The 144,179-nt window shown below is 33.5% G+C and overlaps 2 protein-coding genes across 3 annotated transcripts in view; one reads left to right on the plus strand and one right to left on the minus strand.

Annotated features, from left to right (window-relative positions):
- Positions 1-33,871: 33,871 nt before the first annotated feature.
- On the minus strand, positions 33,872-114,292 carry LOC130451249 (regulator of G-protein signaling 17). The gene is made up of 7 exons (XM_056790145.1): positions 113,917-114,292; positions 46,214-46,497; positions 44,383-44,475; positions 42,053-42,114; positions 40,751-40,917; positions 40,434-40,660; positions 33,872-36,722 (listed from the first exon to the last, which is right to left on the minus strand). Exons 2-7 carry the CDS (start codon positions 46,495-46,497, stop codon positions 36,707-36,709), a joined length of 849 nt encoding a protein of 282 aa, XP_056646123.1. The 5' UTR covers positions 113,917-114,292; the 3' UTR covers positions 33,872-36,706.
- Positions 114,293-141,765: 27,473 nt separating this feature from the next.
- LOC130451248 (zinc finger protein Xfin) overlaps positions 141,766-144,179 on the plus strand; it is a 12,577-nt gene continuing 10,163 nt past the window's right edge. The window contains exon 1 of one of the 2 annotated variants that reach the window (XM_056790144.1): positions 141,766-141,986. The gene's annotated coding sequence lies outside the window, so the exon portion shown is untranslated. The remainder of the gene's footprint in view (positions 141,987-144,179) is intronic. The other variant, XM_056790143.1, reaches the window with a different exon arrangement.

A 144,179-nucleotide genomic window follows, 5' to 3' on the forward strand; every position in this document is an offset into this window, starting at 1 on the left:
GTCGACGCATACCTGCCCGATTACCTTTTCATACAATTTGATTCCTATGTGTGTCCGTGTGTATGTTCCCAATGAACTCAAAAACGAGTCAACTGATATTCATGAAAGTTGGCATATACAGTTTGTCCACGTAAGTTGGCGGCATATGGGAAACTTTTTTATTATTAATTTTACGAAAAAAAGTTGTTCTTTATAAAAGGCTCTGCATGGTCCAAAACTTAAAATTCAATTATCAGATGTTAAATTTTTTCAGTCGTATACGAGGTTCGTCAAAAAATGAGATTTTGTGCTCTAGAGTAATGTACCTTTCTTTTTGACAATATCGAAAATTGTTATAAAGAAAAGATGTTTAGAATTAAAAATAGCTTTCAAATATTCGACATTGTTTATTTATATTAAAAAAATATTTTTTGCTACATTTTCTCTGCGACTACTTTGAAAATTTAAGTTTGCACATTAATGCATGATTAATCTAGGATGCTTTGGCATTTTTTAAAACTGACAATTAAAGTAGGTTTTGCGAACTGTCTAAATATCGAACATTCGAAAAAAATGTCAACAATCATATTTCAAAAAGTGTCACGGTATAAACACTTTTTTTAGACAGTCTAACAGTGTTTTTCATAGTTCTTAGAGATCCGTATTGTACAGTTTTATGTTTGACAGACGTATTTGTTTATGAAAAGTTAGACATGCCACCAACATTAAGTCTGGAAGAGAAAATTGAGATTGTGCTAATAGTGGGTGATAAGTATAAAACATTTCGAGAAGCAGCAGACATTTTTAATTTCCGACATCCAGATAAAAATATTCACAATGAAACTGTTGGAAAAATATTTACTAAATTTAAGACTTATGGAGATGTACATAATAAATTTAGCAAAAAACGCCAAAGCATGGTAGAAAATAATGACGTTGGGTCGCAAGTAATGCTCTCTGCAACTGAGCATCCTAAATATCCTTTGCGAAAAAGGACATCATCATTGCCAATGGATATAAAGTAGAATAAAAAGTACAGTTTCAAAGATTCTAAATAAATACAAATATCACCCTTACAAACCTCAAAAAATTCATACTTTAAGACCAGGAGATAATGATAGAAGATTTGAATTCTGTGAACATACAGGGAATCTTGGTAGATAACCATTTATGTCAAGGTGTATTATTTTTACGGATGAAGCAACATTCTCATCAAATGGGACAGTTTTATAGCCAAAACTATCGTTGGTGGAGTGATACGAATCCACATTTTACGTTGAAAACTCGAGACCAATATTCGTTCAAAACAAACATGTGGTGCGGAATGTATAAAAATCAAATAATTGGACCTTTTTTTATCCGAGAAACCTTGAATGCTGATCGTTATTTGTGCTTTTTAAACAATAAAATAAATGATATTCTTGACAACCTTCCCTTACTTGAACGTCAGCAGATATGGTTCCCGCAGGATGGTGCCCCATGTCACAGCAGATTAGATGTACGTTGATACATTGAAAATATTTTCAATGGAAGGTTTTTTCATCGTTTTTCGGAAATTCCTTGGCCTCCGCGGTCTCCAGATTAAACCCCACTCGATTTTTTCTTGTGGGGTTACTTAAAGCAAAAAGTTTACCTTTAAAAGCCATTTCAAGTTGTTGACCATTTAGAGAGAATAATTGCAGAAGCGGTTCGTAATATAACTCCTCATATGGTTAGCAATGTCTTAAGAGAATTTGGTAATAGAACTGTTACATGTATAAACAGAAATGGAGGATATATGGAGGCATTAGTAATTTAAAGATAGTGATTATTCATTAGTATTTATTGTAACAAAGTAAATTATGTATACAAACTTCATTTAAATGCATCGTTAGAATGTTACAAACCAGTGATTAAGCAACTTAAAGGTTATCAGTGTTCGAAAAAAACTAAGAGATAATTGTTTTTAAAAGTTTATTTAGAATTGTTTAATCAACTTTATAATTAATAAATGGAATGCATGAATGTGCAAACTTAAATTTCAAACGTAATCGCAGAGAAAGTGTAAAAAAAATATTTTTTCAATGTAAATAAACATCTTTACTTCATAACAATTTTCGATATTGTCAAAAAGAAAGGTACTTTACTCTAGAGCACAAAATCACATTTTTTGACAAACCTCGTATACGACTGAAAAAATTTAACATCTGATGATTGAATTTTGGACCATGCAGAACTTTTTATAAGGAATAACTTTTTTTCGTAAAATTAATAATAAAATAGTTTCCTCTATGCCGCCAACTTACGTGGACACACTGTATATGTTATTTGGTCCAACTTAAATGATAGGATAGTTATTATTTAAATTAATAGTCTCAATAATTAATAATAAACTGATCATCAACATTGATGCTGACGTTGATTGACGTTGTTATTAATCGTAGTTTCCATAAGTCTGGAACAGATGGCGCCTTAAGCGATTTTCTTTACAAAGAACTGTAAAATTTTGTCCTTTGCACTTCATAGATGGCGCCACACATTATATTTATATTTTCTTAAGCTACACACTATACATGTCTTATTTTGCCTATACCACTTAAAGTCGCTTCTTTCAAATCACTCTTCATTTTGCGTACATAACTTGGAATTATTTGTTTTTCCTTCTAACTTACAGTTATTCAGAGAACAGCGAAATTCATTCACATTAAAAATCAATTAGTATTTTTAGTAAAATGCCATCCAAAAAATCCAACCTTAATGCCCGTAGCAAGAAGACTCGATGTGCACGTGTTGAAAGAGCTCATGAATCAGTCGAACAGAGAGCACAAAGAAATGCAGCTCAAAGAATTCGTACAGCTGACATTCGTTCACGAGAACAGCGTGATAATCGTCGACAAGAAAACGCACTGAAAATCAGGGTGGCACGTCAACAACACATAGATGCATATAGAGAACAAAACCAAGGAAATCATCGAACCAACCGCGCAGTAACACGTGGATCATTTGTTCGTCTTGCATTTAATTATGAACCAGACATCAATTACTCGGCTGATTCCTAAGTTACTATTGGTACGATGGATAAAATATGCAATTATTGTCAGTCGTCAAAATTTCGCAATGAAACACCCGGCATGTGCTGCGCATCAGGAAAAGTTGTATTGTCACCACTCCCTACTCCACCTGAACCTTTGAAATCCCTTCTTTCTGCCATTTCAAATGAATCAAAATTATTTTCGCGTAAGGCACGAAAATTTAATTCTTGCTTCTAAATGACGTCGTTAGGAACATCCTAAAAGTTTGTGATTTGTGATTTGTCATCTGGTCGTAATTTTGAGACAATATTCAAAATTCAAGGCCAGGTATATTGGATATTGATGCCAATACCAAGTGAAGATCCAAAATTTCTTCAGATCTATTTTATAGACGAATATGAAGGACGTCTAACAACTCGATGCCAGTATAATTTCATTGAACAAACAGAAGAGAGAGCAATTGTATTGTCATTAGAATTATTTAAAATCAAATCACTCAGCCACAGCAATGCGTGGCCGGGACTGCTAGTATCGTATAAACTACAAAGGGTCATGAAAATATTTACAACCCCCATGTATTGAGACAAAAGGCGACTATAGTGAGATATTGTTTGCAGTATGGTTCTTGAACATTAAGTTTTCCTCGAAATTGAAGAAAAAGTTCATACAATGTTGAAATCTGCTTGAGGTAACTATAGTGACTTTTGAGATTGTTCACCAGTTAACGAGTAGCGAATTTGACCTCAAAAATAGATTAAAATTTACGTGAAGTAGTTGAAACAAACATTGATACAATTTCTAAACGGTGTACCAAGAAAGAGGTCCAATGGCTCTCTTCTACATCTTAGCAACGATCTGTGCCACCAGACTCTTTTGTTTCGGGTGTTTATCCACTTTACTCACCAGATTTAACACCATACAAATTCTGGTTACGACATTTCGAAAGAGGAGATTGTGTTTCAATGAAATAATTAACTATATTTTTGATTATAACTCATATCAATGTTAATAATATTAATAACCTACTGATTATTGTTTATGAGTTATACAAGGTGTCCCATGACGAGTTAAGACAATCTGTATATGGCAAAATACTTGTAGTAAAATCATGAAAATTTCTACGTTTGGGTTTTCGGATACGATCTTTTTAACTAAAATATTTTCAAAAATGGCCGACTTCCGGTTCTACCGGAAGTTCACTGTAACTTTGTTATTTTAAATAGAATACCCTGTATATTAATACATTTTTGAAATCTATGTAAAATTTTAGTATACTTTCTAAAAACTTTATTCGAAAAATGCATACTTTTTGTGTTATTAATTTTTTAATTTGACCGTTGCAGACCCTTATAAATTATTTTTTTACGAAGATACCCCTAAAGATATGAAAGTGGTTTCTGTTTGTTTGCTTTTAGCAAGGTCCGACGTATTTGAATCTATGAGTGTTCAAAATTAAAAATTTTTCATTTTATACAGGGTGTGCATAAAAATTGTTCATAAATATCAAATTTCCTCATTTTTTCAAATAGAACCTCCCAGTTTTTCCATTTTAATGTATTCAGGAGTCAAAAATAAGGCAAATTCATGTATACTTTCCTATACCTAAACCTTACCGTTATCCAGATATTAATGATGTTTACAGATGTTTTTTGTAAATTTTTAAAGATGGAGGTGTGGTCTAAATTTTATTTCGACCCGTTGATACAAGCAATTTTTGGGACTAAAATAGCTTGTTCACGTGCCACGCATGATTAATATAATTAGCTTTTAAATCTGGAAATATACTTTCAATCAACGCATCTTTCGTATTCACCATGTTGCATGCTCCCCTTCAATATTCTCCTTTCCCTTCACCACACACCTTTCCATACTTTTTTTCTATTGATCGAAGCAGTGCTGGAAGTCTTCTTTGGTTAGCGCCTTTAGGAACTCTGTCGTTTTTTGCTTTACTGCTTCCATCGACTTAAATCGGGTGCCTTTCAAAGCAGATTTTATCTTTGAAAACAAAAAAAGTCGCACGGTGCTAAATCTGGTGAGTACGGCGGGTGTTCGGACACTGGAGTGCGTTTACTGGCCAAATACTGCTTCACAGACAGCGCGTTATGGGCAGGTGCGTTGTGCTGGTGCAAAATCGGGCCGTTATTTACGAACTCGTTCTCCTCGCAGTGTTGCCAAAACTGACAAATAGCAAGTCTGGATGACAGTCTGACCCTCTGGAACCCATTCATTCATCACGATACCGTTAATGTCGAAAAAATTGATCAACATTGCCTTGGATTTGTTTTGCTCTCTCAGCCTTCACTAAAGCGCTTACACCACTCAAAAATACGCGCACGAGATAGAGAATTGTCCCTATAGGCCTCTCGCAACAATTTATAGCACTCAATCGGAGTGTTTTGCAATTTAAAGAGAAATTTGAGATTGATACGTTGCTCCTGTTTCCTGTTTTTCGGCGCAAAAAAAACACGTTCGCTATTGAACAAATACTATAATAGTGGCGGAACGTGTATTGGGACTTGCATAGATAAGATATCTAGATACCCAACACACTACACGTTTTTTATCCCACACGTTTAGGGCGCCCTCTAGGCGCGCAGTCTCGTTATTTAATAGTCAGACCTCGTAATTGTATTAAGACATAATGTACTGATATAGCGCGTGGAATGACCGGCAACGTCTGCCTAAAATTACCGAACAGCAGCAATAAAGCACCTCCGAGAAGCCTGCTGTTATTATTTAGATTTTTCATCATTCTATCGAGAGCTTCAAGTGAATGCTTGTGGACCATTCATCCCAGATAATAAGTTTGTATTTTACAAAACTTTAGCCATACCGGAATATATGTTGATGTTGCACCCTGTATCTGGATTTGTGTGAATGTTCAATAGCAACCGGAGTGTTGATTTGCAGTCCGTCCGCCATCAAGAAAAGTGGCTGCATTACCTGATGAAGCAATTGCTAACGTTTTTCCAGTGTCACTTGGTGCGTTCAAAAAAACAAGATTCCACCTTATTCTGCTGCAATTGACAAATTAATTCGATCGTATACATTATATTGTTCATCAGTGAGTAATTGCAACGCCACCTACCATTCTGATTTAAGTAAATTTTCCAGACCCCACTTGAATACATACACAAAAAGTCGATTCAGCCGTTTAATTGCAATATAGATAAATAAGCTAGATATCGACTACAGCGTCATTTCCCGGGCTGATTTGTGGAACTAAATCGTCCAGGCCTCCACTTGAATGTATTAAAAAAATCATTTAAATCAAACCAGCCGTTTAGTTGCAGTAAAGATAAATAACTTAGATACCGACTGCAGCGCCATTTGCCCATATCTGATTTGTGTATCCAAACTATCCAGGGCGCCACCCAAACGCATACGAAAAAATTCACTCAAATCCGTATAGCCGTTTAGGAGGAGTTCAGTGACATACATACGTACAATGGAATTATATATATAAAGATAAGTAATTTGAATCCTACTATAGGAAAAGAAATAATCGGCAGTAGGTATAACTTTATAGAGTTTAGATGAATGATTTATATATTTATATTCAAAGTGCAAATTTATGTTTTTAAAAAATCTAAATGAACAATACGCACCCTAAATATTTTTTCTTCATTAAACATTCCAATTAGTTTTGCGAAATAATTAAATACACATTCCAGGTTTAGTATAAACGAATAATGTTCCTAGCCCATACAATACTAAAACTACAAGTCCTATGAATGTCTTAATATATTCACTATTGTGTATTCTATCAATTTTTAGCGTGGGTTTTTGAAAGCTGTTATCCGCAGAAACCAGTGCTTACCAAGTATCTACATTTATATTTTCATTTCAAGAAGTATCAAAATTTATTTAACTGTTCAGTAGAGTTGAACTAGCGCCTTAAAAGCTGAACATGCAGTTTGCAGTTAAACCTCGATCTGAAGTTATTAATTGGCTGTTCAATAAGTTCTGTCGTTCGATAAGAGACCGGTTCGTGTAAAACCTCTTAAAAACCATAAAGTTTCATATAGATGAATAAACTCATTCGTATATTTCCAGTGGTCCAAAGCTGACTTATCGCCGTATTTTTGCATAAAAAAATATAAGAAGCCTTGGACATCAAATTAGGTATTGTGAGAAAAGTTTTGAGTTACTTAAAGGTCTATGTTTTATAACTATAGATGAGGATTGAGTTCACCACCAACATTCTGGAAAGGATAAGAAGTGGTGAGAACCGCTGCATAGAGGACAAGAAGGTTTTAGCATTAGATTTTTGCTTATGGATTTCCTCGACATTAGTGAAACAAGAAACGTAGATTAGGTGTGAAAATGCGAGGAAAAATATCTGGTCTACAGACGTATAATGCACCCTCTCACACAGCACAAGAAACCATCCACAAAATTAGTGACTTAAGTTACGAACTGTTACAACAACCTCTCTATTAGCCAGAATTGGCTCCCTAAGACTCCCTGGTTATTTTCTCACCCGAGAAAATTCACGCTTGGAAAAGGATTTCTATCTCACTTCTAGAATATAAATTCGGTAAATTCGAACAATATCGCGTTTATCTAGACGAACGGAAAAAACTCATTGAACAAGGTGGGACTCTTAAAATTCATTTCCACCGAATAATAATGAATAAGATATGACTGCAAAAGATACAGCAGCAAGGAAGACTGTTATTTGAAAAATAAAAAAGGTTAGCTAGTTCAACTTCTGTATACCATATATTAATAGCTCCCCTCAATGTACTTAATAAGTAAAACTCCAGGGTAATAAGACTACTACAAATCAAGTGAAGAAGTCTCGTGATTTGAAAAGCAATTATTTTTTAAATAAAACCTAAAATGTGTTTGGTTGTTTTATAATTGATTATTTTTAATTTTGAGAGAGATGTAAATATATTTAAAATATTTTGTACATTTTTCTTGGACTTTCTTGGACTCCGTTTTATTAGTGCTTCTCCACGAATTCTTCCATAAAAAATGAAACTATCCATAAGTAATGACATTTTGAATGTCAATAAAAAAGTTGAATCTAAAGTTCTTGTTTGTGTCTTCCTCATGTAAGAAGTATTTTTGTGAATGTTTTCAAAGACAATAAAATTTCACCATCTATATTTGTCTCTTCGACATTCGCAGCCTAATATTATCGAAGTTAAAAAATTCAAACCCTGTAAGTAATGTATATCGAACTGGCCTATTTTTGATGAAAAATTAACTTTAAATCCAAGCGATAAATATTTTCTAAAATACATCAGGACAGCAAACTGAGCTTACTAATTCATGTTGTGATCTACATAGATATTTCATTGTTAAATTTTTACATTGTTTACTCCGTAAGTACAATAAACTTATATATACAAATATCTGTTTCATTATTTTCCATATTTTAGCACTGAATACATTTAAATCGTCTATTTCATTTTAAAAAAGCTGAAATGAATATAATGAACATGTCAGTCGTGATCAATTGAAAGAGTTTGTCATTTTATTGATACGACGGCTGCTATTTGAGTTTTGAGATAAATAAATAAAATCAAATATAAATAATGATAAAGAAAAAGATAAAAAGAACTATAACAGGTCCAGCATAATACAGGTGGAAAAAAGAGAGCAAAGAAAAAAGAAGAAATAGAGAAAGAGCTGGGGAAGGAAAATATAGTGAGATACATAAAAGCACAAAGACTCAACTGGGCTGGGCATATAATGAGAAGGAAACCAATTGAAATGATCAAAAGAATAACCCAATGGATCCCATTGTGACCAAGAAGAAGAGGCATGCTGAGAAAGACTTGGAGAAACTAAATAGAGGAAGATATAAGAGCACTTAATATAGATGGAAATAATAACAAAAGCAGTCAAGACAAACGATAAACTATAAAGAAAACAAAAATAGAAGACGATGAGTAATCCACCTCAAAAAAAAATTTTAAAGCGATAAAACCGATAGCCATAATCCGAAGCCTTAATGATGATTATATAATTAGATATGGCTTTATCGTGTCTCAAAAGATTCTCCATTAATATCAATACACTTTTGCATGCGTTTAAATCAATTGTCGAAGCATTTTTTCCATTCCAACCACTTCTTTAGGTGTAGAAGAACGTTTGACTGTCCAAAAACGTTTTTGTTTGAACTGATGTTATAGTGAAGAATGGTTCGTCTTTTGTGTTTGGTTTTCCTGATTTTTTCGAACAAATGCTGGTGTACCATTCATAATTGACCGTTCTACGTTGCTCTAATGCTGTAAAGGAACGGTGGCGATATGTTCAGTTCTTCCGAAAAAACATGCGATCATTTATTTCGAAGTGCTTCTTGTTGGATTGCATATGCATAGATCCAGGATTCGTCGCCTGTCACGATCTTTTCAAGCACCGCGATTGATATTTTCATCATTTCTTTGTAAATTTTTGCGAATGGAAGTATGCCTCAATCTCACGTTGTGTCACATGACGATCTTGCAATATCAGTTTATGCACAGCATCGATGTTTTCTGGCACAACAGCTGATTTTGAACGACCTTTACGAAATTCATCCCGTAGCACGATTGAATTTGGAAAACCAGTGAAACACGGTGGTTGGAGATAGTGCTTCATCACCAAAAGTCGAAGCGAGTTCATCGGCACACTGCTGTTGGTTTAATCTGCGTCGAAAGTCATAGAAAATAATCGCATGAAAATGTTTGCGATTCAATTGCTTTTTTTGACCAAGATGAATGTTCCAAGTATCTGTGAACAGCTGAAATAGTACGTTCACCATTGAAAATGTCTTTATAATGATAATGTCAGATTTGACATATGCATATCAGTGTTGCCATATCTCAAAACTTACGTAGCAACCATCGTACTAGGATTCTAACAAGTTTTTTTGCACAATTTTTAAAGTCTACAAAGTGATAATTAAATGAGTTGAACAAAAAATAAATTACACGGCGGCAAATTTGAAAATTACATATTATGGAAAAATTTTGTTTCTTTCGAGTGGAGATATATGACGATATTTGTCATACAGCAGTGTGCGGGTAGGTGGTAAAAACTACCACTTCCTAAACGGTTCGGGACGATACAAATGTCTAGACCGGAACTTTGAGTAATTTTTATGGGCAAACAAAGAGACTGCATCTGATATTCACAGGATCTGCCACTATGTATTTCGCCTCTTCTATTTAGTTATTCTTCACAAAAATCAAGAAACTGTTATATGCTAGAAAGCCCACAATTCATATAACCTATATCTCATTTCAATAACCTGATACTTTTTTAATACAATTCTCCATTGCTTCCGTTTATACGGAGTGATCCAGGACTGCAAAAAATCCGAAAGTGAGTAGATGACGTGAAAATAATGTTGTGTCATGAAAAAAATTTCTCATAGTTATAGGCATTTACTTGCGAAATCAGAACTTATATTTAAGTATATATTTTCTAAATTATACATTCGAACACGAATTTTTTATGGATGATTACTTATATCCATGTCGTGTGTTTGGCAGAATAAATATTTCTTCACTACTCTCTAAAGGTCAGAGGCGGCTTATGCCCATTGGTTAACGATCGGTAACTTTTACAGGGACAACCTGTGCAATCTAAAGATAGCAAAAATGAAATTTTTCAATCGATTTTCAAGCAAAAAGGTACTATATGTTCAACTAGACAAAATTTATGGCTTAGGGGGTATGTAGATTTTTAGATCGTTGTAAATACCAAAGAACCGTTCGCCATAAAGAGACATTCTGAAGAAAATTATCATAAATTGTAATTATTTATTGAAAATAGTTACAGGAGGTATTAAAACATAATCAAACATTCCTAAATAAACTGTATGGAAGATTCTGCCTTATAGCGTCATAATGGAAGTTTATTATATCGATCAAATCATTTTCTGTGTTTACAGGTGTTACATATACCAAGATTTTAAGTTATCCCCCAAAAAATTAATTCATTTTATTTAATTAAGGGGAACGTGGGGGCCATGCAAATAGATCTTCCCGACCAATCCATCTATTAGGGAAAATGTTATTTTTTACATCATTCAGGAAGTGGGAAAGGGAAAGGAATGTAAAATAACCTTGGGAATAACCGTGGGAAATCATTTTGGAGAAATTGTAAGTATCGTGAACCATTCAGGTTATTTTCAAAAAATATGGACCTAATGAATTTTTACCTACTATTCCTGCCCACAAATTAACGCAAAATCGATGTTGATTCTTTATTCGAATTGTATCGTGAAGATTTTCATCTGCCCACAAATTTAAATTATGGGAATTAATAAAACCGCCTCGTGAGAAACCAGAAAATAGTACTTTTCGAACAAATGTATTTATTATCAACTCGTTGTTTCTCTTTAAACAAACGATTGTAGGTCAATTTTGCTGGATAATCCTCTCCTTCCATCGCAAGCACTTTCTGGATGTGAAAGGGGCGAAGAAGCTACTCCTGGAGAATCTTATAAATAGTTATGGTAGATACGTTGAATTGTAGTGACATTTTGCGTACACTAGGTGTGGGATCAGCATCAACTGCATCCAATTTCTTTTTCTTTAAAGCTGGTGTTCGTATTGTTCATTGTTGACCTTATATAAAAAAAATGAAAATTAGTTTACTTAATTTATGTAGACAAACCTGTTTCCAATAAGCCGCGATCAGCCCTACAAAAGTTCTACAGTCGGGTATAATTCTGCCCGAAAAGCGTTCAGCATACAACCTTCTGGCTTCTGACGAATTACCAGAAGCCAAACCATACATCAAATGCAGCAAAGGTAAATTCTACCATATTGAAACTTCAAATATGATGTGATATCAATAAATAATTACAATTCATTATAATTTTCCTCAGAATTTCTCTTTATGGCGAACGGCTTCCTTGGTAGGTATGTGCAACGATCTTAAAATTTACGTATCTCTTAAACCATAAATTTTATCGAGTTAAACAAAGATTATCTTTTTGTTAAAAAATCGATCGAAAAATTTCATTTTTGTTTAGATTGTACAGGTTGTCCCTGTAAAAATTACAGTTTGTTAACCATTGAGCATGAGCCGCTTCTGGCCTTCCGATAGTTTTGTAGAATTATTTATTCCGTCAAACACATTACATGGAAATAGGTAATCATCCATAAAAATTCATAGTATTCGAATGTATAATATAGAAAAAATGCTTAAATATAAGTTCTGATTTCGAAACTTTGAACGCCTATAATTCAGAAACGAAGAGTCGTATGAGAATTTTTTTTCCATGTTACAGCATTATTTTCATGTTATCTCCTATAATCTGTATGAGAACACAAAATAAGTGTACACCATATATATTCATTATGGCCACTCCCTTTATTAAAACAGACTATAGTGGCTCTTAATCTGAACAGTTAATAGTCCGGGAGCCGGCAATCTCAAAAGACCCGCAATCGCAGAATTGTAAAATTTTTATATTAATTAGAGGAACAAAATGCACTCGGTAAGCGTCGATTTATTTAGCCGAAAAAATAATTATTTAGAAAAAAGCCAAAATTTTTTTCCTCAATCACACCCTTTAAAAAGGTAAGCCGGGCTGGAAAAAAGAGGTAAGCCGATTTTTTTTTCATTAATTCACAAAATTTCCTATCGAATAGACCGTTTTTTATCGAAATCCGCAATGACGGGAAAATATTTTTGCTTTTTTCTAAATAATTATTTTTTTTCATACTTTCGGCCAAATAAATCGACGCTTACCGAGTGTATTTTGTTCCTCTAATTGATAGCTGTCGATTTATATAAAAATTTTGCAATTCCGCGATCACGGGTCTTTTGAGATTGCCGGCTCCCGGACTATAACCACTTCACATTGTCCTTTATGTCCAATCCAGAAAACGTAAATGGTTTATTCACTAGACCAGCGTTTCCCAACCGGTGGGTCGCGGGCGGATTTTAGGTGGGTCGCGGCAAGGTTTTTGTAAAAAAATACAAAATACAAAAATTTACTTTTTTACTTCAGCATCACATTTGATCATAACAAAGTAATTTTTTATTAGTGGGTTGTAACATAACAAATATTTGGTGCAATTTTTGCCAGTTCTTACTTTCCAATAATTATTTGCAATTTATATGAAGGAAAAAAAACAGTAGCGCAAAGTTGCCGTGCACGATCTGGCAACAGGGGCAAGCCAGTCGGACCGATTTTCTCCCACCACAGGCCTCGCTCTGTCACTGTTCTCGGTTATTTGTTCTGTTCACTCACGCGGTCTGGCAACTGCATTTGCTCACGTAAGAACACGCGGCAGTGGCTTGATAATTTATTTGTCTAGCTTTGTTTTGGTTTAAAGGTAGTGAAATAGTGTTATGACTATTTACGACGATGGAGAATTGGCTGAAATCTGGGTTGTGTGTTAAGAGAAAACAGGAATCTACTAACGAAGGTGAGGTTAATCGTCCTTTTACTAGTAAAGACGTTATAGTACCTCAAACATTATCAAATGTTAAAAAAGTGAAAAAGATTTTTCAAAAATATTATTCTGAATACCTCCAATATGGAATTACGTTCATTGGTACCGATGAAGAACCTCTACCTCAATGTGTAATTTGTTTTGAAACCTTGGCAAATGAAAGTATGAAGCCCTCAAAACTTCAAAGGCACATTTCACTCATCCCAAATGCTCAAATAAACCTTTGATATATTTTCAAAAGAAGAAAACAGAACTATTTTTGACTCGGTCGAATATGGAGAATGTGTCGTTGGGACAAGGTAATAAAAAAATTATCATGGCCTCATACCAGCTATCATTGCTAATAGCAAAAAATGGCGATCCTCACACAGCAGGTGAAAACCTTATTTTGCCTGGGGCAAAAATAATTTCCTCACTTCTGCTTGACGAAAAAGCAGGTCAACAGGTAGGTAAAATATCCCTATCAAACACTACAGTGAAACGTAAAATCGAGTAAATGTCTATCAATGTAAAGGAGAGTTTATTATCTGCTTTAAAAGAAAGTGATTTTTATTCTTTACAATTGGACAAAAGTACAGATATTGCTGACAATGCTAATTTATTATGTTTTGTAAGGTTTACTTTCAATGGAGCAATTGAAATCTTATTTTGCCAGTCACTAAAGACCAGTGCAACAGGCCAAGACATTTTTGACTCAATGAATAGTTTTATCCACGAAAATGGAATAAATTGGTCCAAATGTGTCGGGCTTACAACCGATGGAGCTCGTGCTAAGTCAGGAAAATATACAGGACTAGTAGCTAAAGTCAAGGAAGTAGCTCCGTTAGTTGAATGGACCCATTGTAGCATTCATAGGGAGGCATTAGCGGTCAAGGGAATGAACCCAAACCTCAAAAGCACACTTGAAGACGCCGTAAAAATTGTGAACTTAATCAAAGCACAATCTAAAAACTCGAGGTTGTTCATTGTAATGTGTGTTGAAATGGGAAGCGATCATAAACAGTTGCTTCTACATTGTTAAGTGCGTTGGTTGTCAAGGGGAAATGTTCTTTCCAGATTATTTGAGCTTCGAGATGAAGTTAGATTGTTTTTAGTTCAGTTGGATCACGATGGCAAAGAAAAGGCCAAACATTTTCTCTGTGATTGCCTCAATGATGAAACGTGACTGATCAAACTGGCATATCTGGCTGACATTTTTAGCTCACTGAACATCCTTAATTTGACATTACAAGGAGAAGATGTACATAGATTCTTCGTTCAAGAAAAAGTTGATTCTACAATTAAAAAAATGGATAGATGGCATCAAAAGGTCCAGCAAATAAATTTGATTCATTCCCGTTAATGAATGAATTTTTAGATTTCCATGAACTAACAGTCGATCCAACAACTTTAGAAATTATACTTGAACACTTACGAGGCTTGTCATCTGAACTGAGGCGATACTTTCCACCAATATTGACCACTAATAAGTGGATACAAAATCCATTTGACGAGGAAAATTTAAAGAATGCCAACTTAGCAGCAGCCCAGGTATATACTAATTTTTAGATTAACTTTTTTGTTAAAAGTTTTTAATTCTAAATTTTTTATAATTATAATTTATGGTCAGTTATTCCAGTTTGTTACATATTTTTCTGAATTTTACGTTCTCAATGCCTAGCTATTTACGTTCGTGAAAAAACAGTTCATTACTTTCAGAACAGCTGACAGCTGGTTGATATACTTACTGCAGCTTTTAGGCGCAGTACACACGTAACGATTTGGCCTGAAGGTTTGGCTGTTCAGGCCAAATCGGTACGTTTGTAGCGGGCCTCTGAAAAATAAAAAAAAATATATTCTATTATCAATCTGTTTTTTTTTTCTCAGGAAGATGCTTTAATTGAGTTATGATGTGACTCCATCATGAAAACGATGTTCAAGGGGAAAAGTTTGACCTTATTTTGGCTGAATGTTAATCCAAGCTATCTAGGTTTATTTGAAAAAGCAATGAGATTCTTAATAATTTTTTCAACAACATATCTTTGTGAGCGTGTCTTCTCAACTTTGTGCATATCAAGAACAAGTATAGGAACATACTGGATGTGGAAAGTGACTTGAGACTCAAAATATCAAATTTCAACCCTGACATTGAATCACTGGTGCAGTCAAAACAATGCAAGAAGTCACACTAGTCTTAGAGTCAAATTATTTGCAATAATCAATATAATGAATACACTCTTATTTTTTTCATTACTAAACTGTGTACTTATTTATTGACATTTTCCCATTACCACGCATATAATATATACACGATATAAATGAAAGCCTATATACATATTATTTGTATATATATATATATATATATATATATATATATATATATATATATATATATATATATATAAATAAAATAAAAAACATCAAAAGGTGGATCGCCAGACATAAAAGGTTGGGAACCACTGCACTAGACGATTGTAGATAATGAGGTAGCTATAGAAAGAAACAATTATTATAAATGAAGACAACAAACGTATATTTTATATTTATTTTATATTTGACAAGTGATCTCGATTAATTGTGTTTCTATATTGAGAGGTATACTGTGTAGTGCTAGTTGAAAAAAGGATGCAGGTTGGGAAAAAGATTTTATAAAGGGTTTTGGGGGCGTTGTCTCGCCGTGGTCGAAGATACATTACGTAATATATCACATATTTATATATTGTAAAAACTCGGCGGGACTTATGTCGTAGGAAACTTGGAATGGTGTCGAACAGAAACTATACAGTATGCCTAAATTCATATTCGGTTTTTTGGATTACTCAGTATATATATACATATAATAATTCCGAGATTTTCATTTTCTACAACAAGCATCTTTTATACTTTAATCAAAAGTCCCAACACCAATTACTTTTTTCCGTCCATACACAATTTTTTATATTAAAATTGACATTTAATATGCATTAACTTCAATTATAATTTGAGAGTATTACGTGTTATTGCAATTGGTGTGTGGCCATTTAGTTTGAATAAACAAAGAAAACATTTTATTCGGTTGTTTGTTTAAATAATTCAAATATAAAATTGCTATCAAATGTACTAGGATTGTTCTTTTCATAAGAAATAAAGTTTATAATTAGATATTTCTATTTCTCAATCAACGAAATCTATGAATAAACAAACGAAAGATGCTGATTACAATCTAAAACGGTTGTACTTTATCAGAATGATATGAAACAATAAAATAAGTTAACTAACCTAATAGGGATGCAACCGGATAGAATAACAAGAAGAAAGCATGTCGTCAATGACTTCCTAAATAAAATTTCAGATAAAGGAGTCTTTCACCTTATGTAGAATCGTGTGATATTTCTCTAATAAATCTAAGTAATCCCACTAAAATATCTATCAAGAATATTAGTTAATTCAAATGAATGTCACTACATTGTAGCATACCACACCGAAAATTTTACTATCAAATACAACTCATAGATGGCGGTTGATTTTAGAGAGTTCAAATTTCGCGTGTTGATAAAAATGACACTTGATCAGTTTGTAACATTTCTGTTACACTAAGTGAGTATGGAAATATTAATTGTGATTTATGTATGTGGATATTGATGTGAAATTGTTTTAAAATGGGGTCAAACTTCCTGAGGGATCGTGAAATATGTAACATCCTGTACCAATATGATAGCGAAGATGGATTAGAAGACAATAATGACAGCGGCACGATTACGATTTCCGCGGGGCCTTGATTTGACTATGCCATTCTATAAATCGACCCAAAATAAGTTGAAATTGAAGAATAAAATTTTTCGATATCTCGCTTCGTTTTCGAGATATCGATACTTGAAGTTGGTAAAATTTATTATTTTTGAATATTTGTAAATATCAACCTAACCTAACCTAACAATTTTTTACGGTCCTTTTTCTTATTCGTTTGATTTTGAAACTTTTGAAAGCATTCAGAACGTACTTTTTGCTCGAAAGAGGATATTTTTACATTAAATTACTAATTAAATTTTCAAACTATCATAAAATATTTTTATTTTATTTACTTTATAAATAATGAAAAATAACCGACAATTCTTTATGAAAAACATCAAATTATTCATGTATTTATCGTATGTTAAGTTATATTCATCACAGAGTGATGAAAGTTATCAAAAATGGCTCATTTTGTTATAAAAATCTGTTTTTTCAATATAATTTTAGAGTATGAGGGTAAATAATATAAAAATTAAATAAAAAATTTTTTGTCTATTGAATTACAAGATTCATATTGAATTTGAAGTAATAAAATTCTTTTGAAACGAAGTATTGAACGTCATCTGTTCAATAAAGCTGATTTCGATCTAACGTTTAATTAAACTTTAAGTATCGATATTTCGAAAACGAAGCGACATATTCAAAAATTTCAATCTTCATTTTTGATATATTTTAGCCTAATTAAGCCACATCCGCTGTTAAATCGCGGCGCGACGAAAATCGTACTCTCCCCGATCCAGATTTTCAGCCATTATTAGAAGCTTTATAACTTTTATCTGATTACGAAGAATATACTGCAGAAGATAAGGATGCAATTATCGAAGAACGTGAATGCAGTGGCCTATTACTGGTCCCTAATCTGCAGATCCGGACAGCAAGATAGCCATTCAAATAAAGTTTCCACTAATTAAAAGCGAAAAAAGCGGCAATTACATGGAAAAAAGAAAACCTATTTCTAAACGATAAGCAGTTATGATTTACAGGAATTTAGTTAAGCTTGATAAACCAATTCAAATCTTTTTGAACGAACAGATTTGCTCCACTAAAGCAAGAAATAATCTGAAAAGGTATAATCTAAAAAACGACATGAAGGGTCAGCGCAACATGTTCCCCCATTGGCAGTTAGGCAGGATAAAATTGACTACTGGCCGATTTGGGTAGAAAAAAGGGTTGGGTGCAAGTTTCCCAAATGTACTGGTGTATCATAAAAAATTTGTGAAAAATGCGGAGAAGCGTTATGCTACAATAAACAAAATAATTGTTTTAAATCCTTCCATACCACATAAGTAGATTTTCTTTCTAACTTTTGGGAAATTAAAAAGTAATTTAAAATTTTATGATCTTCGACTACAAAGAGGAAGATGCAAATAGAAATGATAATTAAAACTACAAACAAGGGGAAATAAGCGAAACTTTGAGTCTGGGAAACCCCTGGGAAACAAAACTAATTCGAATATCTGGAGAAGGTCAAAGACAACATTGACAGTATCGTAATTGCTTATTATATTAAGTTTTTAATTTTCAGTAGGAAATTTTTGCATTAAAGTGTTTTAATGAAAATGTTTTCTTTGGTTTTCTAATAATAAACGAAAATATACTATAGAAAATTATAATTAAGTTATAAGGATTGTTATGAAGTTTAAGTGTTTTGATAGAGCTACAAAAAATCTGAAATTTCAATTTATTATAAAACTTTTTTACACCAACAAAATTATACAACCCTTGTCAGGGTAGAGACAGTAATACACAGAAATTAACAAACTATTTCAAAATCATAGATAATACTTTTGAAAAATCTTATTCTAGTTGTGCGTGTACCCCATTGGTGTGTTTTTCATTGATTGAAATAGAACAGGTTTGCCAAATAGTATATATTAAGTTCAAACATTCAATCTTCTAGTTTGGAATATTTAGAGTGAACAATCTGTCATTATTCACCAACATCGATAAGGTTTGTTCCAACCCATCAAAAAATCGTCCTTGGTACGGTGACGATTCTGCTCAATAGAGATTATGTATTCCAATCGGGCGGTTACCGTTATACGAACGATTCTGTTTTGCGTTCCAACCGACTTAGGTATTGTTTGTGAACCGTTTCCGGGACGGTCTTTTCAATACTTGGTTGATAGCCAGAACCGTGCATAGTCGGAGATTGCGCAGAAAATAACCATAAATGCTTTCCATAACCGTTCCAAGAACGGTCCACACTATCAAGTTGGAACAATCCTATAATCAAACATGGTCGGAACCATTTAAGACTTCTAAGATGATGAATGGCCTTCTCTAGATATTCCTTGGATAGAACGTTCAACATTAGATAATGTAGTATGTGATTTTACTCCGAAAATGTAAGTAATATAAGACCGCGGAGTAAGAGAGTAAGAAATGTTCTATATACTTATTTTATGATCGTCGCCAAAAAACGATACGAGATATGGATAATGAGAGCGGATAGTGTATTAGTTTATCTTCCAATTTCGCGCTTTATGGTACATGAAATAATATCTATAAGGAAGGGAAGAAAAATCAGTTGTTTAACCCTTCTAAGGTAAGGTTGGTTTGGATCCGATCCTAGCGTAATTTTTTTATGCACAGCAATCGCGCAATAGCTTTGAAGGTCTCTGCACTTTAGGTATCCTATGAGTCATACTTATTTATTGTTTTACCGGAGTGGGTTTTCCAAAAAGTCACTTCCTAGTAACTTTTATCCTACTTTCCACCTTCCCCAGTTAGTTGAATCTTCAAAATATTGCTTAATGTTTTGATCTTATTTATTCGAACTACTATGGAGATAAAAAAGTATATTTGAACTCCAGAAGAAGCTTTAGAAGAAATGCGACGTTAGCAAGAGGAATCCCAAATGAGGCTTTTCTGTCTGTTGAATCGAATTCCGATGATGAAGATTGCGTTCTAATCAATATATTATATGATTTACAAACCACTTCATAAGAACTAGAAGTTTCGAGTTTCCAGAAATACTATTCTTTATTTACTTGGACCGAAAGAGGAATCAGATGTGAATTGGAACGTTTTTTATTTTTTATAAGCAAAGAAATCATCGATCATTGTTCATCATGAAAATTAAGGAATAATAAGCGATACTATTGAAAGCAAACCCTCAAAAATTTCTGAAAGTACAGGATCGGATCCGATCTCATCTTACCATGTACGAGTCTGAAATTGATCTTACCCACGGAGGGTCAAGTATAGAAAGATTGTCGCGGTAGCTCCATTCGTATCACTAAAACATTCAGATTTGAATAGAAATGAGTATTAGTTATCATACAATTCGTATCAAACCAAATAATGAGAGATTGCATTATGCCTATGTTAGAAAATGTTTACGTGAGATGTTCTTAACAATCAATCTGCACTTATTTATACTAAAATTTGTACTTGTTGAATTCATTAATTTCCACAATTTTTTACAAGTATTGAATGTTACACTTGATTGTCAATATACGCCAATGATTTTAAGTACATTTTCACGTTTCTCTGAAACTAATATTCAACCAATTTATTTTGGTAAAAAGTAGTATTAGTTTAGTATATCTAAAGTCAATGCGAAGATATTAAAAACAAGGTTATCAAATATATTTACTATAAGTGTCTATAAAATAGTTTTCAAAATTACAGGAAACATGAATAATTGAAACATTATCAAGCTGAGTACTGATGTAACAGGATAATTAATGTGGTCTCATTAAATATTTTGCTTTGGTATGACCCAAGAGCTGTTCACTTTATCGGTAAATAGTCCATTAAAATGTCATAAATTTAGTACCCTTACCTTGCGTTTTTCTGAGGACGCAATTTTATTATATCGATATGTGGGGGGGTCAAGGAGAGTTTAACTCCACGTTTGTACCCCAACCGCCATCTTAAATAAAGGGGTGAAAAGCTATTTTTGACGATATCTCACCAACTATTGTCCCTACAAAAAATTCGTGAAGACATAAATTGTGGCAAATCCCTTTGCCTACAATTTTGGCTGTGAAATTTTTTGCCATTAACCGCGAATTTAAAAAGTTATGAGCAAAAAAGTGCAAAAATTTTGTCAACAATTTCTTTTTTCGCTCAATAATTTTTTGATTTTTCAATAAAATTAACTCAGAACAATCTTTTAGATCGTTCTTTTAGGATTAATTTTATATGTGGATTTTTTAAATTCCACTCATTCCTGTGGCTCATAGAGCGCTCCAAAAGTGCTGGGGTGCGTTTATACTCACCACATTGTGACAAAAACAAAATATTTGTTATCATTTCCATTTTTTTCCATTTTTCTTTCCTCTACAGAATTTCTAAACATTTATATATAATTTATTATTATTAATCGACTGCGATTTTAATCATTATCGTTCTTCCTCTAATAATTTCTGAGAGGAGTGTACATTTATGGTATTCTAAGTAGGTAGAAAAGGTCCAAATCGCCGGTTGGGGACAATTGCACATTTACCAGTTAGTACTATTGTTTTTATTATTATATTCTGCTCTTGGAGGCTCAGCTGTTTCTTCTTCCTAAACCTTTTCTCAGGCGTGCTACATATTTTGCTACGTGTAGACGTTTTAAATATTTCTAAAAGTATTTCTAGTTTATTAAATACAAATAAGAGTTTTGTGGGCAGAATTTCTAATTGTTCGATAATCAACTCGATTTCTTTCAACTATTCATCATGAGTGATTGTTTTATTTGTAAAAAAACTTCTCGGGGACACGAAAGTGAGAACTGTAAAAGCTAAAGGAGTGAAAAATTTACTTAAGCGATCAAAAGTGAAGAATGATTTGGACAATGAAATCTTCTTACAGAGTGTATCTGAAGTTACTGTACATCCTCCGTGTTACCATTATTATTGCGATAGTCGAATGGATCATGTTGTACGTCGTCTCAGTAGTAGCAGCTCGTCGTCGTGGTATCCAAACAAACATGTGGATACCAATACAAGCTTCCAAGCCTCTAGCACCCCCGGAGCTTATGAAATTAATTTTCTGCAGATGTAAAGGAAATTGTGGAAGCATATGTAGCTGCAGAAAAGCAGGCCTCAAATGCTCTGCAGTATGTCTCCATTGTTCTGGTGAAACTTGCAGCAACATCATGAAAATATCAAAGTTAATAGAACAAACCGAATTAGAAGATGAACTTCCAACTATGACTCCAATTTTAACTCCCGTCATTCCACAAATCTTTACTTTTGACACAACTTGGACCATCAAAAAGAACTAAAATAGAGGTAGTACAAAATGTCAGGTAAATTTAATAATTGTTCAAATCTCTCTTACCTACAACTTATCTGTCGATTAGGCCTACTGGGGATATCACGTAAAAAAACGCGCCTATGGACTCTACCTCCAAGGTGGCGGGGAAAAGAGTTGATTAAAAATAATAAATTATATATAAATCTTCAGAAAAATGTGTAAAGAAAAGAGAAATAAAATATGGAAATGATAAATATTTTGTTTTTGGCACAATGTGGTGAGCATAGACACGCCTCGCTACTTTTGGAGCGCTCTATCAGCCACAAGAATGAGTGGAATTCAAAAAACCCACATATAAAATTATTCCTCAAAGAACGATCTAAAAGATTGTTCTTAGGTAATTTTATTGAAAAATCAAAAAATAAAAAATTTTTGAGCGAAAAAAGAAATTGTTGACAAAATGTTTGCACTTTTTTGCTCATAACTTTTTAAATCCGTGGTAATGGCAAATAGTGTCTCAAACAATTGGAGGCAAAGCGATTTGCCACAATTTATGTCTTCACGAATTTTTTGTAGGGACAATAGTTCACGAGATATCGGAAAATAAAATTGTGTCCTCAGAAAAACGCAATTATCTTTCAACTCGAGTTGTTTTTATTACAACTATTTCCTGAAAGTTTTATAAATATAGTTTACTAGTAATTAATCATCTTCAGGAGAGAAGTACTGATAGTAGAGCTTAGAAAAAATTTAAATACTTTTGTTCTGAATATATATGAGTCTTTGCGAAAAAATAGGATTGGCAACTCTACAAACTTGAGAATTCAGATTTTTTAATAACTAAATATTTTATTGGGTACATAAATTTGTTAATAATTATAATTTTTTTGAATATTGACTAGTATTACAGCTGAAGAAAATAACTGAAATTATATATTTCTATACCTCAGACCTTCTATATATATTTATGTTTCTAAATCGTCTTGATTTTAGGTCTCTTCTATTTTAAAATTAGTTTTTCTTATATATTTGAGAGATTAGTTTTTATCATAATTTTTGAAAGACAGATAAAAATTTGACTGAAAGTAGTCGAAACTAATCTCTCAAATGGCAATAGACAGGACCCTTGGCAAGCCACGAGACTTTAAAAGAACCAGAAGAAGACGAGACCATGATATAATAAAAGCTAGCAGAAACAACATGGGCCCGACTAACCAAACTAACCAACGATAGACATCAATGGCCTGTATATAAGGGAACGAAGTAGTTTATGAATTTGATAGATGTGGGAATGTGGCAATCAAACACTAAATTGTATCTATGTTTTTAATATAAATTCTCGGCTTATGAATACTTATGTATTCATCATCAAGGATTGGAAATATGGTCTAAGTATAATGTGAAAATATGTTCATTGTACAAAAGAAGAACAAGATTAAGAATTACTTGCATTAATTAATCGAGAATTGTCGTTTCTTGAAATTTTCAAAAACTATTAGATTCACGTAAAAAACATTCTAAATGATACTTGACATAAGTGTGTAGTTTGTTGATTCTTGTTGCTATTAAGTTGTTATGAATGAATTAAACTTTCATAGGCTAGATAATGGATAACAATAAATTTTTATAGGTTAGATTAGGTTAAGAAATTGTATATATGAATATATGAAATTAAAACAAAACCGTATTCTTACTAATCATATACCTCCCAGTGTTGGGTAGACAATTTTCGAAATGCACAGTCTAAATGAGCCTTATCTACAATAAATTGTATCACAAATATTGCGCATTGATTTAAATTACCTTAAATAATTCAAACGAATATATATAATTTTCGAATTTTTAACGTTATTAGGCGACGTGTGACATCAATCAACATCACTCATCACATTGACTTAAGGTAGACTATACATTTCTAGTTAATACTATATATTTTGTTTTATAAGAAATACATGAATCGGTAGTAGACTATTAAAAACAAATCTAAATTCCATTTATCGAAGAAAAATAGTAAACCAAAACATATTCACGCATATCTCACGTGATCAGGGTGCAAAACGCCACGAGTATGTAACAGGACTGCACTCTGCACTTAAAAAATAATGTGCGGTTTATATTTGCAGATTCATAATATAAATTATAAATAATTATACACAATTATTAGAAACAAGCTATTATTTAAATGAAATTTAAATGAAACTCACAATGTGGCTTTAGAAATGGAAGAAGCTCAAATAACTTGATATTTAGAATTAGACAATTGAGTGAGAAATTATAAATAAAGATAAGGAAACTCATTTATGTTCTATAGTTTTGGAGAAAGCCTTTGATGAAATAAGAGGAGAAGATATAGTGTTATAAGAAAAAGTAAATCAAAATGAATTTCTTAGAATTGATTACACACATACCTACACAGACAGGTAAAAGCTTGTATAATAGATTTTTTAAAAACATTACCTACCTAAAGGGTTTTTTAATCCGGTGGAAGTTCATCTAAAAATATTTGCCTTGAAGATTGTAGAGAAAAGCCCACACAAACTTTATTCTTTGTGTGCCCATCGTTTACCCATGTTCCATCCAGGTAGTAAATTTTTCTATTTTATTCACAAAAACTCTTAATTATTGTAAGGTATTCTAGCCTCCACACACTTATTTCTGCTATTTCTAATAATAAATTGTTCCTTCCTCGTTTTTTGTATTGAAATCCCATATCTTTTAAAATCCGGCAAGTCCTATCTTCGTCAACTAGTGTCAGAACACTATCCACTATAATTAAGTCATAAAAAAAATTGTGGACAATTGGTCTGATGGCGCTTCTGCCGAAATCATCAATTGAATCGTTAATCCGATCCGGTAAACACTTGACGAAAATACTCTTTTCTTTTCATTTTTATAAATATTCACAATCATTTGTTTTTCACTAGTATTATGATGAAGCTTTTTAGCTCTGTTCTTAGGCGGAATATAGCTAATTACCACAAGCTGTATCCATGTCAGACATGTTTGAGGAAATTACGCAACAGAGAAATATGAACACTCTCATTTTAGTACGATAATACGATGCTGTCCCTGTACTACACCTAATCTAGCGGCTTCTGCAGCGATGCGGCGCTAGCCCCTCCCAAGCGGCTTTTTATTATTGATGCATTATGGTGCCTCTGATTTAGACCAATAACGATGCCGTGCCGCGTTTTGTGTTCACGTGCTTATCATTGTTTTGGTTTACCATTTTTCTTCGATAAATAGACTTTAGAACGTGGTGAACTTTACAGAAACAAAAGTAAGGAAAACCATTTCATAATTTTAGAAAGAATATACTTTACATACTGTTACCAATTATTAACTAAAAAAAAAACAAAAAACAAAGCAATTGAAAGTTAGCTACTTGATATATCACATATAATGTAATTTTTACTTAAACATCGATTTGTGGAGATGTGTCAATATCAAATCCGAAGAATTGTTTTCATTTTTCTAGGATACAATTAACAAAAACATGATGGTTAGTTGTTTAAGTGTGCGAAGTAATTTTGATTTCCAAAACCCGTGAGTTGCCGTCCTGTTCGGAATGTATGTAGTGTACAATTATTAAAGCAAGGTACCTAGAATGCTGATAAATATCAAATAATACATTTTGAGACCACAGTATAGAAGAATTTCAAAAAGATAGGCACTATATATTGGCTTTTTTGTTTATTTGAATACGATTTTATTAATATTATCTTATTGCATTATGTTATCTTTCTAAATAAAGTAATTGAGAATAATACTTCATAGCCGTTCAATCCTTTCATTTTGGAAATTCATTACCCATCTTTTTTTTTTCACAACCATCGAAATGTAGCAACCATAGTCCTTAAAATTTTGGGTAAAGACACATGGCAGCACCATCTTCTAATCTCGTACTTTCAAGTGGAATATTTGGTATTTGTTGTGTTCCTATCTGTGATAATGTCTTGGTCATTTATGGCACTATAAATTAACGGACTTGTGTGCTTGTGTCCTCAAAATAAGATACTGGGATAAATGGTTTCCTTCCATTCCTAGCTCGAGGCGTTAATTTTCTAGTTTGATAACATTTTCCATGAACAGTATGCTTGAAATTTTCTACCGATCTCATTAAGTTTTTTATATGATCATTTCTTGATACTTCCCAGCTTATAGGCACTAAAGCAATTGTATTAGTTAAATATATTATACACTTCACAGTGTTATAATATTAGAGGTGATCTTATTGAAGTAATGAAGCACAGATGTTCTAATTAGTTCAAGAGTGAAAAGAGCTCATATATCATATTATATTATGTTCAACAATGTAGTTTAAGAACTTTGGATAAACCATGATTGAATCAAAGGATAAGATTTTTGATCGTGTATCTCTAAAATAAAAATAAAAATAAAAATGATCCTGCTCATGTTTCTGCAAGAACTATCAATTTTTTCGCTGAACAGGGAGGTAAATTGCTTTTTTACTTCTTAAGGCCGGACATACCTATCATTCATCCTTCCGATTGGACTACGATCATACAGGACTAGGGTCTGAGAGGGAAATGATGATAGAGTTTGAACAGCGTAGCTCACACCTTTCCGATACGTGTCTGATACCACTCCTAATCGACTCCGATCATGCAGGACGTGTATCCGTTGGAATGTGTATTTTTAGTTTTTGCAGTGTTTGTTTCTTTTTACTAAATTGGCAATACTGCCGGGTATAAAACCGAAAAAGCTTATTGAAGAAGAGAGGAGATATCCAGTATTGTATGATCAGACAAACGAGCAGTATCGGAAACGTCGACTACAAAGACATGATCTGAAAAAAGTTGCGAAGGAATTAAATATCAAAGGTACACTACAAATTGAAATATTATCCTTACTTATTATATAAAAGTAGAGGAATCATCACAATTAAATAAAAAGGAGATAAATAATTTTTTCGAATAGGAAGCAAATTGTATTTCTGTTATAAATCAGGACTATAATAAGAAAATAAAAATGTACTCAAAATCTGCATTTTCCTCTGTTCTCTATGAAATGCCTCTGGTTTTCTTCTTCTAAACAAAGTGCTACTATGACTAAATCGCTGTTGCTGAAATATTTCAGCATTTAGCGCTGAAGCTGGAAATTGGAAAAACTCGAAAGCGTATGGGACACCCCTTCCGATACCGCAATGATTCCGCACCGATCCCGCACCGATCCGTTTTTTGATGCAAAATCGGACCGGAGTCGAATCGGAATGATGTATGACAAGTGTGTCCCGGCCTTTATCGTTGAAGAAAAGCTACGTGGTCGACAAATAAATTTCAGAATAATGCTTGTCAGAAGTTTTTGGTGGTTTTATCGAAGTTTATAGAGTTTAAGGGAGATTCTATTGAAAAAATGAAAATAAAATTATTCAAAATAATCTGTTTAAGTATCTAAACATGTTTAGCATAACCCTCGTATATTATTTGGTACAAAACGTATTTAGTATTTCTTCAATAAAACAGATTAACTGCTGAATTAAATAATATTACAAATTTTTTTAACTCTATTCTTTTTTCGTAGTTTATATACGGATGAGAGTATTTTAAATATTTATTTATATAACAAAAATATGAAATATATAAGAATGAACTACATTAAAACCAATAAATGGGATGATATATTATTATTTATTGTAAAGAATTTTTAAAGTAAATAATGTAATATGGCCAAAGTACTTTGTTTAGATCGTGAATACATTATGTTAGATTTTTTTTTAAAACATATAAGATTCACGATATTTGTTTAAGAGAAGCTTTCGGTAAGCATCCAGAAAATCTCATTTTACGTATACCGAGCAATCTCCTACACTAATACTTATATACCGTATTTGTTTCTATTACTCCCATCCCCAGAGTCGGGTAAAAAAGATTTGGACCCTAAAGTTTATCAAAACTAACTAAATTTTTCACAAGTGGAATAGGTTTTCTAAACAAATGTTCATTATAAAAATATGAATAGAAGTGTTTGAGCATACATTCTCATTTATACTTACCTAATTTTTGACATCTAAACTCGTTCTTTTACAGGCCTATAGTATCTATCACCTACTTTTTTCAAGAACTTCTGCACCATTATCTTTTTCAGGTTATTTTCAGAACGAAATTATTTGCAAATTGCAGCTCTAGCAATTACATTTAGCACTAAACTAATAGAAACATTCGGATAGTCGTGTTCCTCAATAACCATGACATGTTATAAAAGTTTGAGTTGGGTGCAAAAGAACCTTCACATTGTTTTTGTTTACATATTAAGTTTACTTATTATCTAGCTCCGTTGTTGAAAATTTTGTAGAAAAATGTCGGAAAAATTAAGCTCTCTTTTCTAACAAAAACTGTTCTTGGGCTTAAACGCAATCTTAAAGACTGACATCCAAGTTACATTTCTCATTTTGAACATTCTAAGTACATTTAACATCACATCTATATAATATATCCTATAAGTCTTTACGTTTCAAAGCAGCATTAGTTACTTATTATTTCCAAAAATCCATCAAAATATTATCACAATTCATTTCAACATAACTTGTATGCTATATCGGTAATAACTATCATAATAATCAGTTTATCTATGTATTCAAAGTGATTCGATAACTTACTATATCTTATCCAATTTTAAAATTGCCAATAAGTATTAACATTCTATTACATCTTATTTATCTGACTACAGTTTTCTCGATAATATTACCTGGCCAATGTGTCTTAAATCATATCCTAGAAAGATAAACTCAAATGCCAGTTATTATTGAAGCTACTTTTGTAAAACTCAAATGGCATCTGTTGTAGATATGTTATATGTAATATGATAATTGTTGAACTCAATCGGCTCAACATCTTTGTGGCTAGAAGAATTTGAAAAATTTGTTGAGAAGCAATCATTTGTATTCAAAAATGACTACGATTTTTCAAAATCGAGGATGCCAAAAAACTTTAATTTTCGAGAACGACGCGACGATGGAAATTGTGATGTGATAATTAGGATAAAGTTGATCAATTGATTTAAACACCAATAATTAATTAAACTATTGATGATGGAGAAGAAGATTTATCATCTTATGTGGACCCAATATTAAAATATAAAAGAGAGCAGCCACTTTTCTCCCAAAAGTAAATTTGACCCGCGAAAAGATGTCTAGAATAACGAGCTTTAAATTTAATGTAGGAACAACTACGAATTCTAGCCCAAACTTTGGAAATAAAAATATTTTTTGAGCCGAAAAGACTCTTTCAACCGTGTTGCCACCGCTTATAGTCGGGGATGATACGGCATCATTTTATGTTTGAAACACCACTCACAAAATAATCTCAGAAATACAACGGGACTAATAGCAGCTACTAGCACGTGGCTAGGAGTACTGACGCTAATTTTAACGTGAAGATTTTCGAATAACTTATTCTTAGCACTTTTGTTAAAATTGGTGTCCGAATTATTCCACAAACAAAGTAGGTTTTGATAAGTTGTTATGATTGAATTAAGATTTGGACAAATATATCTTACATACTTCCTATCCGAGAATGTTCTCCAGCAAATGACGTAAGAGTGTGGAATACTATCCTTCTGTAGATCTTGTTTTATAAGCAAAATATACCAAAAATCTGCGCTTTCTGATATCCTTAATTAAAGTTTTGTGATTATCTTATCTTGTGATATAAGTGCCCAACTGCATATAGATAACACGCCTATCGAGCAAGTGAAGACGTTTAAATATCTAGGGATAACTATAAATGAGAAATGAGACCCTCAGCAGGAAATTAAATGATGCTTTGAACAAGCAAGGCAGGCATTCATTAAATCGATGGTTAAATTGCGAAAGCTCGTAGGTCGATTTGTTGAAATTTTATAGAAGGAAGTCTACTAAAGAGGTTTCTTTCTTTATATATTTTTCATATCAATCTTGCTAGCTTTTGAAAGATGTCACTACAAGTATTGAGAACTGTTCGTGAACTTACAAGATTTTGCAGTTTAAACCAATAATTTATTTAAAAAATTATCACATTAAAAACCCATGAATGATAAAAATTGACTTACGAGATTTTGCAATTTAACCATCAAAATTTAAACCTATGTTGTGTAACCGTAATCTCTCCTTTGACCTTCGGTTTAGAATGGTCAAATGTTATGTGTGGTCAATTTTACTGTACGGCATGGAAACATTAAAGATATCGTCCATCAATAAACTAGAAGCCTTCGAAATGTGGATCCTTCGAAGAATGTTGCGTATACCATGGACAGACAGAGTGAGGAACGAGGATGTACTAAAAAGAGCGGGGAGCTAAAGGTTGGATAATTGGGTCACATTCTTAGAGAAGAAATGTATACAATACCCCAATCGATCATACAAGGAAAGATCGAAGTAAAGAGAGGCGTAGGCCGAAAGCAAATGCCATGGCTACGCAATATAAAACACTGGACTGGCATATATAATACAATAACACCGTTGAGCTGTGTCATGCAGCTATAAACAGATGTCTCACCATGAGATAATCACCAACGCGCTGTAGATGCAAGGCAATAAAAGAAGAAGAAGATTATCTTCAGCTTCCTCTTCCAAACAGTTCAATAATTGCCAATTACTAAATTTTTAAAACATTTTCGCGCAACGCCGTCGTGATATTGTTTGAATCAAGACTAGAGATAGTTACGGCTGGTTTAACCGAAAATCGGACTTGAGCTAAAAGCTTGTATGATACATTTGCTCAATTATACAAATCCCGCACCGATACGCTTTGAGGGGGCACAATCGAAGTCTGATTGGAAGTGTATATGATATATAAGTCCTAGCCTTTATCCAGTCAACGTTCCATTTTAGCTCAGACATTGCTTGTCAAACAAACAACAATGTGCGACTAGAGTCTAGCCTAAGCGAACGTGTACACTCCGCTAATAACGTGCTAATTTACTAGCGCTAGCAATTACGTAACGACCTCCTCCATTTCTTAGCGCTTGTAATATCAAACATGTCAAAACCGACTAGCAGCGAGTAAACTGTTAGCGTGCGCGATAGTTGTCATTTTCGGTAGTGGAGAATGAATGGGTTTCATTTAGAAGCGCTAATCAATTAGCTACTAATATTAACCACGTCTTCACAGGCCTGAAAGCACGTTCACTAGTCGCCAATTGATGAGTTTACTACCTTATAGTACCCTACTTATACACATTGCCGATATATGCTAACATGGATACTTATGATCTATATGAAAAGATTTGGTAATATTTGTCCTCGCGTTCATCTGCGAACTGTTGGTAAATTTGTAGTAGGAAATTCCTACTCTTGATTACTTGGATTTCTGATAGGGGCGCCGCTTCCACACTTATATTTAAAAAGTACCAAGAACTGTGTTAAAAAGCTTTAAGTAGAAATCATACTTTACTCCAGACGAACGACTTTTATTTAGGGTAACATCCACTACGTTGCCTTGCGTCTTTAATCTCTTCGCATATCTGACAGATAGCATAGAAAAGTGAGTTTTTGATTTTGTGTTTATTTATAATGCTTCAACGTTAGACTCTCGTCGACAGTAGTGACCAATCTAAGGAGGAACGTCTGCGTGAAACTTATGAATATGTGCGAATCGAAACGCAGGTTTGAGACCTTTAGTTGGTTACTGAGCTCTCCACACCGGCTAGCAGCAAAGTTTTTCGTATTTATTCTTATATACTGAATTCAACATCGAAAATTTATGAAATAAGAATCAGTTAACCAAGATAACAAAAACAAAGAGAAAAAAACATACTTCGTAATAAAACGTAATTCTTTTTTGTTGCTTATTGATCACTTTATACATAAAATTTTTATATTAAAGAAGAAATATTATTGCAAATATAGTAGGATGATACATTTACGAAAGAGGCTGTTATTTATAATCCTATAAGAAGGGGTGATCACGCTCCAAGCTACAACATTTGAAACCTACATATTGTAGAGAAATAAAACAATTGGTATATTGTAGGAGTTTCTTCGAGATTCTATGGTGGAGAAGCATTCAGTGGGTACAATTCTTCAAATATTAATTGCAGAAGACAGTTATGCGAGGAACAATCAATATTTCATAAATACGCATGGCACTCATACCAAATTAAGAAATGAAAAATGTTTACACCCCGTATGAAATATCTAACAATATGTCAGTCCACGTGAACTCATCATCTCCACTGTTTACCGATGAAAATTGTAGACATAAATGAATTTCTATTGGCTGAAGCTGTCTGAAGGCATATGAGATTCATTTAATTAATAAATTTATTTGAATAAATAGAAATATGGCGTTCTTTACACCAGCGGTTATCAACCTGGGTGCCGCGCCCCCCTGGGGGAGCGTGGAAGGATTTCAAGGGGGGCGTGAGCCCTCCTAGAAAAATAAAAATAAAAAATAAAGCAAAAAATTCCGCAATTAAAAGTAGAATGCCGTAATTAAATTGTTTACCAGCGGCAAAATAGCTTTGGACTATCAGGTATTAAAAATGAAATTCCATTTATTTTTCTAGCCCAAGACGTTTTTTACTTGGTTGATATATGAGCTTAATATGGTGGGTGGTTCTGAGGGGGCGTGGGGCAAAAAAGGTGCAGAACCCCTGCTTTAGACCATGGACGAATGAAGGCAATGAAATTGCACAGTTTAGTGAGAATAAACATATAAATTTAATAATTTTATATATACAAACACAGAAAAAAGGAAAATATTCAGCAATCTGATAATGCAATCATAATAAGAATTGCTGAATTAACTAGAGTAAATAAATTTTCCGTTTATCGAGTAGTCACGAAAGTTTGACAGTCACGATGTAGTAAGTTTCGGTTGGGTTGACAATAATAAAAATTGCTGTTTGAATGAACGCAATGCTCTATTAATATCTGCTAAAAAATTAAAATCTGTGCAGCTGATTATCATGAAGATGTGACAGAAGAATTATTTTAAGTAGTTTAATGAACAGCTTTTAGCTAACATTCCACCGGTCAGTAATCGTTATGGACAACGCATCCTACCACTCGCGGCAACTCCTTAAGATACCAAATAGTAGTTGTAACAAAGCTCAAATTTTAGCATTTACGTCTGAAAAAAATATTTTTCTTCCTGTCAGCGATCGTAAAAAAGGCTCAGCAAACAAAGAATTGCTTACTGTTATAAAAGGTCTGAATTTAGAGAAAACTTATTATATTGTCAAGCTGTGCAAAGAGCAGGATCATACTCTTCTCAGACTACCTCCTTACTATTGCGTATTTAACCCTATAGAGTTGATATGAGCAAACGTAAAATCAGTTTTACGAAAATGTAATCAGTCACCAGAACTGAGAAAAGAGGTTGTAGAACTCGTAAAGAAAGTTATAGCAGCTGACCGCCAAGAGCTTTGGAAAAACTGTGTTGAACATGTTATCAAAGAAGAAGATGACTATGATGACTATCACCCTCTTTACAACCCTTCATAGTTCAATCAAATTGTCACTTTACTTCAGACGATTCTGACTACCATGATTATTTATAAAGATAATTTGGAATTGAAATGTTTCTTTTCTTTTGTTTTATTTGTAAATAACTAATTTTCCTTCATGGTTTTTGCTTTGAAATTTCGTTTTCCAGAAAAAAAAAACGAATGGGGTAAAAAAGGACTCAGTTCACGTCTGGTACCCTGTTTAACCAAACTCCTTTATTAGCAGGGACATTTTATTAGTCTATTTACGTTTTATAATTCAATATTCAGTTGTAACAAGTTAATGAGGTATATTGATGTTTTTTTCCAAGCAGGACTACAATTAAGTGCATCTGTCTAAATAATGGCGTATAATTTATAATGATTCGATTGCCTTTTAACGAATACATAAGATATACATATTTTTGAAAGTATTTATAAAAATAATATAAAATGAGGTATCTACCTTTATCATAGACCAAACAAAACTGTCGGCAAGGATTTTTATATAAGTTTTTATAATCTGCAATTGATATTGGAAGAACTATAGCATGTATGGAAATTGGGTTGCTTTTTTCCGTCATGTAGACAGTATCCACAATGTAGCGAGGAGTGGCGAAGCTCTTAAAAGACATTATCAATGCAGCAATAGTTGAAGAAATGTTTCTAACGTATTAGGTATGCATGTCTTTGAATTCCTTCTTATATTTTCCACAAATTGTTAATAAATATTTTTTTATTCGACTTGAAATCTTTTTTGACCACTCCACATATTTTCGATGATAATGCAGATACAATTATTACCAATAATGAATCATCATTTTATTCTATGGCGTTTAGTTATTGATTTTTTGATTATATTTACCATTGTGAATAAATATTTGTTAGGAATATCTTGGAAATAGTTTGATTTTCAATATAACAGGTAAAATCTGTTAATTTTTTCTCAACCAACCATCTGTGAACTCGATTGGTTTATACTAATTCTTGAGTTTCAAAAACTTAATTTTATTTCTGATAAAAAGGATACAATATATACACATTCGACATTTCTTATACAAAATATACATTACAAGGTAAAACCAAGAACAACAAGTTGTTACAGAGTGAAACATACCTTTTTCTAAAATTTCCATAATTAATGTATCGAATCTTTCGTGAAATTATATGTCTTATACCAAATTTATCAGATTACTACAACATAATGAAAAATGACTTCTCTGAGTCAAAAAATTTATTTTTGTATTGCTTCCTACATATAAAGTGATTTATAATTTTCTGATTAAAGTAATTGATCAGCTGATCACCTAGAGTTTACAAGCCTTGAAATAATCGTGAGTTTCACGCACGATCCATATTTTTCATTCTTTATCAACACAGTGTATACAGGATTAAACAAAAGTAATAAAATGGCTGGTGAAAAATTAGGAATACAAATATAAAAGGCAGTAATTTTAATAGATTATTGAGGTAGGCGTCATTTGCTTAATCTATTTCGTTTTCTATTACAAGTAGGGTTGAATAACTCGTATTTTGAATTATAAAAAGCTTGTTGTGTTCTACACTTGCTAATCTAAGTGCTACCAACACCCACGTGATTGTGCAAATGAGCCAATAATAACAATAATTAAAAAGACTTCAATTGCGATACTGATATAGTTACCGCATGAAAAAATTTACTTATCATTTTATACACTGAATTCATGTTCAAAATTTCAATTTTCAAAATTATGAAAGAGCTTCAGAACGAATACAAAGGTTTATTTCAAATAATTCTCATATATAATTAACTAAAAAGACACATTATTTGTAACTGGTACTCTCCATTCTGGATTCTGCGGTTACAGTGTAGTATAGTATGAATAAAATTGTTTTAATTTAACGTAAACCTGATTATGAAATCAACTATTCTTCTGGAGGTCTTCTCTTTTTATGATAAAAAATTCAGTAATTCAACTTCTACAAATTCCGAATTGCTGTTCTAAAATTTATCAGCGCAATGGGATCATTATTCTTCTTTATGAATTTTCCGTGGGCACAAGTGAAGATTATCAATCAAATATTGATTGTTTGAGAAATGGGATGACTGTCGTTTAACAATAAGGTTTACGATTGAACAGTTAAATTTAAACGGTCACATCATGCATCAATATTTGACAGACGACTCGTGGCCAGAAAGCTCTGTACTGAAGGACAATCGAACCCAGGATCATGAGTTAAGTAATTTGTTTTTCGAAATTGTGACATGTTTTAAAAGGATGTCATTTTAGAACTCTGTAAAACATTCTAAAGACTGTGACCAACCATTCAAAAGCTATAGAAATCGAAGACGCTACTACCAAAAGTGGGAACAAGGATCCTTCCGGTATATACAAGCTGCCCAAAGATACACCTTTGAAGGTCTTTGTCTTAATGTTGCTAATTGTATAATTGTTTTATTGCTGTAAATGTATCAGTTTCGCAAAATATCGCATAAAGTGATCATGAAAATTTAGTTAGTTCGACATGATGATAGTTCAGTCGATACCATCCAACTTTTTTACCCAGCTTACAATGAGATGAATCATATTTTCGTTATTATTACACAACACTAATTTTAAGAAGTGAGCGACTATTAGGTCCAGTTCAGAGAAATATGATTGCTATTGTACAAAGTGAACATGTGCCGGAAAACTGATTTTACGAACACATCTAAATCTCACAGCGTCCTGTGTTTATGGGGTTTATGCGGCGCCGGCGCTGTGGCCCTAAAACGGTCACATGTCACAGTGCACTGTGCGAGGAATGCTCCGAAGAATCGGCGTTAGGCTCCGAGTCGGCTGCGGCAATCTTCTTTTTTGAGACGCCTTGTATAGTCGACTGTCGCCCGCCGAGGTTATTGTCGACTGTCGTGTCTCTCGTTAGGCCGCCTTAGTTGAAAAGGGTACGGCGTTAACCGTCCTGGTTCCTGAAAAAAATATATTATTTATTTAACTATATAATTTTAACATTTTTCCACTACCGTGCGTACGTACTTTAGACACACTTTCGAGTGCGTAAAACTTCACTTTACGCACTAGAGCGGTAAAAAACATACTTTAAGAAGTAGTGAGTGAAGAAAATTATTAATAAGGTCTCCATAGCGTAATGGCTAGAGAACAAGGGTCACATCACAGAGATCCAACGTTCAAGTCGCGTTTATTCTAATTTTTTTCTACTTAGTAATAATTATAAAATTTAATAACTGCACAAAGTGCACCTTCAATATTAGTATAATTACTAGTTGAGTTCGTCTGTTGCTTTGTTAATTTGTTCCAATCCTGATTAAAATGTTCAAAATATTAATAAATATAGAGGGTATTTTAAAACGTTCGCATGCGAGTTATATCACTGCATTGAGCGAAAAAAATCGATTAAAAATTACCAAATAATCATATGTCTGTAACGCATAGATTAATCGCCAATTAACAATAAGGTTTAGCCAATCAAAGCTTTTGGAAAATTTAAGTCCTTCCTATCGAGCGGTCTAGGGATCCATAAAAGTATTTAGCTGCTGCCGCATTTTTGAACTTACCTTTGTTTCTAAAACGTACTCAAAACGTATACATCATTACAGCCATCTTTAAACTTTCGACACCATACACACGACTCATTCTCCTATGGATTTCTGCAGCACTATTGCCTTCAGTCTGTAGAAATCGAATCACACTCCGTAATTCACACTTGGCGGGAGCATCAATAATGGCGGACATGTTTACGTAGCTGTAGCACAACGCCGACTGACGCCTGAATGTCAACAATAGCGGAGTATGTAGTATAAGAGCTTTGCAGTCGCTACAGCGCATGCCCGCTTTCGTTTTCTTCTGCCCGCGTAACTTCACTTTCATATATTAACGTAGTTACTGCTATCGAGTTGTATACTTTTATTTTTATGTTTTTACCTATTACTTTTTTTCCGAAAATGGTCTTATTTAGAGCACAGTATATTTGATTTACTTTTATAATAAAGTTCGCTATTTCTATATCTGTTTTTCCGTTTTCTATGAAAATGATTCCCAGGTATTCAAAAGATATATAACAAGATATTCACTTCCATTCTCAGTACTCCTATTATCTTTATTTATATTAAAGTTTAAAGAAAATATTGGACTCAAAAATATCGACTTTATTGCGAAAAAACCTAAGTCTTGCATGCTCGTTCTTGGTTTTGCAATCCAGGCTTGCTCATCATGGTGTGAAATCAATTGTAGGTATAACTTTTGAAACCGTTGAATAATCTGGACAGAGTTTATATTTTATCGTTATATTGTTGATGAACACAAGGTGGTCAGGCTAAATTACCATAAAATTATATAAACGAATATATAGAGTATTCATTTATGCTAGAGAGAGTTACTATGTTACTAACATTTCGAAATTCCTTTCCTGGAGTATTTAAAGCTTTTCTCACCTTAAAATGTTGAAAATATAGAGGTTGGTTATGGTTATTGATTTAAAAATAAAAATCCATAAACACTACCTTAAACCTTTTATCGCGTTCACTGCCTGCATAACCGCACAGAAAAACTATAAAAGCTCTTAAAAGCATTGGATTAATTTTAACACCAGGGAAGTGTAGTCATTTTATAATATACGAGGATATGTTGAAAAATTCTTAGCCTACCTAACCAAATAAAATTTCAATGTCAAAATATTTTATTAGTCAACGTATTCTCCTCTTAATTGGATACATTTATTAGAGTGAACCTGCAACGTCTCTAGACCTTTCAAAAAAAATGTTCTTGCTCTGCAAACCAGACCTCCACAGCTCTTATTACCTCCTCGTTGGAAGACACATTTACGACCTTTTAAACTTTTTTACAGTTGAGGAGAGAGATGATAGTCGAACCGAGCCAAATCTGGTGAATAAGGGGGGTGTTCTAGTAATTCAAACCCTAAATCACGAATTTTTCGCTTGGCAACATGAGATTTGTGTGCAGGGGCGTTGTCCTGCAAAAAAAAACACCTTTGGATAGCTTTCCGCGTCTTTTTTCCCGTAGAGTGGTCAGTAATGTTGAATAGTAATCTCCAGTTATTGTTCCACCCTTATTCAAAAAATCAATCATGATTACTCCATGGCAATCTCATAAAACTGAAGCAAAAACTTTTCAAGTAGATTTTTGGATAAGAAACTTCTTAGGTCTTAGAGAACTAGAGTGTCGCCATTCCATCGATTGTTGCTTTGTTTCTGGATCGTAGAAGTGTACCCAAGTCTCATCCATAGTAACAATTCGGTTTAAGAAGTCTACATCGTTTTCAAATCGAGCACAGATCGAACGCGATGCTTCTACCCTTGCACGCTTTTGGTCAACATTCAAACATTTGTGGGTCCATTTTGCAGCAATTTTTTTCATGTCCAAATTGACGTGAACTATATGGTGAACGCGTTCGTATATCAGTGCTTCAGATATCCGTTTTTGCCCAATTCGACGGTCTGATAAAATCATATCATGAACTGCATCGATATTTTCGGGGACTGACACAGAAACTGGCCTTCCCGATCGGTCATCATCTTCAATGAAAAATTTACCTCGTTTGAAGCTTGCAGTCCAATTTTTCACAGTCGCATACGAAGGACATTGATCACCAAGGGTATTAAGCATATCTTCGTAAATCTGCTTACCTCTTAACCCTTTTAAATTCTTGATGATTTTCTCAATTTCGGTAGACATCTTTTTTCTTTTAATTTATTGCGTAACTCTGGTTTATTTTTTTGACGTCAAACTTTACACTTACACTTCTAATAATTTATTGTTCGTTGCTATGGTAACGCAATATTTTGTTTATGCATGGAACTGATCTAGGCTAACTAGATATCAATACATCCTCGTACATAGGTAGAAATAGGTGCAAAAAATAGATTAAAAACAGATTTTAAAAAATTAATACTGGAAAAAAATATCAAACTGTGAACAAAAGTATGATTTACAAATTTTGAAGCTGAACAAAAAGTAGTCTTTTATTCTGAAATAGCCGCTGAGCGTATAGATATCATCTTGTTTGTCTCCCTGATTGTAATTTTTAGGCCTGTAACTTGCTTATTTTTCTCAAATAATGACTTATTTTTATACTTATCAACATCACATTAAGCTATCTCTACGAGTTCCTGCTTCTGTCAGAACTTCTTATTTATATAATATTTTTTAATTATAAATTCGAGAGCAGTCAGTCTTTAGCGCGCTATCTAGAGGGGTGTGCCAAAGTATTTTAAATACAGAAGGGTTGAATGAAGAAAAAACACTATTCTTGTTTCAGTTGCCTCTCTGAGACAAATTGTGAGAAATTTTCAAAATCTCATTTCCTGTTCTTTCAAATCTAAAAATGGATTTTTTTCCATATAACTCAGTTCTCCACAATCTACGTGATTTTCTAGTTGTTAGTATAAAAGATACGCACTCCAAAACCAAATGATGATACCACATTAGCTCAATTAGATGATCAATGTTTAACAAATACAGGAAAATGGATAAAAATGAAATGTTATAATGTGCGTTGATTTGTTGCACATAATACTTGAAGTTGTCTACGTGTTGTGCCTGTATACGAAGGTAAAGAAAATAATGGCAAATATAAAGGGTGTTTTAACAATTCACAATAGACTATTGGGTATATAATTATTGATATTTGCCACTTTACTTACCCCGAAGAAGCCGTTGTGATCATTGATGTCGTCACAGCAGATTGGGGAGCTGAAGAAGCACTCTGTTGTTGAGACAATGATCGGTATAACGGTGAGTTGACGAAACGTGGATAACTATCCCTATGCATTAGGGTATATATTTGAAGTTGTGCCTCTTCAAACATTTGTGGAGTCGGTTCCACCATGTTACGATTTACAATCTCACGTACTCTCGCATCCAGCGACACCTATATCAATAAGTAACATCAAATAGCTCGTTAAAAAAAATTCTTTACTCTGAAGTTTTGTTTCACATTAATATTTTATGGAATACAAACCTCTTTGGGAGAAAGAATCGAAATATAATCTTCGTAAATAATTCTTGCTTTCTCTTCTACTGCCTCTAAATTCGTTTCCCGTTTGAGTTCTTCACACGCTAACCAAAATAATATATTTTCTTCCGAGTATTCTCCTCTTAGAAAATCCCTAAATACCTGCCGACCCGCTGAAAATATATTTTACAAGATTATTAATGAGATATGAAATAAGGTAACAAAAGTGGGAAATATAAAAAAATGAAGCACACTGTATAAATCTTAAGTAACAGTCCAATTTTGGATGGTGTTGGAACATAATTAAATTTTTAAATCAGAGGGTGCCTTTTAAGTAATATCGGTTTTCTTATGTGAAAAACTACGCCTCAGTTTAAACATGCGTAACTTGTTAGACTGACTAGTCTCTAATTCTATTAAAACTTTTATCTTTTAACCCTTCTATCTTTGATTATTTATGAGGAAGGGCGAAATTCGTGTATTGTTAAGACATCATTGGAAACAAAAGTTTATAATAGCCGAGGTAGTCAAGAAAATACGGGAAATTAAAGAGAAAGATACAGTTTATGGGTAGACGGCACAGCGTTGTTTCAATCGTTTTAATAGTGGAGATTCGACGCTTATTATATACTCAGGTCGTCCACATGCGCGGGATATTTAGGTTACAAGGAAAGCAATAGAAAACCAACCTAGTACCAGCACTCGCTGATTATTGAAGTCTTTTGTATCTCCTAAAGAAACCATACTATTCAAAATCGTTAGGTGAGATCAATAAAATTTGTCGAATAACCGAGATTCAATGAAACGTCGCATCGAGTAAGGGTGTGTAAACAGCTCCTCATAGTACGGGATCTCGCTGCAAAATTATGACATGAAGAATGTACACAATCAATATTTCATTTGGAAGTATTTTTACGAGTGGGGGAATGTATTTTTCATAAGGTGCCAATTAAAAATTACCCACGAGTACTATTAATAAAAATCTAATTAATTGACTTTTAGTGTACATATTTGAAAGATTTTAAAAATCACAGTTGCTGCTGATTGGTTAGCCGTAAACTCTGCGCACCCAGGTGTAAACAGGTATGATTTCGTAAAAACTTCTCCTTCATTATGTATATTCATTTAATTTACACCACATTAAAGCTATTTTTTTTCTGTTTTTAATTTTATAAAGGTGTCTGTAAAAAAACCTCAAATCGAAGTGTCCTTAATGTATTTCACAAACAAAACTATAATGTATGTGAGGAATTTATTGAATATTTTTAACCGAATCTTACAATATGAAATCGGAAAGTTTTCAATTACCTGGACTTTTCATGAGTTTTTCGAAAGATCTGCCCCAATTCCGGATCTCTTCTAACGAAGGACTGAAAATATATTTTATTATTAGAGTTATTTTAGAGTTTGCATTGAAGTCATATACTGTGGAGACCACTAATGGTATGTACCGGGTGGGCAACAGACTATATTATGGCTTTAGAAAAAAAAAAAAAAAATAATGGCCTCTTTCCAATACGTGAAAATTATTTTCTGAATTTCAGATGTATTTGAAAATATAAAATTAAAAAATCATTTTTTTAAATTTACCCATTTAAGTGGCACTTTATATACGATAATCGATTTCTTCAACAAATTCTGTGCATTTTTTATTTAACAAGTTTTAGTCTATCTCTTCAAATAAGAGGGGGGGAGAGTGGGAACGTTATTATGAAAAAATGCCTGTAGGTTCGATTCCGCTTTCCGATTTTTATGAACTTCGAATGAGCTTTTGTTCAGCAATACTAAATATATAAATTCTAATTTAATAAGTAACGTTAATGCTAGAGGGCGATGTTTCATATATTTTATATATCGTGATTTATTTAATTAACGGATGTAAATCTCTTTTTTCTTTCCCGAGATATCCTAAGAAATGTGTGAATTGCCACAATTTTTTTAAGCGTATAGTTGAAGCTGTTGAAGTTAGTTGTGTTCAATTTTATCTATTATTCAAAAATGTTTTATTTTTTGTCAGTGAATTAAATCACAACTGGCTATTAAATATGATTCACGACGATGCTTTCACGAATTTTGTGGACAGACGTGACTACGTTTTAATATAATGGTAGAGTAAATCGCCATAATATGCACTACTGATCTAAAACGAATCCCTTTTTGGATGCAGTAGATCCAACATTGGGGTCATTGGTCTGTAAATGTGTGGTGTGGCTAAGCGGACAAACAATTGGGCCATTTCTTTAAATGATACAGTTAATGAAGAAAGATATTAGTTCTAAGTTGTCCACCCAGTACTTGAGGAAACTGGAAATATTCATAATTTCCGTCGAGAAAGAAATGCGGTTTTCTTTCCATAATTTCATTCAAAATCTCAATACCTATTATTCATAGTTGACATGATATAGTTTGTCGAAACCACATTTTAAAAATACGAAAATACAAGTTATTTTATCAATAATACAGAATATGACACAATTTTGAATTTAACAGTTTGTCTCGTAGTTTTTCATTTCACAATGATTCCCGAACTATAAAGTAAAAACCAATTTTTTTTCTAATAAAATTTTTGGGAAATATTTAAGATTGAGTTTCAAGACAATCTTAAGAAGTCAATTGTGCAAAATTCATGGATAAGATGATTTCTTTCACCTAAGAATTCCTTCTTATATATAACTCAAAATTGTTCTGTCACCTGGTTAGTTTTCGAAGAATTCTGCTATCTCATTAGTACGTTATGATATTTTGTATTTTGTGAAGGGATTACTAAAAATATTTTTGATTTTTATAAAATGTGTGATAGAAAATTATTAAAAATAAGAATTTAGACTACAAAACTCTACCTTCTTTGAAGATAGATGGATCTGACATGCCGTACTAAAACATTTTCGCTGGATACACTGTTGTCAGATTATCTTTTTTATTGGCTGATATGTGATATTTAATCGAAATACGTACTCATTTCTATATTAGTAATTAATTACAAGTAAAATATGAATTATTTGGCCTTTATAGCTACATATAAATACGAGGTGGGATAAAAAGTACGGTTCGTGAATCCTTATAGCAGCATTTGATTACTTTCGATTACAGTTTGCTACTATAGTCGCTTTAAAAAAACGGTATCTGCGCTGACTATCGTGAAATATAAATCTTAAGCAACGCGTCAAGTTTTACCTGATTATGAGAAAACAGGGGGAACATTTGTAATCTCAGAAGTTAATAATGGTGTGTTGAAACATATATTCTCCATTGTGACAATGGCTCTTGCTAAAAATAAACGAAGGGCTGAAAGGGAAACGTTTTGAAATCCCTTCTAACATTGAGACGCCACGACAAAACAGATGAAAAACTTCCAAAATGCTTCAGCCATAGAATTATCATTGGGCTAGGTACATTGCTAGCAAGGCAGTATGTAAAGAGATTAATTCAAATTTCATATTAGTTACTTTGTTTCAATGATATTATAAAGTCTTTTTTGATGAAACCATGTAGAAAGAAATATGTAAGTATGCGAAATTTTCACTAGATACATAATTCGACACTGTATTCACTATAAAGTTCAACATTTGGAAATTTATTTAGAAAAAAAATGACTTATAATTATTACAAATGGATAGAAGATTTCTGATTCTACTTACGGTGGTTCCAATTCACAATTTAACATCACATCCGAATTATTTGAATTTCTATTAGGTCCGTTTTCATCGTTTGCTTTTCCACCAGGATTTGAACTGAAACAAAAGAAAACTCAACATTATATTGGTAGAAATAGTCTTCAATTTTGATATAAATTTTGTGGTACTTGGACACCTCAAATCTTTTACAAACTTCGTACACTTTTCCACGCGAAAATGAATATTTTTTGCCCTAATACATACTTTTGAGGCCTGATACCAAGCATTTTAAAATTAATATTTAATATAGAAAGATAGTCCCAGAAGTACTTGTCCCAACAAAGAAAACACAATAATTTTAGGAAAAAAAAATATTTATTTTTCAAAGTAATCTCCTTTTAGCTACATACACTTTTCTCAGCTATGTTCAATAAGTTCGATACCCTTTTTATAATAAGAATCGTCAAGCTCCTCAAAATAACCATTAATTGCCAACATCACCTCTTCATTGTCGAAAAATCTTTGACCATGGAGCCAGCTTCTCATGTGTGGAAAGAGAAAATTATCAGAGGGGGCTAAATATGAAGAATTTATTTTGGTCGTTGCAATAACGGATGTGTGAGCTGGTGCATTGTCTTGATGAAACAACACTTCCTTATTAGCCAAATGCAGTCGTTTTTGCTTGATTTTTTCAATCAAACGTTTCAACAAGTTCGGATAATACTCGCCGTTGATAGATTTTCTGGCGCAAATTTGCCTTTATTTCTGTGAAACAACAACAAAAACTCAATGGAAACATCTCTGTTTTTGTTCCAAACGCGGCACCCATCATGCGCACAGCTATCTCATGTCCAAATTTTCAATCAATATGCGATGTAGCGCAACTTTTGAAATTCCTACTATTTCTGCTTGCTCGACCACTTTCAATCGTCAATCATTCATCAACATCTCTGGAGTCATGACCACATTTGGTCGACCACTGCGATGCTGTTACACGACGTGTGGCCTCGTTTAAACTCCGCTATCCAATATTTTACTATTAATAACGAAGGAGCAGTCTCAACCAGAATAGAATCTAGTTCAGCTTTTATATTGGTTGGGCGAAGGCTTTTCAAATAAAAGTATTGTATCATATAACGACGACCAATTTTTTCCATGTATACAAATTCACTGAAAACGTTCACTATTGATGGCTGCCAAACAGATACTAAACAACGTGGTGTCTTCAAACTTGAAACATATGCATTATAGATTGTGTACTTTCTAACACAGTGGTATTTTTGAAGCAACTAGCGTCATCTTTAGGCCAGGCCAAGTTTTAAGACTGAACATAATGAGAATTCGATGATAAGCTCTATTACTAGTATGAATTTCGTAGTTATAATATAATCAACAAAATCCAATAGAAATCAGATTATTAGTAATATGTGTTCAGCTGGTTTATAGTATAAAATAAATCGATTGCTCCCCTTACAGCAAACTGTTGAATGCAATATCGTAAAGACTAAAAGTGGAATAAATTAACTTGAATTTGCAGAAGCGTAATTTGATTCAGTTTCCCAAATGCAAATGTCAATACGAATCTTCACTAGAACGTATACGACTTATTTTCATGGATAAACAGTTTATGTGGCATAAATAGGAAGAATTTATGATTAATAAATGTTTTGTTCCGGTGTGAATCCATTACAGTATTTTATATTCACTAAACTTCATATACTAATTTATTTCTTTCTTTCTTTTCTAATAAATCGATTAATTTCTACTAAATTATTTGACAATTGAAAGTTGGATGTGGATTTTATAACAAAATAACGGATGTAAAATATTGTTGATTAAACAGCTTTATATTTACCAAGGACACTTGCAGCAACAGCACCATAGGAGGCAACAAGGCTTTGGCCGTAGCGGAGCACCTTGAGCACTTGATTGTGGCCCATTCTGAGGAGCACTTGAAATCGGTATGCTACCCCTGGAATTCGGTGATGGTGCTAAACTCACATTACTTGCGCCGGTACCTCGTAGCCTACATCCTGTTCCAGTTACGGTTACGGTTGTCCCTGTAGGACCTGCTCCCCCTTGGGGACCCACAACTGCGCCTCTGTTATCCGGGACCCGCTCAGTAACGCTACAAGACATCTGCAATAGAAAGAATAAAAGAAATATTCTCCAATACAGTTATAAGTGGTTAATACATGCATATAAGAAGTCAGAAAATCTTTTTTTTCGCGATTCGTGATAGAAAAAACTTTTTCTACATCATACATATTATTAAATAAGGAAAATTTCCTTTTTCACATTTCGATTAATATAAATTTCAAAATCGAGGCCATATGTAAGGGGTTTATTAAAACGATTATTAGTTTGGTCGATCTTTTTTCTTATATAACAACGTAGAAAATTAGTGGAGTTCAGTGTCAGGATCCAAATAAATTACAGTAGATTTACATTAACATTTTATTAGATCGTGAAGTTTGAAATAAGTTAACGAATAATTATTGTAGAACGATATAGTATAGGCGTTTGCCGAAACATATAATGGGTCTTCTGCTCCGAGTGACATATACTATTTTTTCTTCAAGGGTAAAAATAATGCAATTTATAAGTAGAAATAAATTGAAAACATTTATTAATAAACATATGAAATAAAACAATTATGGCTTGCATAAGCATTATCTATTTATTAATTGTAATATTGAAGGTGCAGTTTTGTATAATGCAGTTATTTAAATTTAGGCCAATGCCACCGCTTTCGGCTTCGACATTCACAATCTTGTCATTGGTGTAGATGTTATGTTTAATAAGGTGTTTGTCTATATTTATTATGTTAGAAATATTTTCATTTGAAAGGTTTCCTGAATGTAAATATCTTTTGATTCCAGAACTCGTACTTGGTTGTTCTTTCCAATGAAGTAATTGTTGTGTAGTTTGTTTTTTGCTGAAAACAGAATCTTCTAAGTACCCTAGAGCCGCACTGGTGGATTTCCATCCATCATGTCGTTTTAAAGCGGTAATGTCCCATCCGTTACAACTAAAATAGTTGCTGAAGTCCTACGAAGGCAATGTCCTGTATATTCATGAGGATTTGTTAATTTCAAAGAAATAGCAACGTCTTTTGCAACGTTTGAAATTTTATGTATATCTATTACCACACGGTGACATTTACCGTTTTGATATTTAATAAAAAACGCTGCGGATCCATTCCATATCAACCGGACGAAATGCCGTATACCTACTGTCTGACTAAGTTCAAATAAAAATCTCCAAGTATAGGAAACGACCATTGTTTTTTGTGTTTGTGATTTTTACTAAAATTAAATTTCCTATATCTTGGATTTCGCTGTACTTCAAATGAACGAGTTCATCGCATCTACAGACTCCTGTGATTCCAAATCCTTACAAATATTATCAATGTGAAATGTAAGTTTGTTTGTAACGATTTCACGCGAAAACTACTCAAGATAAGATCATACAATTTTGTACACAAATTCGTGGAGGTATTAGAAATAACATAGAATACTTTTTATGAAACAAAATTATTTTTACGAGTTAGAAAACACTTTTTTGTCAAAAATCTCAAAATCTAGCATTTTTAACGCCATCTAGCATTCCAGTAATGAAGCTCCAGCCCTGAGTACTGTAATACCATTCCACTGTATTACCAACGGTCACGATAATATCCAATCCAATTGACAATATTTTCAGTTGTTTAGAATTTTTCTTTATTTATTGTCATTATACAGGGGAGTCGGGAGGAGCGCACCAAACTCTAGGAGTTTATTATACACGTGAAAATAATGTAAAAAACTCATATGTTCTTATCCGATTTTCATTTGTTTTCAAGTTATAGCATATTAACAAATAAACAAATTATCACATAAAAATTTTCTTAATCATAGCGTTCTTTCAATATATGTTCAAAAATACTGCCATTGACTAACCTAAACATTTTCTGCTTCGTCTACGAAGAGCGTTTGTTGCTCTCCCAATTGATTCATTTCTTTCTTCTTTAATATGGGTTGCAGTATTCTCAAATCGTCTAATTAGTACATCCCGTGTGTCCACTTTTATTTTGTAGAATTCATTTCTCATCCAGCCCCATAAACAAAAATCTAGTGGTGTGAGGTCTGGAGATCTTGCAGGCCAATTAATGGGACCTCCACCACCAATCCAACCAATCCAATAAGCTTTGTTCGTGAAGTGTGTTTATCACCCTTTTTTTGGAATTCCCAATTGCGTGGGAATTCTCCGTGAGCTAGTAGTTGCATCTTCTTCTACTACATAGATGCAGAATATTTTTTACTTCTACCAAACCTTGTCGAGTAGCGTGTTCAGATGATATGTTAGCACTGGGAAGCTTACCAGTCTCGCACAATTTGTTAAAAACTCTAATAAATACGTTTTTATCAGGATATCTTTGGTGTGGAAAACATTGACGATATTCTTCAGCAGCAGCTGTAGCATTTCCATTACAGAAACCATAAACAAACACCATATTTGCATATTCTAAATTTAAATAATTATCTGACATTTTGCAGCACTAACAATCACATAAATTCGAAATTAAATGTTCAGTTACTGTTCACTGTCCACTGACAGTTCATCAAAACAACAGAATTATCAAATGCTTTTGAGCCTCGAACATGGCATACTTTGATAATGTTGAAATTCAGATATAAGTTGAAAGCTAGATGAACATTTTTAATTACTCCATAACTTGAAAACAAATGAAAATCGGATAAGAACATATGAGTTTTTTTACATTATTTTCACGTGTATAATACACTCCCAGAGTTTGGTGCGCTCTTCCCGAGAAGGGAGAACCAGAAGAGCCTTTAAACACTTAATTGTTAAGTATTACAGACGAACAAAGGAATTTTTAACAAAAATAAGAAACTCTAACTCTTGCTTTAAATTATATGGATTCAGTTCTATTGTAATAATCTCTTTACCTTCTTTAATCGTTTTAACGCGAGCAAAGCCGCAGGTAAAAGCTAGTATTAATATAACCTAAAAACAAACGTTGAAATAAGTGAAAATAATCGGTCGACGCTGAGAATCGAACCGCAGACGGAACACAAAAGCTTTACCGTGGTAGCTATCGTTGATTGTTGTTAATTTAAATATTAATCTTCTGAAGGAGGACAGGAGGGCAGTCCCCCCCCCTAGAGATGCAATGTAGCTAGCCAAAAAATGTTTAAAGTCCTAAGGCGAGCAATTGACTTCCTTACCTATTAATAAATTCCGCATCGCACGACAAACTAAGGTTTAATGTATATTGTAGGAAGTATTGAAATATTCAGAATGATATTAAGATTTTGAAAACCGTTTTTAAAATCGTTTGTGAAGTTTTATACATTGATATTGATATTAGAACCGTTCTTATTACAATCGTCATCGAGGCACTCAAAATGCAGCGCTTCATGCTCTCGACTGTACCAGGCGTTTATATTTTTTATACTCCATAATATTGCCCCCCTTTAGTCATAAGCGACGCCCTTGGTCAACGATTTAATAAATGTAATAATAATAACAAAATAAGAAAGTGCCTATTTTTGTTGCTAAATAAATATTATTCGGTGCATCTTGAAGAAATTTATCAAATTGATCTTTTGTTAATACTTTTGATTTTTTCCATTTTAATATTATGTTTGATGTTTAATTGAATTTTAATCGTTGAATATTGTGCCCATGGTGTCGAACTTTTCAATTTTCTTGACGAATACGTAAAATAAGCAAAAATAACATTTTCTGTGTATCTTCGTACAATATTTTCTTTGCACCATTTTTTAAATTTTTCATAAAAAAAAATCGTACACTTTTAGTGACTTCGTCGGAATTAATGTTTCAATAGTGGAATTAGCTATTTCGACTAATTACGGAGGTGTACATTGAAATTGTTCTCCTTGAGACATTTTTATAATACACTTTTCAAAACCGACAAACATCAAATTCAATAAAAATTAAACGACAATTCCTGCCTACTTAGTTACAACGTCCATAATAAGACATTGCTATCGTTTCTCATTATTTTATTCTTTTTCTTACGACGCCGTCTCCCTACAGAGGTTGGCGATCCAGATGGTTATTGTCGCACGAGAAACCGCAGCTCTGAAAATCTCTGTAGGCGCCTGTCCGAGACATCTGCGTAAATCTTTCAGCCATGAATTTTCTCTGCGGCTGACCGGCATATCGCCCGCCTGTCATTATATGTATTAAGTACTGCAACTTTGTGGTGAGAAGTTACCCATTTGCTGCAGGACATTTATGTTTGTCTTATGTTCCATCCAAGATATCCGCAGCATTCGCCTGTAGGCGTACATTTTCTGTGGACGCATACATGGTCCAACTTTCGCATGCGTACAAAAGAACAGAGAAGATGTAATAGCGAAGCATTCTGGTCCGGAGTTCCAGGCTGAGGTTGCGGTTTGCCAGAAGTGTCCTCATGTTGTTCAGAGTTTTCCGCGCTTGCTCAATTCTTGATCTTATTTTGAGTTTTGGGTCGCATTGCAGGTTGAAGAGCGTACCCAGGTATTTTAGAGATGACACTAGTTCAATGATCTCTCTCCAGAGTCTTAGGGTTGCGTTTCTTTGTATTTTTGAGAATACCAATAGTTTCGTCTTGGACGTATTTGTATATAGGCCGAATTGCTCGCTATATTCTACAATAACGTCAACAAAAGATTGAAGTTACTAGTATAATATAAGCGTTCATTATTTTACTAGTAAAAGAATAGGTTATTTCTACGATCTGTGTTGCCGAAAATAATATAGATATTATTATACACTTGAAGGAAAACAAAATTATTTTATATACACTTATAATAAGCCGAAAGCATACAAGTTTAAAATAACTTAACCTTAAAATGTGTGTTTTAAATCGATTTACATATATAAATATGACTCTTTGGAAGAGTTTGTTTCTAAAGATAATCTGCTTTACATAATGTGTTTTCTCAACTTAAACATGCATTTAAAATGGTTTAACCACAATAGATCTATTCGCCTCTGGAATTTCAGGTTTGAACGAAGTTTTGTTAGGAACCTGGATATTTAAAAATGACGATTTAACGTCATCATTAAAACTTTAGTCGATTTGGAAAAATAATTGATTCAATCAAATAACGATCGATAAGGCCGACCCAAATATTAATCTTAAAATCACGTTGGAAATGTCGAGGATTCATTACAAGAGGATTTTCATCTGAATACTCATGATAACGTATAGTTATGTATATTAGTAATATTCCTACGAGTAAAACAAGCCTTTTCAGTAAAAAGAATTTTCTTTTGAGAAGGAATGTTCATCATAAAATAAATCGACAGAATTTCACTCATTAAACCAAGTCTTTAGGTAACTGTTCAACTTTTTGGGAATTATATAAAAGGATTAAATAACTTCTAATGGCTCAGTGTACAGATGAAGTTCAAGTGATAATATGCCGTTGATCGTGTTCGACAACGTTGAAGTATACAACTTGCGTCTCATAAATATAAATAATTTGTTCCATCAGCCATCTAACTCCATTCCTGCAGTCCCTAAATACTACATCCGCTGTTCCTCTACGGCCACTCCGCAGACACTTGCAAACCTATCTTTCCCCCTTGCGATGCATCCGATCACAATCCAGAAAAGTGCCGAAAGTCAAACTCCCCCACATCTAAAAATTGCGGTGGATCTCACTCCGCCTTCCACCCCCGTTGTCCGAAAAGGATGGAAACACCTAAAGCCCCCCAGGAAACTGCCCCAGTCACCCTGAAAAAACCTCAAACTCCGTACGACCTCTCCACAGACACCAAAATCCTCGCTGCTGCAAGTTTTCTGCTGTTTCCCTGCAACCTGGTGAACTGGTTCTCCAGCCAAATGACGATAGGGAATAATGCAGCCGCAGTTGTACCCGTCCACACCAAATTAATTAAAAAAAATATAATTAAACCACTCAAAAAATACCGTTTTTACTTGCAAGCTCCACTTCATATTTTCGGCAACAATACCCTGCTAGAAACAGTTAGACAAACACATTCTAACTAAACCACCACAACCCCAAACCTGCAGAGGAGCAATTCCTATATCAGGGCCTAATCAAACAAACCAAATTCCTTACAAAAATCCTCCTTATCCTACCAAACTTTAACCAACGTATCTCTCTCTCTCTCTCTCTCTCTCTCCATCTCTCATTGAATTAATCAGATCTCTTCTTGTATATACGTTACAAAAAACTCCATTAAGTACTTAATCTTCTACTATTCGATCAGCTTTTTTATTACTATGAATTCCAATTCGTCCTGAGTGCCGATCTAAAATCAGATAAAATCGCACCTACATTTTTTATTTGACTTCAACTAGGAAAGATACTAAGATGGGATACAGCGTAGAATATATGCTAGGTATATCGGGTAATTTGAATCGTAGAGAATCCTTTGTGTTCTGAATGTATACTGCACATCCAACTCCATCCCTCGCCTTAGATCCATCAGTATATATTATTGTCTTGTCAGCCACCTCAGCTAATATGGATTTCAACATGATTCGAGTTAATGCGGCTGGCTAGATTCAGTATAATTAGGGATTATGACTTTGTGGACTTTGAATAAAGCTTGATAAGGAGTATTATATATCGATAAATTTCTGTTGGTTCTGTATATATTATTGAATACATTCGTTTGAATGAAGGTTTCCGCCGTGAGGTTCCCTATGGAAATGCTACATAAATTATTTATCGTTATGTATCGTTTGAGTTTAATTAAATATTTCTGAGACAATAATTGCCGCCGTATAAACCAAGAAGGTTCGTTACATTCTGCCTATAATGCATTCAATGATGTTGATTTCATTGGACCAAGACAAATTCCAATATCTATCTAGTAATATTTAAACTCGTTAAGTACCGATAATGTTAGCCCACACAGAGTTAGGTTATCCGATCTAGTAAAAACCACCATTGAGCATTTTTCTGTTGAATGGGTCATACCAGTTTCTTCTTCAGTCTACTTGCATCATATTTTCCAAGATCTTAAGACCACCACCAGTTTCAAGTCGTTTCTGGTCATCATTAGAAGCTCCTCTGCTTTCTTAGCTGATATGGTTATGAATCTTTTGGATTGTCTTAGGCCTGGAATATTTATTCAGTGAGACTCCATCCGATTCTTTAGTGATCTGATACAAAACATGGAGTCGTTGCCCTTTTTTTTGCTTTCTTGTTGCTTAGTAGCCACATTCGTATTACTTTGTTTCTGTAAGCTAGTACTTTTAGAGTTTTCATTCCCACACTAGTTTGGACGTGACCTAAATAGCGTTCAAAATCTTCAAGATCGCTTGGTTATCTGAGAGAATGTGAATGTGCTTTTTAGAAAGGTTTCTATCCAGACATTACATTTGTTTATTCCTAACAACTCTAACTGAAAAATGGCGAGTGATACTCCTGGTGGTATGGAGAACTTTCATTTTGTTCCACGAATTCCTGGATTTGATTTTACTCTTTGGATTAGCCCGTGGGCGTCGCTAAATGCCTATTTTTAACTATAAGATGTATAATTGTTTTTTGAATATTAGCTCAATCGACTGAACAAAAAATTCAATATTCTTAAACAGTAAACATATTATCTTCTATATTTAGACCTGTATAGAAAACTCAAAATTATACAAGGAGGGCATTTATAACATAATTTTTGTTGGTAAACACTGAACTGGGATCAGGGATATAATTGTTCTATGCGGCCGTTTCTTGTGCCCAATTGGAAAAATCTTTCTTCGGTTATTTTTATAACGAAAGCTGAAATAGATTTGACATCACCTTTTCCTTTTTCAACTTCAGGCACTGGGATACGGACGGTAAACCCGACAGAGACTTCAAAATCAGATTTATCCGACATTAATTTCATTTTCGCGTGAATTTCTAAACATTTTTTAAACTTTTCTCTTGTTCTTTGAACATTGAGTTCATTAAAGCACAATTTACACATTTTCTGCTCTACTTCAGCTTCTGAAACATAATCTTTCGAACATGATATATGGCTCAAATACATTTGAAGCAAACTATATCTTCACTGCATACTATACATAGAACACATACTTTCGTAATGGGATTATTCAATACTGTTTGTTCAACTACTTTTTCATTATCAGGTTGAGAAAAAACATTCATTGCAGTCAAAGTATTTTGCAATTGATCTGCGTGGCAGTTGTGGACAGTCCAACTCTAGCTGTGCAACCAAATATAGCCTCGTAAGGGGACCTTTTAATACCAGAATTCAACGCTCTGTTCTCCATAAACTGGATAAATTTTAACCCGTTACTCCACAAAGTTGACTGGTTATCTTGCATCCAAGTTGTCGATATATTTTATATATTCAGATTTGCTCTCTCAGCACTGTCTTGATTTTAACTGTCTTGGTTTGCCATACACGATCTAAAGCTCTGACCAAGTTACTTTTAAGTCATCAATAAGTTTATTACAAAAAACAGAAATATATCAGGCAACTGTCCTGCAACTTCTTCTCCTCTCTTTGTTTGAAGAGGTCTTAAAACCAAAAACTTTGTAAGGTGATAAACTAAAATAAATTTATAGTTTCCATCAGGTTGTGATTGAAAATCTATGAGGTCAAACTGACATCTTGAATTCCAATGTGAAAAAAATGGGCTTAACGACTTTTCTGTCCGCTTTTAGTTTTGGTTGTGAATATTCATAAAAATTTAGGAAAATCTTAATATCGTTATGAAATAACTAGTTAAAGTGTCAAATTGTCAAATTAGTAATATATTACATACTTTAACGGACACGATCAGCTAGTTATGAAATAACTAGGTATACTTATATAAAATAACAGATTTCATACTTTAATGTTTGTTTAGTTAGGAAAAGGACTTTTGTATCATATTTCTGTATTATCGTTCAACATAATAATTTGTATCAATTGTTCAATTCAGTATTTCTGTAAAAACAAAGATTTTGTTTGTTTTTTTTTCAAATAACGGTTTCCATTACGAAAAACAATAATTTGTGAGTTGTTTTGTTCCGTTGTTGGTCAGTCACCTTAATTGTGTACATAAGCAATCATTACCGATAAAAATAGTACAAAATGTTTTCAAAAAAGGAATTTAATTTTTTGGAAAACAATTATTTGACTCACATATAATCAAATCAATGTATTAGATATTTCATCTGCTGTTTTACATTTTACAAACCTACCGATTCAACATTCTTCGCAAATTCCGAATACTAAAATGGAATTCAAATTTATTGAAAACAGTTATACATATACAAGTGCTCGTGGGGAATATTTTAATTAACGTGAGTATGTCTCATCCTCGTTCTCATTAGTAAAAGTAGATAAAAGATTAAAAATTCCAGTATAGGGAAAGCTGAGGGGAAACTCATCCAACAAGAAGAGGAATGGATTCACCTCACAAACTTGTTAGTCCAGAATTGCAGTAATTGAAATTTTTGATTACAGTCACGTTTGGGGCGAAGAAAAGCTTGTAGGAATGCTTAAGAAAATATCCCGGATTAACATTGTTTCATTTCGAGTAGTGTATTCATTTTGAGTAGTGTATTCTGCCTCGAAAAAAAGATTATGCTCGGAAAACAATAATCATGAACAGATAAAGTATAAAATTATCGAAAACTACTAGTATGAAATCCATATGATTTTCATTCATTATTCGAAATTTCCTCCAGGAAAATCAACCGTGGAGAAGTGGTTTCATAAGTTTAAACGAGACCAAATAAGCACCGAGGACGATGTATACAGTGAACGCCCCAAAAAGGTTATCACCGACGAAAACATGGAAAAGTACAGAAAATAATTTTGAAATGAACTTAATGATAGCTTAGACCCTAAAGATATCAAAAGAGTGTGTTGTTGATTCAATATGTGACAATGGATTTTTTACATAGAAGCCCAATTAATAGTCAACCGATTGTATTGCACCTGATAAACCGACTCCAATGTGTGGATAGACGCAAGTCGGTTGGCATCAGTATTTCCAAATGCACATGGTATAATATTTATCAACTATCTTAAAAATGGTAAAATTAGAAACAGCGGCTTTTATGTAGCGTTTAATCGAACGAAATTGCTGAAAATGTATCCATTTGATGAAGACAGTGCTGTTGTATCGTGTCACAAATTAATGAAAACGAAGGCACATTGAATGAATTAAGCTTTTAATTGCTTCAGAATGCACCATCTTCTCCAGAGCTGGTCTACAGCGATTTTTTCTTCTCAGACTTCAAGAAGACATTTTGCGCCGATGAAGAGGTTACACCCGAAACTGAAGCTTATTTTGAGACTTGAGACAAATCATACTATAAAAATGGCATTTGTATGGCATCCAGAATGGTTGTATCGCACTGAAGACAACTATTCAATCCACCTGTTATGAGATTGAATTTTTGACTCAATTTTCGTGAGACCTTATTTTAACAGCCGCCGTTTAGATTGTGTTAAATTAGCATCTTACTGATATTTCTTTCAAGTTAATCAAACATAGACTAACATACACAGGTGCAATTCGTTTACCTGTAGAGGATATTGAGGTTACAAAGTAACGGGTAGAGAACCAACTTACTACTAGTCGATTATTGGACCCCCTAGGACCTTTCAAAGATACCATACATCACCATTTAAACTTATATTCAAGCAAAACGGCGAGTAGAGCTCCTTGTCCAATTGAAAGATGATTTTATTAGCCGCATTGTTACTTGCGATGAAAAATGGATGTATCTAGACAATCGGGACATAGAAAATCAACTCCTAGCAAAGAGAGGTCGAGTGGAAAGTCTTGTTGTGTAGCTAGAGAATTATAAAAGTTTGGTGTAGTTACTTCGAAATCATTCCAGAAGGTCGAGCTACCAATAGCTACCAAGGTATATAGTGGACAGCTGATGAGAATATATCAGGTTTTATTGGAGAAATATCCTGGTTTACTTAACCGAAAGGCAATGCTAAACCGCATACTGCAAAAGTTAATGCGGGATAAGATCGAAGAACTTGATGCTATTGAACACCTACCACATCCAGCATTTGGCAAAATTCTTGCGTGGGGAAAATTTGATTCCAATGAGATGTTGTAAATGCAATGCGACAATTTTTTGCATCTAAGCTAAAAGAATAGTTTCACCAAGCATTGAAAGAGCTTTGGCAACCGTAACGTTAACAGTGAAAGTATCAGTTCCTATAAAAATAACTCTTTATCGATTGTTATCACAGTCCTAAAATCTATGAAACTATAGATAGAATCTTTTAGAAGTGTTCTTAACTCAGAGACATTACTGTAAGTAGAATCTCATACATTCATACTAAAACAGTGAATTTGTTACACATTGTACTATCAATTTTACACCGCACCGGTTTGGAAGAAGAATTTAGAATTTAATTAATACACAAACAAATCTTTCCATAAAATGAATTTTTTGGAAATGATATCAATTCTCAATCTTATTTCTTTATATGGAAAATTTGCTATTCCTCAATAACTTTTCATTTCACAAGTTAACTCTCTCTCTCGAATGAAAATTCATAATTTCAATAGACCCGGTGGTCTCGAGCCCTCTTGTTCAATTCCAATTGACAACAAAGAAAAAATTGTCATAATGACAAGAAATTTCGAAAATGGGGAGTAAAAAAAATCACCCTAGCAACAATCATACTCGTATTATTCATTAAATAGGAGGCAGTCCAGTTCAACAATTAAAACGATCAAAATGATTTCGGGCGTTTTGTGCTAGAAGAACTGAAGAAGAAAACTTTGAACTTGAGAACGATAATTCTTCAACATCACCCCTACTTGCATGCGAAGTTCGAACCCTCTAGTTAAACTTTTTCTGGTCAAAAAATAAGAAAATATAACAAAAATGATCATAAAATGGAGAGGGGTGGAGATGGAAAGTTTCGACCTTAGACAGGAAATCATCTCGCAACTAATTGAACCTACATGTGAAATTTCATTTTTCAGTCGCTTTTCGTTTGACCTGCAGAGGTGAGCAAAGGTCAAAAACAAATTTTCTGCACTGCGACCTCTCGAAATATTCATTTGTTTTCAACCAAACTCTAATAACATCAATCCGCCGCCAAAAAAGCCATGTATGCTAATTTTGAACCAAATCGGACCCATAGCAATTGCTCGAGAGACGAAAATAAGAATTGTAGCTTAAACAGATATATATATATATATATATATATATATATATATATATATATATATATATATATATATATATATATATGCCGATAAAACTTAAAAAGGAGTCCCGACACGATAAAGGGACTTATGTGGTGTGATAGCCCTTTATCCCTCCTCGAACAAGAAAGTTCCCGTTTTAATCTAAAGGGCATGTTTTTAAAGATATAAGGGACTTTCCGACCCTTCAACTTGGAAATTAAGTCCAGTGGCGCCATCTGTTATCGAATATTTGAACTGCGTTCAAGACAACTATGGAGACTATACACTCCAATAGTCATAGTGTATAGTCTCCATAGTTGTGAGCCATTGCAGCATGTGTAGTAGTGGCGCGAAATTTAAAATTCCAATTTCAATAAAATCTTAAATTTCATTTGTTACTATAATAAAGTTGTTAAATTTTGTGTATTTATACGTCATTATTTAACGTATATTTTGGAGTTAAAGCGACATAATTTTAGTTATCTAAATTAGTCTCAAAATATTTGAAAATTTAGGTTTTTAAATTTCGCGCCTTTACTACATACGCTACCGCTACAGAAGCTAGAAAGTTCCCGTTTTAATCTAAAGGGCGTGTTTCTAAAGATATAAGGAACTTTCCAACCCTACAACTTGGAAATTAAGTATAGTGGCGCCATCTGTTATCGAATATTTGAACTTCATTCAGGACAACGATTGTTTGGGTTGCATTTCCAAAAGCGTTGCGAGCAATTGTAGCATGTGTAGTGGTGGCGCGAAATTTAAAATTCCAATTTCAATAAAGTCTTAAATTTAATTTGTTGCTATAATAAAGTTATTAAATTTTGTGTATTTATACGTCATTAGCTAACTTATATTTTGGAGTTAAAGCGACATAATTTTAGTTCTCAAAACATTAAAAAATTTAGGTTTTTAAATTTCGCACTTTTACTACAAATGCTACCGCTATAGAACCTTTTATTATGGCGGACGATAATGACCAGAATACTCCCCAAAATTATGTAATGGAACCAGAATGATCGTAAAACAGCTATCGAATAATATCATTGAAGCTGAACTTATTTCTGGAAAGACCAAAGGACAGACAGAATACCTAGAATACCTCTGATCTCTTCGGAATTGCCATTTCAATTTAAAAGACTGCAGTTTCCAATAAAATTAGCCTTTAGTTTTACAATTAACAAAGCGCAAGGACAAAATTTAAAATATTGTGGCATTAACCTCAAAGAATCCTGCTTCTCTCACGGTCAGCTATATGTAGCTTGCTCAAGAGTAGGAAATCCAAAAAATTTATGTATATATACTCCAGACAATAAAATGAAAAATGTTGTTTATAAACAAGTATTGTAAATAATGAGAAAACGTTTTCAATAAACTTTTTTTTTACTTTTTACGTCATAGTTTATTTTTTTATTTCAACTCTATCACGTCATCTCATATCAACTCCCGGGCGAAGCCGGGTTTTTTAGCTAGTATATATATAAATTACAGACATTCGAAAAACCATCAAATCTTTTTCAGGAGGTCTCAAAACATGGGAAAAATGATGTGCCCCCCATTTTTCTTCTAGTCATGCCTACCGTAATAGTCTAATTTTTCCTTGAAAAATTCGACTAAAAACAAACCAGCCCTTATCAACTAGATATGAAGTGGCCTGTGCCAAAACAGGTCCGCACTCTCGAATCAAAGCGGAAATATTACTAAAATTAATGATACAAACTACAGAAGCTCTCAGAATATAAACCCTACAAAAAAATACTCATCTATAATTAGTCAACCACAATTTCCTACAAATCATCAAGCAATTGTTTTCCAGCTGTTGATAACCTGAAAATTCAAGATTACCTGATACCACTTGGAGAACTAATCGGTTCAAAAAATATACTATTCACATCGAGGCTGTCAAACAATAGAATATGCATGTACCTTGCAAATGAAGATACTGTAGACCGCTTCATGACCTTTCATAAAAGGCTGAACATTATCAACACCACTTCGATCCAAGCCCGAAAGCTTATAACACCTTCCGAAAGATTAATATTCTTAAATGTATGCCCCACCATACCACACTCTGTTCTAATCGATGAACTTAACAAAATAAGTCTCAATACACTCTCACCAATGTCGTTCCTAAAAATTAGCTCCACAATTCCGGAATATAACCACATCTACAGCTTCAGAAGACAAATCTTCATTTCACTACAATCCAAATACCCGACTGTCTAATGATTACACACGAGAGCACTAGCTACAGAATTTACCTATCCCAAGACCGTCTACTATGTTTTACATGCAAAAAATCAGGTCATACTGCAGCAAACTGTAAAAATTCCCAATTACAAACTTATGAAGAACCTCAAATAACTGAACTACCACAAAACCCCACCCAACCTTCCCAGCAGCCCCAAAATACCGAAGCCAATTCTCCACAAGCACACACCAAGATCCCATCAGAAACCCCTATAACACCTCATTCCCAGAATGTACTCCCCATAAACATAAAAGAAATTCCGCAAAACAGCACCAAACGCAACTACGAGCAAATAATTACGCCTCCCGCTCAAACAGAAGGAATTAAACCAGAGAACCCTAAGAAATCTTCTTTCCCCAAACCAAATAGGCCAAGTAAAAAGCCTAAAAATAAACCAGACATCTCCACAGAAATTCTCATGGAACCAATTACAAAAGTCATTTCAGAACAGAATCCTCCTTTCATATTGGACCACAACCAGATATCTGACCTTTTTGAAAATGTATACGGTTCATCTGATCCAATTAGTATAATAAAGAACTACACAAATGATTTTACTGGATTAATAGACATGCTAACAAAAATTTACCCTTTCTTTAAGCACAGATCTATCAAAAGCAGATGCACTAAATTCAAGAAGAAACTGTTTTCTCACCTACAAATGAACATACCAGAAACAGACCTCTCAGAAACAGAAAGTGAATCATCTCAAACAAATGGACTTTACATCTATACTACAATGGAATCTCAATGGCTATTACAACAACTTACCAATGTTGCAAACCATCATATCCAAACAGAAATGTGAAGTTATTTATCTTCAAGAAACCAATTTCAAATACAATAACAACGAACCGCTCAGGAAATTTAACAGCTTCTACAAGAACCGAATAAATACTGAAATAGCTAGCGGAGGAGTATCGATATTTGTGGAAAAATCTTTCCACGCTGCAGAAATCACGATCCTTACAAACCTTGAAGCCGTAGTTATCGAACTACACACTAATCCAAAAGTAAATATATGCCATGTATATCCCTCCAGCATATCAAGTAGATGCTAAAGAATTAAATGAATTATTGGAACAAATTCCTCTACCTAGAATAATATTCGGAGATTTCAATGCCCATAACACCATGTGGGGATCAACATCAATAAACCACAGAGGTCGCTTAATAGGAGATATTTTTGATGACGCAAATCTCTCCATCTAAAAAGATGGGAAGCCAACTAGATTTAACAAAAAATCAGGACAGGGTTCATGTATTGACCTCACTATCTGTGACCCAACTTTGACTCCAGCTCTTTCCTGGGATCGACTGGACTATATCTACAACAGTGACCACTATCCAATCGTCATGCATAACAAGAGACTTATATCCAAAATGGAAATTAAAAAAGCAGACTGGGCTCTTTTCAAAACAATTATCTCAGAACGTTTGACAACTTACACAATTACAACAGATATAGACGAAGCTTTAGAAAACCTTATTAGTATTTTTCAGCGAGCAGCAAACATATCAATCGGAAGAACTACACGTCTGAAACGACGCAATCCTGTGCCGTGGTGGAATAGCAATTGCGAATCAGCAATTAAGAGCAACAAAAAAGCTTTCAATAGATATAAAAGACACAATACATCAGCAAACAAAATCGAATTCTTGAAAACCCGAGCCGAAGCTAGACGTACAATAAAAACTGCTAAACGTAAATCCTGGACAGAATACGTCTCTACAATAAATTCTGAAACACCCATGACGGAGGTATAGGAAAAAGTGAGAATACTAGAGAAAGACGGACGCACAACCACAGATAACTCCAAAATAGTCTAGCTACCACTTACAAAAACCGCTCCATCACACGCAATTACTATGATACTGTTATTACCCATGAGAGAGAAGAAAAGGATGAGATAATGATACAGTTCGATGAAAACGAACCCATCAATTTACCCATTACCACCCAAGAATATGATGAAGCTCTTTCAAGCCTGAAAGAACGTCACCAGGACCAGATGAAATACCAGCTGTCTTCTTGAAACATCTCTCCTTAATTGCTCTCGAATACATCATTAACCTGTTTAATACCATCTGGCTGCAGCATAACTTTCCTGAAAAGTGGCGTGAATCCATAATAATTCCTATACTGAAACCACAAACCATTAGAACCCATCCTGAATCTTATAGACCCTTATCACTCACATGTGCTATGGGCAAACTAATGGAAAAAATTATAAACAACATACTGCTCTGGACTCTAGAAAAAAGAAACCTTATTATACCGGAACAAAGCGGATTATATATAATATAAATATATATATATATATATATATATGTAATATATAATGTGACCACATATATATATATATATATATATATATATATATATATATATATATATATATATATATAATATATATATAGTTATACGAATTAGTTACGAAGTTATATGAATTCAACATACATAAAACCAACGGTACCACCTCCGAAAAAACATATATTGATAATGGTTTACCCCAAGGATCAATTATAAGTCCCACAATCTTTATCATCGCAATCAACGACATCCTGAAAAACTTAAAGTTTTCAGTAAAAGCTCGACTATACGCAGATGACTGGGTTGTTTACTGCAAAGGAAAAAATATTAAAAACCTCTTCTCACAAAGTCAGGCTTTTATTCATAACTTAGAACTGTGGTCACAAAAAACTGGTTTTAATTTTTCAACTACAAAGACTCGCTATATTCTTTTCTCAAGACATAAGAACATACCAAACATAACGAAACTTTAAAATGAAGACAAAAATGGAAATAGCAAGAAAATTTCTCGGAATACTATTCGACCACACACTAAGCTGGAACTATCATATTAGAAATCTTCTCCTAGCTTGCAACAAACGACTGAACTTACTGAAAACGCTAACGAACAAAGAATGGGGTGCAGATCGACAAACATTACTAACATTGTACCAAACACTTATTCGATCAAAACTAGCTTATGGATCAATTGTATATTCAACAGCAAACAAATCGCTTCTGAAAAAACTCCACAGCTTTCACAACTCAGTCTTACGTTTGATAACAGGTGCATTCAAAACAACACCAGTGGAAAGTCTGTACTGCGAATCAGGGGAGCCATACTTGGGAGATAGAAGAATATATTTGAGCCTTACATATGCAGCCAAACTAAAATCCAATCCTTCCAATCCTACCCTCTAAAACTGCTTCTCCAAAAAATTCCCAAATCTTTTTTCAAATAAACCCAGAACCCCCAAACCTTTCTATGCTAGAATTCGATCATATCTAAGCGAATTAAATTTATTTATTCCTGAATGCCTTCATATCGAATCTTCTCAAACTCCACCATGGACAATAGAAAGCACGAAAGTCATTACCCATCTCACCTCTTTCGACAAACACCACACCAACCATAAGCTAATCGAAGGACACTTTAATAACTTACTCAATGAGTACAAAAATTTTGTACATATTTACACAGACGCATCAATATCTCAAGACGGTACGGGGATCGCAATCATTACACCGACCTCCAAATATATGATAAAAGCTCCTCAAACCCTATCCACTTTCACTGCTGAATTATACGCAATATATCGAGCTACCCTCTTCGCCGCTTCATCAAACGAGCCTAATCATGTCATACTCACAAACTCTCTAAGCTCAATCCAAAGTCTTCAAAAAATTCACACCACAAATCCATTAGTAATCAGAATCAAGCAACAACTGCAATATATAAGAAAACAACAAAAAAATAGTATTCTTTTGGATCCCCTCACACATTGGAATAAAAGGAAACGAAGAGGCAGACCTGACGGCTAAGGAATCTGTAATAGTGATAGTGCGGAGTGCGTGAAAGTTTGTAACTACTACCGATATTAAAACAATCCTAAAGCGTAAAGTGTTTAATGAATGGGAGATCAAATGGTCAACATCCACACACAAACTTCGTGAAGTGAAAGACTCAATAAAACCATGGTCAATACTACCGAAAAATCGCAGAGATGAAGTTCTTCTAACACGTCTCCGTCTAGGCCATACGCGACTGTCGCACAGCTATTTATTTGATGCGAAACCTGAACCAAAATGTAGCAACTGCAATTGCAAATTGACTATAAAACACATAATCGCAGAATGTCCATCTTTTAACTCAGAAAGATCATCATCAAATCTACCACTCGGAATAATAGAAAAATACAATATTACTTACCTTAAACAGATCTCTATCATAAATTTAATTTAACAATTATTCATAGATAAAATACTTAATCTTTACTAAATCGTAATAACCAGTATACGGTTGATGCGAATTTTGTAATAAAAAAAGAGCTTGCAGAATGTTGGGTTAAAATCATAAAATACGTAGATTATTTAATGAACATTGAAAATCGACATTATATATGAGACACCCTTTATATAAACAGGGGTGATACCATATAAACTCTATCACATGTTATAATGCATTAATATAATCAGAATTTTGTGAAAATATTGATTTAGGATTGAATGCGCTCAATTTAGTATCGTTTAAATTAGTAATTCATTCAGCGTACGTGTTCAACTATAATTTCTACCTTTTCACTAAAAATTGGCGTAGCCTCTTAATTTAGCGCCTTCTCCATTTTCCCTAATGTTATCACCTCAAGTAAATATTGTTATTATCAAAGATATAGAGAAAAGACAGAGTATTCTGTTGACAGAATTAAAAGAAACAATTAATCACGTATCTAAAAAAGTAGTCTAGGTTTCAACGCTTGAATGAATAATTCTATGTATAATTTACTGTGAATGTCCAATATATGTTAAGATACTCTGTTGCCTGTTAACATCCACCAAGGTAGTGGTGAATGACCGTTATTTATCCTTTTCATGACGATTTTGGTCATTCACCGGTGACTGTTATCATAGACCACGAAGACTTGGTCAATGTTCATTATGACCGAAATTATGATGCCTGCCTGATTGATATAGAGAAATAATGATATGTGGAAACAGAAGTTCTGGGCCAGTATATGACTAATTAAGTCACAATAAATAAAATCAGAAATAGATGCAAATTGTTTATTAATCTAAATCATTAAAACAACCTACCTACACCTGTACTAGGTGTAGGTAGGCAAGTTAGGTTAGGTAAGGTTAGGTTAAGTTAGGTTAGGTTAAACATACATAACCTCTTTATTACTTGTGTTAAAAAGAAATAGTGCAGCGACGCATTTTCGACTGTGGTCAGTGAGTCAGTATGTTAACATTCACCGGTGTAGTTACGATTCAAGTATAAATTAAAAACAGTTTTCGAGTTACACCATCGAAATTGGTGATTGTCGACATACATTGGTGCATTTTAACGTTCATAATAACATATACACCAAACATGCGCATTTTTGGTTACGTTAGGTTAGGTACTTCGTGGTAATTCATTTCCAAAGAGCCACTGCCTTCTGCCTTTTGGATTATCATGAAGCAACTATTTTTCATCTTGAGTTATCAAAGAACTGTTGTGTATGGTGTCGTTGAAGTAAAATGTTACATATGATTCATCGGCTGGCTTTGTCCTTTCCGGGTAGTTTATGGGATACTCAAATACCTGCTCTGTTCATTTTTTCAATACCGCAGATGTTCTTGGATGGTCAACCGAAATTAGTTAAGGGTGTTGATAGATTTGTCGATTATCTGACATGATATGCTTCTACTTCTGTCCACAGCATGCTGTTTCCTAATGTTTTTGGTTTTCCTTACAGATAGAGAATCATCTTTGGCATTTAAGATTGTCTAATGGATAAATATCGCGAATGTTTTTGTTCGAATTTGTTGCGTTACGAAAATCAAGAAGTATACAATTCTGGTATTTGATTGGTTATTGCACCTCTAATTGTAAAAAAGTTCAATTATTTAGGAGTGAACACAATAGTCACAATAACCTCAAGAGTTTTTTGACACGACTTCGAAACACGAAATGAATAAATGATGATAAAATGTCAACATACGACATCACGTTCCCGTCCTTTCAATATATGATTATCAATATTTCAAGTACCCATATTTCTCTACTACAAAACATATTTCTTTCATTTATGTTTTTCCAGAAAATATATATTGAACTATCACTACAAAAATTATATAAAGTAACCGCATCAGTACCAGCCAAATGATAGTTGTTTTTGAAGAAATATGATTTTAATAGAAATGCTAAGCCGAATTTGTATATTGTGGTTTCAGGACTGATGCACCGAAAATAAAAGAATTTGTAACGTTAGTTGACAAAGCATTCCAGATATCACTCAAAGTAGCTAACTGGCTCTGAAGGTGAAAAATATTGGCAGAAATTTCAGCAGTTAGTTGAGCTCAGCGTGAGCAATGTAAGAAAAATTAAATAATGCGTATTTTAAAAGGGAAATAATTTGTAAGAAAATGATAATTTGTTTATGAAACTAGGATGTAACAGCTCTTTGCTCAAGACCATCAGAATTTACGTAACTCTCCTGATCATAATGCGTCATGTGATAATAGTAACATCGGGAATTTACATTAGGATAAAAAAAGCGATTTTATCAGGATTGGCAAATAACACATGATGAACAAAATATGTATTGATTGTTTATTTAGCAGTAATTTATATTTGGAAAAACGACTATCGTGATTTAACTTTCGAGTTTAATCGATAGAAGTTAAAAGCTTTGGCTCCATAGCTTGCAGTTCAGGATAATATCGATATTAAATTATATATATATATATATATATATATATATATATATATATATATATTTGATGGTAAATCTTAATTTTCATATTATTAAATGTGACAAATATTCAAGATAAACTTATTGTGAAGTTTTCGATAAAAATTTTGTATTGTTGTATTGACAACTTTTTTGATTACTGGATTTTTCAATTGTACTCAGTTATCAATTTTTTTAGCTATTTACGTTTTGATACTTTCTAAAACGTAGAGTATCAGTTTTATTTCATGTATTGATATCGTGAGTCGCATATTATTTGAATATACGAGGTCTAGCTATTAAATAACGATACTGGTTACGAAAAAGGGTTTTATTATAAAAATTATTCTACATTCCAATGCTACCCTTCAATATACTCGTTCTCGCAGTGTTGCCAAAACTGACAAATAGTAAGTTTGGTTGATAGTCTGACCCTATGGAACCCATTCAGTCATCAAGATACCGTTAATGTCGACCAACATTGTCTTGAACTTTGATTTGCTCTCTTGACCCTCACTAAAGCGCTTACACCACTCAAAAACACGCGCATGAGATAGAGAATTGTCCTCTTGGGCCTCTTGCAACCATTTATGGCACTCAGTCAGAGTTTTCTTCAACTTAACGAGAAATTTGAGATTGATACGTTTTTTGTCACACATGGTTTTCGGCACGAGAAAAAAACACGTTCCTTTCAAACCGCTACTGAACAAATACTATAGTAGTGACGGAAACGTGTTTTGGGACGTGCATAGACAAGATATTTAGGTACCTAACGCACTTCTCGTTTTTTACCCCACACGTCTAGGGCGCCCTCTAGGCGCGGAGTCTCGTTATTTAATAGCCAGACCTCTTCCTAAAATTTCCATAATTACTTAGTATATCAAAACTTTCATGAAATTATATTCCAAATTTATTACATTACTTCAACATAATGAAAAATTTGATTTCTCTGTTTTATCAAAAAACATTATTCAATGAAAATACTTACATAAGGTGTGAAAACACAATCAAACAAATCTAATTGAGCTGAATACTGTCGAACATTGTGGGTAAATATTTAGTAGGTCCTCATTTTTTTATAATAACCTGAATGGTCAGCGATCTTAGAATTTCTCCTAAATTATTTCCCACCCATGTTATGTGATATTTCTAAACATTTGCAGTGAAAAACTCCGGAAGTGTGTAGAAGTGCAAGGTGCCCACTTCAAACATTTATTATAATTATTTTTTTGATTTATTTGACGAGTTGTAGGCTAAACAACTAAATTTTTCTACATTTCAATTTTTTCTTTATGTTACACGATGTATCGCAATTAATACATTATTCACTACTTTCACTTGTTTACCTTCGGTCTTTGAAGACGATAATTTGGCTATCAAAAGGCGTGTTAGAGAATTATTAGTGTTGGTGTAGTGATAGTAGTAAACAGTGTGTTCAGTATTAAGACCATCCATGGTTACACACATATCAACTTAATAATCAATAAAAATATGTCATCATGGTGAATTTTATATAATAAAAAGAATAATTATTGCACTCGAGGAAATTCTAATAATGTTGTCATATTACTATTTGAAAATATCTTAATAGTGATTCGTTTTGTACATATTTATTTATTTATATTTACTGATATATTTATTTATTTATTTGTACGTATTTCTAATGACTTAGAAATAAGGAAATTTTGCTTATCCTGTATTTCTATAAAAAATTATCCAAAGATTCAAAACCTGGTAATCTATAAAATCGTACCAAGCAATACAGTATCGAGATACTTAAGAATAGATGGCCGCATTATCTTGTTCATTATGTGGAAACTAGATGACTCTATTCGGACATCATCAAATACACGATTAAAAAACAAGTTAGTGACAAACATTTTTCTATATTCATTTTCGGCGAAAAATGGCCTCTTTACACATTTTTTATAAATAACTATTGTTTGCTATCACATGCACCCGTATCACTTATTATACACTGGGCATTGTGCAATGTAACTGTAATTGAGCTGTAAGCAGCTGAAAGAAAGTAGCTTGTTACTTTATAATAGATAATTAACTCACTAGCGTTGTAGCGCTTGCGTGAAACGTTTTGATTGAATAGAATGATATAAAAGTCCTAGAACATAGACTGGTCCTCCCTAGGGAACCCGTTCGCCAGCCAAATGGCGGAAAATAAGAAACACCGCGCTTACAATAAAAAATAATCTGTAGGTTCTAGAAAAAGCTGTTTAGTTCGTGACCCACATTTTTGCCACTAGTACTTTAAATTTTTTTTATCCCTCTCAATGATAGGCGGACGGACCTACGCGATACTGCACCAAAAGAAAGAAAGCCTTCCAAAAAACCCCTACAATCTCAGCCCTGCAAAGGGAAACTTTTCCTATATCAGAGCCACTCTAAAAACGAAATAAGTCCCTCATGAAATTTATCATACTTCCCAAATAAAAATAACCCAACAAGTTTCCCTCTATCTCTTCCTCTCTCTGGACTGCTACTTCTCTTTTTCTCCTTATAAAAAAGATAGTAAAACATTAGGACTAAAGTCAACCAGTGGAATTTTTTGACTAACTGGGAAATCAGTTTTTCAAAAATTTATTCCAATTCATACATTATTTTTTTACATTGTTATTCTTTTTTAGAAATAATTGATCGATATCGATTCCTTGAATTTTCTAACAATAAAAACTCTTTTCAACTTGTGCAGACGAATCGTAAAATATTTTGAAGCATTAAAGTATTGAATCATTTTTTTTGGAGTCGTTCGAATCTTGCTTAGTCGAGCAAGTTGATTATGACATTAATTCTTTAGATTTTTTATCACTTTATCAGTCAAAGTAGCAGTCCATGTATTATGGTTGACCATAAAAGATATTTAATTTCACGGAAAAATATAAACCAAGTAACTTCTAATCTAGCAATTTATAGTCCGATGGAACGTCACGCTCAATTATATTAAAATGAATTGTTCCAATGGATTTCGACTTCAGTTTTTAAGTACCCTACTTATTAGACTCGACATCGATCGGTATCAAAACAAAATTTGGGATATCGAAAATTACTTTGAATATGTTGAATCGAAATGGTTACTGTTACTTTGAAGTAGAAACAACTTTTGTGGAAGTATGAAAAACAAAACCGAATTTTTTTCACACGCTTGAGTCCCTATCTTCGATTGATCATCCAAATCTTAGTCTCATTGACCTTTTTATTGTGAAATAAACATATTAATTGATAATAAAAAAGCGATACTTGAATTTAATCAATTAATTGGCCAATACGCTCTATATTGGCTTTGAATATGAACATTTGTGGTGATTTGGAACGTTTATTGAGTGCTATGTGTTCAACTGACATTTATATAAAAACCATAATATTTTTCAATAATTCAACCTCCAACGGCCGCATACAAAGAGAACAAAGGAAATAATTACCTGTCAATAATAATTTACGGCAATTTGGGAAAGGCGAAATAAATTGGTTTTCTCATTTTCATTGAGAAGTGAGTTTTTACATCTATGCCACCCAGTGATTTACGGAGATTGAAAATTTCTAAATAAATTTCCACAAGAAAGCATATACAAGAGCGCAGAATTGCCACGAAACATAAAACGGGGAGAAAATCATTAAATGCTTTTCCAGAATCTGGAATATAGCTTAACCACGTTTTGAAATTGCGAAAAATTTTGTTCTAGGCAAACATTTTTTTTTGATATATCTATTTATCTATAGAATATCTTGATAAAAACTGGAATTACGTCGAAAGATAAAAAATATATGCCATAAAAATAATTTATTCATTAAAATATTCTGAAACTTAAAATCATTTATTCAAGATAATATTCATAAAAAATTCAAGAAACGTATAATTCGACAATATTTGTTTGGTAATTTGGATATACGCAAATAAAAAAAGGTAGAGAAATACTGAAAAAAAATTATCAAAATATAATGAAGAACGTAAACCAGAATATTATTTGTGAAAAATTTATACACAACAAATTCCCCAAGATTAGACCCTTCTGGGTTTTTTCGTCCTTGATAAATTTATTCATGCACCGTCCTTATTTTCGCCATCATGTTCAGGGGGGTTATCCACATGCCTTCTGGAAGAATCATCTATATCCAAATTTTCGGGTCTCTACCAAAAATGGAGACATTTATTCACAAAAGCACCTAATACAGATATAAAGATTAATATTTGAAAAAACTAATTACACGAAGGCTACTTACTAATAAAAGCTTATATTGTATTTCTTTTTATATTTACATTGGTAATTCGCAGCGTCTAGAAACACACGTACGCTTTCACGAGTCGCCAGGGAGTAAGAAGATGAAGCAAGTACGTTTTTTTAATTGTACGTTCTTTTAGATGTACGCTCTTTTAGATGTACGTTCTTTTAGATGTACGTTCTTTTAGATATACGTTCTTTTTGATGTACATTCTTTTAGATGTACGTTCTTTTAGATATATGTTCTTTTAGATGTACGTTCTTTTAGATGCACGTTATTTTAAATGTACGTTCTTTTAGATGTACGTTCTTTCAAATGTACGTTCTTTTAGATGTACGTTATTTTAAATGTACGTTCTTTTAGATGTACGTTCTTTTAAATGTTCGTTTTTTTAGATGTACGCTCTTTCAAATGTACGTTCTTTTAGATGTACGTTATTTTAAATGTACGTTCTTTTAGATGTACGTCCTTTCAAATGTACGTTCTTTTAGATGTACGTTCTTTTAGATGTACGTTCTTTTTGATGCACGTTATTTTAAATATACGTTCTTTTAGATGCACGTTATTTTAAATATACGTTCTTTTAGATGTACGTTCTTTTAGATGTACGTCCTTTCAAATGTACGTTGTTTTAGATGTACGTTCTTTTAAATGTACGTTCTTTTAGATGCAAGTTATTTTAAATGTACGTTCTTTTAGATGTTTGTTCTTTCAAATGTACGTTCTTTTAGATGCACGTTATTTTAAATGTACGTTCTTTTAAATGTACGTTCTTTTAGATGTACGTTCTTTTTGATGTACGTTCTTTTAGATGCTAGTTATTTTAAATGTACGTTCTTTTAGATGCAAGTTATTTTAAATGTACGTTCTTTTAGATGTACGTTCTTTCAAATGTACTTTCTTTTAGATGTACGTTCTATTTGATGTACGTTCTTTTAGATGCAAGTTATTTTAAATGTACGTTCTTTTAAATGTACGTTCTTTTAGATGTACGTTCTTTTTGATGTACGTTCTTTTAGATGCTAGTTATTTTAAATGTACGTTCTTTTAGATGCAAGTTATTTTAAATGTACGTTCTTTTAGATGTACGTTCTTTCAAATGTACGTTCTTTTAGATGTACGTTCTTTCAAATGTACGTTCTTTTAGATGTACGTTCTTTCAAATGTACATTCCTTTGTATATACGAAAATTTTACGTTCGTAGAGTCTCGTACACAGTGTCTAACTACTACTCATTTGCGTAAGCGTATTGCCTTCAAATACAAATTCTTTATGATATCTCGATAGTTAGTTGTTTCCAAGAATCTCTCAATGGATAATCAAATTTTTTTGTTATTTTTTTCAAAATTTGTATTGATCAGTGCTGATTTCTTCACGTTGAGGTAAAAAACCTTTCAGACAATCCTCCCTTGTTAATCTTTAAATTCCTTCATTGTTGAATGAATATTTTCTTTATTAAAATATATCTGATTTTCCTCAGCACCATACAAATTTATTTCAAATATTTCTACTTTTGTTTACCCCAGTTACTTTTCTCTACTATTCAAAACTCTCAGTTTTTTAAAGTTACAGCAACCTACAAATTTCTTACACATACGAATTGTCAAAATCTTAATAATAGATTCAATTGTCATTGCAGCAATTAGGCTGTTACCGTAAAAAACTTAATTTTATCCATAACCTAAGGAAAGTTTGTCACAAAAAAGCTCAATATAATTTTATACGAGGGTTGCTTTTTAATTTTGACAATGCAACAATAGGTGGTATTAATGAGTTGTGAACATTGACGTTTGTTATTGCGAAGCCAAATGTTGATCATTAAAGTTTAAGAGAATAAAGTTTGTACAAAAATGGAAATCGCGCGAGAAGGCTAAATTTGGACGATATTTTATGATTTTATAAAAGGCCTTTTGACATAGGTTTGTAGAATTTCTCCATTGTCAAGAAGGTAGACCAATCGGCATGTGACTTACAAACAAATATCGCAGCATATCGCAGGCTGCAATGCAATCGATTTTTCATGAACAAGAACAAAAAACGTTGCATAATTCTTCATCACGACAATGCTAACCCCATAAAGCGCGCCAAACAACTGAATATATGAAGGAGAAAACATCGAGCTAATATCTTATTGCCCGTATTCACCCGATTTATCGCCTAATGACTTTTCTTGATCCCTATTGCCGTGCGTATTTTATTCATTATCCCAAGAAGCTGTTGAACAGTTTGGACGATTACAGCTTCAGAGTGGAAAAAATACCAGAATTGGCTTGAGCGTATGCAACAATATATAGACCTTAAGGGCGAATATTTCGGAAAGCAAAAAAATAATTTGTTTCGAACTTTTCCGTTTCTGTTTCACTTTTTGTAAAGGCCGCTTCACATGATACAAGACAACGTGCAATGCAATGCTATTTTTATTGTGGGCAAGTTGAAATTCTAGAGAGAAATGAGTTCAAATCTGCTGATATTAGTCTTTCGCCAAGGATTTCTTAGTTATATTATGTTTTACTGTTTTTCAAATGTTTCTTCATCAATTCTCAAATAATTTTTGTATGTTTTTTCGTCTAATTCTATAGCTAAACTCATGTTTCTCCTTCTTCTATCTAGCCAGGATCTGGCAAGATCTGGCCCACCATCCAAAAACAAGGCAACAGCACATATAATTATTGCCAGTGATGTATCGACACTTTTATGCTGTTTTATTTACCTAGATTTGTTATTTTCATTTTTTAACCGCCACAATTGAACAAAATGTGAGGTTAGGATATTGTTTACTTTTACTTAGGGAATTTTGATGAGTGGCAACCATGATGCAATGGCAAGATTCTTACATAATGTCAAGCCACGTGCAATATTCGTTTATGCAGTATATTGATCTTGCAAGAAATTGCATGCAACATGTCAAGTGACGTTAAAATTTAAAAAGCAACGCGTACGTGTAATCACTGAATTTTGTTTCGTGAATTCGCAAACACCCTGTTATTCAACATTATTTTTAATAGCATACTGATAGCTTTGATATTGTACTTATATGTACAATGAGGTCCAAAAGTAACGTTTGATTCATTTTCTATTTAATTAAGTCATATTTGTATGTGCTACGAAACAAACTTACTTTCTGACGTGTCCAATATTATTCACAATAATTGAAAATAGTGATATTTTTGGAAATATTTCAAATTTTCACTAAATACAGCGTTTCCCCGCTGATGTGGTGTCATGCTGGTGGTTTTATGTTTAGATACATTCGCTTATTTTGCATTTAAAATGAAAAGTTGAACCTGTTTTCTGTATTATGTTTTCTTGCAAGTTTATAGTCGTATTTTGTAATATTTCGCAGTTTTCAAATGTTACTTTAGTTTCTTTAAATACAACACTGTAACAGTCTAAAATCACCAGTTTAATAATTCTGAACACGAACAGCGTTTGCATTTAAATTATACATAATTGTTTGGATATGATTGATACAAACTGCCATTAAAATGCGGTAAAACCGAATCAAGAAGACTGAATTATAATGTTCATTTCGCGTGTGTAAAAATCGGGGTATTTATAACTTCGTTGTATACAATCTAAATACAGGATCGCTACACTATTATTAAGTTCAAGTGAAAATTCAGTGACTGAAATATACTAGAATAAACAAGAAGTTGTTTCAGGTAATTAGATCTCACAAACTTTTCTATATTGTAGATCATTTACGACGTTCGATTCTGGTACTTTACATTAGTAATTGTAACGAAATTTACTTAATGACATCAAGAAGTATCTGAGTATAAATAAGCTCAATTTTAACGTTTAAAAAACACAATACAAAGTATTATTTGCTTCACTACTTACTGTTTTTAAATAATACATGGACAAGGCATTTGTAAGTACCGCCGCAAATTGAGCCCAGCCCACGCACAGCACACGCGAGGGCCAGACTCAGCCCATGTCCACGTTTTTTAATAGTAACGCATATTGAAGACAGCCCACGCCCACGATTTGTACCCAAATCCCCATTAGTATACAAGATAACAGCGAGCCAGCAGCTTCTTCTCGATCTGGAGTCTGAATCTGAGGATGACAAAAGATTTATTATGTTGCAACTACCAACAAAAAGAAAAGAAAAAGAAGTAAATCAAATGAGTATTTGCGAAAAAGAGTGAGTTACGGAGAGTTCAAGTTATCTGGTTAAATTCCAGAAAATATGTTCAAGGAGGCGTTTCGGTTAAACATTTTTGAGTCAAAAAAAAAAAAACTGTTTGGTAATGGATGGTTTATTTAAAAGTAGCTACCCACGAAACTCTGTTACAAGTACAACTTGGTACCACGTGAACCAGGTTTGGTCGGAGCTGGTCGTGGGATGGGTTCAATATGCGCCACTCCATTTGAAACAACGTTTTACAAAATAATACACGCATGTGCTACGCGTGTGCTGTGCATGGGCTGGGTTCAATTTGCGGCGGGTCTTAGTGTAGTGAGGGAATTTTTGGGCAACAATATGGATCCAAATTACCAACAATTAGTTGATAAACTAGATGCCTACAAATCCATTGGTGCTCGAATGTCATTGAAAATTAATTTCCTCCATTTCCATCTGACATTTTTTCCCGAAAATTTGGGAGCTGTCAGTGATGAGGAGGGTGAAAGGTTCCACCAAGATATTAGAACAATGGAAATTTGGTATCAAAGACGAGGGGATTCAGTCATGATCGATGATTACTGTTGATTTTTAAACAGAGAAAGTGCAACCCCTCATAAAAAGAAAAGGTAGAACTAATTAATATTTAAAGTGATTTTTTTTGAAGTTTTTGTTTTTAATAAATGTGAGGCATGTTTATTAGATGTACACTATACATATTGTCACTATATACGGTTTAAAAATCTTGAAATTACTTTTTTATTAAATATTAAATATTTTACCAATAGATACGATTCTATTAATTAAAAACCTTACATGTAACAATTATTTGTTTCATATTTTCGTATTTGTACAGATCCATTTAATCACAATATGCTATTCATTTTTGTGTCACACTGGTCACAAAAAAAATTTTTTTCGACCAATGTAATTTTTAATTTTTCTAATAATGCCACCCGATAGTAGCATTTGCTTTTGCCCAGTGCACTTCAACTGAATTACTGTCATTTTGATTGGAGTGTGTAATGTTGTTTAGTCTGAGGTCAAATAATGATTAAAGCTATTTTATTTTCTCCAAACAGCTCCAAACAGTGTCCTAAATTATTAGTCCGTTATTTTTTTCATGCTCAAATGTTCATGTAAGATGACGTCATATGATATCTTCGTGAAGTGTCCTATCTCTCCACATAACTTCACTTCCGGTTTACCATCACGTTTTTTATATATGGTATAACTGACTATTGTTGCTTTTTCAGACATTTTTAAATTTAGCATTTCAGTCAGGGATGGTTGATTTCATTGAAGAAGAGACACCATCATACCTTTCGTCTCAAGCCTTTGCCTTAATAGTATTTTTGCCATTTGAAAAACAATTCTTAATGAATAGAAGGAATTATTTTGTTCATTGTTTACAAAAACTCAGATGTTTTTCACTTCAAAATACTCTAACAAACAAGTTATTGAAGGGTATAACTTCTAACTTAGACAGGTAACATTGATAGATCAAGGAAAAAAAGGCCAAAATTATTGATGGATGTTTTATGAAATTTATTATCTACCTAGTCTTCTATTGTAAAAATTTCTTTAAAACGAATCGTTCTTCCAATAAAAAAATATCTATAATGGAAAAATACGTCTACTAATTTTATTTTGATATTTATTAACTAATAACCGAATATCGAGGATATTAAGCAAAAGATAACAAAGTAAGATACAAGCAATGGAAATGGAGTGATTAAAAGAAATATTTTTAGTAGAAAAGGATAAGGCTATAATTGGAAATATAACCATTGTAAAATATCAAACAAAGACAGCTGATGATTTAGAAACGTCAGTGAATAGCATGTAGCGTTTTTAAGTTTTTTATTTCTTTTGCAAAAGACTCTTATATGAAACAAGATTAAATTGAGTTTCCATATTTTTCAACATATTGAGATTGGAATTCATTTGGAGGTGGGGGAACCACCGGGCTCGAGGGGTTAGAATATTTGTTGGAAGATAGTTGGTAAATTGAAGTTATACATCAAAGTTTCTTCTAACTTTCTCGCAGAATAGTCTTTTTGTGCTGTATGTTTTTTAGAAACGATCTAAGAACGTATTTTATGAACGGAGTGCTCTTTATTACTACCGATTTTGGAAGCATATGAAACACATAGGTGTAGGACTATTGTCACCCCAAATACAATCTCAAAATTAAATTTCAAACTAGTTTCTTTTTTATAGCTCCTATCTCTATTATGGATTCATTCCAAACACTTATTTACACTAAATCCAATTGCCTCACTGATCAACGCAGAATCAGCGTATTCAAAAAATGAAGATATCATCGTCGAATTTGTGTTAGAACCTTTATATTTCTATCTAAAAGGAAATAAGGAAATAGCCCGATCAGCATCAAACTCTATATATATATATATATATATATATATATATATATATATATATATATATATATATATATATAATTATGACTTGAAATGAATGCGTTTACTGCGCACTGCAGGCAAAAGATATGGCGTGCAATATAAATCAATATAAAAGAAATCAAACAATCAGTAAAAGCCCAACCAATACGAAACAGGCCACACCAAGTAAGAATATCTCGCTCACGACAGGGTCTCAGCAATTTATCCCATAAAAATCTTATCAAACGAACTGATTTACCAATATACCAAGCCTATGAAGGATATCTTATCATGAAATATATTGAGTATAAAGAATATGAATCCACAAGAAAGCAGTACAACATTCAGTATTTCAGTGAATAAAGCGGAGATTCTAGGTGAATTGTGCGATTCGTGGCAAAATTGAACACCAAAGTGTGCTAACTCTAATATATTTCCGAGCTTTCGAATACTTAAGTATCCATCGTCTGGAAATTAATTATTTAAGAATTCCGGCGTTTTAAATTTTGTTGTTTCTTTGATAGAAACATTAAATTCATCGTTTTCATAAATCAATTTTCAAATTGACGAAATGAAAAACAGAGAAAAAAAAAAAATTGGGGAAAAACATGAAAAATACACAGAAGGAACAACGAGACAAAACGATAGCAGGGATAGTGAGTAGGAAGGGAAGACAATAGAATAAATAGAAAATACTAATAATACTCGACACTATAAGTGGTGTTCTATAAATCATAATTCATAACTTTTGGACATATGCTAAAGGTTGTTATTTGGACCAAAATATGGCAGATAAAATACTGTTATATCATGATCCCTGTTATTAAAAACCTTTGACTTTCTATTTTCTATTTCTTCTTTTTCTTCTTAAGTTAGGACTAGGTCCTGTATTTTCATCAAGGGTTTGCCAGGAGTAGTTGGGATGCTGAGGACCAGCTTTCATACCACCTTATACGTGGTCGTCCAGGAGGTCGAGTTGTGTCTGGTTTCTTTTCCTTTACAATTTTTGCTAACCGTTCTTTCTGTCAACATGGTCTCTCCATTATCTTCTGCGGCTCCTTGCCCATCTTACTACATCCTGAATATCGCACACGTCCCTTATTTCTTCATTTCTCTTCCGATCGAGTAACGTATGTCCTGTTATTGATCTCAAAGTTCGCATTTCTGTTGTTATTAGGAGCCGTTTAGAGGTTATATTCTATGTAATAGAACAAAACAAAGTTTATTTAAGACGCACTGTATTTTTGTCTCCTTTCCATTGAACTATCTAGACCTTATACTATATATTGAATGTTTTTCCATTCCTACCCATTGTTGCTTGGTAACAATGTAAATATAAACAATCGCATAACTTTAATTGAAAATCAATCTTTAACAGCTGTAATAAGTATTTTATTGTAGCAGTTATTGATTCTAACAATACCTATTTAAATAGAATTTATAAGATAAACAACTTATGACAGAGTCTGATAGTTTTTATATTTATTTTCCTTCCAACAACCAGAGTTTTACCAACTTTTCGATTTATGAATAAATTGTGCAACCTTGATTGATTATATACAAATAATCCTGCGAAGACAAGCGAATAGAGATTGTTTTCTCCGTTTATACCATCATCATTTCAGTTAACGAAATTGATTTGTGTGTAGCAATTCTGATAGTGCTTAATGAAATCTTAATTTGTTTAATCATATTGCTAAATAAGTAGACAATGTGTGCTTATTAGTAATCATATTTCGGATCTGATTCAGAAAGTAGAATGATCAGATGTCTGATTTCTTATTTTGTAGTAGTAGATATGAAGAAAATAGTCCCTTGTATATATCTCTAGTATAATAAACATATGAAAGTTGTTCGTAGTATTTAAAAAAAACTGGTGAATTCAAAGTGCACTAAAAATAAAATTCTTAGCATACATCTTTGTACATTTGGTCTTTAACAATGATTTAAATGATAGATGAAGACTACAAAGTTGAAAACGAATATTATTAACATAAAGGTATAGAAAAATGAAGAAACTTGGTCATATAGAAACTATTAATTTCTAATAATTATATGAAAAATACGCTACTAAAAGTGAAAGCTCATTACATTGTCATGGATTATAGAATTATCCAAATAACACCTTCCCAAATGTATCAGTGTGATGTGAATTTGACCGTTGAATACATTTTCGTTAACTGCCCAGAATTCCAAAAAGAAATAAAAAGAAGAAGCTCTCTATTGACATGATGACAGAAATCCCTAGACAGATAAATATACAATACAGAGAAGTACCTGGCCCGACGTAGAGATGGAGGTAATTGCTTGGAAAACACCACTATATTAGAAAGTACATAATGTATACAACATATGTTTTCAAGTTTGAAGATGCCATGTTGTTTAGTAATTGTTTGGTAGCCATCAATATTGAACGTTTTCAGTCAATTTGTACAAATAAGAAAACTTGGTTATCGTTATGTGATACAATACCTTTATTTAAAAGGGCTTATCCCAACCAATATAAAAGCTGAACTAGATTCTACTCTGGGTGAGACTGCTCCTTCGTTATCAACAGTAAAAAATTCGAAAGCAGAGTTTTAACGAGGCCGTACGACCTGCAAAAGACCAAGATCGCGTGGTTCATCTATGGGTCGACCAAATGAGATATTGAAGAAAATCCACAAAGCGGTACTGTATGATTATCGATTGAAAGTGCACGAGCTAGCAGACCTAGTAGGCGTGAGAAATCTGTGCGTAAGATGGATGCCACGTTTGCTCAAAATGGAACAAAAACTTCGTGGTGAAGATATTGCCATCGAGTGTTTGGCAACGTTTTGCAGAAATAAAGCGTCGTTTCATAACCATGGATGAAACGTGGGTCTATCATTTCTCACCTGAAACAGCAGAACTATCAAAACAATTGACTGAAAAGGGAGAACCGGCTCCAAATAAGGTAAAGTCCGTTCCAATTGCAGGCAAGGTCTGGCGCTATCAAGCAAAAACGACCGCATTTGGATAAGTGGAAAGTTTTCATTCATATGATATTGCAATGGACAAATTTACTGAATAAAAATGAATTGCTATCTCATCCCATTCACCAGATTTAGCTCCCTCGGCTTATTTTCTGTTGCCAGACTTGAAAAAATGGCGTGATGTCGGCAATTAATGACTATTTTGAGGATCTTGACGATTCTTATTATGAATAGGTTATCGAACTTATTGAGCATAGCTGGGAAAAGTGTACGGAGCTAAAAGGAGATTACGTTAAGACAAATATATTTTTGTTAATTCTGGACTGCAACACTTACAGAGGCTGTCTGAAAAGTAATGTCGGTTTTCATATGTGAAATATCCTACGTCTCAATTTAAGCATTTCGTAACTTGTTGCAAGAGAAAAATTTTGAATCCAAGGGACATGTTGAAAATGCAGTGCGACAATGTTTTGTATTTTAGCCCAAATAATGGTTTTATCAAGATCTCAAATAGTACCTTAGGTAAATAGTACGAGAGGCTAAACTTCGAATATTAAGGCATTCTTCTTTTATTACTATATCATAAATACACTGGGGTACAGTCGAACTGCAAACAAAAGTTGGCTAATTTTAAAAATATATATGTTATAAAATAACATCAAAGCAACTTGAAACAGTATTCTAAAAAATAATTCTGTTCTTAATAGAAATATGTAACCCTCAGGGGGTCGCACTGCGACTACGGGTGTAGCAAGCCCGAGGTACCCTAGCTAGAGCTCCACCCCACTCCCAAGGTGGACTCTTCCCAAAAAAAACCCACTATTCCTAGAAGATTCTCCTCCCCCGACGCTATTAGGTTGCGAGGGCTAGGGGGCTTTCTAACTTTTTTCCCTGTATCCCGGATTGGTTCTGCGCTGTAGTCTGCTGGGAGTGCATCGCCCTGCTTTCGGTTCGTCACCCAAGTAGCTGCTGATGCTGATGTGAGCTAGTCTCTGCCGAGGTGGATGATGGCGCTGGATCGGAAGCCAGCCACTACGGGCCCTGATCAGGTAGTATGTATTGAATGTGGAAGTCGGAAGTTCACATCGCCTGTACTAATTCAGCTAAACTAGAGGACAATAATCTTAGCTACGCAAGACAAAGTATAGGAGTCCAAGCTCATGAAATCGACATAAGACGAGAGTTATTCGATCTTACAAATGAAATACGCACCAGGGTAGAGACGCAAATAACAGCAAGAAAAGGATGGACAGGGCTAGAAGAGGTAATACATCTCGAGTGGCCAGAAAGCTGCTACCAAAGCACCGGTGTTACAGAGCTGGGATCGCTTAGAGATCTACGAGGAAACCTGGTAATAGTAGCAGACCCTGATGTAACCTTGACCACCACTACGGAAAGCGACCTAAAATGCAACTTCCCGGAAATAACAAGCCTTATGTGCGAAGAGCTTGAGGAAGGGTGTATTGAATATGTGAGGACGAACACCGAAGTCATACTCAGCAAAGGCAAAAATGGAGCAAGGTCAAGAACCATGTACATGCTGCCATACAAGGTCAACCCAGAAGGGAAAAACGACATGGGTCAACTATATCAGTTGCTAGGCAAACTGCAAGCAGAGGTCCAAAACCATGGAGTGATGGAAATTCAAGTAGTAGCCTTCGGCAAAATTGATAAAATCTACCTTAGAAAGTGCGCAGAAGGTATCTTCAGGGGATCTGAGGTCAAAGTGCAAGTTATTATACCTAGAGATCCAAGCCGACTAGCACCTAAGTCAAGTAAGGGAGGACCAGCGACGACAACAGAGAAGATTATAATCAAATCTGAAGGAAAGTAATATGCTGACATACTCCGTTCGATCAAGAGTAGTGTGAACATAGACGAGATGGGTGTTAAGGTAAAAGGCATTAAGAAAACTGCTAAGGGTGATGTCCTTATGGAGATACTTGGAGAAAAAAATCAAGTGATCGCCCTCAGAGAAGCTATAATGGACAAAGATAAAGATACCCAGGTCGAAATTAAAAGAGATGAAGACATTATTCATATCGCGGACATAGACGGAGATATGAACGCAAAACAAATAGAGCAAGATGTCAGGAAAAGCGTAGCAAACGCAAAAGAAGATGACGTCCGAGTGCTCTCTTGCAGGCCAAACCAGAGGGGAAACCAAACTGCTACACTTGCGGTCAAAAGAAGAGTGGCCAGCGAATTATTCAAAATGGATACCGTGAGAATAGGGTGGGCACCGTGCCAGGTCCGAGCAAGGGTCAAAATCACCAGGTGTTTCAAATGTTTGGAGTTTGGCCACCGCACCAATGAATGCAAAGGAACCGATAACTCGAAGATGTGCCTTAAATGCGGCAAGGATAACCACAAGGCCAGAGACTGCCTTAACAAAAGCTATTGCCTAACATGTAAAAAAGACGGTCACAGAGCTGATCAAACTGCTTGCCCTTACTACCTTAAGCTTGTAAAAGAAAAATCAAAAGCAATTAGTGACACCAGACGCAGGCTCAGCACTGCACGCGGTCAAAACTTTAGTGTCCAATATTAAAATACTTCAAGTCAACGTTGGACGTGCCTATGCAGCTCAAGACATGGCGTATGCCACCGCAGTTCAGCAAGGTATTGATATTTTGGTAACTGGGGAACCGAACAAAAGAAGATCTAAAGAAGCAAACTGGATCAAGGACAGCAGGCATAATGGGGGGTCCTACTTCTGAATAAAAAGCTTGGCGTAATAAACCACGTAGTCGGAGATGGTCACGTAATTATCAAACTCAAAGATCTTGAGCTGATATGTTGCTATATATCCCCAAACATCAGATTGGAAGACTACAAAACTGAGGTGGACAGTATAATGGAGCACATAACGAACAACAGTGATGCCATTATTCTGGGAGACCTAAATGCCAGGTCCCCAATGTGGGGATCACCTGTAACCGATGAAAAGGGTCAATACTGGATGGAATGGATCAACGCTCGCGATTTGGTGGTTCTGAATACTGGAAATGATCCCACATTTATCCGAGGAGATAGCGAGTCCTTTATTGATGTCACCATAGCAACCAATTGTGTATCTCAAAGAGTAACCAACTGGGAGATACTTGATACCGAAACACTGACAGAGCACAGACATATCGCATTTGAAATTAAAGTAAATAGAGCGAAGATCAAAACAACTTCAATAAGGCCCCTTATTGATTGGACCGCCTTTAAAGCCTGCATAGAGTTACTTATCATTACTCCAGATGAAGTGAGTCATGAAACAGGAACCAAGCTGATACAAATGGCAAGCAAGAACAGCACGCAAAATCGAATTTCAAAGACTGAAACACCGTATTGGTGGAATGAAAACATTGATGAAAAACGGTCACTATGCAACAGATTAAGAAGGGTACAACAACGTGCGGCGAGAAGAAACAACCCAAACCGAGACGATATTGAAGCAATGAAAGAGGCGTACAAGACCAATAGAAGGGAACTCTGCTGCCTAATTGAGGAATCAAAGAAGAAACACTGGAACGGCATATGCAAAGAACTTGATAATAATATATGGGGAGATGCGTATAAGCTAGTAGCAAAAAGCTTAATACTCTAAAACCCTATGAGTTTGACATCGAAAAGAAATCCGAAATCGTGGCAGTACTGTTTCCACCCGGAAATGATAAGTGGAGATACCCTGAAAAGGAAGCTCCAGCCCCACCCTTCACAGCAGAAGAGCTAAGGAAGGTAGCCCAAGGTATCAAATGTGGAAAATCACCTGGAATTGACCAAATTCCCCCTAAGGCTATCAAAATAGTAGCAGATTGTGCCCCAGACTGGTTATTAGGCATGATGAACAAACTACTCCAAAAACAGGAATTTCCAAATGAATAGAAAGTTGCAAAGATGGTTTTAATACTAAAACCAGGAAAGCCAGCTGAGTTACCTAGTTCCTACAGACCACTCTGTCTGTTAAATTCTTTGAGCAAGTTACTAGAAGCGTTCATACGGGAAAGACTACAAGATGAGCTTAAAGACAGAGGAGGGTTGCACAGGTGTCAGTATGGATTTCAAAAAGGGAAATCCACGATCCAGGCTGTAGAAGCTGCACTGAATACTGTAACGGAGTTAAAAAGTAGATTCGGCACCCTTGTCACAATTGACGTTAAGAATGCTTTCAACACTGCATGCCACAGCCTGATTATCAAAGAGCTACAAAAAAGGAAAATATCGACATATCTAATAAACCTTGTCTCTAACTATTTAAGAAACAGAAAGCTGCAATTAGAAAAGAATAGGGAGGTGGATATTACGTCAGGTGTTCCCCAGGGTTCCGTCCTGGGTCCACTGCTGTGGAATGTACTATATGACGGCGTGCTGAGCTTAGAACTAACTCGTAATGCTGTAACAATAGCATTTGCCGACGATCTGGCGCTGATAGTCGGAGCAGAAAGCCAACAGACATTGGTTACAAACACCAACATGTGCCTGGAAAAAATAAATACCTGGATGAGAGACAACAAGCTTGCTCTTGCCCCCCACAAAACTGAGGCAATCCTACTAAAGGGTAAACAAAAGAGGGAGCAAATAAGCTTCAGCGTAGACGGAGTCAATATAAAGCCAGCAAAGAACCTGAGAAACCTAGGTATAACCATTGACGAAAGTAGAAATTTTGGCAAACTTGCTCGGATTATGCCAAACGTAGGAGGTCCTAGGCAAAGCAAAAGAGCAGTGTTGTGTAGTGCTATGCAAAATATTGTCCTATATGGAGCCCCAATATGGCAAAAAGCGCTTATGAGAAAAAAGCACTATACTACGGTCAATAGAGCACAAAGAGACATGCTGCTGCGTGTAGCCTCCGCCTTTCCAACTGTGTCTGGGGTAGCACTCCAAGTAATTACGGCTACGGTGCCCATTGATCTCTTAGCCCAGGAAAGAACATCCAAGTACAAATCGCTACAGAATAGCAAAGAAGCTAGAGAAAGTTCCCTCACAACATGGCAAACTAGATGGGAAGGTGCGACAGTAAAGGCCCAATGGACCAAAAGGTTAATACCAGACATCAAGCCGTGGGTTAAGTGCGAGCACCGCCAAGTAGACTACTACCTGACACAGGTCCTAACAGGACATGGCGTCTTTCGATGTTATGCCAAAAGGTTCAGAAAAGACACCACGGATAGATGTATATACTGTGCCGCCGTAGACACTGCCGAACATACCATCTTCGTATGCTACAAGTGGAGAGAGGTCAGAGATAGGACTTGCAGACAGCTGGAATGCGAGCTCACTCCAGACAACATTGTAGAGAAGATGCTTGACAGCTCAGAGAACTGAAAATCGGTGCAGAACATGGCTAAGAGTATTCTCAGCAACAAGGAAAAAGATGAAAGACAAAGACAGCAGAGAGAAAGGAACCCGAACTCCTAATCCCGAGAGGGGAAGGGAGACGTAGGGTAAAAGGAAACCACTGATAGCCCGTCACTCATGAAGTATGCTCCAGGAACGATGCCATAAGTGACAAAAGGGGCCGTAGACGACAAGAAGGACACTCCAACCGTCCGAGCCCCTCTGCTGAGCAGGACTCCGCAGAGGTGGTGAATGTTTCCCAGCAAATTGCTGAGGAAGTGTGAGGAAGTCGTTTAAAAAAAAATAGAAATATGTAAGTACCAATGGACACAAGCAAATTTTCTTCTGATGCTGGAAACAATTACACTTATAGCATACACGTAATTGAAACGGAATTTTTATCTTCTATTCTTGGTCTTACTGGTACTTATACATCGGAAATCATTTTTAGTATATTGCGGAATTTTCATCTCAAAGTTTTAGCTTCCATATGACTTTTCATTTGAAGTTTCACTAAAGCAAATGCGTGTATTTTTAGGTAATCTGGTCTGGTAGTGACGATTTCTTTATATGGTGCATTATATTACGTAAAAGAGCCAAAGAAATAAACATAATAGCTATGGGCATGTCTTTCTACCGGTAGAGTAACATAATTTGGAAATAAAGTATATGGAGTTAAAATTTCGATAACGTAAATGTTTTATATAATTCATTAAACAGAAAAATCTTTAAAAGAAAATTGTTCCGTCCATACTTTCATGAAAAATAATAATAAATCATGTTAAAAGGTTAATTCTATTTTAGATCCATCCGAAATAAGATTATTGCATACGCACATGTTGGGTACGGTACGCCTATATTAAATTAAACCACTTTCGAAACAGATAAAACTTAATTATTACTGATAAAATATAATATCAGGAAAAATAAACGTTCTTATGAAAAAGTAGGTTGTGTAACCGATTTTTCATCAATAAAATGGATGGATACACGAGAAACATTTTTAATTGGATAACTGAGATTTCTTAGTGCAAATACTGAAGAATAGAATTCATTTAATATTAAGCATTATACATGCAACTGTTGGATATAATTTAAAAATTATATAGGGTATTTCATAATGTTTGTTTCCATTTGTGAACATTTCTACACCACAAGACTAGTCTTTAATTCTATGAATCATTCTCTTTTTGTTTATTGACGACGAAGTGCGTTTTTATAGTAAATACTATGAACTGCGATAAACAAGATATTCAAGTACTGTTAGACATTATTAGAAACGAAATATGAAGCAGTCGTGGCAATAAAGAAGGTATGGTAAACTAGAAGGGGAAGACACTATCAATGAGCCAACGGCACAATGTTGATTTCATCGTTTTCAAAGTGGAGATTTGATGCTTGAAGATTGTTCGCGCTCCATACGCCCATCTAGGTTGGATATTAAGGTTACAAGGAAAGTAATTGGAAACTAAACTAGTACAAGCATTCACCGATTATCAGATTCCTATCAATCCACGAGTATATAGTGGACAGTTGATACGATATAAGTTTAGTTAACAGAAAGCAGGTTCTCTTACAACAAGACAATGCTAAACGGGAATGTTACGCGGAATACGATCGAAGAATTTGTCGGTATTGAACTACTACCATATCCAGTATTTAGTACCAACCTCCTACTGTCAGATCTATATTTATTCGGTTCTATGGCGAAATTCTTGCGTGGGAAAGAGTTTTAATCCAAATGATATGTTCAAAATAAAGTGCGACATAGCCCAAAGAGGGTTTACCAAGTTTCAGAGGTTTTGTAAAACGTGAACATTGGAAACCGACATTATTTATAAAATTCCCTCTATAGTTATATCCTCAAATTCATCTGTTAACTTGGTAGCTATAAATGGAGTTTTTGACTTTCCTTTGTCGTTGGGAATTTAATTAGCCTGCCCTATTTGGACCTATTAGAAATGTCACTTCACAAAACAACAAAATATTTGTTTGTATCCTAGTTATGGTTGACTTTGGTCATTGCTCCTATGTATGCGTGATCATATGACCTGGATACATGTTTTCATTGGCTAGGCGCGGGAACGCGAGCGTCGATCATAAGTTCGCCATCTCTCAACGCGAATTTGAAACGCAAGCGCTGGCGTTTGAGTTTTATTTTTGTTGAACGCGAACGAGGGCGTCAGCGTATGCACGAGCGTAGAAGTTTATAAATTTACTTTTATTGTGGTGGTTTAGTGATTAAGAGTATTCAGTTTTCAAGAATTTATAACGTACATTTGGCTTTTGAAATTAGTAAATCTATTAACAAAACTTTTTTGTCCAGGAGAATGCTTTGAGTGTATGTGATTCATCAGGTGTCTCAGCCAAGAGAGGTTAAAGTATTTGGGTTATTTACCAAGATTACTTTTTTGGTGTAATATTGGATGACGTATGAGTTGAATTAAAATTTTGATTAATAAATCTAACCTCGAAAAAGTTAAGGTCAATACTGACGCAGCACAAGGTAGAATGGCAACTTATTGCTATCTATACAGAGACAATTCTTAGGCAAAAGAATGTAGATGGTTGCCTGGTATGACGATATCATAATAGAAACGTAAAGATGGAATATCATACACGGACAGATCCACCAACCAGAAGTAATATCACAGTAGTCCCTGGTTGGCGATTTAGTGTGGCGGTTTAGTTCCACATGTTCATCAGTGCTCCTGATGGAATCCGTTACTTAAATTCTCCATCTTCTTAAGAAAAAAAACGTCAATACTTCCAATACTTCTCGATACTAACTCTATAAGAGTAAGACATAAAAACACGCATTCCATTACAACCTTGCCAGTAGTCTCGGCAAAATCAGTAGTAAAATTGCGTATAATTTTTTCCTTCAACGGCCTGTGTCTTGAATACAGATACCGTTAGGAAAATTTTTTACCAAGCAAATTATTTTTCAGTTTTATACCTATCCTAGAGTCACCTTTATTTGGAATTACCTGTAGAGACAGTGGCTTTGAAAATCAAGGAACGACCGTAAAAGATTGAAGCTTTTGACTTTTAGATTTATCTGAACCCGGGCCATTGCAACTCATTGGTTTAAAGAATATGGAAGGATGATTAGTATGCGTACAGTATATCGTTGAATACGGTCATCTTTAGTAAGACTAGAAAGCGTTATATCACTACACTTTGTGCGTTATATATGGGATACTATTGGTTGATAATTAATTTTCTTTAGAGGTAATATGACAGCTCGAGATTACGTTCAGAAAGTAGTGGTAGCACATTTTATACATTCACATTAATAAAGATTCTATTTTTGGCAAAACAATGTCAGACTATATTAACAAAGAATCTATAGTCTTGGTGGATTATCACTACATCTACCGTTCACCATCCCCTCCAAGATCTCCAATTGGACATGGCGCTACGTGATTGTTGAGATGCTGTTGAATTTTGAGTTTATTTGATAGATTTAGCAGCTTTTTCACATAAACTTGAATAAAATATACGATCAAGTTGTTTAAGTAAAAAGCACTGAATATCTTTAATGAAAATTATTATAATTGATTGAACCTATGTAGTTGTTTATCTTTTTTCAGTCACTATATTCGAGCAAAAACAAATACGATGAGCTGAAATGTATTGAAGTAAATAAAAACACTAAATTTTACTGTACTATTTTTATTGAACTATTAGGAGAAGTGAGTTAATTCCTTATTCATCGGGCGCGTTGATACGGTATAAACTATTGTAATCAAACTATTGCGAAATGAGATACTAACATGAGGAATCAGAGTTAAGTCGATGCGAAAATCATATTAAATGGAGGCGAGAGAATATTAATATCTGAACACTAACTAAGGTACTTTAGGATTTTGTAATCGTAATTTTCACTTTCCCTTCCCTTGACGTCATTTATTCAAATAGTTACCAAAATTTAACATTACTGTTCCCAATATTCACAGAAATTTGATATCATTTTCAAAATAATTCGGTTATAGTTATACCATTTAGATGGTGCGTCTATGTATAGTTATATTTAAAACTAAACCTTTTATGTCATCATTATTTACCGAAGAATGTCTAAAAATAGAATTGCTGAAGGTGTAATCGATAAATGTTTAATGCTAGGAGTTGGATTTTTATGTTAAAGGAATTTCCCGTTACTCACACATTGTTTTTGATAATTTTTTGGTGTTAAAGCAATGGTGAACCATTTCTACATAAATTAAATAATATTGGTTAATTGTAGATTATTCTTGAAGTTACAATTATATCAAGTTTGCATAAAAATTTTTAATTCATTGTTTATTCAGGGCGTATTATACATGTATATGAGAAAGCTTTTTTTGGGAATTTTTAGAATAATAAATTAGTGTTGTTAGTGTTTGTTAGTAAATTTTCCTAACAAACGTAGGTAGAATGGTAGAATGAATAGTGAACAGCACAAATTTCAACTTGTTCAAACTTCTTGAGATGAGAATAATCATCGTTGAAATGGAGGAAACACACTTATGTAAGAGGCCTGGTTATTAAATAACGAGACTGTGCGCCTAGAGGGGTGGGGTAAAAAACTTTCTCGTTAAATTGAAAAAAAACTTCGACTGAGAGCTATAGATTGTTGCAAGAGACCTATGGGGACAATTCTCTTTCTAGTGCGCGTGTTTTTAAGTGGTGTAAGCGCTTTAGTGAGGGCCGAGAGAGCACTGAAGATGACCAGCGCCCAGATCGCCTTGTGACTGTTTCAACTCCGGAAACAGCCAAAAAAGAGAAGGTTACAAAAATTTTAAATGAGGAATTACACATGACAAAAGTCTGTGCGAAGCTGGTATCAAAACATCTGATTTCTGACCAAAAGTATTTGGCCAGTAAGCGCACTCCAGTGATCTAAAACCCGCCGTACTCACCAGATTTTGTACCGTGCGATTTTTTCTGTTTTCGAAGATAAAATCTGCTTTGAAAGGGACCCGATTTGAGACTATGGAAGCTCCCAAAGGTCCTCATCAAAGAAGACTGCGAATGTATTCGAATGTAGAAAATTTTTATAATAAAATACTTTTTCATAACAGGTCTCGTTATTTGATAGTCAGACCTCGTATTTTTCTTTTGGTTCTTCAATTATACAATTTATCTATAAATGACTGAAAGTTAATTTATTTTAAAAACGAAAGCTAACCAACTGACTCGTATGGAGTATTCCTGTGGAAACTCTCCTTTAGAATACAAACAAAAATTGTTTATTGAGTCAATTTAACTTAATCTAACAGTCTTTTCAATACTTGATGAAAAGGTCGGATGGTTTGAACTGTTTCAGTCAACTTTTCTCTGTTGGTGGCGAATTGTTAAGGTTTCTAGTAAATTTTTTACGGTAATGGTAACGGACCACCCTGTATTGCACAATAATAAAATGGTATTGCGTCAGCCGCTCTGCAGTGTCAGTATTTTGTACATTTAGTATATAAGCATTGCATACACAATTTTGTAAGATCATTAATTTTGTCACAAAAGATTATTAGTTTGTAATAAATAAAGTTTTTTAAAAGCTCTACGAACTTTATAACTAAGTTAATTAACATCTTGTTTTAATCCCTTTGAATGATATACAATGTTGGCGTTCGTAGTGGTGCCCTAGAGTTGTATACCATTAGACCAAATTAGTGTGAAGATGACTTTTAATTGAAGTAATTTGTTTTCGAGACTAAGTTGTGATTACTTTTCAATTAGCCAATAGTTTTACTCCTAAATACTTCCTTTTGGAGAAGATGTGCTACTGCCAGGTTAGTCTTATCTAATCTATATCTATATCTGCTTAATCTATATGTATATCTTAACATTTAACATGATTGAAAAGTTGAAGTAGTTAGAGTTACCGAGGGGCAGTGACCGCGTTTCATATGTCACGTGAACAGATTTGCTGCTATTGGCTTTTAAGCGCCATTTTCCTACCAACTTTGTACTTTGTCCAAGGCTATTTGAATATTTTTTGAAGTGATTTCAGATCAAGTACGTCGCTGAGTCATCAGCGTAGGCTGCTACTAAAGTTAACTCTGTTGGTGGTAGATCAATAGTAAACAGAAGTACAGCGTTGGCCTCAGGATACTACCCTATGGCACTCCAGTTAGTAGATATAGAAAGCAGTATTTCGTTTATTTTGACTTAAAAAATATAGAACAACAATTAGATCTATAATGACATACACGGTAGAGACAAGACCCGATACAACTAACACAAAAATACTATTAGAGACAAGGGACATGAAAGTACCCAGGAAAATAGCAGGGAAAACACTTTTAGACAGAGAAAAAAGTGGAAACATAAGAAATACGTGCAAGATAGAAAATGTAATTGACTGGGTACTAAACAAGAATGAAATAGTCACATTAGCAGAATGAGAAGCGAAAGACTAGTGCGACAATCTGAATCCAGGAGGCTAAAACCGAAGAAGAAACAGGTTTTAAACCTACCATACAAGAAGGAAGAAGAGGAAGACCTAAAAAATCTTTGATGTAAATAGAATTTGATAATTTTCCAAAAAGTATATGTTAAGTAGTTGGATTTTAAATAGTATAGCGTCGTGCCAAACTTTATCAAAGGCATTATGTCCAGAAAGGCGGCACAGCAGTATCTATCACCTTGTAAATCCGTATTGATTTTGTTAACTACACGATGTATTGTTCCACGTACCGTGCTTACTTCAAAAACCGAACTGATTGCTCTCTTCATATATTTAGACAATTTCTTCCATTTTAAGATCATTTATGGAGACTCTCAAGTGCGGATATATGATTAAAAATATTTCATATTCACAAGTAAATTGTGATCTGGCAACGTCTAGCTCATAAATATATCGAGAAACCAAACTCAAGTCTTCGTCTAGGTTATGATTCGCAGCGGATTAATTAGTAATTCTTCAGCTTAATGTATAGAGTCAACAAATCTTCTTTTATACATTTTCATTTATTTCATCAGTAATTTGTTGTTGGATATTATTTATTAAAAGTAATATTGCCAGATCACTGAAACCGAAAATATCACAAAGAGGCTCACCAAACTAAATAGGTACTGTGAATGTAATGTAACACGCTGGAAATTCAAACTATATCACTAATTTACTAACGCACTTAACAATATATTTGGATAACTTTACGTCAATTTAACAATTACGATGTATAAATGAAAGAAGTGCAGTTCTATTAATATTTTTATACTGCACTTTCAAAAACACTCTTAAACAGACAAATGTTGTCCTACTAAAAATAAGCAACACAAATTTATCGTATTAAAAAAAATCTTTAGAGAATTGGAATAAAAAATTAACATACAGTAATACATTTCTCTTACAACAATAAACGATTAAAAATTAATCTAGAGAAGCAAAAACAGATATGAGGAGGAATGGAGAAAGAAAATAGACTTTACAATGCCTGCAGTGCTAGTTATGTATGTACGAGGATGGTCCCAGAGGTACCTGGTTTGACCTAAAGATGTAGCTGTTTGAAAAATACCACTGTATTAGAAAGTACACAATCTATACAGCGTATGTTTCAGGTTTGAAGACGCCACGTTGTTTAGTATTTGTTTGGCAGCCATCAATAGTGAACGTTTTCAATAAATTTGTAAACAGAAAAATTTGGGGATCGTTATGTGATACAATACTTTTATTTGAAAGGTCTTATATCAACCAATATAAAAGCTGCTGAACTATATTCTAGTCTGGGTGAGACTGCTCCTTCGTTATCAACAGTAAAAAATTTGGAAGTAGAGTTTTAACAAGGCCGTACTATCTGCGAAAACCAGCATCGCAGTGGTCGACCAAATGAGGTGACGACTCCAGAAGAAAATCCACAAAGCGTTACTGGATAATCGACTGAAAATGCGCGATCCAGCAGACGTCGTAGGCATTTCAAAAAGTGCGGTCATCCCATAATAACTGAAAATTTGTACATGAGAAAGCTGTGCGGAAGATGGGTGCCGCGTTTGCTCACAATGGAACAAAAACAGCGTCATGAAGACGATGTCATCGAGTGTTTCACAATGTTTCACAAAAAAGTCGATTTTTTAGGCCGTTTCATAACCATAGATGAAACATGGGTCCATCACTTCAAACCCTAAACTAAAGAACAATCAAAAGAATGGACTAAAAAAGGGAGAACCGGCTCCAAAAAAGGCAAAGACCGTTCCAATTGCAGGCAGGGCCATGGTGTTGGTTTTTGGGATGCACATGGGATAATTTTCATTGAGTATTTTGAAAAAGGAAAAACTATCATCGACGAACTTAGTGCAACGTTTGAGCGAAGAAATCAAGTAAAAACGGCCGCATTTGGCTAAGAAGAAAGTGTTGTTTCATCAAGCCAATGCACCAGCTCACACATCCGTTATTGAAATTGCTACCTCATGCACCCTATTCGCCAGATTTAGTCCCCTCGGAACATTTTCTGTTCCCAGACTTGAAAAAATTGCTTGGTGGTCAAAGTTGTTCCAACAATGAAAAAGTGATGTCGGTAGTTAATGTCTATTTTGTGGAGCTTGACGATTCTTATTATAAAAAGTTTATCGAACTTATTAAACATTGTTGGGAAAAGTGTGTAGAGCTAAAAGGAGATAAAGTTTGGAAATAAATATATTTTTTTCCAAGATTTGTGTGTTTTCTTTGTTGTATCAGGTACTTCCGGGACGATCCTCATATTGCATCGTAAATTTTAAAAACTTGAATAAACGTAGGACCTTCTTTATTTCTATTAAATAGGAGAAAATGAAAGGTATATTTCATCAAATACAATCTCAGTGCATTTCGCTTGAAAGCATATGTCAAAGCAAAAATCTATTTTTCATTTTTTAACATTATCGCACCGTCAAGTTTACAAAAAGCAAAGCTGCTTCCGTCTCTCTTCCCTACACGTTTAATAGAATTTTATTTTCCCCGGATAAAAATTTGAATTTTCCTCAAGTAACAATCATTTTAAGATAAATAACAATCTTGAAGTATAATATTTCATGTCTTGCCATTCTAAACGAGTTGAAGTACTTTGATGTTCAAAAGCTTTTCAAGTAATTTTCTATTTTCCTTAAACAGAACATTCTACAATATTTCTTGTTATTTAAAAATTTGAATTATATAGCTATATTCATTGAAAATTACCCATTTTATATAATGCCTTTAAGAGTTTTACGTTTTTCACAATTTTTCAATATTTTGGTGTGTAAGCAAACAATTTTTCGACAAGTACCTTGAATTGATGTTTTGAAAAAGGAAATAGAGTCCATTGAATTTGTTGAGTTTTATTCCATAAGTATAAGTGATAATTTCCAATAATATAATCAGAGAATTTATCAACTCATTGTGAAAATGGCGAAATATTCTGAGATAAACTGACAAAATATGTATAAACAAACGCTCAAAATCTGAGTTGGCGTAGAGGACGAAGAAAATATCAATAATCCGCATAAACTTGTTTTTCGGTATCTATTTCCGATACTTTTGATTTATTTGATGGCGTACATCAAAACGCTTAGATAACAAAACTGTCATAATACATAATTATAATTTATTATATTTCGTCCAAGAGTTTTGAGAAACTTTATTAGTTCCTGTATTATAGTTAAGTGTTTTCTTGAGTTTATTCTCCGGATTGAATGGCTGGTATGTCTTGGACTATTTTCTGTAGTAGGTGTGTGTACGATTCACCGTCACGGTACCATGACATTTATGACATCAGATAAGAGTTTGTATATAAATGAATATTACATGGCTGGTTATAATGCTGTTATACCGTTACTCCATTGCGCCAAAATTCTCGGAAAAATATTTTTGACGTTCTTTCCAATTTAATGGACGCCAAATGAGAGACACTGTTATATCTCAATTTTAAACTCTCAGGAGGTTCGTGAAAATATACACTCCACAAAATTATCGCATCACTCATTATTTTTTTAATATTTTAAATGTGTTTGACTGTTTTTTGAATTTTATTATTATTACGAATTAAAACACAGGTTCTGGACATTTTGAAGATCTTCTAGTGTTCTTGATGCCGGATGTTGCTGAATTTGCCATCCTAGATGGTCCCAGACATGATCTGTTAGGTTAAGGTCTGGGCTACATGCTGCCGAACTGCCGAACCACTCTAGCAGCGTGTGGACGAGCATTATCTTGCATTAGCAAAAATTAATCTGATCCTGCCGTTCACCACGTCGCCTATATACTGGTACACGCCTATCTGATAAATACAGACAAAATATTGATTCATCCGTGAATAAAATATGGGATCAATCTTGAATATTCCAATTTGCGTGTTCTCGAACAAATTCCAATCTTGCTACTCTGTTGTTCTCTGGTAAGACGTGGACCTCTAGCTGGCACTCTAGCTCGTATAATTGCTTCTCTCAGCCTATTTCGAACTGTTTGTAGGCTTATTCGCACATTACAAGCAGCCAACAGATCTGTTTGCAGCCTTCGAGCGGCGAAGTTACCCTTCCGCGGCCTTGTCCGGGTCTTCTGGTTAGCTGCCCTTTCTCGGTACTGAATAACAACTCTGGATATGGTGCTTTGTTGAACTCCAATTACCCCGGCGACGTATCTTTGACTGCGGCCATCTTGTATGAGCGCAATGATTCTAGCGGCTTCTTCATTCGTCACATGTCTTGTTAAACGTTGAGGCACATCCATTATTAACAAAATAAATTAAAAATTTCACTATATAATGATTAACTCGAGCATTTTTGCAAAAATTTGTAAGAAATTGTGATATTTTTTTGCCCATGATAAGAAACCAGAAATATCTATTAATTTGATACATACAGATATACAGATTGTCCCAAAAAACTAAAATTAAGTATTAAAAATATCCTAAAATACCAGTGATGCGATAAATTTTGTGGGTGGGTAGTTTCAATTAACTGAATTGTGGAATTTAAAAGTTTCCCAGGATTCAAAGCATATTTGGTGAAATTATAACAACGTTACAGATCATTTGACCTCATCTACTCTACCATGCTGAGTGGTGTGACTCTATTTATATTAATAAAAAGAGTCACAGGAATATCAGGTCTATAGGATAGGTGCGACAATGCCGTGAATACCATAAAACAAGCAACGTTCTCTTAAGTCGTGATTATGATATCTTGGCTTTACTAAACATTTTCTATTCTCCTCTCACCCACTAATGACTTTGTTTACTGATCTCGAGATGATATTTGAATATCCAGGTCTCATCTCATTCAGCTTCTGCCATCGCTCTGAATACGGAAAAAAATCGTTTTCACTAAAATAGGAAACTACGCTTAAAGTACAAACCAAACCTATTATTGTTTCCATGCTGGACGTAAAACTGAAATAGAGTTGCTTTGCTAGGTGGATTTGGACGGAGTGCGCGTGTTGTCAGCTCGGGAGTTATGATGAAATCACCACACCTCGCATATTGTGGGCTTAGCTGATATAAAGTTGCATTCAAGTTAATGTGTTTGCCTTTACATCATGCATATCCATAATAACCATACATAAATAAATCTTTGTACTCGCGTATGTTATGAATAACTCAATATCCAACTAATTTTTATGCGTACAGGAAATGTTTGATATTGACAAGATACAGCCTATCGGTATAGAATACAGTTCAATTAATTCCACGTGTATTTTTATTCTTATCACATGGTTATAGCTGAAATGTTCAAAAATGTATCAATGTATAATGAACTGTCGACTATTTGGTTTACTGTGAGTATGTTGATCAATAATTATTGTTAAAAATGTTTTCATGCCTTCAGATAAGGATGTTTCTAAATAGTCACAGTCTATCAGTATCGCGTCCGACTGTGACTGGATAAATAAACAACTGGCGATTTCTGAAAATAACGCACATTTATTTCACATCAAAGCATGAAAAATCGTTCGTGCTTTTGTGGGATAGACTTATTTTGTCATAATTCATAACAAAAATCGCAAAAATTGTGGAAATCTGAAATCATTGAAAAAATCTCCTCTTTAGACATAAATGGAATATTAATTAGTCTCAATTACATGTAGTTTGATCCATCTAAATAAATCCAACGAAATTGGTTGAAACTCGTTCGTGAGCCGTTAATTGCAGCATCGCTCTTCGTAAATTAGTCGATTTACTAATAAATCGCAGGGATGAACTAATCTGATTCAAATTATCTCGTTAAGAAATTGTTATTATTAATTATAATACATATTTCCTAATCCCCAAGTCAATTATTTCGCTTCAACAGATCAGGCTTAATCAGTTAAATATTATTAAATGTTAAACTGATTGTTGCAGATCGATAGTGGGGGTCATAAGCTCTTGGCTTCATATAGTAAATAGAGTACTTTCGCAAAAATCTTTTTACACGCGACAGTGACAAGTCTTAACAAGCTTTACATAAAGTTTCAACTTGCTGTTTCGATTTTATTATAGTAGAGCTCGAACGACCACTCAGTCAAGTTGTTTTGAAGAATGTTTCAAATTGAGTTTCGCACTAAAGAATTACACCAACAAAAATCAAAAACAGAATAGAGGCTGTTTACGTTGATCATTGAATATTGGTCTGAGTTGTTTCACCGGGGACAATAATCATTAGAAGAATACCCACGTACGGGAGGTCCTATGTAAGTGACTACTCCAGAAAAGATTATATTAGTTGCAGAAATTGTTCTAAGTAGCCGGCGCCCATACGTAGATTTTTAGGAATTAGGCGGCCATAAGTTGAAATTCCAATAATCGACTAATGACAAACAATTTTTTTCCTGGAATAGTAGACTACCTGACGAACAATAGCCAACCCCACCCACATCCCTAAACTGCGCGAGCGCGCTGCATTACTAGTCGAAACTTGATTGTCGCACTTACTGCACGTGAAAGTTCTTGACGCCCTTTTCGTATATCATTTTCTTCGGTGAATATTTTATGTATTGTGTCATATTTGCTTGTTTAAGTGATGGATACCAATAATGCAGGTAAGCCTTCATTAAATTAATGTGAAATTATATTAAATATATTGTCAATAAATGACTTAATGAGCCGTCAATAATACCTTTTTTTAGAAATGTTTTTTTCTTTATTTTTCATTTTTCAATCGAAAAAAAACTTTACTTCCACACCTTTCTGAGTTACATTTTTTATTTCATTATATAGTATAGTCTTATAAAGTCTTATAAAGTCTTATAAAGAAAACTGCTTAAAATCAGCTGCTAGTTTTAAAAATAAACGAGTTTGAAATTTTTTTGACAAAAATAGGACAAAATCGGATTTTGTGTTTTTGTGTTAAAATTATTTTTTTATTGTTATAGGTTCACCTGGCTGCTTGGGGGTGAAAATGTTGACTCGTAAATACCTCTTCGATAAAATGAACGAGCAATATTCATTATCGATAAATGAAAAAACTAAATATTTAGAAAATTATTTACTCGTGTGTTACGGGGACACAGAAGAACATAAAAATGTGATAAAAAAGAAGTTTTCGTATTTTAAATATGATTTGATAAAGAGGTGGTCTCGGGCGCATAGAATACTTGAAAACTTTTTGGCGGCCAATAATTCTTGGTTGGAAGGAACATTTGAGATCCCCGTAGACACGCATCAAAGGCTAGGACGACTTACCAAATATTTTACCGAATCTAGCGAAAGAACAAAGAGAAGAAAAACTGAAGGAGTCCGCGCATCTTACGACGAAGAAGTAATTGTTCACGCGGCACAAGTAATTTTACAAACAGAAGGTAAAAGAAACACGTCTACTGTTTTAAAAGACATTACAAATTCTTCTGCATCTGCCAGTGATTGTAAAAACAGACATTCAAAGTCTAAAGAAATAGAGCCCCTTACTCCTCTGCAAGCACTGACAATGTTTGTTGAAGCCGATTTGACCAAAAGATAGTACGAAATTATTCGAGCAACGAACAAAAGATTCTATCCACATTATGAATTATTATTGAAGGCCAAAGAAGATTGCTACCCACCCAAGGAGTCATTACAAGTGACGTCTAGACTCTCAAACGAAGATGAATCTGATGCTAATATTTTTATAAGCTCATTTGTGCCTCTACGAATTATTTGTGGTGAGGATAAAAGTAAAATCGTGTGGCAAAATCCAACTCCATCTTCACCTAGATATTGCTGTCCAATAAGATTTAGATTCGTAAAAGAATCTACGGACATCACAAAAGAAGAAATCAATTATGTAAAGAATAGTGTAAACTCATTAAACTTTACGAAAGTTGACCTCAATGGAGAGAATTATTTTTCAACATAGTTTTAAAATGACTATGGTTGACGGAAAGGTCTGCAATGCAGCTACAGATACCAAATCGACCAGCAGATGTTATTTATGTGGAGCTACATAAAAAGATTTTAATGATTTAACAAAAAAATGATGTATGTATTACATGCAAGAATCCGGAAAGTGTGCTGCATTTATCATATAAATTGCCCGTCAAAAAATATCGCGAGAGAAGAAAAAAATCTAGAAAAGCAGAAGAAACTTGATATTCAGCAAAGATTTAGAGAGGAGACAGGTCTCTTAGTAGATATGCCAAAAAGAAACTTCGGAAACACAAACGATGGAAATACCAGCAGAAGATTCTTCGAGAACCCTGAATTGGCTGCAGAAATCACTGGGATAAGTTATGACTTGATTATTAGATTAAAAGTGATATTAGAAACCATATCAAGCGGCCATAAGATTGACGTAGCAAAATATGATAAATACGCCATGGAAACTGCGAAACTATATGTTGAGTTATATGGCTAGCATCCTATGACTCCAACGATGCATAAGGTCTTAATTCATGGAGCTTCGATAATAGAAAATTCGTTGTTGCCGATAGGGCAACTTTCGGAAGAAGCTGCTGAGGCCCGCAATAAACATTTTAGGCCTCGCAAGTTTTTGAGGGAAGAATATTTATCATAGGTTACTATTAACATCCGACCCATTTATTAGTTCCATGAGAAAGACCAAAAAAATCGCTTCAAAATTGTTTTTGCCTAAAACAATGCAGCTATTAATTCCTGCTGAACCAAACCGACCAATGGAAATTGATGAAAGCGGCGAAAATTTAAATGTAGATGAATAAGTCTCCAATGTATGATTGATTATTTTTTTAGTGATTATCTATTTAGCTTTGTATGTAACTTTAATATTGTATAACGAATGTAAAGATCCTTTTAATAATATAATATATTTACTTACTTATTAGAACAAAATAAACTTTGTTTTATTTAATAATACATACCTGAAAGTATTACTAAAACGTAGACAGCTGTCCCTCCTTGGGGAAAGCCGTGAGTATGTATTTTCAACATAATATTAAAAACACTTTGAAATCAACTACGATCTCGAATAAAATATTTTTTGATAAAAAATCACAAGTAGGGTGCGCCTAACCACCGTGCACCAACAAATAATTTCGATAAGTTATTCCAAACACAGAATTCTTTTTATGTAACTATTTTGTAATATAAATATCACATAAAATAATTTTGGCCGCCTAAATCGATCTATGTGCGGCGCCTAAAAACAAAAGAAATTGTACCATGATCCGACACCGAAAAGAGATTCCATGGAGTGGCACGAAAAAGCAAAGGTCAAAAAATCACCCAAAAACTAGAATATTCTGGAACTGTGAGGGTATGTTTTTGATGGAATTTAAGGAATCATACAACCGTGAACGCGGAATATTACTTTAGAGGCAGTTGCGTCGAAAAATTATCGAAAAAAAAGCGTAGTAAAATAAGCTGAGGTATGTGATTGCTTCATTTGTTATTAAATAACACCACCATTGACGTCGTTAAACCTGTTAAATTCTTAGGGCAGTTTCCATAGAACTGAACTTATCCACCTCCTTAACAGTCTATTATGCCCTTATTGAGTCGCATCTCCGATATGCCCTTCCCTTCAGGGGTAAGACCCAATTTGCGCGAATCTTCTTACCTTATTCATCTTTGAATCCGTTTGCCTAATTCTTAAGCACGCTTCTCCAATTTAAGAAAGAACGTTGCACTTAGGAACGCGGAGCACCACTTTTACCTACCTACTCCACGTTTATTGGTTTAATTTTTGCTATGAATTTGTATACGACTTATATACTTATTATTATTTATTACTATTACTTATACTTTTGTAACTCTGTAGTTTTCTTGTGTATTTTAAAATTTTATTTTATTTGCATATTTATCGTTATCTTTGTTTTTTAGTTTTTTAACATGCTTTTTTTCTAGAAATTGTAACAATTTTTTGACAATAAAGCATTTCTCTCTATTTTTGTTCATAAGATGCATCATATGTTTAGTCAGGCATTCTGAGAAGTGTAGGCAGAATATATTGAAAAATAATCTTTATATATGACCTTTCTTTCTATGTTAGGCTAAGAACTCATGGACTGCATACGTATTTCTCGCAAAATGCTTATTTCGACAGTGTTTCAAGTTCTTACTTTTGATATTTCTATTTTAAATTAATTCTGAGGAAGTTTTTTTGCTGATAACGAGAAGATGATATTGAATTATTTTGTCTGGGACCGAAAAGCAATAACTTCTGAACAGTTTAGAATTGAATTATATGCACTTCTGTTTAGTAATAATTTCTATTATATTTCATACCAAGACTTTTTTTGCGATTATACATTAATTTTAAAAGGACAGTTATGGAATAGTGACTTTTCAGAAGTTAACAACAAATTCCGCCTAGTTTTTGGTGAAATTTTACTAAAATCTAACAAATTTGTTTTAATACTCATATAAAGAAAGCTGTTTTCATTGTTTAATTAATATTGAGAAAAAGGAATTTTGAATGTCGAAACAATGGACGTAGAAACGTGCTGCCAAAAAAGAAAAACAATTTTAATAAGTTTATAGCCACAGTATTAGGGCTATAAAAGTGTAATCTTAAAAGATTGCGTATAAAAAGGAAAAAATAATAACTATGCAATATTTTCTGATTTTTTAACACGTTTTGAGGCCACATTTGAGAAATAATAGTCGTCTGCCTATTCGTCCACATTTTTCCGAAAAATTAACCGAACTGTCATGATTTATCGCTGCATCTACTATAAACTCAGAAAAAAGGCTTGGTGTTAAACGGTTTCAGAAAAAAATGTTGAGACGTATTGTAAGGAACTTCTGAAAGATCGTTTGGAAGCATGGGGTAGCGTAGCCAGGATTTTAAAATGGCGCGCCCCTTTGTACTCTCAGTGTCATTTTAAAGTTGCTAATAGTTTCAAATTAATACCAAAATGTCTGTTTCACTATTAGTGTTTATTTTCATAAATTTTTACAATTTAAAACCAGCTGTCTCCTTTACTGCCACAAAACAAAGTCCATTCTATATGGTTTTAAAGAAAGCTCATTCAGCACATCAATGGTGTGGTAACACCCTCACGATAGACGTTAAGCAAAGCCAGACAATTTAAACGTGTCTCACTTGTTGTGTCTCAAAGACTTTCCATTAATAGTAATAGTTACTGGCAATATGGCAAATATTTTGAGTAAATTATGTAGTATTGAAGCTAGAGTAGTTTTGCCACACAAACTTAGCGCTTCAACAACACATTTCTGATATGTTTCCTGTTGATTGACGTACATATACCATACCGAAATTTCACTTAATACACCATCCCCACTACAATCGACATCAGTGGAGTACTTGGCAACAAGTTGTTTCACTTCCTCCTCGTCCTCTTCAGGTTATGCCAATTAATCATCTTTTGTTGGCAATATGTATTGAGAATATCTCAACGTACTTTTGTGTTAAATAAACTGAGATTTCAGTTGATATACGAATACATCTAAGAATGATATAAATACAGCTATTCTAGCTTCAAGGATCCTGGTTTCCACATTTCTCCTTAGAGTTAGAAGTGTTTTAAACCACTGACACTCACTTTTAAGATGTTGTTAAAGGTTGTGTGAATGGCTGAGATATACAGAAGGGTTGATTACAGACCACCTGACTAAGGTACCAAAAATTCATGCGCAGCACATACCGTCCTTGACGTACTCTGTCATTGACAAGACAGTCCAAGCAGCTGCTCGGAACGAACTTTCTATGTTGTGTAATATAAATAGTCAAATATTAAATATAGTAAAAATCAATTTATGTTTTTATCTTCCAATCTATTAGTTTGTCTTCTCGTTTGAACCCTTTTTTAAGTCCTAGAACCGATATTATTAAGTTATTTATATAGACCTCATTATTCGATTTGCGGCTTATTTTACTGGTTAAATGGTGAGTTGTAGCCTAGAACCTTCCCGTGCCTGCACCGCTTAAAAATTTTTGTGTAGAGGTATAAATAGATTATAAGGAAAATCAAATATATATTATACATAATATATAATATATTTTTTCATAAATAACTATTTAATTGGAAAGCTCTCTTCCGTCAAACCTCCCTCGTATATACCACTTATATCTGCATCCATTCAATTGTTACCCCTATCCAATTGAAGTCGCTCCGAAACGTCAGTTCCAGCATGTAATGAAGTTTTTGATTATTTCATGGTCAGTTTAGCTCATCATGCTTTGCCTAAAACAGCAAATCGTGTTTGGTCACTCTATTAACCGTAAACTCAATAGAAATGTATAATGGCTTTCTGACTCAGATTATATCACATTTGTCAATTATTCATGCTCCCTGTACCTAATATCACTAGTGGCCATTATATACACATATTCAGTCTGGGTTTTCAATATGGATAACCTCCATTATTTAAGTTTTTAATAAAGTTCAGGTTTTGTAATATAGCTAATATATAAGTAAAAAGTCTATTGTTGTTAGATTTTAGGTTTATTTGGAAATATAATGAATATTGAGAGGACTATGATTGCAACAGTAACAATGCTTCAATAAACTATTATTGTTGGTGTTCATTTATAGTTACATAGGCTCGTTTAATTGTGTGATATTTTGAATAATCTTTATCCTAATCGAAATTATATAACAAGATCTATCATCAAATGATTTAACTGAAAAATGTGTCCATCTCAAACTAGATATGATCGCCAACAGGAGATCATTATCCTATCCAATAGCCAAGCAGCCATTACAGCTCAAACTTCCAATATCATAAAATTGAAACTACTTTGATTAGGTTAGGCCTGGGTAAGAAAAATATAAGAAACGAAATAGCTGACAGACTCGCTAAAGTAGAGGCAGACAAACCATTCATAGGACCTAAACCCTTCTTTGGTATCAGCTACAGATCAATAGAGTAAGTATTGGATAAGAAGGTAGGTAAGGATAAAACCAAAACTGGGACAATTTACAAGGATTCAGACAGACAAATACTCTCCTGGGAAACTATAACCAGAGAAGATCTGTTAATTGTATCGGCCTAGAGTAAAAACAGCCTACGAATATTAACAGGAGTTCTGTTGAGCCACTGTGGCCTCAATTGACACCTACAGACGCTAGACTTATCAGATAATGCAGCCTGTTGCGCAGAGGACGAAACCTCTATCCACATTTTCTCGAACAGTGAGACACTACGACCAACCCAGATGTAATACTATCTACCTATAAATATAGATACACTTCAATGAAAAAGGGACCAATCATTTTGTTGCCTATTATTCCAGATCATAAATTAATTTATTGTTTCTCTCATCTAACAAGAACTCTACGTGACTATTATCTACAAGTATAATTCACCTCATTCGAAAATCTTATTTAAAAATTTCGTTTGGTTTCGATCTCAATATTTTACATACATTCGTCTTCTAATGTCACACAAACATCTGAAGATTTGTTTTCGCTTTTTCCATTCTTCACTTTGGATAATTTTTGTACAGCGACATTTTGATTTTACCAACTTACAGTAATTTTGTGAGATTTCGGTTAGTATATAAATTATTAGAAAATTACCGAATTCTTGGTGACTACCCTATATGCTAATATCATTCATTCTCAAATAAACGATCCATTTCAACTATTAATAGACAACTATTCTAATAGTTTATTGAAACGACAACGTTGTTGCAGTCATAGCAATCTAGTAGAGTATAGAGACACAATAAGACTGGAATCGACCTCTTTTTGCGACGAGTTCTGATCATTTTTCTTTGTCCAACTAATGAGTTTCCAAGTTCGAGTTGCGTCTAATGAAACGATCATCGTTCAACAGGACAAAGCTGTTTACACACCTCTACTTAATATTTCATTTGGATCTCGGTTACTTCGTGTGGCACTAATCGAAAACCTTCAAAGATCTTACCTAATGAAGGAAATGGCTGGTTTTCTAGAGCTTCCCTGAGCTGAGCGCGAACGATCTTCAACTATCTTATCCCCAATAAAACACATTTAAAACGATTGAACCAACGCTGTGCTATTCGCTCATTAACTGTATTTTCCTCTTTAATTTCACATATTTATTATAAAAACATACTCGTTCTCAATAAACAAACAGAATTGTACTCTTCATAAATTGAATTAAATTGAAGCGTAGGAATTTTCCCATATTGAAGCCGACATTGCTTATGAGACATCTTACGTTTTATTTCAACTTAGATTAAGCTATAACGAAAAAATTACAATAAAAAGTTGAATGTGTGTGGGAAAAACTATTTTTTATTACACTTATCTCGAAACACTTTTTTCTGTTTTTACAAAGACTTAATGGTGGCATTTTCAGAACAGCGCACGTAAAATCTTTCCCGATCGCCAATTTTTTATTCCGTGCGTTAAATAAAAAAAAAAGAATCGAAGTTAATTATAAGAAAAACAAATAGTTATTTATAATACTTTTTTGAAAATAAGAGCAACATAATTAGTATCTCTAAGAATCGTTGGTATTAGTAGTAACATTTATTGTACAATTTGTATTAAAGCAGAAGTTTAGTCCCTGATGGAAAGTCGCAGAGCTTGAGTAGCACAATTTTTATGATACTCCTATTTTTATTTACATGAATTCTTCCAATTATCGTTCTGCTACGTGTATTTTCAGAGCAAATCAGCGCCGCTTTTCACCAACATGGTTACCGAAGGCGTTTTAGCTCATGTCCGATATATTCTGTTTTTAGTTTTTAAACTACTGTCACATTCACAAACAACCCCTCACCAGTCGGTTTTACAGGTTTTCTGTTGTTTCACTTTGTCTTGATGAAGTCGTTCAGCTGCCAAGTGGCCAACGACATTAATTAGTGCAGCTGCAGTTCGACTGCCACTTTTTATGCTAAAAATATGCTAAGTCGACCGGAAAATTTAACACTTAACTACCCTGCGGGTCAAGGCACGCATACTCGTTAAGCAATTTAAAAGCATCCCAACTGAAATCCTGCAAAGGAAAAGAATTTTATCTCATCCATTCATCTAAATTCCGCCAAATTCTACTGTGAACATTTCTAAAATAATAAACAACACGAATCCAACCAGCATCTCTATTTGCTTTCGTTTAGCTTCTTATAAGAAAGCAATATTGTTGCATTCTTTTCCTCTATAGCAAATTCCCAACTATTTATTTATTTATACAAATGACCCTTCCTACATTTGATTAATTAGAGTCACACACAATATGAGCTCAGTCAACTCGACCATCTGTATAACAAAGTGTGACATGAATTTATATTTGGAGTTATATTACTTCATGTCTCCTTTTCACACCATTAACTAAATGTATTCCATTATAAGCCATTCAGTTTAGTTAGTACATGGTATCGTTTCATTTTACTTGTAAGTAGTAAAATCTGCAAATTAAACTAAGTTCGATAGTATTGAGTTTGAATTATTCATCAGTTTGTATTTATTACAAAGACGTAACTATCTGTTATATAATCAACATATTGGTATATTTGCTATTAAATTCCAAAATTCCAGCCCTGCAATACCTGTGGAAAAGTAGATCAATAATGTCTTGAATACTTGCACGAAATTGCATTTCCCAGTTCTAGGGGATTTCACTTCAGTGTAGATTTTGATAAAAGTTCTGATTTTAACAAAAGACGAATAAATTGAGAGATGTACTTTAGTGAATGATTTAACCCATTCAATTAGTACAAATTCTAGATATTAGCTTTGTATACAACCATTATTGAATATAATAATTCAACAAAACAATGTGAATATGCTTGTCTCATAGTGAGAATATTGATCCAAACACACTTGCTTCTTATATGTATTTCTATTCTATAACAAATTTTAGGATGAAAATTCCGTATTCGAACCGAACAATATTGATATCAAAAAGGTTATTTTTAGATATAAATGATAGTGTCAAACATTCAGATATGTTGAAAATTGTCTAAACTGTCAATGTGCTCAATTTTGTAATAGAAAGTAGTTCACGAATAATATAAACGAAAAGTAATGTGGCGACCACGCCATGTATTTCCCGAAACATTTAAAAAAATACAATTTCGTGATGGCGGAGAGGTAGCATAAAAATCAAAGTACGATTAAATACTTGAAATTTTTAATACAGAAAAGTTACTATCGTGCGAAGGCCGATGTACTTGAGTAAATACAAATAGTTCGGTCAAATTGGAACAAAAAATAAGAGAAAAGCTACTGAGCTGAAAATCAGTAAAATTGTTTAAAATATAATAAAAAATAAAATTTGAAAGTCCTCATCAATCAGTAAGCGAACAATGTTATTCAAAGTCAATGGTCAAAAAATGAGTTTTTCGTGATTTTCAGCAAAACGGTGAGTTTTATTAAGAAAATACCTTAGACAAAAATTATAGATTATAGAATTACCTACAAAAAACGTAGGAATACTTTTTTTATTTTAAGCCACGGTTTCTGAGATATAACGATTCAAAAAGTTCTAAAATTTGTAATCGTCATAATATGTATGAGTACGATGCGTATATAAATCTCTAGAGTTGTAATATGTATTAAAATATTTTTTTATCGATTATTGTAACTTAAAATATAAAATATACATAAGTTATAACTACAAAAATATCATATAAAATGAAACCTAGTCCCTTAATTTATATTCGTATTATTCACTGTTCGAACTCCATTTAAAAAACTATTTTCTTCCCAAAACCAGGGAAAGCTCAACTTTAATCGGAAATCTATTCATCAAAAAGTTTATCTACTTTTGCAAAGTGTCAAAATCATGTACTACTTTAACACGCAATAATTGACTGTTACACGACACCTGCATTATACAGGAAGGGTAAAATAACAGGTTTCAAAATGTTGAAAAACAAGATTTAGTTCAATATTCTGAAGTTTTTGAAAACAATCATGCAACTCGACAAGAAGTTAAGTTAAGTTCATTTGGCTTGTCTTCCTCCAACCTCAGTTGCTGGTCATTAACATCTTTATCGGGTGTATTACCAAGTTCAAATGCGGCTTAGTAATAAGCTACACCCTACACACTGGGGCTGGAAGTTGGTCAACAACTTTACTCCCATCTGCACCGTAAAAACAACTTTTTGCAACTGCCGAAAGGGCTGCACCGCTAAATGTGGATGCAAACAAGTCAGACTGTTCTTTCTCTGGCATGTACACCTTGTCTAGGCCGGTCGTGCTCTAATATTAAATTACCAACAGTAGAGAATCTGTTGATTCCAACGAGGCGACATGCGATTCATCGCTATTGACACAATTTACATGCACTCAGAATGAAGATGAAGAAGAAGAACAAGATGAAGAATTTGAAAGTTTTATGACTCGGACGAATAAATTTCTTTTTTTTTTAAACTGCTAAGTAAACTACCCCATAGGTGGCGTGGAAACGTGTGCATATTATGACGATTACAACTTTAACATCCTTTTGAATCGTTATATCTCAGAAACGGTGGCACGTAGGAAAAAAAGTATTAATACGTTTTTTGAAGATTATTTTATGATCCACAATTTTTTTCTGACATATTTTCTTAATAAAACTCACCATTTTGCGGAAAATTGGAAAAAGATCATTTTTTTACCTTTAACCTTGAATAAAATGTTTTCCATAAATAATAGGGAATTTTCAAATTATATTTTACCAATTTTCAGCTTGGTGGGAATTTATATAACTTTGAATATCTAAATTAATCGGACTAAAAATGTAAAATTAGCCGTGCCTAACCTCTAGAAGCTGCATAGCTCGGCTAGAGTTTGAGATGCGTTCGCTGCAGAGCCGGGTGGACGAATAAAAAGTTTCCTCCTTCTCCGAAAATCAATCAATATTTAATGAATCCTTGATTTTATGAAAAATATTCTAAAAGCAACGGTAAACTTATAACAGGATATCGATATTTCGAGATAAGAAAACTTCTGGGTATGCAGGTAAGAAATATAATTTTTTTACCAAAAAAAAGTGAGATATAAAAGGCTGTTGAATCCAAAAGCGAATCGTGTAATCTTTTCCTTATCTCAAAATACTGAAACTCAAATAAAGTGCTAATACATATAAAATAATAAAACAAAAGTATTTATGAAGGAGTTGAATAAAAACGAATGTTTAAACAAGATTATATTATATATATATATATATATATATATATATATATATATATATATATATATATAAGCCGGAAGTGCTTCAAATTACAAAATAAAATTTTGAGCCAAACTTGGAATGGGGAATAAACAATAAATTTTTCATTCATCATTCTATTCTAATTTTAATTTAGATAGAATCACAAACAATACATAGGAATGAATCTTACTTCCCCCTTGTACATAAAAAAAAATGATTCAAGAGGAAATATATTAATACTTTTCCCCCTCTTTATCATTGGAAACGCTACATACTTGAATTATAAAAAGGTGCACATACACGGTATGTAAATATTTACTTCTGTTAGTAGATTAAGTAACGTGTTATGTATTCACCAACGTATTTTAGTGTATTAATATTTTAATCGGTGAAAAATGGTGAATCGTAAAAAAGTATCAAACACATTATATACGGAACAATTTAGTAAATTCTCTTTAAAAAAACTGAATAGTACATATTCCTTTATTATTAAGAGTATTCGTTTCTTTTGCTTTTTGATAGAAAGAATTTTTTCCAACCCTCCAAATACATTGTTTATTATTAATATTGTATCGACAACTCCTTCAGACTAAAAGCAAATCAGCAAGAATTTCAAAATACAGACGTAAAATAATATTGATTTTTTTTATTCACGTAATAAACTAATTCCAATTCAATTTTCATTTTTTCACGATTTTGATTTCTGTTGTATTAGTCGTTGAAGCTAGAAAGAAGTAACAAACCAATGGTCCAAATGGATAGCATGATGGACAATGACCGACAATCATTGGTCAATTGGCCAATATGCAAGCTTTGCATACCCCTTGTTAAATCACACACTATTTTTCAGACATTAAACATATGTGTTCAGGAGTATTTGAAAGAAAACTCGATAGAAAGCATATTTACATTCTCACCGATAGCCAAGTGGTATTGAAAGCCCTGAAACTATTAACGGTACGTCCAATGGGAGTGTAAACAAACTCTAAAAGAACTGGTTAACAGAAAAAGTAACGCTACCAGCCACCAGCAATAATGAATCAGACAGCCATTAAAAAGAGCAACGACTCTTTATTTTAGGCTAAAGCTATACAGTGACCTCATGTGATGTCATATCAACAACAAACAAGATGGCTTACGGATCAGATGGAGTTTTTCTGGAAAAACACTGCAGGTATAAAACAAACGGCAGAGCATCGACTCTGCCGTCTCTATAGCTTACGAATGTTCTACCCAGTTCAACAAAAAGGCCGAAGGAGAAGGAAAGTAGGACAAATAACCTCCTTTTTGGAGAAATCTACATATTGGGGAGGCACACATAGAAAATATCTTCAAAGGTGTAGGTGAAGAGTGGTCAGAAAACCAAAACGATCTCTCAAACAATCTACAACCGTTCAATTTTTAATTATGTGTCCCACAATTCCGTCGGAAAGTTTTAAATGACACTAATTTGCGTTGTTGTTTTAACAACTTTACATGAATTATTCTCATAATTGACATTACCACGAGCATACAAAATCAGTGAATAGTTGAAAACTAGAAGTTTTGATAATTAATAGTTTTCTCATATAAATCCGTCCCTGTCCGGAATATAAGATAAAATTATGAGATGCAAAGATTTATCCTCGTTTTTGAATACAATCACTAATAAAAAAATGCCAGATAATCGTACATTCTAAAGATATTACAAGCAAGATTATGATTAACCAAGGAAGTGTAAGCAAAAAGACAAATTATAGATTACATATGCCGCTGAAACAATGAATCTTAAGGGGAAAACCGAGAAAATTTGAAATGAATATGGAAAAAAGTACCGAAGAACCTAGATTACTGGGGACTGAAGATATTCAAAGATTGAAAAAAATAGTTATCAAAAAAAGGAACAGATTGTGAACTATTATTCGAAAGATAACTGATACCTAAAAATCAAAAATCAGGTAAATAAACTCTTTGTAAATCGAGACAAAAATTCTGAAACAAACAAACGGAAAAAATACTCGAGAAAAAATACTAAAAAATTGGTAAAATAAATTTTAAATTCGGATATCATATAATGTATGTCTGATGTTACAACTTACTTTTCGTATTATTATTATTATTAGATACGAAAAAAAATGATTCTTGATGGTAGTATTCTTTTTTCCTGTATAATACGTAAATATTTTCATCTGTACTGTATAAACCATTGAAATGTAGGAAAATATAATGGAACATATGCAAAATATCCTATATATTCTGGTATTTAGACTTGCATAAAAATTGTGAAACCACTTACAAATATTTTACATTCCCTATCAAGTCTGAATAAACGTGACGATCATGTATTTATACTAAATGTAAATAAATAATAAACCTTCAACTAAAACTGATATACAGTGCTTCGGAGTCACATACTTAACAAGTGTATATTATAAACAATTAACAGTCGTGATACAAAACATATATGGTATTTCTTGAAATATTTTTCATTCGATATTGAAAAATTGTGAAATACCTAGTAAAAATCAGAAAGAACGTAAACATGCGGTTTTGTTTTGTAGAAAGTATTTTCAATAGTTATGATGTCGAGTGTCGTCAATGTTTATGTTTATCTTACGTGTGATGCATTTCGAAATTTATGAATGAAAAGAAATGTTGTTTTGATTTTGTTTGGTCTGATTGTTGCGTGGTTTGTCGATACGAAATTTTGAATATAAGATATAGACTTGTAATTGTGTGAGGAAATAATTAAGGATGTGTTAAGATATAAGAAATTAAGAGATTAAAGACATTGAAGCACTTGTTGCGGAAGTGCGGCTGTGGTAAAGCTCGACCGGGAAACAGGTTTAGGAGGCTCGTTCGTGTATTGATCGATTTGAAATGAGAACGTGTAAGCAAAAGCCAAGAGCAAAAGTAGAGCAAGCAAAGATAAGGGTAGCAGTAACAGAAACAGCTTGAGGTCGCGTGGACCAACTTGACGTCACAGCGTACCTTTATCAATGGCCATGGAGGTAGGTGACGGCACACGTGCCCGCTGCACTCGCTGGAAATCGGACCATGGCACAGGGTGGTCGACGGGACCACCTGGTGCTGCCCAAACAATTTCTATGGTTCAAGACACATGACAAATAAATCTAAAGCCGAAGAGACCTGTCTTTTGAGGTCGAGGGTTGTTGACTCACTCACAAGAGCAGCACATATACACAATGCCTCACTATGTTCGATTTCGACATCTGTGATAGCGGTATACCCATGACCATGGCGGGTGACGGTTTGCCGAAGACGACGGCGATCCCGTAAGTGTTGAAACTAGCTACAACCCGTTCAACCGAAATGCTTATGGGCTCGGCCGTACCGCGTTCGAACTGCAAACAGTAAATCAGATGCGCCTTATGTCTTGCGCGTTCCCAACATTCCAGGGACGCGCAGCGCATGCCGTAACCATGGCGCCGACGCCGATAGGCCACCGTCCGCGACGACGCCCGACGCCCGCCACCTGATATTCGCGTCCTTTACAAACATTTAATACAGAGCCGAATCAGCGGATGAATTTAATAAATTAAATTATGTCGTTTCTGCATAAGGTACATAATAATTATTCAATCATTCAAATTATTTCAATGAGAAGATGAGACGTGAATGTTCTATAGACGTTTCAAGGCAACTCATTAGTATTCATTATATATTAAAAACGATGGTTAATTACAATGACAACCAATTAATTCATTCAATCTAGAAGAAATTACTTTTTATTCTGCAGTTCGTTGAACAAATGTCGATATTTGAAGCAACTATATATTGCTAAAGATTATAACTAAAAAATAAAACTCAAATTAATTTTGCATACAGGATATCAATTTGTAAACGTACAACTCTTTATATTTCCGACCTTATGGGCTTATTCATAAGGGACTCAGTTTTTAGTCCAGTTTTCAATTAAATTACATGAATTCTTTAGCGCGGATGAACAGTCTGTTAAAATCTCAAATAGCAATGGGTAAATACTCAATATTTTTTGAGAAATCTAGAGAAACCTTGAGGATATTTTATATATTAAGTGTTTTGAATTAAAAAAAATATTTTCTAGAACTCATCTAACATTACGGAAAGCTTCTGTTCGAAGCCCTTCACAGCAGCTGTTACTATACTTTCCACATTTTCCAAATATCGAGACTATGAAATCCAGAATCTTGATGGTTATTTTATTTCTTTTAGTACAATACTTCAGTACCGACAATTTTGATCGGAACATACCAATTAACGAGAAAGATACAATTATCAGCAAAGCAAATATTGTTCAATATATTCTGGTTCTCAATTATATGTTGTGCTTTCCTAAACTATTTCGTGAGACATAGTATGTCACACTACAAAGGTGCATGAAGGGTTATGAAGGCCTAAAATTTTATGCTGCATCCAAAACATGGTAATTATTTCTTTTTGTATTAGCAAACGAAAAAGTACCACTAAACTCAGCTAGTAATTTCAGAACATGGTTAAAATTTAAATTACTATTTAAATATCTTCCATTGAATCTTGTTGATATTCTTTTTATGGACTTCTTGGAATCTTCAAATATGAGAATAATAAACAACATCCAGCACGCAAATTGTACAAAAAACTGATACTGTGTAAAGTATCTCTCTCTCTTCTAGCCGTTTTCTATCCTTTGGATATAGGTCTCTCTCATATTTTTCCAGTTTTCCCTGTTCTGTGCCACTTGGTACCAGTTAAGTCCGGCTGTTCTCTTGATATCATCATACCATCTTTGTTGTGGTCTGCCGGTGCTTCTTTTCTCCCCCCAAGGTCTCCATCTTGTTATTTTTCCGCTCCAGTTGGTGTTATTTAGAGCAACATGTCCGGCCCAGTTCCATTTAAGACTACCTATTCGCCTCACTATGTCCTCGATTTTGGTTCTATTTCTTATCCACTCATTGGTTTTATGGTCTTTAAGCGTTATTCCTATCATTTTCCGTTCTATTGATCTTTGATGTACCTTTAATTTATTCAAGATTTTCTTTGTTAGGACCCATGTTTCACATCCGTAGGTTGTTACTGGGAGAATGCATTCCATGTAAACCTTGGTTTTTAGTTTGAGGGGTAGGTTGGAGTTGAAGACGTGTCGCATCTTCCCGTAGGCCGCCCATCCTAGATGTATTCTGTGGTTAATTTAAAATTCTTGTAGATGTATACTCGATTATAAAAACGACGTAATTTGACTCAAATCACTTGTAACTGAAACTCATTTTTACATATTTTCAGTAAAGAGATTATTGGTTATAAAATTTGCTCACAAAAATCATTTCCATAAAGTTTTAATGATACATTACCGGTCAGTGTAATCATTTTACTTTTAAATTTATTTTAAACAAAAAGAATTTTAAACGAACAAAAAACGTTTTCCGGTCCTGATAGCTCTCGCGTTCGTTGCCGCTTCTCGTTCATCTTCCGTCATCCAACGTCGTCACCAACAGCGATCCCACGCCAATTCACAAATCCACTACTTCATAGGCGGAGACATATGGCCCGTGGAAGGAGATTTGAAGTAATTCCTTTGTTTGCATTTACAGCGTAGGAGGGATAAAACAATTCCTCGTATTTTTTTATCAAAATAAATTGTATTCCGTCTCTGTATGTAAACAACAAACATTTAAATATTTATCAAGGAAAAGAGAAACAGACATGCACTAGAAGCAATTTTGGTCAATATTTTAGATCAATCCATTAACTAAATTGAAATATCTCATGTGATGTGTCCAATTTTGGAAATATGTTTAAGGAAAAACCACTATGGCTATTCATAATAAAGTTAAATGAATAGGACATGTTTATGTAGATAAATAGAGACATGAAGAATCTTCTACAACCTCCTGAAAATTGCTAGCAACATGACACGATAGAAAGAAGGCCTTAATGGTGAAATAAGCTCCCAAAGGAATAGATAATGAAAAAAATAGAAAATTGTACAATAAAAAAAATAAATTAATGTGATAGAAAGACTGCACTACGTTATTCGTGATCCCGTAAAGTCCAATTCATAGTGCTTTGAAGGCACTTGCTTTTTCTTGTATATTGTAAGCATTGAGAAAGATGGAACACGACAAATGACATTGAAGGAATTATTGACAATTGACACTTAGATAAGACGAAAAAGAACTAGCGATCAATGATATCCATGGATGCTCAGAGGACGAAACTTTTATCCACACTCTCTCGAAGTGTGGATAAAACTACATTACTTCGTGGCACTACTACTGGAAGCATATTAAATAGAAGACTAAGATCTTTGGCAGCTGCAGTCATCCTATATTCTGGATTCTGTAGAAAGGTGTGTTTAAACGTGCGAGTTATGAGAGCTCTCACCGGAAATAGAAGTGGAACTCTCCGAAAGCTCCCCCTCTTGCGTCACAGTAGCAGGTGTAAACAATTCTGAGAGTTGCTCTCAGAAATTCAATTCTAGTTTGACTTTCTGAGAGTACTCTCAAGAATGTCTTCACCAAAAAAATTTTTTTTTAAGTTTAATTAAATACGTTTTTATTTATAAATCTTTTAAGCTTCTTCTTCTAAACAGATATTGCTTCTCTAATTGGAGTGTTCTTTTTAAAAATTAATGAGCTCATTAATTGTACTAATAATTCAACTTCCACACTTGAAAATCTACAAAAATTTCGAAGCTGCTAGGCGTCTTCTAGTTCCAATTCACGGGACAATGTGTAGTTAGCAGCTAAATGTCTTTGGACCCAAGTCCATTTTTTTTCTTCTTCAATTCGTTTTTCTTCGACATACACAAAATCAACAAAGCAGCTGCTATTTCTCGTTTCCTTGAAGACATCTTGAATAATGTATATGTTGAATTAAAACGCTACAGCTGATAGCACTAAACTGAAATCACGAGATGTTTACTGGTTTAAGTCACTCTCAGAACTAAGAGAGACTCTCGAGAGTACTCTCGACGAGTTCCTCTCACGTGTAAACGCACCTTAATAGGAGTGGTATTAACAGCAGCAAGAAAGGGATCACAATAGATCGTTTGGATAGCAGTGTATATGATATCTCAATAGATACGTGTACATACATACAATATCCATAGAAATTTATTTTTTTCATCCTCGTAATTTTATGCTAATATGCATTTTGGGCGTACGCCTCTAAATCTAATCTATCAAAAACACGCTGTGTGACAAATTTTTGCCTAAGCCTTCAACTGAATCCATTTAGTTAATGTAATAAAATATATATGAATAAAATAAGTTTAAGTAATTTATTTATAATGGAACGTAAGTTTATTATCTTCATGTGATAAACTCGGTATTTGATTTAATTGAATTAAATGGTAAATCATGTACATACGAACAATAACAGATGTGGTGAGTATACGCAGAGAGAGGATAATGGTATTTTTCAAAGTTTGTAATCTTATGATTATCTTTTAAGTTATTTTTAAACGAAATAAAATTGTTTCCATTGAAATGTTTATTACTAGTAAATATATATTTAAAGTATATAAACCTATTAGATATCCAAGTGGTATAATAGAACTTGAACTCTATTTACGACTCACGCAAAATTCATCAAGTTATGACCATTACCGAAAGTTTATAATTATATATCATCTAAAACTGAAGTAATCAAAACTAAGATACAAAAATTTGTCATTTTTTTATTAATAACAGAACAACTATAAAGATATGGGTATAAATTATGCTACTATATAAGTTTCTTTTTGTTGTATATACACTGATAAAAAATTTTTGTCCACCTAATATTCAATTCATTGAATTCAAATATGATACATTTTAGCATTTTCATATGGTAAAGCGAATGTCAAAATGATTTCTCACAAACAAAAGATAATAATTTTTACTTCACTTCAAACTCGCAAGTACCACCGGATTTGTTTATTGTTCTTTAGCTGTGAATTATTTCTTCGGTGTTTATGATTGTAGTTTAATCACAGTTAGCACTCTGAGACGCAAGAATGAGCTGTGATTAATGCTTTTTAGACCAAGACATCTTTTTGGGAAGTTTGTATGCGAATTGTTTTCGTTCTCGCAAATTCAGACTTGTAAGTTTCAAAATGGTTAAAAACAAGGAACTATCGGTTGAAACTCATTCATAATCTTCGTAGTTTAGGCAAAAATAGCCGTACCATTTCCGCCGAATTAAAAATACCTCGAGGTACCGTGGCTACAACGTGAAAAAATATGCAGCTCAGATCTGCATTTGAGAAATTTTACATTGAAAAGGAAATTGAGAGAAGCTGACCTTTTTGGGAGGATGACAATGAACGAACCTCTTTTAAGACGTCAAAATAAAATTAAGAGGTTGCAGTTGGTTAAAGAGCATAAAAATTGGACGCAGATGTTAAGCACGGCGGAGGCTCAGGGATGATTTTGAGATGTTATGGATGAAGGGTGACTGGAGAACTCAAAAAAAAATTGAAGGGATTTTGGAGAAAGAAGGCTATAAAAAAATATTGAAGGCAAACATAGTATGTTTTGGCCAGAACCTGATCGGCAGAACAGTTATTTTTCTGCAAGACAACGATCCCGAGCATTCCTCGAAACTGTGTAAATAGTATTTGACAGAATTGGAAAGGAAGAATGTACTGAAAGTAATGATGTAGCAGACATAGTCGTCCGACCTCAACCTGATTGAGTTGTGGGACCAATTGGACAGGGAATTCATAAAGTAGTTTCCTATTTCCAATTTACATCTTTGGTATATCCAAGAAAACGAATGGAATTTAATAGACGACGATTATTTGTCGAAATTGTTAGAGTGCCAAAATTGTGCACCGAAATAATAAAACATTGATTAACAAAACAGTTAAATATGGAAAAATAATAGACTGAAGTTCTCTTATTACTGTATTCCTATCTATATATGTTTTTTAAAATATAAATAACAAAATCGATCGTATTGTTTTTATATGTTGTGTATCATGAAAACTAGAGGGTGGGCAAAAACTTTTAACCGATAGTGTTGATGTATAGGTATTTAGAACTGTATATTTTATTTGTACTTTATGCTTTACTCTTCTGAGAACCATCAACTTATCCCAGCTACAACAGCAGATTGTCAACCATCATGGCGTTGCAGAATAAATTTATCCCCTCCGCTATATACTAATAAAGAAATGAAAACAATGCCCTGTACGAGGATATATTGAAAAATTCTTAGCCTACTATAGAACCAAACAAAATTTCAATTTTAAAATATTTTATTACTCAACATATTCCCCTCTTAATTGGATACATTTATTACAGCGAACCTGCAACGTCTCTAGACCTTTCAAAAAAAATGTTTCTTCTTGCTCTGCAAACCAGACCTCAACAGCTTTTATTACCTCCTCTTTGAAAGAAAATTTAGGACCTTTTATACTTTTTTTCAGTTGAGGAAAGAGATGATAGTCGAACAGAGCCAAATCTAGTGAATAAGGGGGGTATTCTAGTAATTCGAACACTAAATCACGAATTTTTTATTTTTTGCATGGCAGCTTGAGATTTGTGTACATGGGCGTTGTCCTGCAAAAACAAAACGTCGAATAGTAATCTCCAGGTATTGTTCTACCCTTATACAAAAAATCAATCATGATTACTCCATGGCAATCCCAAAAAACTGAAGCAAGAACTTTTCCAGCAGATTTTTGGACACGAAACTTCTTAGGTATTGGAAAACCAGGCACGCTTTTGGTCAACATCCAATTCGACGGTCTGATAAATTCATGTGATGAACTGCATCGATATTTTCGGGGACTGACATAGAAACTGGCCTTCCACATCGGATGGATGAAAAATTTATCTCTTTTGAAGCTTGCAGTCCAATTTTTCACGGTTGCATACGAAGGACATTGATCACCAAGGGTATTAAGCATATCTTCGTGAATCTGCTTATCTCTTAACCCTTTTAAATACAGTTACTTGATGATGACTCGATACTCCAATTGGACATCTTTTTTCTTTTAATTTATTGCGTAACTCTGGTTTTACTTTTTTGACGTCAAACTTTCCACTGAACCTTCTAATAAATTATTGTTCGTTGCTATGGTAACGCAATATTTTATTAACCATGCAACTGGTCTAGGCTAACTAGATGTCAATACATCCTCTGTATTATCAATACATCCATACATACTGAAGTCTGATGATATCAGGAATGTCTCCTTTGCCCCCAATTTACCAATTTCAATTGTTTCTGAGTAATATTTCCCATTTTGAAATTTAAAAATAATATCCCTTGCAACGTATCGATAGAACAAAGATTTAAAAAGATTTAAGAACTTGACAATTTTTACATTTTCTGCGAAATCGCACCAATAAATCTTCAAATAACCCCTAGGGAGAGTACAGCTTCGTGTCGAAAACAAATTACTTATATATAAACTCATATTTAAACCAATTTGGTCTTATACTGTCCCGCTAGTTACTCCAACTTTGATATCATTACGAAGTATCAAAACAGATGCTACGCATAATAGTGAACGCGCTATGGTTCGTTAGAAACAGTGAAAGCCACAAAGACCTAATAGTTCCGCCAAAAATATATGAATCATTTAGTGCAATAGTATCCAAATAAATTAGAAAGAAACCGCCAGAAGAGACAAGACGACTGGAAAGCTCAAACCATCCGAACCCTCTCACTAGGTTTTTACTAGACTAATTTCCACAAGAATACTGCCTACAAGTCAGTTAGTTAACATAATTTTGTAAAATAAGTTAACCTCTAGTCATTAAAAACACTTATTTTCACATTTGTCTCATTTGACAGATTGTGAAATTAAACCAATAAAAAAGTTTTACTTTTTGCATTCTACCCATAATCATCATAATGCAACCTAAAATAATGTAATTGACAAGATGATGAAAACGACTGAGTTATTGTGAGATCTAATTCTAAAAGGTTTACATAATAATATTTATTAACTAATTTCATCTGTCATGACCAAATTCAAAATAATTAGGTAAACATTCAATTTAAAAACGTATTATTATTTTCCACAATAACAATAATGGAGTATTCCTTTTCTGCCAATCGATTTGTACAGAAGTTGACAGCCACCTTGAAATTTGTTTCGTAAATAATTCATAGAACCTTTTCCGACTCATTATAGTAAGTTATAACTCATGTTATTTGCTTATAGATACTATCAATTACTCTGAAGTAGTTGAATAATTAATATACAACTTCAGAGTCGATCCAGGTGCCCGAACGCGAAGGGCACAAACAATGAGCGACCGCAGACTGCATAAATTTTATTATATCTTCCAATTATTTATGAATTATATATTACCCAAAAGAATAACTAGTGATAGAAAATCAACACACTTAGTAAAATAAGCTGCCGCCACAACAATTATGCTCAAAAACGAACAAGAAGAACCATTATATAGTACATCTGACAATAAAACTGAGAAAATATCTTCATTTCAACCAACCTTGTAACGCTGTCACTTCTATCTAAATATTGATCTCCAGCAACGTCAACAGCTTTGAAATAAAACAAGCATCAATGATATTCTAACAATTTAGTACCAAACTACCATTATCATTTCTCAAATACGAGTTCTTTAAAAAGGGAAATAAACTTGTACCTCCTTTTATTGCAAAATTTACATAATTAGTGTAATTAACCGATAGTAATTAAGAGGAAATGGCGGAAGGGAATAATCAAGGCATAGGCATTCTACGATTGCATTACTAATTATTATACATTCATTAGAATGAATCGAGGTAGACCGCATAGTGAGTTGGTGAAGGATATCAATGAGATAAAAATTAAAAATTGGATAAGCAAAGGCAAAGAAGAAAAGGAACAATGAAGTCATGGGCCTCCTACAATTACATTGGTAATAACTATACATAAATTGAAGGAAGAATAAAACGAGATAGATCAGAATGGGTTGATGAAGGATACAAGCTAAAAATTGAAAATGAAATAAGCAGAGCCAAAGACAGAAACAAGAAAGAAGTTAATCGAGCTTTTTTTACGTTTGCATTGCTAATAATCAGACATGCATTCGTAAAAGAAAGAAAGAATAAATCGTGGTAGATCCCATCAAATATAGGAATAAATGAAATAATATATCAAGCCATTTTTTCTTAGAATTAAGTTCGGAATTGAGAACAAATGATTTGCCATCTCTATTTTTGAAAATTATCTTTATACATTTACTTCAGACTGTCTCGCACTATTCTGCTCTACTTCTTTTTTATAGACACTCGATGCTTTTGTTTTTCAGTGATTTGCAAAGACATTTTGATAAATGGGTTGAATAAAGTAGATTAAATATTTCACATCGAATAAGATTTCTGCTCGACTTTCGATTGCTACAAACTGATCCTCGCAAATCCTTATGAATGAGTCACTATTTTTATGCGACATTTTTATTCTGTTCTTGCCTTCTAATCTCGCGCTTTCTCACAAAACAGTGATTGATTTTGATTAAAAATAAATATACAATAAAAATATATATGGTATTATATATTATATTATAGTATTAATATGATTACTTTTTGGCAATTGTTAATTTAATTATATTTCAAATTAACCACATTATTACAAAAACTGGAAATTTCTTGAAATATCTCAATTAATTTTGAATGTTAAGGGTGGAAAATCATGTAACAAATGCACCCATTTCTGATTTTTTTTTATTTAAACATACATAACTCCGCATCAACTACTGAGAGTTATTAACAGGGGGAGACATTTACAACATAGTAGTATAATTTATAATAATGAGATATTAGATTTTAGATATGAAATTTGTGTCTTTAAGATAACATAGTACTTCGTTTCCGGATGAAGAGAGAATTGATTTAAAATTTTTTCCTAGCTTGTAGCGTCTTCTGTGTTCTTCATTTTGAGGATATTCGATTAGTAGATGTTTCACTGTGAGTCTAGTTTGGTATGTTCGATATAAAGGCTCCGTTTCTTTTGTTAGAAGATATTGATGTGTTATGCGCGCGTGTCAAATTCTTAGACGATTAAGAATAACTTGTTCTCCTCTTTTTTTGAGTAGTGACAGTTTTGTTTTAATTTCGAGTATTATTTGTTTTGAAATTGTTTCGGTTTCTTCCCAGATTGATTGCCATTTTTGGTATATGTGCTCTTTTATTGATAATTTGTGATCGATGTGGAATTTCTGATTTGTATCGTTAGAAATAATATTTTCACCGGGAACTTTTTTGTTATTAATTTAAGCGATCTCTTTTACACGATTCCAAATAAATAATACTTCTCCAATGGTATATCATAAGTTAGCAACTCAGTTACTATTGATTGGACCCCTATAGGAATATATGGAAATAGCGAAGCGGATTAAAGAGTGGAGCAAACTGAGGGACCTTGCTACACCAATACTATACAATATGAAATTGAGGAATTGACAATACAAACTTGGCGAAATAACTAAAGAACAGCACCACCATCTAAACATGAAATGGAGACGAAAAGCAGTGATGAAAGAATTGAAATAGGTCACATTTGACACATACAAGGTGTATACAGTTAACCTGTATGTTAACAGGTTAACTTTACTAATACCATTACCATATACTTTGTAATCATCAAACCTTGTAATTTTACTTCAAATAGTTAAAACATGGATAATATTATTTACAAATAGGAAAATTTTATCATATTACTGAAATACACTATTATGGATCAAATTTTTAAGTTTTTATCTATTATTCCGCTTCTTTCTTCTTGTAGTTTTAGAACTCTTCCTTCCTTCTCCGCATTTACTTCTTATCTATTCTTTTCTCAGCTTATAAAACTTGCTTTTGGTTACCATTTCTTATTATACAAATAATGTTCTATATTTTTCATAGTGGTGGTTTTCATAGAATCTTCTTAGCTTCAGGTTATTATTTTTCTCTATTCAATATTGAAATTCAACCCAATTTTGTTGTGTCATTTAGGTATTGTAGGATTGATTTCAATTCATAGACCTACGAGGATGGTCCCAGAAGTGTATCACTGTATTAGAAAGTACACATTCTACACAGCATATGTTTGAAGTTTGAAGACGCCACGTTATTTAGTATTTATTTGGCAGTCATCAATAATGAACGTTTTCAATTAATTTATAAACATAGAATAAGTTGGTGATCGTTATGTGATACAATATTTTTATTCGAAAGGCCTTAGCCCAACCAATATAAAAGTTGAACTAGATTCTATTCTAATGAGACTGCTCCTTCGTTATCAACAATAAAAAATTCGGAAGCAGAGTTTTAACGAGGCCGTACGAAGATCAGCCTCTTAGTGGTCGACAAAATGAAGTGACTATTCCAGAAATGTTGAAGAACATCCACAAAGCGGTAGTGGATGACATAGTAGGTATTTTAAAACCTGTGGTATATCGCATATTGACTGAAAATTTGGACATGAGAAAGCTGTGCGTGAGATGGATGCCGCGTTTGCTCACAGTGGAACAAAAACAGCGTCGTGAAGATGTTTCCATCGATTATTTGGCAATGTTTCACAGAAATAAAGCCGAATTTTGCACCGTTTCATAACCATGGATGAAACGTGAGTCCATCATTCCACACCCGAAACAAAATAACAATCAAAACACTGGACTGAAAATGGAGAACCGGCTCCAAAGAAGGCAAAGACCGTTTCATCTGCAGGAAAGGTCATGGCGTCGGTTTTTTGCGATGCGCATGGGATAATTTACATTGAAATGAAGGAATCAAGCAAAAACGGCCGCATTTGGCTAAAAAGAGAGTGTTGTTTCATCAAGACAATGCACCAGCTCACATATCCGTTATTGCAAGGGCCAAAATTTATGAATTGAGGTTTGAATTATTACCTTCCTTTTCCACCACCACTCTTTTCGCCAGATTTAACCTCCTCGGACTATTTCCTATTACTACACTTGAAAAAATGGCTCAGTGGTCAAACATTTTCCAACAATGAAGAGGTGATGTAGCAGTTAATGGCTATTTTGAGGAGCTTGATGATAAAAAAGGTATCGAATTTATTGCTGGGAAACGTGTAAAGAGCTAGAAGGAGATTACGTTCAAAAATAAATATATTTTTTTCCAAAATTTTTATGGTTTCTTTGTTGGGCCAGGTACTTCTGGGATCATCCTCGTATATAGTAATAAATAGTAGGTCGATCGCAAATATTAGTGTCCGAAAAAAGCTACAAAGATCTGTAATTGGAAAAAATATTATTTTTCAATATTTTAACATTGTACCCCTCTCAATGATCATGAAATGTAGATTTCAATGTTAAAGATTCCACAAACTAGATTCAAAATTCAAAGTATACATTTGTAGATATGTGTTGAATTTATAAGCATATGTATTTGTATTTTGTACATTCCATTCTCCAAGCCTATTTTACATTAGGAACTGAGGTCGGCAACCTCTTTCGTGTTAAAATTTTACCTCACCCTTACATTTAAGCTGATTTCATATAGGGTGAAAAGAGGGATGAATGTCATAAAAATTCAAATCTGTATATCAAGGGTAAATTACAAGTGTGTGAAGTGTTTCTGTTCTAAGCTAAAATAAAATATAAATGCAAATTTGAAACAAAAAAATTTGCGATATAACCTTCGACATATTTTTTCCATCGGAAAACAAATGATGGTCAAATATGGTTCAATATCTGAGCTATACGGGTGCATTGAAGTTTCCTAAACAAGTTCATTGAATTCATGGTGTGGTGAAAAACCTTAAACATTCTCATATACCATCTATCTGTCATCCACCGTTATTATTCTTATTTGATATGCACATTGCATCAGCCTATGAGCCAATCTTTCTGATATAGTTGCTCAAGTTCATCAGCTTTTTCAGTAAGAGGTCAGTCGGAACAATGCAAATTCTTTTCAACTAAATTTGTACCACTGAAACATTGAAACTGATTACGCATGGTACGATGAGCTACAGAATCCTTAGTGTAAGTATCCCAAACATGTCTGCATGTTCGTAATGCGTTATTGTCTTTTATATAGCGCAAAAGAATCATATAGCTTATTTCTCCAAAAATTTCATTAACATTGACAAATATATTCTGAACAACAAATGATACTTTGTTGCCATACAAAAAAATGAAGCAGTCACAGCTACATCACACCCCACCTGGAACAGAAGAGGGTAATTGGGCTAAGACTAACAGCGAGAAAGCAGCATTGTTTGGCAAGCATTTGGAGACAGCTTTTACCATATGGCAAGTAACAAACGCTATCAAGACAAAGCTAAATCCACGTAAAGCCCTTGATAGGATCTAATAAAAGCTAAAATACTGCAATAATTGAGTCCCAAAACCTTAAAATATTCAACTTATATCTTTAATGCTACGTTAAGAACGGCACATTTCCCATCACAGTGGAAAGTGGCACAAATTATACTACTTCCCAAAGCCTCTGGAAGACGTGAAATCATATAGACCTATAAGTCTGCTACCTATAATGGGCAAATTGCTAGAAAATCTAGTCACCGAAAAAATACAACCAATCATTGACCAAAGAAATATAATACCAAATCATCAATTTGGATTCAGACACGAGCACGCAACAATTGAGAAAGGTCGCCGTGTAACTAAAAAAATAAATTTTGTAAACAGAGAAAATTGTTTTGCGGGGTTTTTAGACATCACTTAGGCCATTGACAAGATTTGGCATGATGGCCTTTTATTCAAAATCTCTCTACCTACATGATCGCTATTTATTTGTTAACCATGATGAACAAATACCACTATACAAAATAAACGCTGGAGTTCTCCAAGGCAATGTCCTGGGACCGCTGATTTTCACGGCAGATCTACCAACTAACAATGATGTATTAGCAGCTACATTTGCAGTTGACACCGCCATACTAGCATCACATAGATATACGTTAATTGCACCTAATACATTACAGCTTCATTTCAACAAGACAGAAAAATGGCTGCAGAAATGGCGCATTAAAGCAAACAAATCGAATCGAAACACAAATGCCCAGAAGTCACACTAAATATCAAGTCCTACCTCAACGAGATGATGTTAAATATCTTGGCATGCACCTGGACAAGCAATTAACCTGGAAGAAATATATATGGAACAAACGCAAACAATTCGATTTGAAACTAAGGGATTTATATTGGCTGATAGGTAGGAAATTCCAATAATCTTTAAAAAAACAAAGTACTGATCTACAAAGCAATCCTCAAGCCCATATGGAACTACGGAGTGCCATTGTGAATTGTGGAGATCAGCAGCCAACTCAATTATTGGAACTCGGGACCAATTCTAATCGAAGGTCCTACGTAGATCTATCGTAGATGCTTCTTGGTTTATGCCAAACTTTATCATAACTCGTGACCTCCATGTGCTGCCAACGGTTAAAGCGGAAATAGAAAATTTATCCATATGTTATGAAAATAGGTTAAGCGTCCACCCAAACAGACTGGTATCTAACCAAATGATGCAACCAACAGTTCACCATACACTCAAAAAGTATGTCAATTTGAATTGGATTGTCACATAATTTGCTTATTATAATAAATCTTATAAATTGCAAATAAAGCGGGCAGTTGAAAACATTGTTGCCATGTCCAAAATACAAGAAATTTGAAAATAAAGTACGAATACTATGGAAGGGTTTCTTTGAAACTATACTTTATACTATATATACATCAATAAGTAATAATGCAAATTCCCAATGTGTCTCAGAATCCAAAATGTTGTTTTGAGTATCGAGTAAATCTAAATGAATCGAAATTGATTTGAAATGAATGCCCACATAAAATCAATTCTACAGTTTGTGTACACACAACACAATTTTGAAGCTCATGGAGCCTAAACATTCATCTGGTGTTTGAAGCATTGCGCACCCATGTGCTTGATTGGGTGCTCAAAGTATGTAATTGGAAAGCAACTAAAATAATTCGTCAATTATTTTAATCAATTCTATTTTATCTGTTGAGCAAAAGTGAATTTTGAACTTTTTATAATGAAATATCGAATGAGAAAGACAGAGAAATACTTTATTGCCAAAAAATTGTTCAATTTGTAGACATAATAACTAAATAAAGATACAAATAAAATAAAGTTTCATTATGCAGACGAAAACCACAATGAGTAATAAAATTATAGGTAATAGTAATAGGTAATAATTAGTATATAAGTCCATAGCAAAATTAAATCAGTATGCAGCATGCCTGGAATTAAATATTATTAGAATAGAAGTCGTTTACAGAGTAGAAGGCACTTTCCAGTAAATATGCCCTCAAATTATTGCGGAATGTGGGAAAAGAATATATCGATTTAATTTCAATCGGCAAGTGATTGTGCATTTTTTGCATTGTAAAATATTGAGCCCTTAACTAATTCTGAACGTGGAATAGGTAGGTAAAGGTCGTGCTCCGTGTTCCCAAATGGATAGCCGTGTAACGTCCTTTCTGAAATTGGAGAAGGGTGCTTACGAATTAGGCAAACGGATTCTAGGATGAATAAGGAAGGAACAGTCAGAATTTTTAATCTTTTAAAGAAGTCCCTGCAGTGAGCCCTACTGTTTACTCCAAATAAATATCTAACAGCTCCTTTCTGTAGTTTTAAGATTCTCTTAAATTGAGACGCACCACACGTACCCCAGAAGGGAAGCGCATATCGGAGATGCGACTCAATAAATGCATAATAGACTATTAAGGGGGTGGACAAGTTCAGTTCTTTGGAAACAGATCTCAGAGCGAAGTAGGAGGAACTTGATTTTTTAGATAAGACGACATTATGTAACTCCCATTTCAAGGAATTGTCCAGAACAAGCCCTAAGAATTTTACAGATTCAACGACGTCAATAGTGGTGTTATTTAATTAAAAAGGCAGCAATGTATTATTATAAGATAAAACTTTGATTTTAGAAACGTTGAGACAGAGAAGATTAGGATTGCACTAAAATTTAGGGTGATTAGGTCACTAGATATGGTTCTATGAAGTACAGTGAGATCAGGGTTGCTCCAATAGAAACTAGTATTGTCTGAAAATAGACATACTATGTACTGAGTCTCCACATTCTATTGGATTTCAAGATGACATCGTTGTATCAACCGTTACAAGCTGTCTTCTGTTGGTAAGGTATGATTTAAACCATGCGCGAGGTGTTGTACAGTTGCAATTGAAGGTTTATGAAGAGAAGTTACTAGTGACTGAAAATTGTCTTCTATTGTGTTTGAGAGCCGCTGAAATATCAATAAATCACGAATTAATTCTAACCACTTTTAACGATATTATTCTAATGCAACGCTCGATTAGTGCCGAATTGAAATCTTATTTGCTTGCTCAAGATATGCTAGAGCAATCAACAAGAAGTCTAGTTTTGTGGTAAAAAATTCGTGGTATGACACACGATTTGTCAACATTATATTCGCGGACAAATTTCTGCCAAAACCTATCATACAATTACCTTCATAAAGCAAAGTTAAACACAACTTACCTACTTTGCATACTTTGAAAAATATAAAATAAATTTAGAGGACATTGGTTTCGTTAACCAGTTAAAATATCACTCATTTCACCTAAGTGTCTCTAGTCTTTGTTTATATATATATATATATATATATATATATATATATATATATATATATATATATATATATATATATATATTAATAATATTCATTAAGGAGAAGTTGTGTGTGTTTTTGTTGAAAGTTTGGAGGTTTAATTGAAGACGACACACAGAAGGAATCATCCAGTGGCAACAAACAGTAACTAAGTAAATCAATATCTCTCTATAATTACTTTATTTTCCCAGCCACCAATCAAGTAGATAATTTTTACTGTAATTTGTCGACGGGAAAGTCCCAAAAGTGACAGTGTCTGAAAGGGACAAGCTAGACTAGAAATAAGGATTTTGTGTAACGAAGAAATGAAAAATTGAGTCTAGCACGCGTCAAATTCGAGGGGAAGTTTCTGGGTCGTGGGGGTTGCTTGGCAACCAAAATATAATGAACAGGAAGGGGAGAAATCAGGGGGTACGATTCGAAACTTCTGAGCATAAAACAAAGAGAGGATATAAATGAACACGAAAATAGAGGGTAGTAAACATACACCTACACTATATTGGCCGCATGAATGGTTGTTTTCTGCATTACATTACGTAAAATCGATTCTCTGAATAAACTCAAATTAAAATCTGCGATTGAATTATGTTTGTGAAAGGAAAACAAACTACATAGTATACAATTTTCCACAAAAATACGTTTATTCTAAAAATATATGAGATATTGTCGAATCAATTGTTCATTATAGTAAATAATAAAATATTACGGTATGTACAATAGAAAATGTACAAATGTACAAATTTGATTTTTTAAGTTCGATTGAACATTGAATAATGGAATAAAAACTTCGAAAGAGACGAAAATGTATAATTCATTTAGTTTCGCTCCCAACGTGGTAATATAATACAAGGAGTAATTGAAAGAAGGTCTGTTGTACCTGAAGACGAAGTATTTAAGGGTCACAACCAGTAGTGAAGACCAAAAGAAGAGGAACCAGGATGTGGAGAATGTAACGTCATTTGAAACTTTTGCTTGCAGTTCTTCATAATAATATAAAGGGTGATATCGATAGCGAGTATTTGCAAAAAATTTTTGAAAATCGAGAAATTGCATTATCGTCGTTGCACGAGTCATAACAATATTCATAAATCCTTTTTATCTGTGTATTGTTTTCAAAACTCCATATTTAAAATATTACATATATTTTTTTCTGTTTTAGCGATATTTATATTATTGTTAAAACATATACAATTGGTAGCAAAATTAAAACAAAAAACTCTCGATTCCTATTAAGTCGGTACTAAATTACCAAAATATATAGTGTGTGTGATTATTATGTTTGCTCCTATAGCAAGTATGTTATTTTGTATAAATTCTGTTTTTGTTTTAATTGACTACAAGCCGTACTACGTGAATCAATGTTTGATAAACGATAAATTTATTAGTAAAAAAAACTCTATTTGAACCAATAACCTGTTAAATCAGATGATTTAACATTTGAAAATGATTTTGGGTATGTGGTCAGCGCAGCGCAGTATCTCTTAGTCTAATTTTTTGCTACTTTTTCGTATGTCATGAATAACACGAATAGTGTTGGCCTCCAAGACTTCAAATGCTCCTATCACTTCACGTGGAACCATAGAAAGGTGTCAAATCGTCAAAGATCGATGCAAATGATATCAGTACTAGCTAGATCTTATACCAGTGTAGACCGAGATGTTAAAACAAAAATTTCCAAGTATTGGAGAGAGAGACCGCTGATGAATAAATTTGGATATTTTGTCTCACTTTCGTTACAACTGCGATAGTTTATGAATTTTCCGGAATTTTCATGTTATTGTATAAATTAGATTCATCATTTAAAAGATAGCTTTTTCAGATTAATCATTTTGAGCTCTATCAAAAATCAATTCTATCGGGCTAAACAAACTTCTGCTGGGCTTAAAAGAATAGTTAAATTGAATTGTAAAAACATGTTACTAAATTTGAAACTGCACAATATTATTTCTAGACTAGTATAATTACCATTTAAATTACAGCTGACCGTAAATCATGGCTCAAGCATACTTTATAAGTGGAGTCCCTTTGAACCGTGAGGTTATTTGTAATACCGTGTCAAAATCCGAAATTATCTTGTAGGCGTCGAAACGATTTTCGTATCATATTTAAATATAATTTAAAATTGATAAAAAGCCTATTTGGATGTCCAATGGATATGTTCGTTCAACTAGACCTTTATATATGCATGATATATCTTGTTTTTATTTGAGGTATTTTTGAATGAATGAAGGCAATCATCGGACGTGATTAGCACGCGTTTGTCGATATGTTTAGACTGGATTGAGATCACTCACGACAACGCAAGTTCACATATTTTGCCAATATTTTTAACATTATTATTATATTAAAATTATTATCATTGTGCAAAAGACTTATTAGCTTAAAGCCTGTTATTATTTACCTATCCCGGATACTAAGTATGAAAATGATTAGGCTCGGTTTACACAGTAAACTTGCGCACTGTATGGCAAGTATCCAATATTACAGCCTTCTGGATGTCGTTGAAGGTGTTTTTCGTTAATACTAGTTTGGCGATCCTATATTGTAGGGGCTTAGGCACGACGCCGGTTGCTGACGTAATTACTGGGACTATTTCCACATTTTCGCTGTGCCACATGTGTTTAATATCAATTGTGTTATCCGCGTCAGGTCTGTTATTCGTCACCTGTCTATCGGCGATAATGAACCTATCGTAGTAAAGTACTTGTAATACGGTGTAAACATATTGAGAAGACCGAACTTGTTGGCCAGTTTCTGGTGGATGATGTTGCACACTTGGTTATGCCGGCGTAGATAATCGGTATTAGCTAACACACTATAAGCAGATGTTATTTATTGAATGGTCTCTGATGTTTGTTGGCACTTTCTGCATTTGTCAGATTAAGTGTTCGGATCCTTATTAACATTTTTCTTGTAGTTATTCGTATTAATAACTTGATCCTAGATAGCTATCATGAAGCCTTCAGTCTCTGGAAAGAGAATTCCGATATAAGCCATCTGTTCAAAGTTTCTTTGTAAACATGCGGCTAATTGAGTTCGTGACCACTGTTCCAGCTTCTCGGTGTCCAATACTATATTCAAATCAGATTCTGGCGATGCGAGGCTGAAGGGTGAGTAATCCTTATCCGCCTGGGATATAATCCGATGTAGGGCTGAGGTAGTTTCATTACCTGTCAAAAGTGCAAGTTAAGAAGGTCGAGCAATCCTCTCCCACAATCTTCTAGGGGCAATTGTTCTAATAGTGGATGACTTCGGGTGGTGGTTGTTATTTCTCGTCATCATTGTTCGTGTCAACCTCTGAATACCCTCTAGCTTTGTTTTCGTCCTCTTCAGGATTCCAAAATAGTACGTTAAAGCAGGCGTGGGATAGGTATTGATTCCTGGACTAAGTTTCCTGCATTTAATTCGAACTCCACTTTAAGTTTATTGATCCTGGATTCTAGCTTTTGCCTGCTTGTGGTCCAGTAACTTAGCCTGTTGAAATCCTAGATATTTGTATGTTACGAGAAAGGATTTTATTATAAAAATTATTCTACATTCGAATGCTCCCCTCCCCTTGCCACACACCTTTCCATAAGCTTTTTCCATTAATCGAGGCAGAGCTGGAAGTCTTCTTTGGTAAGGGTCTTTAGAAGCTCTGCCGTTTTTTGCTTTACCGCTTCCATCGATTCAAATCGGGTCCTTTTCAAAACAGATCTTTTTCTAACCTTTCAAAGAAATCTTAGCATAATCCATTGACGCGAGAGCTTTTGGTCAGGAGTCAGATTTTTTGACACCAACTTCGCATAGACTTTTTTCATCTGTTATTCCTCGTGTAAAATTTTCCTAACCGTTTCTTTATCGGCGTTTACAGCCTCGTCAATCATCATGATGCTCATTCGACGATCTATACGCACAAATTGGTTGATTTTGGTCACTGTTTCCGGAGTTGAAACAGTCAGAGGGCGACCTGGGTGCTGGTCATCTTCAGTAGTCTCTCGGCTCTCTCTAAAGCGCTTACACTACTCAAAAACACGCGCACGAGATACAGAATTTATAGCACTCAGTCGTTTTTTGCAATTTAACGAGAAGTTTGAGATTGTTTTTTTTGTCACGAATGGTTTTCGGCACGAGAAAAAAACAGATTCGTTTCAAACCGCTACTGAACAAATACTATAATAGTGCCGGAAACGTGTTTTGGAACGTGCATAGACAAGATATTTAGATACCCAACGCACTACTCGATTTTTACCTTACCCTTCTAGTGCGCCCTCTAGGCGCGCAGCCTCATTATTTAATAGCCAGACCTCGTATTCATTCAATATCTTTGTATAGAAAGAGGAACAGAAACGACCACATATGGAACGAAACTTCATCCAGTAATTTAACAAAAAATTACGTTGATTTCTGGTATAGTTGAGAATTCATTGGAGCGGGGGTTGTATTAGAGTGTTTTCTAAATATATTAATACAAGACTTAGAATCACAGATCTTACCGTAAACACCTGAAGGCTAGCAACCAATCATCAGCGATTGTTTCACCTAGTGGTAGTAAACAGCATCAATAAAAAGCTACATATCATTTTAAACCCTTATTTGATTGTTCCTTCGGGGTTTTGGCATTACGTAATCAGGTCATATCTAGGATATTAATAGAATAAATAGCAATAGATTGACTATTTTTTAAATCAACTAATTTTTTTTTGTGACTCGTCAAAGCTTGTATAATTTTCTTCAAGCCTTCCTAAATAAATCAAATATGTTTATTCTCTTAGTTGGACAAATTACCTGACTAAAAGTAATAGAACGCCACGAGATGACTCTCTCACAAATAAAGTCACGTATACCCCTAGTTTTATTGTTTTATAGCTTGATCACACCTTATGTTTTCATGAATCTATAGCTTGTTGGGTGAATTAACAAATAACATTAAATATAAATGAAGCTTAAACTACGTTCAAGGAAATAATAATGAATAATGTATTAGTGTAATTTGAAAATTATCATGTATGAAATTTCAGCTTTATTAATTGATCCATTTTACAAGCTCATGATTACAATATTCATTGATTAAATATATTATTGACAGAATATGTTCTATTCCTCTTTGTTGCAGAAGTATTATTATGTGTTTAAATAGCTGATCGAAATTTTTCCACAAGGTATTGCAAGATTATTATAATTTATTACCGTTATATAATATGAATGTGATGAAAATAATGTATCTATTTAGGCTAGTGATGTTATAACTGATTCAAAAAATAATTTTGACAATGAAATAATTTAGATTAGAGGGGTGGCTAAGTGTTTAGGTGTAATTTTGCTTTCGATATTCTACTATCGTAAAAAAGATCGAGAAGAAAATCAGGGATACTGTTGGAAAAAGGAATAATATAGAGTTGTCTAACTTCACATGAAGTTTTTTCAATTACTATGCTGGTTAACAAATAATGTTCGCCTACAAGTTAAAAACTAATAAACTCAAATAGAAATAAAAATTCCCAGAAATCTGAAGCTTTAATATATGACCTACCTATGTTGGTTAGGGGATATCAAAATCGCGAGTGGATCCATGGTTTTCTCCGTTAATTTCGATGCTTTGAATACATTTCTACAGCACTTTATGGAATTTTCTAATCAAATCACTATTTATTGATCAATTTCTTTACTTAAAATTTCTCAAACTTCCTTGCTTTTGGTTGACAATAAATCATACAATAAAAAAATTATGAAATATTTAATAACTGATTTTTAGAGAAAGCTGAATGTTCTATCTCAATTTTTATCTTTTTATAATGATTTTTTTCAATTGAATTAACTTGATTTTAGAATGATCGTAACGATTTTTGCAAAATAAATTATATGAGCCTTTAGATTAATAAGGTTTCAAATGTAACATAGCTTCGATAGCTAAATGTTTCATTATAATCCTGTGGTTGGTAGATCGAATCTCATTAGAAATGTCAATTTTTCTTTAAAATACTCTGAATTCTTCCTCTGCAACTATTTTAATTATACATTACATACTTTAATTAAAATGTACTGGAAACTAAAGCTTTTGGCGTTACTTATGCTCAAATTGGTCTTCAGGAATCATTTAAATGATGATGACAAAATTGAAAAAGTTATATTGAACATATATAGATGCTTTACACAGGCCTTTTAGACAAATAGCGAAATTTTTGCGTAGAAAAAAATTTGAATCCGAAGATGATTACATCTAAGCCGAAATGACGATTTTACTAAGATCTCAACGAGCTTGCTGAAGTTGGATCGGAACTATAGAATACTTTAAATATCAATTTGAAATTTCTTTGTGTATGATTATTTGATAAACAAAGTAAATATTGGACACCGATATTATGTCTATAATTACTCTGAGGTAATGAAGTATATTATATGTTTTTCCCTGTGTTCATCCTTCAACATAATTAAAATATATTGATATTTCTTCTAAAAATCAAAATTGAAATTTTTCTTTTTTGCTTAATCTTCAATCAATGTCTTCTTATACACAAAAATTTATCTCCTTATTCTCTTGTGAGGTTTCGCTTTGTTTGCTACAAAAATACCATCAGTTGAAAATCCTTGATAAATTACATAATTCTTTCAAAATGCTGTTGAAACACGCACGTTAAACAAAAAATGTTTCAGAGGACGAATAATATTTACACTATATTTATAAGTAAATTGGTATCGATTAATTTGTTTAACAATTTCATGCGAATTATTAAAATACATCTAATTTTTTTGTGCTGGTAGAACATAACATTTGCAAGTAAATAACAGTTTCTATTTGTATAAGATCAGTGGCGTACGAAATAAAATTTGAAATAACTTCAAAAGTATTGCTGTTGAACATTGGATAAAAAAATTTACGCTGTGGAACAGCCAAATGGAAAAAATTCGTTAAAAAAATGAATGTTTTGAAAAAAAGGCTTGAATATTGATTCATATTTTCAATGCGCTAATGCCAACTCCCTAATGCCTGTATATGTATGTATATGTCGAATTTATCTAGTTTGTGTACTTAAGTGTAACAAATATATTGGGGTACTTTCGCACGCAAAGCCAATTAAAGTCGTTAAATTTTTATTAATTATTACAAAAATATTTATTTACTAAAGAACTAACTTAATATGTGACTTGACATATAGTCGATAAATCTTTCTTTAGAAAAAAAAAACAAAAATTAAAATCATTCACCCTTACTTTACTGATCGATAATTTTATGCTTTACTATCAGCCTAAACGAGATGTTTACAATCATTTTGCATGACATCCTTAAACAGTCTTTGGCAATTTAAACTAAAGTAGGTAATTATACATTTGCTTGTTACTTAGGAACTTATTGCCCATTATAATTATTTAAATTAACTGCAAAAGTAAAAGTCTGGCCATTCTATCTGGTAGAGGATTAGGGAGGATCATGACGACATCGCTGATATACAGAGTGTGTATATCAGGGAAAAAAAATAAAAGAATAATGATAATGATAATCCCGGTTTCTTTCGAATATAAGATTTTATCTTTGTACCCGAATAATGACTGGAACTTTTACGACGTAATAAATACCAGAAGTTTTTTTTAAACTTCACCTAAGCATAACAATTATCTTTAATATTAGTTGGTATCACACTTAAATTATCATTGATACTATGATCATCGATCTCTTCGTAAATTTCTAATCAACTGGAGATATTGAACTCTCCTGCAAGCTAAATTGCAATATTCCAGATTCATCTGAATCTTCATCGCTTCATATTTAATTAATTTATTTTTCTTTTATCTTGAAACAAGTTCCCTCAAACTACGTTTCATTGCTTCAGCTCAGGCTTTCCTTTCTTTCCTTTTTTTGTCTATGTTTTTCTTGTAGTTCAATTTTTTCAGGTATATTTGTATATACACGGGATTTATCCGGTTTTTCTCCTTTATTGATTTTTCTGTTTCTAGTAGCTGTAGGACTTCTGGTGTTAAGGGAAGATAAGAACTCGCTTCAGATCATGCGTCAGCCGTAAAGGTGAAAGATTCACCAGTTCTGGTAACAATTTCTTGAGGATTTTGCAGTAAAGAAGGCAACTGCTCACGAATATCTATTACCGGATTAGGTGACATATCTACCGAATTATATGAAGTATACACGACAATAGGAACAAAATCTGGCTTTTCAAATCCACTTATAATATTTTTTGCGGTGAAAGATTGAAAAGATTCAAAATACCAGTTAAGGAATAATATAAATGTCTAACTGTCTGAATGCACAAAATTGAAATACATCTATATAAATATGCGGCAATATAAAAATTAAAGCTCAAAATAAACAATGTTTACATAAACCAATTATCACCATTTTGTCAAAAATATAACAATTTTCTTTACAATTACGAACTAAGCTTACGTAAAAAATTGGTGGCTTGTATGTACAAAAACGGCGTTCTTAGTTTTTCTATTATACTCACTGAGTACGAATGGTGACCACTTTCCCCTATATCTATTTGGAACCTTATCCTACCTAAAAATTATCCAACGAATCTCTCTCTTTCTCTTTGAATAACATAAAAAAACAAAAAACATTTAATATCTATGTGAGAGGTTTTCAAAATGCTAGCTACTAAGAGTGATTCGTCTTTTTAAGATATTTGAATTGAGGGGTTTAGTTTTGTATACAATATTTATGACATTCCCACAAAAAAAGTATAATATCGTCAGATCAGGAGATCATGCTTGCGATTTTATTGATTCGCGCCTCCCTATCAACCTATTTGAAAAAATTTGGTTCAGTTACTACAGGACATTGACTTGATAAGGGGGCTGCAGTACATCTAGCTAAAACCAAATAATATTCGCAAGGAAGTTTGGGTTTTCTGGATCAGAATATAAGTTTGGAGCAGTTCTAAATATTCATCTCTATTTAAGTTGCCATTAATGGAATGTTAATTTCCTCTTGTCAAAACATCTTCCAAATGGATCACATTCTTATCTAACATTGCCATTATTGCTTCACAATAATACCTTCTCCTATCGAAATCGTTTTCCACTAGCTCCTGAGTTGATGTAATTTTTAAAGAATGTATTATTGCGGTATCTGAAAATAAATAATATTTCCGTTTACAGTTGTGTAGAATTTTCTTAAGAAACAAAGAAAATAAATAATATAAAGGAAGTTTAAGTTTCTTTCCCAACACGCCCTAATTTAACGAATTTGTTACATTTGGCTGTTCACAAATTAGTTATAAGATGATTTCTTCTGGTCTCTATTAACAGTAAATTTTTTGGTCTAATACGTCTTTTATTATCTTTAATTTGGCCTTTTCTAGCTCTCTAAATATTTCTTGATTCATTTCTGCTTTACGATTTCAACTGTCCTTATCTATTATCTTTGTATCTTCATCCTCAACCCTTCTTCCTCTTTTGTTCTAGCGAAAAGCTTCAGTTTTTTGACTTAAATATATATGTATAATTGAGCCCTTAAGATCTCGTGTTTCCTAGATTTTTCAATATCAATGGTTATCTTAATTAAATATTCTCGTATATTAGTAGAATCATTTATTAATTTTTCCTAGCTTCGATCAGCAACGAACGTAATTTTATCATTGTAATACAGTTTAATGGAAGAAAACAAATTTCAATTATACCCTTGAACTTGCGACTTCCGCGAGAATACAAAACATCATGCTGCACGTTCATTATCATTTGTTTATTGACAAAAGAAGTCATTGTATATTATATGATACAGAAGCGATTTCTCTTACTGTTTAATGCGATGATGAAGTGAAAAAAAATGGATAAAATGTCAATTTACTTACATTCAAGTGTGTAATTTATGTTCTTTTAGTTAAAAATATTTTTTTGATCGAAACCTGAAAATTGGACCACATCTATGTTCTCTCTAGTTCATCTATCTAAAGATTGTATGAAAGATTGTATGAAATACAAAATATGAAATACAAAAACGATTTATATTATATATTTGAGAGATTTTGTTTTCTAATGAAGTGTTCTTGGACATTCATCAAATATCTTAAAATATAGCCATTTTTTATATTCTAGTTTTTACTGTGACTATTTGCATGTCGATACGGACTTTCTGGAGAAAAGCAAAGATCAAATTCAGAAGGATAAGAAATAACAGAATAAAGAAGATACTGGTATGGTCACGTCTTATCGTTTCGACTAATCGCTATAAATATTAAACCATAACGTTCAAAAAATAGTCTTCAAATGACAATGGGGCTTTAAGACAAGCCATCATACTCATTTTCTAATATGATACCTGCTAGTACACTGATAGCACCTTCAAAATCTGTCATGATCACTATAGAAACACGCAAGCTAATTCCCTCACCACAGCGACTCAAGATAGACCATACTTTTTACCTTAACCAAAATAGCAGCAACTACTAAACCGCGTCGACTTGAACTTTACTCGAATGTTAAATCAGGTTAGTTACTTCTGCAAAGATTTATTTTGGAAACTTCCTATAAATCTTTGACAGATTCATGTATTTCAAGATGACGGCTGGCCTGCTTGTTCCGAAAGAATTACTGATTGGCATGTTGGCCTACTAGATTCCCAGACCTTACAATGATTGATTTTTTTGTATGGGGAAGGGTAAAACAAATATTTTATCAATAACACATTTCGAATGATAGTGAAATATTGAATAACTCTCGCAGATTGATCAATTACTAGAGGATAAGTACAGGCAACTTTTGGACAATTCCGAAAACATATTGGAAAATGCGCATATATTAAAAAATGGATATTACAGTTGACAACTGAAAGACATTTAGTGTATTGCCCTAGATGTCGATTCTAAACAGCTTTTTTCATATTTTCTACATAAACTCCCTTTGATCAGTTTTTTAGAAATTTGCGAGATATGCTCAATTTTTTAAAACTAAAATTGTATTGTAATTATTCTTCTGTCAAAAAATTAAAATTGGAATCGAATCTATCCAGGGATACATCATGTATATTAATTCAGAACGTTCTTGATATTCTATTTATTTTAGTCGATAGACTAAATTGTCCCTTATCTCAAATAAATTTACCGTGGAATGGAAGATTGCTGCGTATTTATTGGATGTCCTACAAGAAAATACATAATCGTATATATGCAGAATACAAACACATACTGCGTATGGGATAAAAGAAGAGTAACTTCTTATTGTGAAAAGGGGAAGAGGTGAATGGCAACGTCGCTAGTCGAGGGCTGTATAGAATGTTAGGTGGGTGGTTGGCAAGGGTGGTCGGGCCGGGCGCAATAGTGGGGTGGCTTTGGGGCGAGGGGGAGGGGGGTAGGAAGCCCTAGGCGGGCAGTGGGTGCCGCAGTATTGGGTGGGTCAGACATCGTAGGAGTAAGCGTTTCATGCGTTTGCTCCTCAATCATTATTTTCTTTCTATAATCTTATAATTACTGTGAGATATCGAAGTGTCACTTCGTGTGTGTGTGTGAGTGTTTTCACCGATTGTATGCAGATGCTGTCATGTTATTGTATACGTTATACAACGTGGTAAGTCTCAATGTTGATTCGTTTTACGTGACATTGGTTGAACTAGAAATATTTTTGACAATAACAACAGTAGAGTCAATTCCGATTGGCTTTAAGTAGAATGTTTGGAATGATAATTTCGATCAATCAATGAAAATGAAATTGACAGTGTTGACAGATGTCAGTGCGTAATAAGACAATATTTATTCATATGCGTTATTGAATAATCACGTCATATTGATGTTATTAACGTTTGTCATACATATATTTGATAGAAAAACAAATGCATGAGCTTTCATAAATCCTTAATAGGATTTTTACTAAAACGACATACATGCATAATTTAATTATTTATTTAGTTACATTGAAAAAAATTTCGATAATTTTTAAAAAGAGATAACAATCTTTTTGTATGTACCTATTGTTATTCTGTCAAATTCAAGACTAAATCGAATATCCGTACTACCAACACAAACTCATTATTCACTCTCATACAAAAATGTTTGATACCTCATATAAAAACAGTGATAAAAACATGTGTTAATACATAAGCGGAAAAAAAATATTTTTTTGGGTTCTCAAATGTTTTACTGAGCTCCCTTAGTATCAAAGTAAATTTGTGAAAAGTATAAGTGGTATAATATATATGTAAGCGTTTTTGTAGCGGAAATGGCAAAATTGAATTCCAAAGTGTACTAGCTCTAATATATTCCGAGCTTTCCAATACTCATATATTCATCGCCTGGGAATCTATTAGTTAATAATTGCGGTGTGATAAATTCTGTAGTATTACTTTATAATCAACAACTTCAAAATTCAATATTCAAATTAAGGCTTGATTGAAATATTTCTATTTGAAGTTGATGAATCTAATGTTTTTTGGAAGATATTATAAAATGTATCACTTATATTTACATAAGTATTGTCGATTGTCACTTCATGTTTATAGCTGTTTTCTGATGTGTATTGATGTGATTGAGGTTGATTCACATCAATTCTTATATATGCATGTGAATTGCCGTCTACTTTTGTCAGATATTGTCGATTAACGTTCCATTCCATTGCAACGGATTGAGGTCGATTGTCACTTCATGTTTATTGCTGTTTTCTGATGTCTATTGAGGTTGATTCACATCAATTCTTATATATGCATGTGAATTGCCGTCTACTTTTGTCAGATATTGTCGATTAACGTTCCATTCCATTGCAATGGATTGAGGTCGATTGTCACTTCATGTTTATGTTGTTTTCTGATGTCTATTGAGGTTGATTCACATCAATTCTTATATATGCATGTGAATTGCCGTCTACTTTTGTCAGATACTGTCGATTAACGTTCCATTCCATTGCAACGGATTGAGGTCGATTGTCACTTCATGTTTATGTTGTTTTCTGATGTCTATTGAGGTTGATTCACATCAATTCTTATATATGCATGTGAATTGCCGTCTACTTTTGTCAGATATTGTGGATTAACATCCATTGAAGCTGATTAAGGTCGATTGTCATTTGATGTTGATTGATGTGTATTGAGGTCGAATCACATAAATTTTTATATATTCAGGTGAATTCGCATCTACATAAGTATTCGAAAGCAAGGAAGATATTAGAGTTAGTACACTTTTTAGTTGACATACTTCTTTTCTCAAAGTTCCTTTCTTGCTTGTATTGTTTATCTTCATATTAAATAAAAAGAGCTCTTCTTAACAAATATCGACATATTTGCTTATACAACTTCAAGTAACCCTCAGAATTCTATTTATTATAAGCGATTTGTAGAGCTTACGTCAGCAATATGTCCTCTATCACACTTGTTCAAACTTTATTATTCAAGTCTAGCATTCTAGTTTCGTGAATTCCTTTTATTATTTTCTTATCTCTCACTTGAATGTTTTTGTCCTATAACGTTCATTAGTCTCAACCATAGACAAAGTAATACCAGACTGCGCTTTCAATAAAATTCATATTCCAATATTAGAATAAGAAATAAAGAAAGTTACGGTAGAGCTATGTTTGTCAAGTTCTCCTTTTAATTTCTTGTATCATACTCCTTATATTTCCTTACTCGCTTATCTCTTTTCACCGCACAGCGGAATAAGGATAGCTCTACCTTAGACCAGAGGCTGTTTCTTTCTAAAATTGGTACTACTTTTCAATATAGAAATTTTATATATATTCAGCACTCTATAATTACTATGTCTATAGTTTCATCTC

The sequence above is a fragment of the Diorhabda sublineata genome, chromosome X, assembly GCF_026230105.1.
Source record: "Diorhabda sublineata isolate icDioSubl1.1 chromosome X, icDioSubl1.1, whole genome shotgun sequence".
Taxonomy (NCBI): Eukaryota; Metazoa; Arthropoda; class Insecta; order Coleoptera; family Chrysomelidae; genus Diorhabda; species Diorhabda sublineata.

What these genes read in the sequence shown, in the direction of transcription:
- LOC130451249 (XM_056790145.1), bottom strand. Translation starts at nt 46,497, where the DNA reads ATGTCTTGTAGCGTTACTGAGCGGGTCCCGGATAACAGAGGCGCAGTT. An exon ending in TGTTGCTGCAAGTGTCCTTG is followed by an intron (nt 44,476 to 46,213) that starts GTAAATATAAAG and finishes CTTTTGTTTCAG; the next exon opens with TTCAAATCCTGGTGGAAAAG. An exon ending in AATTGTGAATTGGAACCACC is followed by an intron (nt 42,115 to 44,382) that starts GTAAGTAGAATC and finishes ATATATTTTCAG; the next exon opens with TCCTTCGTTAGAAGAGATCC.